Here is a 130589-nt window from a genome sequence, read left to right as displayed (position 1 = left end):
TATGTATTTTTGTTTTTGCCTGATTCCTGAGCCACCAGGAAGACTCCCAGTCACTCTTAACACCAAGGAAACCCTCAGGTAAAGTGTATACCACCTTTTGGCACAACGGACAGTTTAACATCACGTCCGTGTTTCATGATTCCTCAGTAACCTGCACGAGATCATAGACTGTCAAGTGTAAATAAAAAATCAATGAGAAGGGCCATAGATCACACGGGTCTCCACACTGACATATAATTAGCAATAAGACGTGCCACAGTGACAGAAGCAGGGTTTTGGACCGGGATGTTGGAGACACATCTTATCGCTAAGGAGCGACACACCCACTCACACGGTCTGCTCACACTTTAGTTTATGGATCCGTGTCAAAGCTTCGTCTCTGGTTGTGCCCTTTGTGCTCGTGTTTGTGTTGCTGGATGGAGGTGAATGTTGTCTGGAGGTATAAATGCAGGTCTGAGGTCCGTTTATGCTCCAGTGTAAGCTCAGAGTGGTTCACACTAGGTAGGGATTATGGTTTAAAGAAGCAAGACTGGGGTGTGACAGCTGCTTTCATTCTCAGTCTTTTATTAAGCCGTCTTCATTTAAGGGCAGGGGTGTCAAACTCAATCACAGCAGGGGCCCGAGTCTGAATCTGGGTCTAACCTCTAGCCTCTGTGGCTCCTCTGGCCTCTCCACTTTGGGTCAGGCTCTTAGCTCTCTTTTTAATAGAAACGTAAACGGTGAAATGCAGTAAATTTCAGGTAGTTGAAAAGACGTCTCTATAAAGACGTCTCTATAGAGATGTCGCTGTAGTATTGTCATTTTTTAACGACTATTATTGGGCTAAATTTGGACTAAATTAGACGGACAAAACATGGCTCACTTTCCTACGACTATCTTTTGTCTAAATTAAGGCTGTGATGGACTGAATGTAGAAAAAAATCCTCTAAATGTTGTCGATGTTTGGTGGGAAATTTAAGATTTATATCTGAATCTTTAGATTTTATGAGCTTTTAACATGTTTTATGTTTGAAGGTGAATCAGAAAACTAATCAAATATTAAACTCCACTGATTCACTCTTTATTATTGATTTTATTATTTATTCTCAGTATTTCACTGTACATGCTTATTTCAAACACTTCATTAAAATCCCAACCCATCAGTTATTGAGCCTTTTAAACTTCTGATGTTTATATTGTTTAGAGTCTGATGAGCCCGTTTATCGTCTGTTATAAACTCTGTTTCTCCTCCATCATTTATCTCTGCTGGTGCTGTAAAGTTTCATTGACATCCACTGTGTAGCAGCGTCCAATCAGAGACAGATATCCAATAAGGGGGCGTGCCTCTGAGTAAAAAGAGTTCCGGGAAGCCTGCTCTCATGTGTCTCTGCTCATCGGTCTTCCAATCTCAGTCCTCGGTCTTATGGCTTGAGTCTTAAAACCCTGTAAGGGCTTTGGCACAACCGTCAAGATGGCGGATCAGAAACCACTTCCGGTTCGAGTGAATCCGTAGGATCGAGGACCGATCTATAAGCGACTTGGAAAGCGACCATAGGCTCTCCAGCGTCTCCTGGGTCTTCCCCGGGGCCTCCTCCCAGTGGGACCTGCCCGGGACACCTCACCAGGGAGGCGTCCAGGAGGCTTCTGGACCAGATGCCCGAACCACCTCATCTGGCTCCTCTCAACGCGGAGGAGCAGCGGCTCTACTCCGAGTCTCTCCCGGATGGCCGAGCTTCTCACCCTATCTCTAAGGGAGAGCCCAGACACCCTGAGGAGGAAACTCATTTCAGCTGCCTGTATCTGTGATCTTGTTCTTTTGGTCACAACCCACAGCTCGTGACCATGGGGGGGGGGGACCTTTTGACTCAGCTCTTTCTTCACTACGACAGACCGATGCAGAGACCGCATCACTGCTGACGCCACACCGATCCACCCGTTGATCTCCTGTTCCATTATTCCCTCACTCGTGAACAAGACCCCGAGATACTTGAACGCCTCCAGTTGGGGCAGGATCTCATTCCAAACCTGGAGAGGGCATTCCACCCTTTTCCGACTGAGTGTATTGCATATGAACAAATCAATAACTGTTTTTCTACTAACAACTTCATCAGTGATTTTCAACATGCATACAGAAAGAGCCGCTCCCCCGCCACGGCGCTGACTCACTGTCTGATGATTGGCTCAGAGAGACTGAAAAGACAAACAGAGGTGGTGCTGTATTTCTCTGCTGCGTTTGATATCATCGACCATGATCTATTACTAAAAAACCTTTCCTGTTACGGTTTGAGCAGTCAGCGCTCACCTGGTTTTACAGTTATCTATCAAACAGAACACAGGCTGTGTTTTTTAACGGCAGCTTCTCTGAAATTAGAACTACAACATGTGGAGTACCCCAAGGCAGTTGTCTTGGTCCATTACTATTCACCAATTTCACAAATGATTTACCGTACCTTAGATAAAGCCAACATAGTGATGTACGCTGATGATTCCACTATATTGATGAGATATGTGGTCGTATGTTGTATGTTGAAATGAGAAATAAAGATATGAAATATATATGTGTATGACCTATGATGTATGGTATTGTATATGTATATGTTTTGTATGTATCTGCATAATAAGGACACAGACTGGTGTATGTTGTATACTGAGATGAGCTGAAGCACAAAGGTCACAATTCTGTTGTTCTGCTTAATTTTTAAATGCTTCATAATGTTTTTCTTATGTTTTTGTTTTTTAAATGCTGTATAATGTTTTTCGTTTGTTTTTAGTTTTTATTTTTTTGTGCGTGTGTGTTTGTATTTTTTATTTTGTTGGACCCCAGGAAGAATAGCTGCTAAAACTAAACTAAACAAATGGGGGTGGGGGGTGGGGGGTGGGGGGGGGGGGGGTTACCAGGGCCCCACTGGAGGAGTAACAATAACAAAGGCTTGTGCAAACAAAGTGCCTATAAAAGCATCAACCTGATAGGATGTTTTTATTGATTATATAACTCAACATGGTCAGCAGATCAGCAGAATAAAAAACAAACATTTTCATGTAAATTTGAAAAGAGATCTCTCCAAAGTAACGTCAGGGAAATAAAAATCTGTGGTGTAAAATCAGTGAGTGCTTAAATATTTCTCCTTCTGGTCTTTAGTAGAGTCTCCTCTGTCTCAGTCTCAGCTCTGAGTCTGTGTGGATAGGTCTCAGTCTCTCTGAGTCCATGTGGATAGGTCTCAGTCTCTCTGAGTCCATGTGGATAGGTCTCAGTCTCTCTGAGTCTGTGTGGATAGGTCTCAGTCTCTCTGAGTCCATGTGGATAGGTCTCAGTCTCTCTGAGTCCATGTGGATAGGTCTCAGTCTCTCTGAGTCTGTGTGGATAGGTCTCAGTCTCTCTGAGTCCATGTGGATAGGTCTCAGTCTCTCTGAGTCTGTGTGGATAGGTCTCAGTCTCTCTGAGTCCGTGTGGATAGGTCTCAGTCTCTCTGAGTCCATGTGGATAGGTCTCAGTCTCTCTGAGTCTGTGTGGATAGGTCTCAGTCTCAGCTCTGAGTCTGTGTGGATCGGTCTCAGTCTCTCTGAGTCTGTGTGGATAGGTCTCAGTCTCAGCTCTGAGTCTATGTGGATAGGTCTCAGTCTCTCTGAGTCTGTGTGGATAGGTCTCAGTCTCAGCTCTGAGTCTATGTGGATAGGTCTCAGTCTCTCTGAGTCTGTGTGGATAGGTCTCAGTCTCAGCTCTGAGTCTGTGTGGATAGGTCTCAGTCTCTCTGAGTCTGTGTGGATAGGTCTCAGTCTCTCTGAGTCTGTGTGGATAGGTCTCAGTCTCTCTGAGTCTGTGTGGATAGGTCTCAGTCTCTCTGAGTCTGTGTGGATAGGTCTCAGTCTCTCTGAGTCTGTGTGGATAGGTCTCAGTCTCTCTGAGTCTGTGTGGATAGGTCTCAGTCTCTGGGTCTGTGTGGATAGGTCTCAGTCTCTCTGAGTCTGTGTGGATAGGTCTCAGTCTCTCTGAGTCTGTGTGGATAGGTCTCAGTCTCAGCTCTGAGTCTATGTGGATAGGTCTCAGTCTCTCTGAGTCTGTGTGGATAGGTCTCAGTCTCTCTGAGTCTGTGTGGATAGGTCTCAGTCTCTCTGGGTCTGTGTGGATCGGTCTCAGTCTCTCTGAGTCTGTGTGGATAGGTCTCAGTCTCTCTGAGTCTGTGTGGATAGGTCTCAGTCTCTCTGAGTCTGTCAGTCTCTCTGAGTCTGTGTGGATAGGTCTCAGTCTCTCTGGGTCTGTGTGGATAGGTCTCAGTCAGGATCAAACATCTGGACTCTGGAATTTTACTCCATTCTTCTTTGGTAAACTGCTCAGGCTCTGTCAGGATGATCAGGGATGAGGACTGAACAGCCCTTTAGAGTCCAGACACTGATCCTGTATTGGATTGAAGTCTGAGCTTTGACTCCCTAGCCGTAGTTCTCTGTCAGACTGAAGAAGATTGTCCTCCAGGATCGCCATAGTCATTTTACCCTCTACCTTTACAAGCCTTCCAGGGCTGGCTGCTGAGAAGCATCCCCACAGCACCATGCTGCAGAGAAGCATCCCCACACTTTTAAATTTGTCTGTATATTTTCATGTATGCCCCTATTTGCATTTTTTTTGCCACTTTTAATCCATTTTCACTGCTTTAAGTTGACTTTTGTCCCTTTTTTGTCCAGATTTTGGCTTTCTTATCCTGCTTTTTACTATTTGTATTTTTCCCCTTTTTGCCAGTCTCACCCATTTAAGCTGCCTTTTCCCATTAAATTCCACTTTTTTTCCACACCCACTCACACGGTCTGCTCACACTTTAGTTTATGGATCCGTGTCAAAGCTTCGTCTCTGGTTGTGCCCTTTGTGCTCGTGTTTGTGTTGCTGGATGGAGGTGAATGTTGTCTGGAGGTATAAATGCAGGTCTGAGGTCCGTTTATGCGGGGCCGGCTATAGCTGCGAGAGCCGGCGGGGCCGGCTATAGCTGCGAGAGCCGGCGGGGCCGGCTATAGCTGCGAGAGCCGGCGGGGCCGGCTATAGCTGCGAGAGCCGGCGGGGCCGGCTATAGCTGCGAGAGCCGGCGGGGCCGGCTATAGCTGCGAGAGCCGGCGGGGCCGGCTATAGCTGCGAGAGCCGGCGGGGCCGGCTATAGCTGCGAGAGCCGGCGGGGCCGGCTATAGCTGCGAGGGCGGGCGGGCCGGCTGCTGCGAGCGGCGGGGCCGGCTAGCTGCGAGAGCCGGCGGGGCGGCTATAGCTGCGAGCAGCGGGGCGGCTGCTGCGAGCGGCGGGGCGGCTATAGCTGCGAGCAGCGGGGCGGCTATAGCTGCGAGCCGCGGCGGGCCGGCTGGCTGCGAGAGCGGCGGGGCGGCTATAGCTGCGAGCGGCGGGGCCGGCTATAGCTGCGAGCAGCGGGGCCGGCTATAGCTGCGAGAGCCGGCGGGGCCGGCGGGGCCGGCTATAGCTGCGAGAGCCGGCGGGGCCGGCTATAGCTGCGAGAGCCGGCGGGGCCGGCTATAGCTGCGAGAGCCGGCGGGGCCGGCTATAGCTGCGAGAGCCGGCGGGGCCGGCTATAGCTGCGAGAGCCGGCGGGGCCGGCTATAGCTGCGAGAGCCGGCGGGGCCGGCTATAGCTGCGAGAGCCGGCGGGGCCGGCTATAGCTGCGAGAGCCGGCGGGGCCGGCTATAGCTGCGAGAGCCGGCGGGGCCGGCTATAGCTGCGAGAGCCGGCGGGGCCGGCTATAGCTGCGAGAGCCGGCGGGGCCGGCTATAGCTGCGAGAGCCGGCGGGGCCGGCTAGTCAATGCTGTTTATAGTTACATTTAAAATAATAGATATAAAATTAGCAACTTCTAACCACCACTTTGTCGCATAACCCCTGCTGATATGTGTAACGAGACACCAGGGGGGAGATAGCCCCCCCCCGGCCCCTTTCCACAGGGCACTGCTCGATCCAGGTACTGGCGGCACTGGGTTCTGAACCCCAGCCTCTCCCGCCACAGGTGCTCATGCCCACTCGGGTGCTTGAGAGTGTGCTGAACCCACTGTGCCACCAGTACCTTTCACACTGGGAGATCTTCTCCTGGCGCATTTATCATCATCATTTGGGATGTGGGACTTTAAAATGCACAACCTCTCCCCTAAGACTTCCAGAGGTTTCCCTCTCACTTTGAACTCAAGTTGTCACCAAGCCATGGGAAGACTTGAACCAGCAACCTCCAGACTACCAGGCACCCCACTCTCTCCCAAGGCCACAGAGAAAGACACTTGCTGAAGTCCTCCAAAGGTTTTTAAATTCTCCCGTTAGACTCAAATCTCGAAAACTGACCAAACCATGGTAAGACTTGAACCGGCAACCTTCAGAGTCCCAAGCAATCCTTTATCTCACTAGACTACCAAAGCAGACACTTGCAATGGGCTTCCAGAGGTTTCCTCTTCTTTATTTGGAGTCAACGCTTGAAAATTGACAAAGTCATATTAAGATTTGAACCTGTAACCTTCAGACTCCAAAACAGACCACTCTTCTTCTTTGCCACAGAGACATACTTTTCTAGAAGTTCCCAAAGATTCTCCTTTTTCTCTTTGGACTCAAATCTTCAAGACTGACAAAGCATTGTTAAGATCTGAACCTGGACCCTGCAGTCTTCCTGGTAGTCCTGGATCCCTCTAGGCTACAGAAAGAGTTACAGATGAACATCTGAGGTTTTCATTACTTCTTTTGGACACTGGACTTCAAAGTCAACCAGCCCCACCTGGATTAGGTCAGATCCAGGAACCTTTGGACTGCCAGTCAGTCTTCTATCACCTTCAGCCACAGGATCAGACTCTTGCTCCAGTTTCTCCAAAGCTTTCAGTGTTTCATTTGGATGTCGGACTTTCAAACTCATCAATAGTGAAAAAGAAATTGGTCACAGACGTCCAGGTTGTCTTTTAGGGTTTCAAGAGCCTTTTCACCTTCCTTTGGTCTCGGTCTTGCAAAATTCTCCCTCAGGATCAAACACAGGATCTTTGATCAAATGAATCAGGTCTGGATGTGTGGCCTGAGACTGTACTCAGCTTTCCAAAAAATGTGATTAATCACAGTTAATTCATGATTTCACTAGAGGGCCTGGTAGGTTTGGATGGCATTTTCCCCTAATAAATGCAATCCTCAGTTAAAATCTGTACTTTGTATTTACTCAGGTTATCTTTGGCAAATATTAAGATTAGTTAAATGATCTGGAGCATTTCATTCTGAACAATATGCAGAAAAATTTGGGATCAGGGAGGTTGAAAATGCCTTTTTTTCCAGCATGAGCTTTTACAAACTTAAACAACAAACAATTCTATTTCCAGCTGGTATTTTTGTGCATAGTTGTGGCCTAAATTAGCGGTTAAAGGTACCAAAGACTGTCCTAAAAGAATTAGGCTTTATGGATAAAAGAGTTGGATATCCCTCCTTTACTTGGATCAGTATTTTGTTCATAGTTGGAGTTGCATGGTTTTATGGGGGAAAAACAGAAACCTCTCCAAGTGTATACTTTTGACCGATATTGATTTTAAGACCATTAGTCACCAAAATAAAGAGATGAGGCACGTTTCCACTCACTTTTAACGTCAAAATCAATGCTGAACCCAAAAAAGACAGGATCTCCTCCACGGCACAGATATGTATTTTTGTTTTTGCCTGATTCCTGAGCCACCAGGAAGACTCCCAGTCACTCTTAACACCAAGGAAACCCTCAGGTAAAGTGTATACCACCTTTTGGCACAACGGACAGTTTAACATCACGTCCCGTGTTTCATGATTCCTCAGTAACCTGCACGAGATCATAGACTGTCAAGTGTAAATAAAAAATCAATGAGAAGGGCCATAGATCACACGGGTCTCCACACTGACATATAATTAGCAATAAGACGTGCCACAGTGACAGAAGCAGGGGTTTTGGACCGGGATGTTGGAGACACATCTTATCGCTAAGGAGCGACACACCCACTCACACGGTCTGCTCACACTTTAGTTTATGGATCCGTGTCAAAGCTTCGTCTCTGGTTGTGCCCTTTGTGCTCGTGTTTGTGTTGCTGGATGGAGGTGAATGTTGTCTGGAGGTATAAATGCAGGTCTGAGGTCCGTTTATGCTCCAGTGTAAGCTCAGAGTGGTTCACACTAGGTAGGGATTATGGTTTAAAGAAGCAAGACTGGGGTGTGACAGCTGCTTTCATTCTCAGTCTTTTATTAAGCCGTCTTCATTTAAGGGCAGGGGTGTCAAACTCAATCACAGCAGGGGCCCGAGTCTGAATCTGGGTCTAACCTCTAGCCTCTGTGGCTCCTCTGGCCTCTCCACTTTGGGTCAGGCTCTTAGCTCTCTTTTTAATAGAAACGTAAACGGTGAAATGCAGTAAATTTCAGGTAGTTGAAAAGACGTCTCTATAAAGACGTCTCTATAGAGATGTCGCTGTAGTATTGTCATTTTTTAACGACTATTATTGGGCTAAATTTGGACTAAATTAGACGGACAAAACATGGCTCACTTTCCTACGACTATCTTTTGTCTAAATTAAGGCTGTGATGGACTGAATGTAGAAAAAAATCCTCTAAATGTTGTCGATGTTTGGTGGGAAATTTAAGATTTATATCTGAATCTTTAGATTTTATGAGCTTTTAACATGTTTTATGTTTGAAGGTGAATCAGAAAACTAATCAAATATTAAACTCCACTGATTCACTCTTTATTATTGATTTTATTATTTATTATCAGTATTCCACTTATTTTAAATCCCAGCCCATCAGTTATTGAGCCTTTTAAACTTCTGATGTTTATATTCTGTTGAGAGTCCGTTGAGTCCATTTATCGTCTGTTATAAACTCTGTTTCTCCTCCATCATTTATCTCTGCTGGTGCTGTAAAGTTTCACTGACATGCACTGTGTAACAGCGTCCAATCAGAGAGTGATATCCAATAAGGGGGCGTGCCTCTGAGCAAAAGAGTTCTGGGAAGCCTGCTCTCATGTGTCTTTGCTCATCGGTCTTCAAATCTCAGTCCTCGGTCTTATGGCTTGAGTCTTAAAACCTTGTAAGGGCTTTGGCACAACCGTCAAGATGGCGGATCAGAAACCACTTCCGGTTCGAGTGAATCCGTAGGATCGAGGACCGATCTATAAGCGACTTGGAAAGCGACCATAGGCTCTCCAGCGTCTCCTGGGTCTTCCCCGGGGCCTCCTCCCAGTGGGACCTGCCCGGGACACCTCACCAGGGAGGCGTCCAGGAGGCTTCTGGACCAGATGCCCGAACCACCTCATCTGGCTCCTCTCAACGCGGAGGAGCAGCGGCTCTACTCCGAGTCTCTCCCGGAGGGCCGCGCTTCTCACCTATCTCTAAGGAGAGCCCAGACACCCTGAGGAGGAAACTCATTTCAGCTGCCTGTATCTGTGATCTTGTTCTTTTGGTCACAACCCACAGCTCGTGACCATGGGGGGGGGGGACCTTTTGACTCAGCTCTTTCTTCACTACGACAGACCGATGCAGAGACCGCATCACTGCTGACGCCACACCGATCCACCCGTTGATCTCCTGTTCCATTATTCCCTCACTCGTGAACAAGACCCCGAGATACTTGAACGCCTCCAGTTGGGGCAGGATCTCATTCCAAACCTGGAGAGGGCATTCCACCCTTTTCCGACTGAGTGTATTGCATATGAACAAATCAATAACTGTTTTTCTACTAACAACTTCATCAGTGATTTTCAACATGCATACAGAAAGAGCCGCTCCCCCGCCACGGCGCTGACTCACTGTCTGATGATTGGCTCAGAGAGACTGAAAAGACAAACAGAGGTGGTGCTGTATTTCTCTGCTGCGTTTGATATCATCGACCATGATCTATTACTAAAAAACCTTTCCTGTTACGGTTTGAGCAGTCAGCGCTCACCTGGTTTTACAGTTATCTATCAAACAGAACACAGGCTGTGTTTTTTAACGGCAGCTTCTCTGAAATTAGAACTACAACATGTGGAGTACCCCAAGGCAGTTGTCTTGGTCCATTACTATTCACCAATTTCACAAATGATTTACCGTACCTTAGATAAAGCCAACATAGTGATACGCTGATGATTCCACTATATTGATGAGATATGTGGTCGTATGTTGTATGTTGAAATGAGAAATAAAGATATGAAATATATATGTGTATGACCTATGATGTATGGTATTGTATATGTATATGTTTTGTATGTATCTGCATAATAAGGACACAGACTGGTGTATGTTGTATACTGAGATGAGCTGAAGCACAAAGGTCACAATTCTGTTGTTCTGCTTAATTTTTAAATGCTTCATAATGTTTTTCTTATGTTTTTGTTTTTTAAATGCTGTATAATGTTTTTCGTTTGTTTTTAGTTTTTATTTTTTTGTGCGTGTGTGTTTGTATTTTTTATTTTGTTGGACCCCAGGAAGAATAGCTGCTAAAACTAAACTAAACAAATGGGGGGGGGGGGGGGTTTACCAGGGCCCCACTGGAGGAGTAACAATAACAAAGGCTTGTGCAAACAAAGTGCCTATAAAAGCATCAACCTGATAGGATGTTTTTATTGATTATATAACTCAACATGGTCAGCAGATCAGCAGAATAAAAAACAAACATTTTCATGTAAATTTGAAAAGAGATCTCTCCAAAGTAACGTCAGGGAAATAAAAATCTGTGGTGTAAAATCAGTGAGTGCTTAAATATTTCTCCTTCTGGTCTTTAGTAGAGTCTCCTCTGTCTCAGTCTCAGCTCTGAGTCCGTGTGGATAGGTCTCAGTCTCTCTGAGTCCATGTGGATAGGTCTCAGTCTCTCTGAGTCTATGTGGATAGGTCTCAGTCTCTCTGAGTCTGTGTGGATAGGTCTCAGTGTCTCTGGGTCTGTGTGGATAGGGCTCAGTCTCTCTGAGTCTATGTGGATAGGTCTCAGTCTCTCTGAGTCTGTGTGGATAGGTCTCAGTCTCTCTGAGTCTGTGTGGATAGGTCTCAGTCTCTCTGGGTCTGTGTGGATAGGTCTCAGTCTCTCTGAGTCTGTGTGGATAGGTCTCAGTCTCTCTGAGTCTGTGTGGATAGGTCTCAGTCTCTCTGGGTCTGTGTGGATAGGTCTCAGTCTCAGCTCTGAGTCTGTGTGGATCGGTCTCAGTCTCTCTGAGTCTGTGTGGATAGGTCTCAGTCTCAGCTCTGAGTCTATGTGGATCGGTCTCAGTCTCTCTGAGTCTGTGTGGATAGGTCTCAGTCTCAGCTCTGAGTCTATGTGGATAGGTCTCAGTCTCTCTGAGTCTGTGTGGATAGGTCTCAGTCTCAGCTCTGAGTCTATGTGGATAGGTCTCAGTCTCTCTGAGTCTGTGTGGATAGGTCTCAGTCTCTCTGAGTCTGTGTGGATAGGTCTCAGTCTCTCTGAGTCTGTGTGGATAGGTCTCAGTCTCAGCTCTGAGTCTATGTGGATAGGTCTCAGTCTCTCTGAGTCTGTGTGGATAGGGCTCAGTCTCTCTGAGTCTGTGTGGATAGGTCTCAGTCTCTCTGGGTCTGTGTGGATAGGTCTCAGTCTCTCTGAGTCTGTGTGGATAGGGCTCAGTCTCTCTGAGTCTGTGTGGATAGGTCTCAGTCTCAGCTCTGAGTCTATGTGGATAGGTCTCAGTCTCTCTGAGTCTGTGTGGATAGGTCTCAGTCTCTCTGAGTCTGTGTGGATAGGTCTCAGTCTCTCTGGGTCTGTGTGGATAGGTCTCAGTCTCTCTGAGTCTGTGTGGATAGGGCTCAGTCTCTCTGAGTCTGTGTGGATAGGTCTCAGTCTCAGCTCTGAGTCTATGTGGATAGGTCTCAGTCTCTCTGAGTCTGTGTGGATAGGTCTCAGTCTCTCTGAGTCTGTGTGGATAGGTCTCAGTCTCTCTGGGTCTGTGTGGATAGGTCTCAGTCAGGATCAAACATCTGGACTCTGGAATTTTACTCCATTCTTCTTTGGTAAACTGCTCAGGCTCTGTCAGGATGATCAGGGATGAGGACTGAACAGCCCTTTAGAGTCCAGACACTGATCCTGTATTGGATTGAAGTCTGAGCTTTGACTCCCTAGCCGTAGTTCTCTGTCAGACTGAAGAAGATTGTCCTCCAGGATCGCCATAGTCATTTTACCCTCTACCTTTACAAGCCTTCCAGGGCTGGCTGCTGAGAAGCATCCCCACAGCACCATGCTGCAGAGAAGCATCCCCACACTTTTAAATTTGTCTGTATATTTTCATGTATGCCCCTATTTGCATTTTTTTTGCCACTTTTAATCCATTTTCACTGCTTTAAGTTGACTTTTGTCCCTTTTTTGTCCAGATTTTGGCTTTCTTATCCTGCTTTTTACTATTTGTATTTTTCCCCTTTTTGCCAGTCTCACCCATTTAAGCTGCCTTTTCCCATTAAATTCCACTTTTTTTCCACACCCACTCACACGGTCTGCTCACACTTTAGTTTATGGATCCGTGTCAAAGCTTCGTCTCTGGTTGTGCCCTTTGTGCTCGTGTTTGTGTTGCTGGATGGAGGTGAATGTTGTCTGGAGGTATAAATGCAGGTCTGAGGTCCGTTATGCGGGGCCGGCTATAGCTGCGAGCAGCGGGCGGCTAGCTGGCGAGCCGGCGGGGCCGGCTATAGCTGCGAGCCGGGCGGGCCGGCTATAGCTGCGAGAGCAGCGGGCGGCGGGCTGCGAGAAGGCGGCGGGGCGGCTATAGCTGCGAGGCCGGCGGGGCCGGCTATAGCTGCGAGCGGCGGGCCGGCTATAGCTGCGAGAGAGCGGGGCCGGCTAGGCTGAGAGCGGCGGGGCCGGCTATAGCTGCGAGCGCCGGCGGGGCCGGCTATAGCTGCGAGAGCCGGCGGGGCCGGCTATAGCTGCGAGCCGGGCGGGCCGGCTGCTGCGAGCAGCGGGGCGGCGCGAGCCGAGCGGCGGGGCCGGCTATGCGAGCTGAGAGCGCGAGCGGGGCCGGCTATAGCTGCGAGAGCCGGCGGGGCCGGCTATAGCTGCGAGAGCCGGCGGGGCCGGCTATAGCTGCGAGAGCCGGCGGGGCCGGCTATAGCTGCGAGAGCCGGCGGGGCCGGCTATAGCTGCGAGAGCCGGGGCCGGCTATAGCTGCGAGCCGGCGGGGCCGGCTATAGCTGCGAGAGCCGGCGGGGCCGGCTATAGCTGCGAGAGCCGGCGGGGCCGGCTATAGCTGCGAGAGCCGGCGGGGCCGGCTATAGCTGCGAGAGCCGGCGGGGCCGGCTATAGCTGCGAGAGCCGGCGGGGCCGGCTATAGCTGCGAGCGCGGCGGGGCGGCCGGGCTATAAGGCGAGCCGGCGGGGCGGCTATAGCTGCGAGCGGCCGGGGCCGGCTGCTGCGAGCAGCGGGGCGGCTATAGCTGCGAGCCGGCGGGGCGGCTATAGCTGCGAGCGGCGGGGCCGGCTATAGCTGCGAGCGGCGGGGCGGCTATAGCTGCTGCGAGCCGGCGGGGCGGCTATAGCTGCGAGAGCGGCGGGGCGGCTATAGCTGCGAGCGGCGGGGCGGCTATAGCTGCGAGCCGGCGGGGCGGCTATAGCTGCGAGCCGGCGGGGCGGCTGGCTGCGAGCCGGCCGGCTGCGAGCAGCGGGGCGGCTATAGCTGCGAGCGGCGGGGCGGCTATGCGGGGCGGCTATAGCTGCGAGCGGCGGGGCGGCTATAGCTGCGAGAGCGGCGGGGCGGCTATAGCTGCGAGCAGCCGGCGGGGCCGGCTATAGCTGCGAGCCGGCGGGGCGGCTATAGCTGCGAGCCGGCGGGGCGGCTATAGCTGCGAGCCGGCGGGGCGGCTATCTGCTGCGAGCGGCGGGGCGGCTATAGCTGCGAGAGCCGGCGGGGCCGGCTAGCTGCTGCGAGCGGCGGGGCGGCTATAGCTGCGAGCGGCGGGGCGGCTATAGCTGCGAGCAGCCGGCGGGGCGGCTATAGCTGCGAGCGGCGGGGCGGCTGGGGCGGCTATAGCTGCGAGCGGCGGGGCGGCTATAGCTGCGAGCGGCGGGGCGGCTATAGCTGCGAGCGGCGGGGCGGCTATAGCTGCGAGCGGCGGGGCCGGCTATAGCTGCGAGAGCGGCGGGGCGGCTATAGCTGCGAGCGGCGGGGCGGCTATAGCTGCGAGCGGCGGGGCGGCTATAGCTGCGAGCGGCGGGGCGGCTATAGCTGCGAGCGGCGGGGCGGCTATAGCTGCGAGCGGCGGGGCCGGCTATAGCTGCGAGAGCCGGCGGGCCGGCTATAGGCGAGGCGAGCCGGCGGGCCGGCGGTGCCGGCGAGCCGGCGGGCGGCTATAGCTGCGAGAGCGGCGGGGCGGCTATAGCTGCGAGCCGGCGGGCCGGCTATAGCTGCGAGCCGGCGGGGCGGCTGCTGCGAGCCGGCGGGGCCGGCTATAGCTGCGAGCGGCGGGGCGGCTATAGCTGCGAGCGGCGGGGCCGGCTGCGCTATAGCTGCGGCGGCGAGCTGCGAGCGGCGGGGCCGGCTATAGCTGCGAGCAGCGGGGCCGGCTATAGCATTTAAAATAATAGATATAAAATTAGCAACTTCTAACCACCACTTTGTCGCATAACCCCTGCTGATATGTGTAACGAGACACCAGGGGGGAGATAGTCCCCCCCGGCCCCTTTCCACAGGGCACTGCTCGATCCAGGTACTGGCGGCACTGGGTTCTGAACCCCAGCCTCTCCCGCCACAGGTGCTCATGCCCACTCGGGTGCTTGAGAGTGTGCTGAACCCACTGTGCCACCAGTACCTTTCACACTGGGAGATCTTCTCCTGGCGCATTTATCATCATCATTTGGGATGTGGGACTTTAAAATGCACAACCTCTCCCCTAAGACTTCCAGAGGTTTCCCTCTCACTTTGAACTCAAGTTGTCACCAAGCCATGGGAAGACTTGAACCAGCAACCTCCAGACTACCAGGCACCCCACTCTCTCCCAAGGCCACAGAGAAAGACACTTGCTGAAGTCCTCCAAAGGTTTTTAAATTCTCCCGTTAGACTCAAATCTCGAAAACTGACCAAACCATGGTAAGACTTGAACCGGCAACCTTCAGAGTCCCAAGCAATCCTTTATCTCACTAGACTACCAAAGCAGACACTTGCAATGGGCTTCCAGAGGTTTCCTCTTCTTTATTTGGAGTCAACGCTTGAAAATTGACAAAGTCATATTAAGATTTGAACCTGTAACCTTCAGACTCCAAAACAGACCACTCTTCTTCTTTGCCACAGAGACATACTTTTCTAGAAGTTCCCAAAGATTCTCCTTTTTCTCTTTGGACTCAAATCTTCAAGACTGACAAAGCATTGTTAAGATCTGAACCTGGACCCTGCAGTCTTCCTGGTAGTCCTGGATCCCTCTAGGCTACAGAAAGAGTTACAGATGAACATCTGAGGTTTTCATTACTTCTTTTGGACACTGGACTTCAAAGTCAACCAGCCCCACCTGGATTAGGTCAGATCCAGGAACCTTTGGACTGCCAGTCAGTCTTCTATCACCTTCAGCCACAGGATCAGACTCTTGCTCCAGTTTCTCCAAAGCTTTCAGTGTTTCATTTGGATGTCGGACTTTCAAACTCATCAATAGTGAAAAAGAAATTGGTCACAGACGTCCAGGTTGTCTTTTTAGGGTTTCCAAGAGCCTTTTCACCTTCCTTTGGTCTCGGTCTTGCAAAATTCTCCCTCAGGATCAAACACAGGATCTTTGATCAAATGAATCAGGTCTGGATGTGTGGCCTGAGACTGTACTCAGCTTTCCAAAAAATGTGATTAATCACAGTTAATTCATGATTTCACTAGAGGGCCTGGTAGGTTTGGATGGCATTTTCCCCTAATAAATGCAATCCTCAGTTAAAATCTGTACTTTGTATTTACTCAGGTTATCTTTGGCAAATATTAAGATTAGTTAAATGATCTGGAGCATTTCATTCTGAACAATATGCAGAAAAATTTGGGATCAGGGAGGTTGAAAATGCCTTTTTTTCCAGCATGAGCTTTTACAAACTTAAACAACAAACAATTCTATTTCCAGCTGGTATTTTTGTGCATAGTTGTGGCCTAAATTAGCGGTTAAAGGTACCAAAGACTGTCCTAAAAGAATTAGGCTTTATGGATAAAAGAGTTGGATATCCCTCCTTTACTTGGATCAGTATTTTGTTCATAGTTGGAGTTGCATGGTTTTATGGGGGAAAAACAGAAACCTCTCCAAGTGTATACTTTTGACCGATATTGATTTTAAGAACATTAGTCACCAAAATAAAGAGATGAGGCACGTTTCCACTCACTTTTAACGTCAAAATCAATGCTGAACCCAAAAAAGACAGGATCTCCTCCACGGCACAGATATGTATTTTTGTTTTTGCCTGATTCCTGAGCCACCAGGAAGACTCCCAGTCACTCTTAACACCAAGGAAACCCTCAGGTAAAGTGTATACCACCTTTTGGCACAACGGACAGTTTAACATCACGTCCCGTGTTTCATGATTCCTTAGTAACCTGCACGAGATCATAGACTGTCAAGTGTAAATAAAAAATCAATGAGAAGGGCCATAGATCACACGGGTCTCCACACTGACATATAATTAGCAATAAGACGTGCCACAGTGACAGAAGCAGGGGTTTTGGACCGGGATGTTGGAGACACATCTTATCGCTAAGGAGCGACACACCCACTCACACGGTCTGCTCACACTTTAGTTTATGGATCCGTGTCAAAGCTTCGTCTCTGGTTGTGCCCTTTGTGCTCGTGTTTGTGTTGCTGGATGGAGGTGAATGTTGTCTGGAGGTATAAATGCAGGTCTGAGGTCCGTTTATGCTCCAGTGTAAGCTCAGAGTGGTTCACACTAGGTAGGGATTATGGTTTAAAGAAGCAAGACTGGGGTGTGACAGCTGCTTTCATTCTCAGTCTTTTATTAAGCCGTCTTCATTTAAGGGCAGGGGTGTCAAACTCAATCACAGCAGGGGCCCGAGTCTGAATCTGGGTCTAACCTCTAGCCTCTGTGGCTCCTCTGGCCTCTCCACTTTGGGTCAGGCTCTTAGCTCTCTTTTTAATAGAAACGTAAACGGTGAAATGCAGTAAATTTCAGGTAGTTGAAAAGACGTCTCTATAAAGACGTCTCTATAGAGATGTCGCTGTAGTATTGTCATTTTTTAACGACTATTATTGGGCTAAATTTGGACTAAATTAGACGGACAAAACATGGCTCACTTTCCTACGACTATCTTTTGTCTAAATTAAGGCTGTGATGGACTGAATGTAGAAAAAAATCCTCTAAATGTTGTCGATGTTTGGTGGGAAATTTAAGATTTATATCTGAATCTTTAGATTTTATGAGCTTTTAACATGTTTTATGTTTGAAGGTGAATCAGAAAACTAATCAAATATTAAACTCCACTGATTCACTCTTTATTATTGATTTTATTATTTATTCTCAGTATTTCACTGTACATGCTTATTTCAAACACTTCATTAAAATCCCAACCCATCAGTTATTGAGCCTTTTAAACTTCTGATGTTTATATTGTTTAGAGTCTGATGAGCCCGTTTATCGTCTGTTATAAACTCTGTTTCTCCTCCATCATTTATCTCTGCTGGTGCTGTAAAGTTTCATTGACATCCACTGTGTAGCAGCGTCCAATCAGAGACAGATATCCAATAAGGGGGCGTGCCTCTGAGTAAAAAGAGTTCCGGGAAGCCTGCTCTCATGTGTCTCTGCTCATCGGTCTTCCAATCTCAGTCCTCGGTCTTATGGCTTGAGTCTTAAAACCCTGTAAGGGCTTTGGCACAACCGTCAAGATGGCGGATCAGAAACCACTTCCGGTTCGAGTGAATCCGTAGGATCGAGGACCGATCTATAAGCGACTTGGAAAGCGACCATAGGCTCTCCAGCGTCTCCTGGGTCTTCCCCGGGGCCTCCTCCCAGTGGGACCTGCCCGGGACACCTCACCAGGGAGGCGTCCAGGAGGCTTCTGGACCAGATGCCCGAACCACCTCATCTGGCTCCTCTCAACGCGGAGGAGCAGCGGCTCTACTCCGAGTCTCTCCCGGATGGCCGAGCTTCTCACCCTATCTCTAAGGGAGAGCCCAGACACCCTGAGGAGGAAACTCATTTCAGCTGCCTGTATCTGTGATCTTGTTCTTTTGGTCACAACCCACAGCTCGTGACCATGGGGGGGGGGGACCTTTTGACTCAGCTCTTTCTTCACTACGACAGACCGATGCAGAGACCGCATCACTGCTGACGCCACACCGATCCACCCGTTGATCTCCTGTTCCATTATTCCCTCACTCGTGAACAAGACCCCGAGATACTTGAACGCCTCCAGTTGGGGCAGGATCTCATTCCAAACCTGGAGAGGGCATTCCACCCTTTTCCGACTGAGTGTATTGCATATGAACAAATCAATAACTGTTTTTCTACTAACAACTTCATCAGTGATTTTCAACATGCATACAGAAAGAGCCGCTCCCCCGCCACGGCGCTGACTCACTGTCTGATGATTGGCTCAGAGAGACTGAAAAGACAAACAGAGGTGGTGCTGTATTTCTCTGCTGCGTTTGATATCATCGACCATGATCTATTACTAAAAAACCTTTCCTGTTACGGTTTGAGCAGTCAGCGCTCACCTGGTTTTACAGTTATCTATCAAACAGAACACAGGCTGTGTTTTTTAACGGCAGCTTCTCTGAAATTAGAACTACAACATGTGGAGTACCCCAAGGCAGTTGTCTTGGTCCATTACTATTCACCAATTTCACAAATGATTTACCGTTTAGATAAAGCCAACATAGTGATGTACGCTGATGATTCCACTATATTGATGAGATATGTGGTCGTATGTTGTATGTTGAAATGAGAAATAAAGATATGAAATATATATGTGTATGACCTATGATGTATGGTATTGTATATGTATATGTTTTGTATGTATCTGCATAATAAGGACACAGACTGGTGTATGTTGTATACTGAGATGAGCTGAAGCACAAAGGTCACAATTCTGTTGTTCTGCTTAATTTTTAAATGCTTCATAATGTTTTTCTTATGTTTTTGTTTTTTAAATGCTGTATAATGTTTTTCGTTTGTTTTTAGTTTTTATTTTTTTGTGCGTGTGTGTTTGTATTTTTTATTTTGTTGGACCCCAGGAAGAATAGCTGCTAAAACTAAACTAAACAAATGGGGGGGGGGGGGGGTTTACCAGGGTCCCACTGGAGGAGTAACAATAACAAAGGCTTGTGCAAACAAAGTGCCTATAAAAGCATCAACCTGATAGGATGTTTTTATTGATTATATAACTCAACATGGTCAGCAGATCAGCAGAATAAAAAACAAACATTTTCATGTAAATTTGAAAAGAGATCTCTCCAAAGTAACGTCAGGGAAATAAAAATCTGTGGTGTAAAATCAGTGAGTGCTTAAATATTTCTCCTTCTGGTCTTTAGTAGAGTCTCCTCTGTCTCAGTCTCAGCTCTGAGTCCGTGTGGATAGGTCTCAGTGTCTCTGAGTCTGTGTGGATAGGTCTCAGTCTCTCTGAGTCTGTGTGGATAGGTCTCAGTGTCTCTGAGTCTGTGTGGATAGGTCTCAGTGTCTCTGGGTCTGTGTGGATAGGTCTCAGTCTCTCTGAGTCTATGTGGATAGGTCTCAGTCTCTCTGAGTCTGTGTGGATAGGTCTCAGTCTCTCTGAGTCTGTGTGGATAGGTCTCAGTCTCTCTGGGTCTGTGTGGATAGGTCTCAGTCTCAGCTCGCCGTCTGTGTGGATCGGTCTCAGTCTCTCTGAGTCTGTGTGGATAGGTCTCAGTCTCTCTGAGTCTATGTGGATAGGTCTCAGTCTCTCTGGGTCTGTGTGGATAGGTCTCAGTCTCTCTGGGTCTGTGTGGATAGGTCTCAGTCTCTCTGAGTCTATGTGGATAGGTCTCAGTCTCTCTGAGTCTGTGTGGATAGGTCTCAGTCTCTCTGAGTCTGTGTGGATAGGTCTCAGTGTCTCTGGGTCTGTGTGGATAGGTCTCAGTCTCTCTGAGTCTGTGTGGATAGGTCTCAGTCTCTCTGAGTCTATGTGGATAGGTCTCAGTGTCTCTGAGTCTGTGTGGATAGGTCTCAGTCTCTCTGAGTCTGTGTGGATAGGTCTCAGTCTCAGCTCTGAGTCTATGTGGATAGGTCTCAGTCTCTCTGAGTCTGTGTGGATAGGTCTCAGTCTCTCTGAGTCTGTGTGGATAGGTCTCAGTCTCTCTGGGTCTGTGTGGATAGGTCTCAGTCAGGATCAAACATCTGGACTCTGGAATTTTACTCCATTCTTCTTTGGTAAACTGCTCAGGCTCTGTCAGGATGATCAGGGATGAGGACTGAACAGCCCTTTAGAGTCCAGACACTGATCCTGTATTGGATTGAAGTCTGAGCTTTGACTCCCTAGCCGTAGTTCTCTGTCAGACTGAAGAAGATTGTCCTCCAGGATCGCCATAGTCATTTTACCCTCTACCTTTACAAGCCTTCCAGGGCTGGCTGCAGAGAAGCATCCCCACACTTTTAAATTTGTCTGTATATTTTCATTTATGCCCCTATTTGCATTTTTTTTGCCACTTTTAATCCATTTTCACTGCTTTAAGTTGACTTTTGTCCCTTTTTTGTCCAGATTTTGGCTTTCTTATCCTGCTTTTTACTATTTGTATTTTTCCCCTTTTTGCCAGTCTCACCCATTTAAGCTGCCTTTTACCATTAAATTCCACTTTTTTTCCCAGATTTTTGTCACTATTTGCTGTTTTTTGCTCATTCTCCCACCTTTGGCTGTCTTTTGCCCATTTTTGTCACTTTCCACTCATTTTTTCATGTTTTTATCAATCTTTGACCATTTTGCCGCCTGTAACACATTTTTTATAACTTCTCACCCACATTTTGCCACTTTCTGTCCTTTTTGCCCCTTTTCTCCCAGTATTTGGCTTTTTATGCAGATTTTTTCCCTTTTCACCCTTTTGTGCTGCTTTTTAACCATTTAGCCCCCTTAAACTTGATTTTATTTTCACTTTGACCGGTTTTTGCCACTTTTCACCTCTTAGATCGTGGCTCTTGCTGAGGTGTTTTCCAACTATTTGGCTCTTTGGTTGAGCAGGGTTGAGTAACGCTGCTCTATTTGATATAAATTTCAGTCTGTTGACTGATTCATTCAGTCACCTTTGATTCACTAATGACACTAAATGCTAAGTAAATAAAATCACACTTTTCATTGTGGGCTCTGTCACATGTGAACACCATAGACTGCACTACTGTGAGCTGTTCAAACCTCTCAGATTCACGCATGAGACCTTCCTCTAGAGGGCTCTGTTGTTCCACATTTCAGCCTACAATGACTTTCTCCTCTCTCCAGAGCGTCACACACGTTTATATCCAACCACAGAAGAAAGGAGGGTTTGAACGCTCCAGACTGTTCCTAATGAGTAAAAAAACAAATGAATTAAAATGATTCCACTATTCAAACATGATTAATGATTTATGATAAACCAGAGCCTTCTTGATTGTGCTTGAACAACAGGTGGAATAATCCCTCATAGAAATGACTCACTGGTGATTTTGGAGGACTACTTCCTGTTTAGTAGACTTCTGGGTTTTCAGAAAGAAAGGCCACGTGCTGAAAGGTTTACAGTAAAACCGTCTCACAATAACAGACCACGATCACTGATGAAGTCAGAGTGATGTTTGTTTGTCGACTCTGTTGTCATAGCAACACATCAAGATTAGCCAGATGTGGCAGGAGTTTACTGTGAAACACCTGAAGCCTGCGACACTGCTGAACTCTAACCAGAGAGACCAGAGAGACTAGGACAGGGGGGTCAGACTCAGTCACAGCAGGGGCCGGATTCTGGATTTGACATGTGACCATGTCAAATAAATGAATATATAAATAAGTGACCGAAAGGCTCAAAATCTGAAATAAAAAGTCAACTTTATAAGTCCTGAAGGTCAAAATACAAAATTAAAAGTCAAAATAAGGTTTTAAAAGGCAAATATATGAGATAGAGTTAAAATCATGAGTTTAAAGGTCAAGATATGAGATAAAATTAAAAAATCAAGAGTTTAAAAGGTCAAAATAGAAGATAAAATTTAAAATTGTGACTGTAAAAGGTCAAAATATGAGATTAAATTCTAGATCAGGAGTTTAAAAAGTGAAATTATGGGATTAATAGTCAAAGTTTGGAGTTTTAAAGGTCACAGTATGAGAGAAAAGGTCAAAATGATTCATTTCAAAGGTCAAAATATGAAATAAAATGTCAAATTCCTAAGTTTAAATCATAATCTTGGGATGCAAAATGAAAATATGAAATGAAAACACAAATTAATTTCTTCCCCTCATTCCTGACTTTTATCTGATTATTTCTACTCTCCACTTTTTCAGATTTTTTTTACTTAAGAAGGATTTTTATTCATCTTCATCTTCATCTACATTTTTATACCGGAGGAAATCTGCAGACCTCATTCTGCTGAGACACTTCTAAAATATGAAATGATCTTGTGGGCCGGGTAAAACTGCACCGTGGGCCGCATTTGGCCCCCGGGCCTTGAGTTTGACACCCTGGTTCTACAATTTTGCTTCAGAGAAAACTACTGCACCTTTCCTTTAACTAAATATCCAGAAAAAGTCTCTTCCATAACAACTTAGGTTCTCCTCATGGAAAATCATTTTATTTACTTCATGGCCAAATGCGGCCCCCGGTGCAGTTTGACCCGGCCCACAAGATCATTTCATATTTTAGAAGTGTCTCACCTGAACGAGGTCTGCAGATTTCCTCCAGTATAAAAATGTACATTTAACATTGAAGAGTAAAAAAAATCCTTGTTAAGATATAAAAATCTGAAAAAGTAGAGAGGAGAAATAGTCAGGAATGAGGGAAAGAAATTCATTTGTGTTTTCATTTATATTTTCATTTTGCATCCAAAGATTATGATTTTAATTTAGGAATTTGACGTTTTGTTACATATTTTGACCTCTTAAACTCATAATTATGACTTTTCCTCTCATATTGTGACCTTTAAAACTCCAAACTTTGACTTTTAATCCCATATTTTCACTTTTTAAACTCATGATCTAGATTTTATCTCATATTGTGACCTTTTAGAGTCACAATTTTAAATTTTATCTTCTATTTTGACCTTTTAAACTCTTGTTTTTTTTATTTTTTCTCATATCTTGACCTTTAAACTCATGATTTTAATTCTATCTCATATATTTGTCTTTTAAAACCTTATTTTGAATTTTAATTTTGTATTTTGACCTTCAGGACTTATAAAGTTGACCTTTTATCTCAGATTTTGAGCCTTTCAGTCATTTATTTATTTATTTAACATGGTCACATGTCAGATGAATCTTAAAATCCTTTATCATCACTGTTTAATTTCTCTATAATTCATTACCTGTGCAAACACGGACAGTTCTTGGTTAAATCTTGACCCTGTTAGGCCCTCAGGTTGGACCTGGATTTAGATTTCGGCCCCTGCTGTGACTAAGTTTGACCCCCCTGATTTAAGAAAACTCCGCAGACATTTTTTTAAAACAAGAACATGAATCCTGCTGGCTCCACAAGAGGAAGCTTTGTGTGTTTTTTTTTTTTTTTTATTAAAAAATAAATGGAATAAATTATAATTCTCAGGGGTAAAGCTTAAATTTTTAACTTATGTCTGTGGTGTTTAAGAAGTTTATGAAGCTGTGAAAATCAGAGTCTTGTTTATTTACCAAAGGTCATGACTGATGGCGAGTCACAGGTGGTTCTAATAACCTACTTCCTGTTTACAGGTGGTGCTGAGTCGTCAGAATAAAGGCCACATACTGATGGGGTTACAATCACACAACCTTCATTCAGCAACAGACCACACCCATGGTGACATCACAGAACTAAACAAACAGCCCTGGTTTTGTTTGTTGATTCCGTTGTCATGGCAACACATCAGGATTAGCCAGGGCTGCACGTGACTAATGATTACCGAGAAATCCCTGCGGCTAACCACATTAATGTACGTTTAGACTTCAGTGGAAAAACAGGAGAAACTTTACTGACCTGCTGGAGTCTTAGTGTTACAGCCCTGGACCAGAGGAAGCAACACAACAGAGTTTATCAAAGGTCTTTTACCACAAAACTCAGGTTTAACATGAGAATTAGGATGGAAACATGGCTGCTCTGCCTTGGCTTAAGTAGACTCCCCACAGGTGCAGATGATCAGAGCCTGATAGGCTGAGCAGGACCGTCAGTGGAGTCGGTCTGTGGAGGCCGTGAAGAGCCACAGATCACCTCAGAGAAAATAAACCTTAGTATTTCACCTGACAAACGTCAAACACCAGCTGATACAGAGGAAGAGAAACAGCAAGTCTTTAAGATCAACTCCAATCAGAAGTCATCACTAACACCTGCAGCCAGGTGAGACTGAATCCACCAGCCTCTGGATCAGGTTGGTCCTAGCTCCTGGAATCATCCCATTCCAGATTTACACTACAATACAATACAAGAACTTTATTTATCCCCGAAGGGAAATTCAATAGAAAAAAAAGTTCAAAAAGATTTAAACTACAAGGTGGATTTTCACAACAAAAGTACGTCAGTTTAGGATTCTTCTGTTTGATTTTCACAGTAAAATATCAGGTTGAGGGTTTGCAACACAATGTGGATAAAACAGTTCCTCAAAGTTATGGAGGGAAAACCACTGAAATCCTGAAGATGTACTGGGAGGAGGAGAAACTCTAAACTAAATGGCAAAAGGCAAAATAGAAGAGCTTTTCTTAATAAATGACAAAAATAAAAGACAAGTCTTAGGAGACAGAGAAGCCTGATCTTAAAGGTGCAGTGTGTAATATTTAGCCTAGTAGCATTTAGTAAAACAAACAAACTTGGTTAAATGAAACATGATGTCTATAGGTAGGTCTATCCTAATTAGTGTTTATCCACCTGAAAAAATGTGCTTTATTTTTATATTAACTCAGAATAAGCAATCTATTCATACATGGGGAGGGTCCCCTCCACGGGCGCCGCCAACTTGAATTTTTTGCATTTTGCATGTTTCTCTGGTGAAAACCGTGGCAACCAGTGGAATTAAAAAAAAAAAAAAAAAAAAGCTTCTGGCACTTCTGTGGCGCCATAGAAACATGCAAAATGCAAAAAATTCAAGATGGTGGCGCCCATGGAGGGGACCCTCCCCCCCCACCTAGCTCTGATCAGAGCCAATCGGCTCACACACCTGGCTCTGATCAGAGCCAGTCGGCTCACACACCTGGCTCTGATCAGGGCCAGTCGGCTCACACACCTGGCTCTGATCAGGGCCAGTCGGATCACACACGGGGCTCTGATCAGGGCCAGTCGGCTCACACGCCTGGCTCTGATCAGGGCCAGTCGGCTCACACGCCTGGCTCTGATCAGGGCCAGTCGGCTCACACGCCTGGCTCTGATCAGGGCCAGTCGGCTCACACGCCTGGCTCTGATCAGGGCCAGTCGGCTCACACGCCTGGCTCTGATCAGGACTAGTATTGACTACATCAAAAGCTTGTGCAGCGTAGCTGCACAGCGGTAGATTACTGTATCATCAGCATAAGCTAATTTATATACAACATGGGGGCCCAGGACAGACCCTTGAGGCACCCCCTTCTCAATTCTTAGTACCTTAGAGCAGTGGTTTTCAACGTTGGGGTTGGGACCCCATTATGGGGTCGTTAGACGCTGAGGAGGGGTCTTAAAAAAACTAAGAACATTTTTGGAAAACACTGTTGCCACTTTAAATCAATTTCTTCTGATTTTTACACATTTTTATCACTTTTTCTCACCAATTTTGCCAACTTTAACACATTTTTGCAACTTAAAACCCATTTTTTGTCCATTTTTAACCCTTTCCACCACCTTTTTCTGCCTGTTTTTTCCACTTCTAAACCAAATCTTGCCACTCTCTGCCTATTGTTGGCTCTGTTCACACATTATTGCCACTATTTACCCCTTTTACCACTTTTTAAGTCACATTTCTCAATTTAATAAGCCCATTTTTTGCTAGTTTCTGACTATTTCTGCCCCCCACTAACCCTATTTTGCCAGCTTATATCAATTTTTTTCCAATTTCACCAAATTTCCACCTATTTTTGCCACTTTAACGCCATTTCAGCCACTTTTGAATCCCCTTTTACCACTATGCACATTTGTGCCACTTTAACACATTTTTTGGCTTTTTTTTTTTTTTGCCACTTTTATCTGTTTTTTTGGTATTTCTAGCCCATTTCTGCTACTTTTAAAATCCAATTTCACCCCCTTTCCCACCATTTTTTGCCATTTTTAACCTGTTTTAGCTATTTTTAACATATTTTAATTCTGTTTTTAAAAAAGGATTTACATTCTTGAGAGGACTACTCACTACACAAATGAATTAAAATGTGTTTCTCTGATAAGAGTGGTTATTATTCAGGTTAAATATAAAATACCACTGTTTTACTTTACAGTGGACCAGGATTTTGCTGGCCCCCAGTTTGGCTGGGCCCCAGAAGACCCCCCCCCAACCACCACCACCACCCCAACCCACCGTGTACGGCCGTGTCTCTACATGACTATTCTAGAATGTTCATGGCTGTGTTCAGCCACCTTCAGGTCCAGTGGGGGTCCCCGGTCTCTGGCACCTTTATTTTGGGGGTCCCCGGTCTCTGGCCCCTTTATTTTGGGGGTCCCTGGTCTTTGGCACCTTTCTTTTTGGGGTCCCCAGTCTCTGGCACCTTTATTTTGGGGGTCCCTGGTCTTTGGCACCTTTCTTTTTGGGGTCTCCGGTCTCTGGCACCTTTATTTTGGGGGTCCCCGGTCTCTGGCACCTTTATTTTTGGGGGTCCCCGGTCTCTGGCACCTTTATTTTTGGGGTCCCCGGTCTCTGGCCCCTTTATTTTGGGGGTCCCCGATCTCTGGCACCTTTATTTTGGGGGTCCCCGGTCTCTGGCACCTTTATTTTTGGGGTCCCCGGTCTCTGGCCCCTTTATTTTGGGGGTCCCCGGTCTCTGGCCCCTTTATTTTGGGGGTCCCTGGTCTTTGGCACCTTTCTTTTTGGGGTCCCCGGTCTCTGGCCCCTTTATTTTGGGGGTCCCCGGTCTCTGGCACCTTTATTTTTGGGGGTCCCTGGTCTCTGGCCCCCTTTATTTTGGGGGTCCCCGGTCTCTGGCCCCTTTATTTTGGGGGTCCCTGGTCTTTGGCACCTTTCTTTTTGGGGTCCCCGGTCTCTGGCACCTTTATTTTGGGGGTCCCCGGTCTCTGGCACCTTTCTTTTTGGGGTCCCCGGTCTCTGGCACCTTTATTTTTGGGGTCCCCGGTCTCTGGCCCCTTTATTTTGGGGGTCCCTGGTCTTTGGCACCTTTCTTTTTGGGGTCCCCAGTCTCTGGCACCTTTATTTTGGGGGTCCCTGGTCTTTGGCACCTTTCTTTTTGGGGTCCCCGGTCTCTGGCACCTTTATTTTGGGGGTCCCTGGTCTCTGGCACCTTTATTTTTGGGGGTCCCCGGTCTCTGGCCCCTTTATTTTGGGGGTCCCCGATCTCTGGCACCTTTATTTTGGGGGTCCCCGGTCTCTGGCACCTTTATTTTTGGGGTCCCCAGTCTCTGGCCCCTTTATTTTGGGGGTCCCCGGTCTCTGGCCCCTTTATTTTGGGGGTCCCTGGTCTTTGGCACCTTTCTTTTTGGGGTCCCCGGTCTCTGGCACCTTTATTTTGGGGGTCCCCGGTCTCTGGCGCCTTTATTTTTGGGGGTCCCCGGTCTCTGGCACCTTTATTTTTGGGGTCCCCGGTCTCTGGCCCCTTTATTTTGGGGGTCCCCGGTCTCTGGCCCCTTTATTTTGGGGGTCCCCGGTCTTTGGCACCTTTATTTTTGGGGTCCCCGGTCTCTGGCCCCTTTATTTTGGGGGTCGTGGGCTGAAAAGGTTGAGAACCCCCGCCTTATACATGTGAAGCTGATGTCAAAGAAGGGCTCCTATGCTTACATGGAACTTGGCCTGTTCAGATGTTTTTGACTGAAATAGCTTTGATTTCAGTGAATATGACCTCCTGATGCTGCAGATTCAACACATGACCATTTTCACTTCTTTACTGCCTGTAAAATCTTTTAAAACTTTGTCGTGCTTAATAATGTGGAACAGTGCATTCTGAGGTTTTTAGTTTAAAAATAATGGTTATCATTATGGAGTTTGTTCAAAAACATTTGCATCATGCTCTAACGGCTGATGACTGGAAAAATATTCTGACTGTCATTTGCATTAATATTTAGGAAACCAAGAGAAAAATGTCATGATGATGTGGAACGTGAAGTAGTTTCTGATTATGTGTGTGCTTTTCTCAGAATCTGGTGTTGTTTCATCCATCATGTTATTCTTAATCTGTCTATAATGACTAATCATACACTGTAAACTCTGAGGTTGTGGTTTAAAAGCAGAAGACAATGATGATCCTCTTTTCACAGACATTTCAGGGCTTAGACTGCTTTTTCAGGACCTCAGGAACTTATACAGATAATAGAAATCTCTGTTTACTCACTTTTTCCCCCGGTTTCATTCTTAATCACTGAATGTCCTTTTATAAACTCACCTCCTGTTTGATTCACACCTGTTAGGAGCACATCCCAAAAATCTGGAATTCCCCTTGAAGCAGGAGGGCCCAGGTCAGAGGTCAAAGGTCTTCTACCTCTCAGCCAATCATTTCCTTCATATTAAAAGCCTTTTACTCTCCAAACCATCCAGACATGTTAGTGTAGAACAGCATGGACCCGGCCAGATTCTGAAATACTTCAGTTATGATTTTAATGGTTTTATTGCAGCAGCATCATGTCAAACTGAATAATCTACATGTTTATTTTTGGACCTTTTTCCTGTCTTTAGATGAGCATAGGTGGTTTAAACATAAGGAAAGGTGGGTGAGTACCTGGAGCCTCAACATAAAGCCTTTGTAGCTGGATCAGTTATGAGGTAGATGTCTGAATAGTTTTCAGTGTTTAAGACGTAAACTTTGATAGAAAAAGGCATACATTTAGTCGACTAAAATATGGAGTTGAAAGGGTAAGGCATTTTTAATGTTTTCTTGAATTTCTGGAGTCATTTTTTTACACCTGGATAAATGAAAAATCGATTAACCCTTTACTGAATACTTGTAAAGTTTGAATATATGAATTAACAGACACAAATTTAACTTTCATGTGAAATCCAGTCACCTTTATTTAGGTTACCTGGCAGATCATCTCAGTAAAACAAACAAAACCAGAATTCACAACAAACATAAACCTGCTCTCCATGAATATATCATAAGACTGTGATTGGATGTATGCCTAACTTGCCCCCACTTTCTACATGATGAAATTAGGTCTGATTGGATGAAGGCTCTGTCAAATATTTTCGTCTTGTTTTTATTTGTTGATGAAAGTGCTGGGTAATTCCTTTTAGTTTTTGTCCATGTGCGCCTGTTTTTATTAGTTACCGTCTGGTTTTTGTCAGGGGAAAAAAAGCTATTAACGAAAACTATGACTAAAATAGTTAGTCAACAAAATTAACACTCCACTTTAGTTGCCTTTTAAGCTGTCATACAATTCATGGAGTGTTGTGACAGTAGTTCTCGTAGGGGTTCTGAGGTACGGGTCAGTGGCGACTCGGATGATGTCTTGAAGCACCTTGTCTTCAACGATGTTGATGGGCTGCAGTCTCTGGCGACCCATTATCATGGTTTGATCCAGTGTTGTTGTTAGCTCTGCTAACATTAGCAACATTAGCTATCATGGTTTGATCCAGTGTTGTTGTTAGCTCTGCTAACATTAGCAACATTAGCTATCATGGTTTGATCCAGTGTTGTTGTTAGCTCTGCTACCATTAGCAACATTAGCTATCATGGTTTGATCCTGTGTTGTTGTTAGCTCTGCTAACATTAGCAACATTAGCTATCATGGTTTGATCCTGTGTTGTTGTTAGCTCTGCTAACATTAGCAACATTAGCTATCATGGCTTGATCCCTTGTTGTTGTTAGCGTCTTTGCTAACATTAGCAACATTAGCTATCATGGTTTGATCACGTGTTGTTGTTAGCGTCGTTGCTAGCATTAGCAACATTAGCTATCATGGTTTGATCCTGTGTTGTTGTTAGCGTCGTTGCTAACATTAGCAACATTAGCTATCATGGTTTGATCACGTGTTGTTGTTAGCGTCGTTGCTAGCATTAGCAACATTAGCTATCATGGTTTGATCACGTGTTGTTTTTAGCGTCGTTGCTAGCATTAGCAACATTAGCTATCATGGTTTGATCACATGTTGTTGTTAGCGTCGTTGCTAACATTAGCAACATTAGCTATCATGGCTTGATCCTGTGTTGTTTTTAGCGTCCTTGCTAACATTAGCAACATTAGCTATCATGGCTTGATCACGTGTTGTTGTTAGCGTTGTTGCTAACATTAGCAACATTAGCTATCATGGCTTGATCCAATGTAATTATTAGCATCTTTGCTAACATAAGCAACATTAGCTATCATGGCTTGATCCTGTGTTATTATTAGCATCTTTGCTAACATAAGCAACATTAGCTATCATGGCTTGATACTGTGTTATTATTAGCATCTTTGCTAACATTAGCAACATTAGCTATCATGGTTTGATCCTGTGTTGTTGTTAGCTCTGCTATCATTATCAACATTAGCTATCATGGTTAGATCACGTGTTGTTGTTAGCGTCGTTGCTAGCATTAGCAACATTAGCTATCATGGTTTGATCACATGTTGTTGTTAGCGTCGTTGCTAACATTAGCAACATTAGCTATCATGGTTTGATCCTGTGTTATTATTAGCATCTTTGCTAACATAAGCAACATTAGCTATCATGGCTTGATCCTGTGTTATTATTAGCATCTTTGCTAACATAAGCAACATTAGCTATCATGGCTTGATCCTGTGTTATTATTAGCATCTTTGCTAACATTAGCAACATTAGCTATCATGGCTTGACCCTGTGTTGTTGTTAGCATCTTTGCTAACATTAGCTATCATGGCTTGATCCTGTGTTGTTGTTATCGTCTTTGCTAACATTAGCAACATTAGCTATCATGGCTTGATCCCGTGTTGTTGTTAGCGTCTTTGCTAACATTAGCAACATTAGCTATCATGGCTTGATCCCGTGTTATTATTAGCATCTTTGCTAACATTAGCAACATTAGCTATCATGGCTTGATCCTGTGTTGTTGTTAGCGTCTTTGCTAACATTAGCAACATAAGCTATCATGGCTTGATCCGGTGTTATTATTAGTGTCTTTGCTAACATTAGCAACATTAGCTATCATGGCTTGATCCTGTGTTGTTGTTAGCTTCTTTGCTAACATTAGCAACATTAGCTATCATGGCTTGATCCCTTGTTGTTGTTAGCGTCTTTGCTAACATTAGCAACATTAGCTATCATGGTTTGATCACGTGTTGTTGTTAGCGTCGTTGCTAGCATTAGCAACATTAGCTATCATGGTTTGATCCTGTGTTGTTGTTAGCGTCGTTGCTATCATTATCAACATTAGCTATCATGGTTTGATCACGTGTTGTTGTTAGCGTCGTTGCTAGCATTAGCAACATTAGCTATCATGGTTTGATCACATGTTGTTGTTAGCGTCGTTGCTAACATTAGCAACATTAGCTATCATGGCTTGATCACGTGTTGTTGTTAGCGTTGTTGCTAACATTAGCAACATTAGCTATCATGGCTTGATCCAATGTAATTATTAGCATCTTTGCTAACATAAGCAACATTAGCTATCATGGCTTGATCCTGTGTTATTATTAGCATCTTTGCTAACATAAGCAACATTAGCTATCATGGCTTGATCCTGTGTTATTATTAGCGTCTTTGCTAACATTAGCAACATTAGCTATCATGGTTTGATCCTGTGTTGTTGTTAGCTCTGCTATCATTATCAACATTAGCTATCATGGTTAGATCACGTGTTGTTGTTAGCGTCGTTGCTAGCATTAGCAACATTAGCTATCATGGTTTGATCACATGTTGTTGTTAGCGTCGTTGCTAACATTAGCAACATTAGCTATCATGGTTTGATCCCGTGTTATTATTAGCATCTTTGCTAACATAAGCAACATTAGCTATCATGGCTTGATCCTGTGTTATTATTAGCATCTTTGCTAACATTAGCAACATTAGCTATCATGTTTTGATAATGTGTTGTTGTTAGCGTCTTTGCTAACATTAGCAACAGAAGCTATCATGGCTAGAGCCCGTGTTGTTGTTAGCGTCGATGCTAACATTAGCAACATTAGCTATCATGGCTTGAGCATGTGTTGTTGTTAGCATCTAAGCTAACATTAGCAACATTAGCTATCATGGCTTGATCCCGTGTTGTTGTTAGCGTCGATGCTAACATTAGCAACATTAGCTATCATGGCTTGAGCATGTGTTGTTGTTAGCATCTAAGCTTACATTAGCAACATTAGCTATCATGGCTTGAGCATGTGTTGTTGTTAGCATCTGTTAGCATCTATGCTAACGTTAGCATCTATGCTAACATTAGCAACATTAGCTATCATGGCTTGATCCCGTGTTGTTGTTTTTTTGCTATCATTATTAACATTAGCTATAATAGCTTGATCTTGTGTTGTTGATAACATCCATGCTAACATTAGCACCATTAGGTATAATGGCTTGATCCCATGGTGTTGTTAGCTTCGATGCTAACATTAGCAACATAAGCTATCATGGCTTGATCCCATGTTGTTGATAACATCCAAGCTAACATTAGCAACATTAGCTTTCATTGCTTGATCTATGCTAACGTTAACATCTAAGCTAACATTAGCAACATTAGCTTTCATTGCTTGATTCCGTGTTGTTGTTAGCGTCTTTGCTAACATTAGCAACATTAGCTATCATGGCTTGATCCCGTGTTGTTGATAACATCCAAGCTAACATTAGCAACATTAGCTTTCATTGCTTGATCCCGTGTTGTTGTTAGCGTCTTTGCTATCATTAGCAACATTAGCTATAATAGCTTGATCCTGTGTTGTTGATAACATCCATGCTAACATTAGCACCATTAGGTATAATGGCTTGAGCCCATGTTGTTGTTAGCGTCTTTGCTAACATTAGCAACATTAGCTATCATGGCTTGATCCCGTGTTGTTGTTAGCATCTTTGCTAACATTAGCAACATTAGCTATCATGGCTTGATCCTGTGTTGTTTTTAGCGTCTGTGCTAACATTAGCAACATTAGCTATCATGGCTTGAGCCAATGTTGTTGTTAGCATCGTTGCTAACATTAGCAACATTAGCTATCATGGCTTGATCCTGTGTTGTTGTTAGCATCTTTGCTAACATTAGCAACATTAGCTATCATGGATTGATGATGTGTTGTTGTTAACATCTTTGCTAACATTAGCAACATTAGCTATCATGGCTTGATCCTGTGTTGTTGTTAGCGTCTTTGCTAACATTAGCAACATTAGCTATCATGGCTTGATCCTGTGTTGTTGTTAGCGTCTTTGCTAACATTAGCAACATTAGCTATCATGGCTTGATCCCGTGTTGTTGTTAGCATCTTTGCTAACATTAGCAACATTAGCTATCATGGCTTGATCCCGTGTTGTTGTTAGCGTCTTTGCTATCATTAGCAACATTAGCTATAATAGCTTGATCCTGTGTTGTTGATAACATCCATGCTAACATTAGCAACATTAGCTATCATGGCTTGATCCTGTGTTGTTGTTAGCGTCTTTGCTAACATTAGCAACATTAGCTATCATGGCTTGATCCCGTGTTTTGCTGTTGGCATCTTTGCAAGCATTAGCAACATTAGCTATCATGGTTTGATCCCGTGTTGTTGTTGGCGTCTTTGCTAACATTAGCAACATTAGCTATCATGGCTTGATCCCGTGTTGTTGTTAGCATCTTTGCTAACATTAGCAACATTAGCTATCATGGCTTGAGCCCATGTTGTTGTTAGCGTCTTTGCTAACATTAGCAACATTAGCTATCATGGCTTGATCCCGGGTTGTTTTTAGCATTTGTGCTAACATCAGCAACATTAGCTATCATGGATTGATGATGTGTTGTTGTTAACATCTAAGCTAACATTAGCAACATTAGCTTTCAATGCTTGATTCCGTGTTGTTGTTAGTGTCTTTGCTAACATTAGCAACATTAGCTATCATGGCTTGATCCCGTGTTGTTGTTAGCGTCTTTGCTATCATTAGCAACATTAGCTATAATAGCTTGATCCTGTGTTGTTGATAACATCCATGCTAACATTAGCAACATTAGCTATCATGGCTTGATCCTGTGTTGTTGTTAGCGTCTTTGCTAACATTAGCAACATTAGCTATCATGGCTTGATCCCGTGTTGTTGTTAGCATCTTTGCTAACATTAGCAACATTAGCTATCATGGTTTGATCCCGTGTTATTATTAGCATCTTTGCTAACATAAGCAACATTAGCTATCATGGCTTGATCCTGTGTTATTATTAGCATCTTTGCTAACATTAGCAACATTAGCTATCATTGCTTGATTCCTTGTTGTTGTTAGCATCTTTGTTAACATCAGCAACATTAGCTATCATGGCTTGATCCCGTGTTATTATTAGCATCTTTGCTAACATTAGCAACATTAGCTATCATGGCTTGACCCTGTGTTGTTGTTAGCATCTTTGCTAACATTAGCTATCATGGCTTGATCCCGTGTTGTTGTTAGCGTCATTGCTAGCATTAGCAACATAAGCTATCATGGCTTGACCCTGTGTTGTTGTTAGCATCTTTGCTAACATTAGCAACATTAGCTATCATGGCTTGACCCTGTGTTGTTGTTAGCATCTTTGCTAACATTAGCTATCATGGCTTGATCCCGTGTTGTTGTTAGCGTCATTGCTAGCATTAGCAACATTAGCTATCATGGCTTGACCCTGTGTTGTTGTTAGCATCTTTGCTAACATTAGCTATCATGGCTTGATACTGTGTTGTTGTTAGCGTCTTTGCTAACATTAGCAACATTAGCTATCATGGCTTGATCCCGTGTTATTATTAGCATCTTTGCTAACATTAGCAACATTAGCTATCATGGCTTGATCCCATGTTATTATTAGCATCTTTGCTAACATTAGCAACATTAGCTATCATGGCTTGATCCTGTGTTGTTGTTAGCGTCTTTGCTAACATTAGCAACATAAGCTATCATGGCTTGATCCCGTGTTGTTGTAAGCGTCGTTGCTAGCATTAGCAACATAAGCTATCATGGCTTGATCCCGTGTTATTATTAGCATCTTTGCTAACATTAGCAACATAAGCTATCATGGCTTGATCCTGTGTTGTTGTTAGCGTCTTTGCTAACATTAGCAACATAAGCTATCATGGCTTGATCCTGTGTTGTTGTAAGCGTCGTTGCTAGCATTAGCAACATAAGCTATCATGGCTTGATCCCGTGTTATTATTAGCGTCTTTGCTAACATTAGCAACATAAGCTATCATGGCTTGATCCTGTGTTGTTGTTAGCGTCTTTGCTAACATTAGCAACATTAGCTATCATGGCTTGATCCTGTGTTGTTGTTAGCGTCTTTGCTAACATTAGCAACATTAGCTATCATGGCTTGATCCCTTGTTGTTGTTAGCATCTTTGCTAACATTAGCAACATTAGCTATCATGGCTTGATCCCTTGTTGTTGTTAGCATCTTTGCTAACATTAGCAACATTAGCTATGATGGCTTGATCACGTGTTATTTTTAGCGTCGTTGCTAGCATTAGCAACATAAGCTATCATGGCTTGATCCTGTGTTGTTGTTAGCGTCTTTGCTAACATTAGCAACATTAGCTATCATGGCTTGATCCCTTGTTGTTGTTAGCATCTTTGCTAACATTAGCAACATTAGCTATCATGGCTTGATCCCGTGTTATTATTAGCGTCTTTGCTAACATTAGCAACATTAGCTATCATGGCTTGATCCCGTGTTGTTGTTAGCATCTTTGCTAACATTAGCAACATTAGCTATCATGGCTTGATCCCGTGTTGTTGTTAGCGTCTTTGCTAACATTAGCAACATTAGCTATCATGGCTTGATCCCGTGTTGTTGTTAGCATCTTTGCTAACATTAGCAACATTAGCTATCATGGCTTGATCCTGTGTTGTTGTTAGCGTCTTTGCTAACATTAGCAACATTAGCTATCATGGCTTGATCCCTTGTTGTTGTTAGCGTCTTTGCTAACATTAGCAACATTAGCTATCATGGCTTGATCCCGTGTTATTAATAGCGTCTTTGCTAACATTAGCAACATTAGCTATCATGGCTTGATCCCATGTTACTATTAGCGTCGTTGCTAACATTAGCAAAATTAGCTATCATGGCTTGATCCTGTGTTGTTGTTAGCATCTTTGCTAACATTAGCAACATTAGCTATCATGGCTTGATCCTGTGTTGTTGTTAGCATCTTTGCTAACATTAGCAACATTAGCTATCATGGCTTGATCCCTTGTTGTTGTTAGCGTCTTTGCTTACATTAGCAACATTAGCTATCATGGCTTGATCCCATGTTATTATTAGCATCTTTGCTAACATTAGCAACATGAGCTATCATGGCTTGATCCTATGTTGTTGTCAGTGTCTTTGCTAACATTAACAACATTAGCTATCATGGCTTGATCCCGTGTTATTATTAGCATCTTTGCTAACATAAGCAACATTAGCTATCATGGCTTGATCCCGTGTTATTATTAGCGTCTTTGCTAACATTAGCAACATTAGATATCATGGCTTGATCCTGTGTTGTTGTTAGCACCTTTGCTAACATTAGTAACATTAGCTATCATGGCTTGATCCTTTGTTGTTGTTAGTGTCTTTGCTAACATTAGCAATATTAGATATCATGGCTTGATCCTGTGTTGTTGTTAGCACCTTTGCTAACATTAGCAACATTAGCTATCATGGCTTGATCCCTTGTTGTTGTTAGCGTCTTTGCTAACATTAGCAACATTAGCTATCATGGCTTGATCCCATGTTGTTATTAGCATCTTTGCTAACATTAGCAACATGAGCTATCATGGCTTGATCCTATGTTGTTGTCAGCGTCTTTGCTAACATTAGCAACATTAGATATCATGGCTCGATCCACCTTTAACCTTTTCACCCCAGGAACGTAAACATCCACGCAGGAGGACTACGATGGAAGTTGTGGTCAAAGTTAGTCATTTGGTTAAACTGCGTTATTATTATTTTTTAACCCGTTAAGCTTTCCAGATTAATCACGAGCGTTAACGCATTTATATTAACAGTGTTAATATAAACACATTTGGACAGTTAGGTGTAAAAATGCTGGTAACCAGAGCATAAGGTGTTGGATTTTCATCAGCAGATTACTTTAATCAACAACTGTGCACCAGGTAGATGCAGCTGAGATGGATCCTGCAAAAACAAACATTTGGAGGGAATTAATCTATTTCATGAGTGGAGAGAGAGAGAGAGAGAGGGGGAGAGAGAGAGGGGGGGGGGGGGGGGGGAGTTGAGGGGAAGCTGGGCCAAGTAGCGCCACTCCCGCAGACCGCAGGCAGGCGGAGCCGAGATTGGGGCATTGAAACACAGGCATCCCTCTCACAAGAAACCTCAATCAACTCCCGACGTCGAAGAGATTAGACCTCATCAAACCACCGCTTATCAGCACATTATTACATCGCAATGGTTCAACTTATTTGCCTCGTCGGTGAGTTTCGGATAACGTCTTCGTTTCCTTTTACGCATTCTCACCTCTAAAAAACAGGAGAGGATTTAGGAGAGAGCCCCAGCTGTTCAGGCTGCATACCTTCGTTATGACTTGATTAAGACTTGGTTATAATTTAGAAATGTCTTTTACACTCGATATGTCTCATGGTAAACGCGTTTCCTTTTACTCATTGTAGCCAAAACCCGAGAAGTCCTCGGACGATTTAAGAGGAAGGCGCTGAGGACTTAAATGATGCTTGGGAGGTGGATTTATAACGGCAGGTTCAAGGATTAGATTTTACGTGTGAAAACCAAACCACAGAAAGAGAAAAGAGACGGTGTGGTGGATGTTCAGGCTGTATATCGTCCTCATTATCACTCTTTGACAGATAAGATGAAGGCGTGCGTTCAAAGGACTTTTAACGCACGAGAAAACCCGACGCATGGTTGTTATTTTTGTTGTCTTTACGCACTCCAACGAAGTCCAGTGGGAGAGAGAAACCCCGGATCAATGTGTTAAAACCTCCTTAACCACCCTGTAGAGACTAGATGATGCTCCGACAGTGGGTGTTATTACTCGGCATGTTTACCCGTTCACTTTAACTCATTAGGATGATGGCAAGATGAGGAGGTTAAACGGGTTCATGTAGGTCAAACATAGCAGAAACCACCCAAGAATCAATGTAGGGGGCTGTTTGTCGTTATTACTTAAACCATTCTAACGTCAGTCTATATAAAGTGATAAAAGGGCATCTGTAATTTTAAAATATTATTCATAATGAACCACAGGAGTTTGTAAGTAAAGGTCGTGAATCTGCACATAAAGCTGAATTGTTGTTTGTTTTGCATGTTTACAGCGTAGTCAAATCCTGTACTTTCTCTTTGACAAGTGTGATTTGTTATAAATGGAAGCATTTTTCGTGCTCGTGTGTCCTAAATTGTCGTAGAGTCGTCAAAAGTTGTTGGAAGACATTCCTGGAAATGCAGAGGTTTGCAGAAAGGTGCAGCCAGACTGGTTTTCTAGGGGCTTCACAGAGGACGCTTACAGAGACGTGCAAGCGATCTCGAGAAATGAGGGAATAACAATAAGGGGCTGGCTGTAGAACTGAGTCACATGACTGATGCACGCGCTCTGCACATTCCTGCACTACTGCTGCGCGTGCAGGGCTGCATGGGGACATCATTGCGTTTCTAGGATATGTGGATATATTCACAAGTATAAGGTAAGACAGTATCCTTTCTATTGATCTGGTTTATGCTGATTAAAATCGGCCGCAGGGCGAATGCTCGGTACGTTTATTAGACTGAGCTCAAAAACAGGAAGTGCATGCAGGAAGGGGTTCAGGAGTATTTCTCACAAGTAAAAGACGCTTTCTGTGACTAAATCTGCTGTAGTTGGAGTATGTCAGGTCTGTCCACCTTATTTTAGCCCCCACGGTGCCGTGTGTGAGTTTGGGTGTGACTTCTGATGGCGTCTGTCTGAGTGAAGACCTGGGGTTTTCCAATTTTCCTGGTTTTTCGAGCCATTCAGACGTAAAATCAACTGTTGCAGCTGAAACACAGATACGGCCACTACTCTGCCTTCTACTTTCAAAGGATGACAGGAAAACATGAAGAAATGGTTCTTGGAGAACACAGAGAGCATGTTTAGCTAACTTCCTTAGCTACATAGCTCAGCTAGCCTCTTAGCTCAGCTCAGTTTTCCCCAGACTCTGGTCTCCTTTAATCTGGCTGGACTTGGACTAGGAGCCAGATCTACCTCCCACAGCTCCCAGTATCAGGATGCAGAGGTCACTACAGTACATGTTAAGACACAAAGGCCACGATATAAACCTGTCATGGTACAAAGACCTTAATAAAATATATATCATGGTGCTGAGGACATGCCACAAAATGTTTGATACGGAGGACAGGATGTAATACATAGCACCAAACAAAAGATACTATAAATATGATTTATGATACAGAGGAAATATTACAACATGTGTTACAATACAACGCCCACAATAGGTTTCATGTTATGACTCACTGCATATCATTATACATGTTGATTAAGGACATTGTTCCTCATCCCTTCTCAACCAAAGAGCCAAACTGTTGAAAAATACCTTTGCAAGAGTGGTGAAAGTGGTGAAAATGGGTTAAAGTGGCAATAAAACTGAGTTAAGGCAGCAAAAAATGGGTGAAAAGGGGAAAAACAGGCATAAATTGCAAATACTGGGTAAAAACAATGGATGGAAAAATGAGTTACAGGTGGCAAAAATGGTCAAAAAGTGGCAAAAACATGGTAAAAAAATGAGTGCAAAGTGACTGAAACTGGCTAAAAGCAGCAAAAGTGACAAAAAAGGGGATAAAGTGGCTTTCAATGGCAAAAAAAGGGAAAATTGCAAATAGCAAAAAGCAGGATAAAAGAGGCAAAAGCTGTTAAAAAAAATTAAGAAAAGGGCAAGGACTAGGATAAAAGTTGCAAAAATGGCAAAAAGAAGAAATAAAATGGGCTTAAAAGCAGAAAATGGATTTAAAGTGGCAACAAAATGAAAAAGGGGACCAAAATTGTAACAAAAGGGCAGTGAAAATTAGGGATGCTCGATACTGCCAGATATTAGCAAAAAAAAAAAAGCCAAATATCAGTATTTTCATCCAATATTTGGCCGTGCATATCAGCATCAACTGTAAAATTTGTCCATATAAACTAATGAATTAGTGGAGTTTTAGACTGAACCAACAAACTTATGTTAGTTGAGATAACACCTAATGTATCAAATGAGATTTTATGGAAATTTGGATTCTTTAGGATATCAGTAGAAAGTGAAATAAACATTTCAGTTCCAAAAAATTAGGATTTTCTGGCTATAATTAGGGTTTGGAAATTAATCGCAAATGAGATGTAATCGTAATATAACCTGCTGCAATTTTCAAATTGCAGAAGTTGTAATATTTTTTAACCTGAAATTTGTGACAAAATACCCGTTTAAAAGTTTTTTTGCAGCAGAGACTTTATGTATTACATATCAAGCAAACATGCTACTTTAATTGGAAGAATCTATTTTTTGCAGGGGTGAGAAGGGAGACGTCATGTGATTTTATTTTTTCCATTATCTGGTGTTACAAAATATAATTAACAAAAAAATAACTATAACTGCTCTAACTATAACTATTCAACTATAATTTACTGGTGCCCTTAAGGGTAATTAATTACAGGTTAAATAGCCAGAGAATCCAAACATCGTCACTAGGACCCTCCCACCTTAGAGGAGAGGAAAGCCCGTGAGCACGTTTATATCCGTTTCCTGTTAATTGACAACATGTTGAAAAAGTCAGCGGTGTGGCAACATTTTGTTAAAAAGGATGTTTTGGTCCGTCCCACGACCAATCGATTAATTGATGGTCTGGTGTGATTTTAGTCGACCAAGTTTTTCTTTGGTTGACTACAGCCCTAGTTTTTGAACCGTGTGACCCACTCAGTTAGCAGCTGTCTGAAGCTTTCGTTTTTGGTGACGTTGCACGCTGCAGGAAGTCTAACATCAGTGTCACGTAGAGGTGGAAGTGCTGTTGTCATGGAGACGGAGGTTGGCCGTGTTGTTTTTTTTTGCTTGCATATTGCATGGCTGAGCTCCAACGCCTGAACTTCTGGTATCTGAAGAAACCTGTAATAATCTTTGCTCACTCTCACTGGATGATGAGGCGTGCACACGTTTGTGTCTCACTATCAGTGCCCACGCCCGTGTTGCTTCATCACACTCTACCTCAGCACACTGGTCTCATGACTGGTGGGGATTTCCAACCTTTTAACAAACAATAACACCCGTTTAATACGACCGACAGGGGGGTCAAACTCAATCACAGGGACGAAATCTAAAGGTAGGTTTAACCTGAGGGCCTAACAGGGTCAAGATTGAACCAAGAACTGTCAACCGTGTTCTCACAGGTGATGAATTATAGTGAAAATTAAACAGTGATGATAAAGGATAAAGATTTATTTAAAAAAAAGTCTAAATGATTAAATATCACAGCATCAGTGTTACTGTGTGTCCGTGTTAAATAAATAAATAAATAAATAAATAAATGACTTAAAGGCTCAAAACCTGAGATAAAAAGTCAACTTTATAAGTCCTAAAGGTCAAAATACAAAATTAAAAGTCAAAATAAGGTTTTAAAAGGCAAATCTATGAGATAGAGTTAAAATCATGAGTTTAATGATCAAGATATGAGATAAAATACAAAATTAAGAGTTTAAAAGGTCAAAATATGAGATAAAATTCTAGATCAGGAGTTTAAAAAGTGAAAATATGGGATTGAAAGTCAAAGTTAGGAGTTTAAAATGATTTAAAATGAAAAATTGTGAACCTTAAAGTTCACAATATGAGAGAAAAAGACATAATGAATTTAAAAGGTCAAAATATGAAATAAAAAGTCAAAATCTTAAGTTTCAGTTATAATCTTAGGATGCAAAATGAAAATATGAAATGAAAACACAAATGAATTTCTTTCCCTCATTCCTGACTTTTTCTCCTCTCTACTTTTTCAGATTTTTGACTTACCAAGGTTTTTTTTTTTTAAATCTTAAAGGTTAAATTTACATTTCTAAACTGGAGGAAATCTGCAGACCTCATTCTGGTGAGACACTTCTAATAAAAACATGAAATGATCTTGCGGGCCGGGTAAAACTGCACCGTGGGCCACATTTGGCCCCCGGGCCCTGAGTTTGACACTTGGGCTCAATGTAAACAGACAGACAGCGGTGTAGGAGTGTCTGTTTAACTAAATCACTGAATAATAATCCACCTTTGAGCGATGCTTCTGTGCTCTAATGACTGCACGATCAACACTTTGCAACCGTAGTGTAAAATGTAACAGTCATCAGATCACTGAGTAATCTGCAGATTAAAGACAGTAAATATGAGGGGGAGGGATCAGATGAAGAAACAGAGTCACAGAGGTGACTATTTCTTTCACTTTGACATTTCTGAGAGTTATTTCCACTCCTAATTTTCAGTTCTTTTCAGGAAAAGTATCATGAAATGACTCATAAATCACATAAAACCGCTGTCTTCTGTTTACTTTCTGTTTGTGAGAGCTGAAATTAGGTTTGAAAGTTTTCTACGTGCTGCTGAAGATGCCGTGAAAACGCTTCACCTGAAAAACACGTTTCTTACTTTGGGGAAATTCCCTCCTTTCTTAACACAGCAGGAGTTTTTAAACTCAGGGGGATTTTTCTGAAAAATTAAACATTCAGAGTTTAGATGTTGTTATCAGGATGATCAGGTTGATTTTAATGTTGATGCTTCTATTGGACGTTTAAAAGCAGAAACAGCCAAAGGACTGCTGATTTTTCCTGCATTATCATTGAAACCAGGACTGTGAAACTGTGACCGTTTGATAACTCAGAACGTTACTACCATGTCTTTCTAGCTTTAAGATCATTTCATAGATAATATGACTCTAGTAAAATTCTAACAATGTATTAAAATAGATGATGAGACTAAACTAAACTATGACTACTGTGTACATCCCTCAGAGCATTATGGGAAATGTAGTTTAGAGGCATGGCCTTTTGTTTTGCACTGTAGTGTTTTTCTTTATTGCTCATTGATAAAAGTTTGCAGTCTTCACTGTTTATTAATGCCTGAATGGACCGTTATTCTACAGACAGACGTGTTCATGGGTGATGCAACCATGATGCAAGGAGTTCATTTGAGTCCAAAGGTCACAGAAACGAAAGTGAGGAAAGGAAACCGAGGAAGGAAACTAGTTCATTCAACATTCTGTGGTTGCACAAACACGTGGTGAGTTAGACCAGAGTAGAGCCGTGATTTATTATCTACTAACTCTGAAGGTTTAACACTTTTATTTTAGGTTTGTCTAAAAGCCATGGTTTATGGAGTCAGGTAGAATCAGTGAACAGGCCACTAGAGAGCGTGGAGAGCGTGCTCGCTGAACAGCTCTACAGCGGCAGACAGAGGCATTTGAAGTGAAATTTCCACTGTACATCACTCAAAGCATCATGGGAGCTGTAGTTGAGAGGACAGGCTATGGCTGTGTTCAAAACTGCCGACTTTGACAGCGTTCAGCTTAAGAAGTGACGCTGAATTGAGTCTGTAGTAATCACTGCTGCACTTGGGGGGGGGGGTTACCTTAACCCAGGTACCCAAATGTTAAAAAAAAAAAAAACCTCCTGCAAAGGTGCCTTCATAGATGCCTTAATGGAGACTACAAAGTGATAAATTGCCCTCTTTGGAGACCTCTGAGTAGACAAAAATTTGGAAGAGTGATCTCTTAAGTACTGCCTAAGTACTTGATAAAGTGCCCTTTTTGGTATCCTCTACGTAGACAAATTTGAGTAGCCTATGTGCCCTCTTTGGTGCCCCAAAGTGGATAACATTTGATAAGTGCCCTTTCAGTGCCCTGTAAGTTGACAAAAAGTGATAAAGTTCCCTCTTTGCTGACCTCTAGGTGAATAAAAAGTGATAAAGTGCCCTTTTCGTTGACCTCTAAGTGGATAAAAAGTGGTAAAGTGTCCTCATTGGGACCCTCTTAGTGTTAAAATGTCATAAAGTGTCTTTGGTTTCCTCTCTCTCAGTTGTTGATGTGTGCTGTTGATATTCTTTTCATCTTAAATGAAAAGTTATTTCTAAAATGCCACTTGTATTAAGATTACAGTGAGATTGCAGAGTTATGAAGCAGCTGTGCTCTGCAGACATCCGTGTTATCTAATGACTAAATGGAGAGTTATTTTCACTAGTCAGGTCTGTGATGAAATGTTTTCATGTGAGGTCACACACACACACACACACACACGTGTGGAAAATGAAAGTGATGATGATGGGAAAGGAAAGGGAAACCAGTTCAACCAGTTAGGATGACATAAACGTGGTGCAGAGGGGGTTGTGCTTAAATAAACGGTCCAGCTGGTGGGAAATAAGTCATAAGTCCAATAATTCAATCTTTATTTATATAGAACATTTTATAAAAAACCCTCACACCAGCCATAATCCACACAGATGAATGAACAGAACACAAACACACTGAGATACAGACAGGTTTAAGTTCTCACCTCAGCACCCACTAAAGTAATGTCTTTAATCCTCAGTCAAAGCAAACGCCGCCAACGGCTGAGCCGGCACGCTCCAGTGGAGATAGATCTTTAAACAACCAGTCCAGACGGCTTTATCAGCTCTTAGAAAGACATTAAAACAAACAGACACTCTCAGGCTCAACAGGCTGCTACTGCTGAATGAATCTCAGAGATAATAGACGACACGTTGATAAAGGACTCAGCTCTTTCTGCTAGTTTATCCTCTCTTTTCTCTTTTTTGTGTTTTTTAATTCTCTATTTGTGGTAGTTTTGCATTTCCTCTGTCTCTATTGTCTTTAGGACTCTGTGGTTAGTGTCATTCTTACTAAAGTATTTTTATTATTATAGGAGTAGGATAAACTTAAATGCCACTGTTTTATGTAGTTAATCTAATCTCAGACGTCCTCACATTAAAACCTAACTGTTTTGTCTGTCCTCACTCTGTTTCGTCACGGGTGTTTACCCGGCGGTTAAGTTGAACGCTACGTCGTTTTACCTTTTGACCCATCCTTATCAGCGTGACTCATATTTTCCACTCCACACTTTTGGAGGAATGTGCTACAGCACGGTCAGACACGTGTAACATGACTCCTCTGCTTTCAAACACACCTTTTCTGGGTCATCTCTTCTTCCTCCCCTTTGGAGACTTCCTTTTACTTAAAATCATAGAAATCACAACAGTTGATTTCAAGTTGAAATCCCAAGCCTGTCCTGGGTAGAATCTCCCTGTCCTCTTTTCTTAAATCTTGAGTTTGGAACACGTCAAGGAGGCTGGAATAGAGCATTTGTCATTTGAGATATTTTAATAAACTGGTGTAGAGGTTAGTGTGTCATCAAATACATCCTGATTACAACAGTAGCATTCAGCAGATGACAGACAGCTGTCTTACACAGGGTCCATACTGGATACTGATCAAAACCCCCTAGCCACCTAGCTAACCAGGTCTGGAGACATACCTGGCCACTCCTTCATCCATCCATTTTCTATACTGCTTATCCCGGTCAGGGTCGTGGGGGGCTGGAGCCTATCCCAGCTGTCATTGGGCGAGAGGCGGGGTACTGGACTGGTCACCAGTCAATCACAGGGCTGACATGAAGAGACAGACAACCAGGCACGCTCACACTCGCACCTACGGCCAATTTAGAGTCACCAGTTAACCTAATGAGCACGTTTTTGGTGGTGGGAGGAAGCCGGGGTACCTGGAGAGAACCCACATGTGCACGGGGAGAACATGCAAAGAACAGAAGCGAACCAGGGACCTTCTTGCTGTGAGGCAACAGCACCAACCCCTGCGCCGCCGTGCAGCACTCCTTCTTCCTCAGCTTTCTCAGCAAGGCAGTTAGCATCTTGGAGGTGTGTTTGGGGTTGATATCTTGTTGGAAAATGTGGCCCAGTTCCCGCTCAGAAATTCACACTACATATTTGGAATTTGTTTCTCTAAGTCAGGGTTGTCCAAACTTTTATTAACCCTTAGGCATCCCTTCAAACGACTACACACCCATGTCCCCAGGGGACATTTTGTGCACCTACTTTAAATGCTAAAATTTATGTTTATATTATTTTCAAAAAAATTTTTGTTTTTTTTTCTTTTCACTTCCAGTTCTGATTATGACATAGCAAATGTTTGCTAGTTTTCAGGATTTTATGTGTTTTTAAGTCTTTAAATGCCAGTTTATTCAATTTTCAATTCAGCAGAATGATATTTTTCATATGAAAAATGCTAAGTGTTTTTTTTTATTATGATCAAAGATGGTCATAAGTCATCAATTCCCACCAACATCAAGTTTTATGCATTTTCATGTTTTGTGCAGTGTCCAGAAATTGGTGGAGATGTAAAAGATGGACCCCTAGGGGGCATTTTGACCCCTGCTTTATACGGCTATATTCACAATTTGTTTTTGTTTTTTTAATTAATTATTTTTTTTGTAATCACCTCCACTTCCAATCAGGACTTTAGCAAACCCTTGGTCATTTTCAGTATTTTAATGATCAATAATTTAATCAATTGATCAACGGGTATTGATGCGGTTTGGCAGCGCCAGCAGTGAGCATAAACCTGCAGCGTATCCCCAACAAAACATGTTGGAGTGGCGCTTCAGAGATGCAATTTCTCAAATCTAACATACAAAACCCAAGTTTATATTTATATCAACACCCACAGACATTTTTGGTTTCATTTCTTTATGCCTTTATTTCACAAAGTTATAAAAAAAAATCCCACTGTAAGTGTGTCTTTTAAGTGCCCTATGGATACACGCTTGGCCCAAAAAGAGTGATTGCACCATACACTGGTTAGTAGTAAAAATTGCAAGTCTAAGGCCCCCATTTAAAACTGCATCACAGATAATAGCGGTAACAGTGATACATGGTATTGTAAATTTGCAATCAAAATGAGCAGTTATAATGGGTTTAAATGGGCCAGTTTTGTCCCCAAGGGGCACCAATGTGAGTATTTTCCCTATGCACAATACCAAGCAGGTCAATGTAATGATTTGGCTTGAAAAAGGAGCAAAAATCCACATCCTTGTGCAGTTTCATGCCAATCGCATCAACAGAACACAGATTAGTTCAAGAATTCCAAAACAGAATGCAAAGAACGTGCCTAGGTACACCCAAGGGTTAACAAAAGATGATTAGTAGTGATGTAAGATGTGTTAACAGTGCACTTACTAGTCTACTCTGAATAATCCCAGAATGCTTCCTGAATATCTTGCAGCGTTAACCACTGTAAACAAGGGCTGCAACGATTCGTCGACATAATCGTTTGTGTCGACTATAAAAATTTGTCGACGCGGGAATTCAAGTGTCGACGCGTCGTATTATTGTTTTTTATATTGGTAAAATCTAGTACCGGCTGGTAAGGACTCATCTGTACCTGCAGTTCACTACAGGAAGTGGTGGGGGCAGTATCGCTCCCACTGTTTACATTATTCACAGAAACTGAGAAGAAGAAGTTAAGCATGGCGCACGAAAGCACGGAGAACACACCAAAAAGCCGACCCAGAGCTTCTAAAGTTTGGGAACATTTTACAGAAAACAAACTGGCGAAACAAGTCAACTACAAACTGTGTCAAGTCAAACTCTCGTACCATGGCAGCACTACGGCAAGGCACGAACACCTGAAAACGTAAACACACTGTAGCTACTGCGTCTTCAAATACCGCGAGTGGGCAAGTTTACAAGTTGCATGAATATCTTTTAGATCTTTTGCATTGAGTTACTGAGCCCTTTGTGCTTCAGGCACGAGGATTAACTCCAGTAGCCTACTTATAACGTTGGTGCCGTACGTTAATCAGTCGGGAAACCATCGTTGATATTTGTTAGGGTAACGTTTTTTTCAGCCAAAACCATGAAGTTTTCACAGGTGTGCATGCATAAGAAGGCGAGGTAAAACGGGGATCCAAAATAGTATGCCAAATAGCCACGATTAGTCGACCAATCGTAAAAATAATCGCCAGATTAGTCGACATAAAAAAAATAATCATTTGTTGCAGCCCTACTTTAAACAGCTTTTCTCCCTCATTATGAGAAAGTAAGCCATGTCAATAAAATGTTGGGTCACTGTAAAGACACCTTATGATGAGCAGACCAGAGTCTTCAGATCAAAACAGGAAGTACCTAGAGGAGCCACAGCATTTAGGGGGGTTTCCATGCTGGGTAAGCTTGGGCGATTTCCTGTGCTGCCGACACCAGAGCATAATCCTGCTCCTTCACAAATAAACAGGTCAAAACATGAGTGAGATACAGCAGCTTCCTGTAGAAGTTCATGAGCTCTGCTGCAACATCACATCCATGTAAGAGGATTGACATGAATGCACTCTTCCAGAAGTATGCCCCGTCGAAACTGACTGCTGTGCTGACATGAAACAGCTGATGCAGTCAAGTCACTGAGCGCTGGAAATGCTAGGTTAGTGTTTTTATACTGAAAATGGGCGCCAAAAGGACAGAAAATGCTGACAAAACTTGGCCCTGAATGTTGCCCAATCCAGGCTCCATAAATATTTCATCCATTTACTATTTACGTCCATTTTTGTTGTAAGGGGTCGCGGGGGGTGGAGCCTATCCCGGCTGTCATTGAGCGAGAGGTGGGGCACAGCGGGGACTGGTCACCAGCCAATCACAGGGCTCCAGAAACATGTATAGATTATATTACATTATGTTTACAGCATCAAGTACCCAGTGAAAAAGTCAATTTTACTGATGAATGATGAAATACTATGAAGCATGTTTCTATCAGGATGCATTTTGACTTTGTTTTCTTCTTCATTTTTAGCTCCTGTGCTGGCGCTTTTGTTTGGGCTCTCCTCTGCTGCATCAACAGCCCGACCACCTCTGATTTGCAGCCCCACACGCCAACCTGATGGAACCGTCATCTTTGAACTGTCCCAGTCGCCCCAGTCTTCTCAGTGCCACACGTGCTGGGAGGAAGAGGATGTAAGTCCTGGACAGTCTGGCTTAAATATGCGTTTAAGAGATTTGACAATCATTGCATTCATTTTAATTAACATTTTACACATTGCCCCAACTTTTTTGGAACCAGGGTTGTAGAAGCACTGGTCCCAATGAAATGACAGCTGTCTGGTTCTGATTTTTGCCCATTTAACTCACTTTTCACTCATTTTTTTGCCACATTTTTACTGCTTTTTGACCATTTTTGCTGCAGTAAGTGATTTCTTTTGTCACTTCACACCTGTTTTTTTCAAAGGGCAGCTAAATGGGAAAAAAATGGGGATTCAATTGTGAAAGGCAGCATAAATGGGCAAAAAATGGCAAGAATGTTGAAGGTTAAATAAATAATTTTTAGAAATGAAGACATAAAAGAGCCACATGTAGCCATAGAACAGCTTTATTTAACCCTGCTCAACCAAAGAGCCAAGTTGTTGAAAAATACCTTTGCAAGAGCCGAAATCTAAATGGTGAAGAGTGGCAAAAACGGCTTGAAGTAGCAATAAAAATAAGTTAACGGAGGCAAAAATGGTCAAAATGCAAAAAATGGGCCAAAAGAGGAAATGGTCAGAAAGTAGCAAAAAATGACCAAAAAAAAGTAACGTGGCAGAAATGGTCAAAAAGTGTCAAAAACATGTTAAAAAATGAGTGAAAAGTGACTAAAATGGGCAAAAAGCATTCAAGAGTGGTAAAAATAGGCAAAACATAGGAAACATGTGGTATGTAGTAGAAAAATTGAGCTTAAATGGGCAAAATGTGACAAAAAATGGTGGAAAAGGCAAAAATGGGCAAGAAAGTGGCAAAAAAGAGGCAAAAATTTGGGAAAAAAGGAAACAAGGGGTATTTAATGGGAAAGGTAGCTTATTTGGACGAAAAGTGGCAAAAAGAAGTTGCAAAAAGGGGAAAAATGGGAAAAAAGGAGTATTTAATGGCAAAAGGCAGCTTAAATGGGCAAACAATTGCAAAAAATGGTGAAAAGGGCCAAACTGGGATAAAAGTGGAAAAAATGGGGAACTGTGGCAAAAAAAAGTTTAAAAAATGGCCAAAAAAAAAAAAGGAAAAAAGTCGTGTTTAATGGCTAAACTTGCTTAAATGGGTGACACGTGGCAACAATGCTGAGAGTGGCAAAGAGTTTCCCCTTTTCCAAGGTTTTCTGGGGGAATGATATTTAAAACGAAGACATAAAAGAGCCACAAATCATCACTAAAGAGCCACACGTCTGCAGCTGTTAAATCCACCCCCAAAACTGATGTGTTTGCAGAAATTCCCGTGTCAGCCTTCATTGGTAAATATTTAAAAACTGGGTTAGAAATGTTGCAAAACTGACCAGATAAAGCAGTGAAAAAAGGTTAGAGAGTGGAAGGATGGTGATAAGAGGCATAATGGGTTGTGGAGTGGCACAAAGGGACAAAAAATTGCAGGAAAGTGGGGAAAAGAGGTTAAAAGGTGGCAAAAATTGGTAAAAGAGGAAAAAAGGGGCAAAGAGAATCAAAAATGGATTACAAGTGGCAAAAATGGTGCAAAAAAATGATGGCAAGGGTGTAATATTGTCAAAAATTGATAAAAACAAGTTGAAATCTTTTAAAAAATATTCTTCATTTTTTAAGGTATCTTGCAGCCCCTCTCTATGTCTCATGACCCCCAAAGGGGTCCCGACCCCCATGTTGAGAACCCCTGGGTTAGAGAGTCTGTAGTCCAGAGAGTGAGGTGGTGGTCCAGATGACCACGTTAGGAGAGGAGGCGTGGCTGTATGGTGGTAAATGCTGAAGAAAAGTCTGCAAACAGGAGCCTGGAGCTGGAGTTGGGGGTTTCCAAATGTTTGTGCTCCAATGGCTCCAGCTACAGCTACATGCATTACATTTTTAACTTAATCTTTGTTAAACAGTTAATAAATAGTTGACACAAAGGTCTTTCCTCAAGAAAAACATGTAGACCTTTTTTCTCGATGAAACACTTGGGATCAAAGTTGGTTTTTGACGGCAGTGTTTCTCTTTGTTTTTCCATCTCTCAGATGGAGGTAGGGGGGCTTTAAGAGACTTAAGGTTGGGAACTTGTGGTGTGAAGATTTAGCTGGAGCTGCTGCTCAAACTGAGCTTCCTGTCCTCCAGCCCATTTTGAAAAAAACAGGATTGAGCAATCTCTACTGCCAGTGAGCGGGAACTCCCTTCATTCCCCGGCTGCCTTCTCCCTCTACCAGTTATGTCTGGTTGTGTCTTACATTATTATTGATTGTATCAGTGTCTCCTATGAAGCTGTCCACTTTTGTGTATTTTTTAGGGTACGGTCATTGCCCGCGACAGTGAGTGTCTCCCAGATCTGGTGCAGAATCTCACAAGCAAGTCCATCACCCTGAAATCCTGTGGGGAGTACCTGCACTACAGAAGGGACTGCTTTGGGGTAAAGAGTCATCTAAAACCATCTACCTTAAACACAGCTACAGAACCCAAGGTGTTAACAAGGGAGTGTGGAAATTCAAAGGGGAATTCCTGTGATTTCTGTCCAGCCAGCTGGCTTAGCAGAGATTTTGTTGATTCTGTGGTTAATAATATGTAACACGCCACAAAGATGAGAACTATCTCAAGATCAGGTTCCTGTAAATGACCAGAGAAACACTCACATGACAGGTTGTGTCTGAAACACATGAAGCAGTCTGCCTGAGAGGAAAGTAGCAAAAAGTGACAAAAAATAAGTAACGTGGCAGAAATGGTCAAAAAGTGTCAAAAACATGTTAAAAAATGAGTGAAAAGTGACTAAAATGGGCAAAAAGCATTCAAGAGTGGTAAAAATAGGCAAAACATAGGAAACATGTGGTATGTAGTAGAAAAATTGAGCTTAAATGGGCAAAATGTGACAAAAAATGGTGGAAAAGGCAAAAATGGGCAAGAAAGTGGCAAAAAAGAGGCAAAAATTTGGGAAAAAAGGAAACAAGGGGTATTTAATGGGAAAAGGTAGCTTATTTGGACGAAAAGTGGCAAAAAGAAGTTGCAAAAAGGGGAAAAATGGGGAAAAAAAGGAGTATTTAATGGCAAAAGGCATCTTAAATGGGCAAACAATTGCAAAAAATGGTGAAAAGGGCCAAACTGGGATAAAAGTGGAAAAAATGGGGAACTGTGGCAAAAAAAAGTTTAAAAAATGGCCAAAAAAAAAATAGGAAAAAAGTCGTGTTTAATGGCTAAACTTGCTTAAATGGGTGACACGTGGCAACAATGCTGAGAGTGGCAAAGAGTTTCCCCTTTTCCAAGGTTTTCTGGGGGAATGATATTTAAAACGAAGACATAAAAGAGCCACAAATCATCACTAAAGAGCCACACGTCTGCAGCTGTTAAATCCACCCCCAAAACTGTTAATATTGAAATAGTTTCCAATCTTTGCCCTTTTCTCCATTTTTGCCCATTTAAGCATCCTTTTGCTATGTAATACCACTTGTTTCCTATTTTTTTGCAACTCTTGAATGCTTTTTGCCCATTTTAGTCACTTTTAACCCTTTTTTGCCTTGTTTTTGCCACTTTAGGACCATTTTTTGCCACCTGTAACTGTTTTTAGTAACTTCTCACCCATTTTGCGACTTTCTGGCCCTTTTCTTACGTTATCTCCCCATTTTTGCTGCTTTTTGACCATTTTTGCCATCTTTAACTCATTTTTATTGCTACTTCAAGCCTTTTTTACCACTTAGATTGTGGCTCTTGCAAAGGTATTTTTCAACAGTTTGGCTCTTTGGTTGAGCAGGGTTGAGTATCACTGCTCTGTGAGGTTACAGGTTACATACAGGATCAGTTTTTAACACGTCGGGGAAACTTTGATAGTCAGTAATTCTCTTTAAGTCATGTAGGAGCTTATATGAGAAGGCTGACCTCCAATTTCCACATCAGAATCAGAATCCCCTTTATTGTCATTACACAGGGTGTGCAGCGAAATTTGCTGTGCATGTCCAATACAGGGATAGAAGAGAATAAATATACAGTTAAACAAAAGGCTATTTGTAGAAAAAGCAATTATACACATCTATAACAAACAAATAAAATAAAGAACAGCAACACAGTGGATTGTAATGCATTTAACAGATAAAATACATTATTGTTGTTGGAGACACAGACGTTATACCACATTATGGCATTTCCCTCATTCACTAATATCTTTTTCATTCATTTTTAAATAAGGTTTTGTTATTATAACTTTAAGTTTCCCAGAGAAACCTATTTGGGATTCACGACTTATCTTAAGTCCTGGTAAAGTGATAAAAAAAAATCTTCATTTCAGGCTTGTTATATGATAAGCCATTATGTTTGAACCACCAGGTAAAATTTCAGTCTTGCAAAAACATCTCCAAGTTAGAAGATGTTGGTTAGGGTGTTCTGGATAGTTCATAGATTTTGTTCTAAGAACGAATCAGAGGGAGGCAAACTTTGATGAATGTCAGAGGGAGACCCAGTGTCCCTCAGGCCCAGACCTGAGACATGCCCAGGCATGTTCACTGTGAAAACTTCCTCAGTGTGAGCTTTGTGCACTTTTAAAGAACCTTACACCTTGATAACAATCTGTTTTAAATCATAAAAGGAATTGTATTAGTGAGTTTATGACAATCAACTTTGCTCGTATGTTTGTTCAAATCTGTTTAATTATTGACAATCCTTCACACCTCGTTCTCTTCTTTCTGTCTGTTTCCTTTCTGCAGATCCGGGAGGAAGCAGTCTGCAAATGTGAGTGTTTAAGCTGTTCAACCACATTATAAACATGATTAAGTGTGTGTATGCTACTAAAGGCTATTTGGGGTCACATTGGTTCCTGTAATGGGTTTCTAAAGAAATGGCCCCTTACTCAAGACAGCCTGGCTGCAGACCACAGATCTCAGATCCCCTCTCTTCCAGACCACTACTGTAAGACTCTGTCAGGAGGGAAATACATGCTTAAACGTGTGAAATAAAGTTGGATTTAATTTCTGATTGGTGCTAGAGGATACCAAAAGTTGAAAACCTGCATCGTCTTATAAAGCTGAGTTAACGTTAGCTGTGTTAACATTAGCTACACGTCCTAAAATTCATGTCACTAAAGCTCACGTTGTTGAATCCAATGACAAATTGCTAAGTTAGCTACATTAGTCTATGCTATATTCTCTCTAGCTAACCTAGCTATGCTATGCCCATTAGCATGAGTTACATTTGCTTAAGCTAATGTCGCTAAAGCTTACAAATATATGCTAAATATGTTAGCTGACACTATGTTTACTGAAGCTTACTTTGCTACATTAGCGTTAACTTTGCTTTCTAAAGCTCACTTGGCTAAGGCCAATGAAGCTGCGTTAGATTTGTTAGCTTATACGGCTTTTGCTTAAAATAACTTAGCTATGTTGGCTACGTGAGCATTAGCTGCATTTTGTAAAACTCATGTTGCTAAAGCTTACTTTTCTAAAGCTAAAGCTGACACAGCTAAGTTAGCAATTTAAAATTACACTATACATGTTAAAGCTAAAAAGCTACTTTAGTGATGTAAGCTTATACTAAAAAAACTTAAGCTAATTTTGATATGATAGCATTAGCTTTGCTTGCTAAAGCTCACTTTTCAAAGCCAATAAAGCTACGTCAGCTTTGTTAGCCTACACTACTTTTGCTTAAAGTAACTTGGCTATGTTAGCTATATGAGCTTTAGCTACACTTCAGAAAAACTCATGTTACTTAAGCTCATGTTGCTAAAGCTTACAAATCTATGCTAATTATTTTTAGCTTACACCATGTTTACTGGACTTAATTTGCTACATTAGGGTTAGCTTTGCTTTCTAAAGCTCACTTGGCTAAAGCCAATGAAGCTACATTAGCTTTGTTAGCTTATACTGCTTTGCTTAAAATAACTTAGGTATATTAGCTATGTGAGCATTAGCTACATTTCCTAAAAGCCATGTTACTAAAGCCCATGTTGAAAAAGTCATTTTGCTAAAGCTAAAGCTGACACAGCTAACATAGCAATTTGAGCTTACTCTACATTTTTTAAAGCTAACAAAGTTACTTTAGTAATGTAAGCTTATACTATAAAAACTAAGCTAATTATGATATAACATAAGCTTTGCTTGCTAAAGCTCACTTTGAAAAGCCAATGATGCTACATTAGCTTTGTTAGCTTATCCTACTTTTGCCTATACTAATTTAGCTATGTTAGCTATGTGAGCATTAGCTTCATTTTCTAAAACTCATGCAACTAAAGCTCACGTTGCTTAAGCTCACATAGCTAAGGCTGAAGCTAAAAGAGCTACATTAGCAATTAGCTTGCATCACATTTACAAAATATAACTTTGCAGTGTTAGCACTGGTTATTTTTCTCAAGCTTATGGCATTGAAGCTCACGCTGCTAAATTTTAAGCTTTCATAGCTAGGTTAGTCTTTGCTAACTTTGGTTAGGCTAACTTTGCTACATTAGCCTTAGCTACATTTGCCAAAGCTCACTTTGCTAAAGGTCATGTTGCTAAAGCTAACATAGCTAAATTGTTAACGTAGTAACTATATAACTAGTGTAGCTTTGTAAGCTTTGACTCAAGCTAACAAAGCTAAAGTGATCTACTTCTAAAACAGGTCTATTCATAATTTAATCCCAGATTAAATGTCTGACCTTTTCTCTTCTTCATTACAAGTTTTTTTGTCTGTAATGTTTGTAAAGTGGCAGCGTCCCACAGTAGCTGTTTACGCAGAATAGCATAAAGCTTCACCTCCTCCACCCCAGCCTCCTCCTCTATAGACTAAAGCTTCACCTCCTCCACCCCAGCCTCCTCCTTTATAGACTAAAGCTTCACCTCCTCCACCCCAGCCTCCTCCTTTATAGACTAAAGCTTCACCTGCTCCACCCCAGCCTCCTCCTTTATAGACTAAAGCTTCACCTCCTCCACCCCAGCCTCCTCCTTTATAGACTAAAGCTTCACCTCCTCCACCCCAGCCTCCTCCTTTATAGACTAAAGCTTCTTCTGGGGGTCAAACTCTTATTTGGTTCTGATGCTTGAACTAGTTATTTGTGTTGCTTTTTTACCTGTTTCACTACTTTATCCACCCACTTTCTACACTCTTTTTTTTTTTACCACTTCCAGCTTTTTTGTTGCCTTTTAGCTGTTTTCGCCCCTTTTTGCATCTGTTTCATCTTTTTAAACCCATTTTTGCCACTTTTAACCCATGTTTCTACCGCTGTATAGTCTGACATTTTAGATATTTGTCAACATTATGGCATAGCTATGAAGTCTGGTACCCATTTCAACACTTTTCCCAACAATCCTTTCTACTTTTGTTCAATATTTACTGCTCTTTGGGCCTATTTTCCACTATTTTTGCCCATTTTTGTCTACTGTCTTGCATGGCACCTATGTTGCCGCTTCTTTTGTCACTTTTTTACCCATTTTTGCCAATTGTTTATGTCAATCTTAACCCATGATTCCTGCTTTTTGCCTTATTTTGCTATTTTTAACCCTTTTTTTGCTACTTTTTGCTCCCTTTTGACTTTTCAGCATGTTTTTTTGCCCATTTTTGCCACTTTGTGCCCCTTTTTTCACTCTAACCTATATATATATTTTTTGTCTCTTTTCACGATTATTTAATTATTTTCCATTACAGTAGATTCATTTTCTCTTCTCTATTTACTGGCATCCTGACATTTGTGCACACCATGGCTAAGCTGAAGTCATCACCACAAACACACTATCCCCACTGTGGAGCACGCTGGTGGCAGCATCATGCTGTGGGGATACTTCTCAGCAGCATCATGCTGCTGAGAAGCATCCCCACAGCATGATGCTGCTGAGAAGCATTCCCACAGCGTGATGCTGCTGAGAAGCATCCCCACAGCGTGATGCTGCTGAGAAGCATCCCCACAGCGTGATGCTGCTGAGAAGCATTCCCACAGCGTGATGCTGCTGAGAAGCATCCCCACAGCGTGATGCTGCTGAGAAGCATCCCCACAGCATGATGCTGCCACCAGCGTGCTCCACAGTGGGGATGGTGTGTTTGTGGTGATGTCAGTGTTTGGCGTCTTGTCTGATGGTCTCAAAGCTCCATTCTGGTCTCATCAGACCAAAGAACTTTCTTCCTCTTGACCATGGAGTCTCCCACAGTCCTTCTGGTGAACTCTAGTCCAGATTGAATCTGAGTTTTCTTCAACAGTGTCTTTCTCTTTGCCACTCTCCCATAAAGCTCTGACTGGTGAAGAACCCGGCCAACAGTTGTTGTCTGCAGAGTCTCTCCATCTCAGCTGCTGAAGCTTGGAGCTCCTTCAGAGTAGTCATAGGTGTCTTGGTGTCCTCTCTCACTATTCTCCTTCTTGCACGGCCACTCAGTGTGTGAGGACGGTCTGATCTAGGCAGATTTACACATGTGACATATTTCTTCATTTCTTCATGATGGATTTAACTGAACTCTGGGGGATGTTCAGAGAGTTTTTGTCTCCATCCTCTGACTTAGACTTTTCAATCACCTTTTCTCTAAGTTGCTTGGAGTGTTCTTTTGTCTTCATGGTGTAATGGTAGCCAGGAATACTGATGAACTAATGACTGGACCTTCCAGACACAGGTGGCTTTATACTCCAATCACTGAGACACATTCACTGACCTCAGGTGATCCTCATTTCACTAACTGTGAGACTACTAGCACCAACTTTCTGGCCATCTGTTGAAGTAGGTCAGTCACTTTAAAAAGGCAGAATATTTATGCAGTCACTTCTTTTACATTACATATTTTAATTTTATTGGCATTACTTTGTAGAAATCTGTTTTCACTTTGACATTGAGGAGGTTTTTTTTTATTTGTTTTGTTAAAAAGCCAAATTGTATTGACGATTGATTGATTTATAAAGTCAGTAAAGGGTAAAACATCCAAGGGGGATGAATACTTTTACCAGCACTGTACACTCCATATAGATGTATATCTGGCAGATGTGAAAATCTGATATCATTCATCCCTAATATTCTATATTTAAAAAAAATAAAAAAGAAAGTTTTAAAAAAGAAGAAGAAATATATTTTACCCTTATTAAACTATAACTGTACTGTTACACTCCTACTGTCTCTACTGTGAAGACACCCAAAGCCCATCTAGATAGTCTCAAACTGTTAGAAATATGAACAGCTTATAGCTTGTATGATTTTTTTTCATTTACCAAATTTTATTTTTTTCCTCTAAACAGTGAACTGCAGCATCGATGTTCCCCAGGGAATGCACTCAACCCCTGGTGAGTAAACGAAACTTTATCAATGTAGTGATATTTGTGCTTCCTGGGGCTGTAGTCAACTGAAATTTCACCCGTGCACAAACCAGCTGATTGGTCATTTTTAAAAAAAGAACAAAAAAAATCAAGAACAGAGAGAACAAAGGGTAACAGGGTTACAAAGAGGTTTCTAAGGTTTTGAGACTCCAGACAACCATACTGAGAGCCATTATCCACAAATGGAGAAAACCGTGAACAGTGGTGAACCTTCCCAGGAGTGGCCGGCCTACCAACATGACTCCAAGAGAGCATGGATTACTCATCCAGGAAGTCCCAGAAGAACCATGAACAACATCAAAGACCTGCAGGCCTCAGTGACTAAGTTAAGGTCAGAGTTCATGATTCACCAATCAGAAAGAGACTGGGCAACAATTAACCTGACACATTTGTTTCACACATCCATCTGGTAAACCTCTCATTTACAGCGTTTGGGAAAGGGCAGATGCTTTGAAAAAAAACTTGGTGGGTGATTGGATGAACGTTCTGTCTGTCACATCTTTACGGGCCAATCAGAGCAACAAAACATGTAACGGTGTAGCCCCCAAACTGAGGTGCACCGCTACCGAGGAGTAAATTCCATATAGAACTGCATAACGCCGTGAACCACGGTGACTGTAGACATGTCAGTACACGACTTTTGTGGTTTTTGAAAAGAAAACAACTCACTGCTGTTCTTTGTTCTTCTTTTAACGAAGAAATGTCAAGTTCTGATAAAACTGGTGCTTTAGCAGCATCCACGCTAATCTCTTCCACCATAATTGCACTGGCCTCTTGTTGCTGCTTGCTTACTTAATGACTCTGCCTCACCCAAAAGTACTGCCCCTTGTCGCTGATTGGTCCTGTCACTTTCTAACCGGGCCTAAACAGTTCAGATGGGAGCTTTGCAAGATGGAGTCACCAGTGAGAAGCATGGAAGCGGGTAAATCCATCTGCTTTGCAAGGATCGCCAACAATGGCATCATGGGAGAGTTCCAAGGCCAAAACCACTGCTGACCAAAAAGAACACTCTGCTCGTCTCACATTTGACTAAAAACATCCCGATAATCCCCAAGACTTCTGGAGAAATATTCTGAGGGCTCACCAGACAGAAGTGGAACTTTTTCTCCTGTCACGTCTCAGGTCAGGTATGGGTCAGCACTTCACCCTGCCAGCCTTGGTCCTGTACTGCTTTTCCTCCTGATGGCCATCCTCCAGGCCCACTCTAGACCCATACCTCAGCTCTTCAGGTATCTTTCCAGCTGACCCATCCATGCACATGGTCGCCCTCAATGTCTGGTCCAGCCCACAGAGTCCTGGGCACCCAGTATGCAGTAAGCTGGATCAGGCCTAGGAAAGCACTCAGACTGGTGCTCCCGTATCCATCTGTCCCTTCCTGTGCCAAGCACATCAGCATTAGATACATTGTCGTGCTAACAATACCCAAAATTCTGGTGTAAAACTAATACAGCGTCATGAAAAGAAAATAATTTCAACTAGGGCTGAAGGATTTGCAAAATAATCTAATTGCATTTTTCCCCCCAATATTGCAATATGCAATTATTTTCAGGTTACCCATCTCGTGTTTTTTCAGCAAACACAAGCAAAACATTGTTCTGTACTGTAACCAACACAATATTAGATGAATTAAACCGGGATGAACGATTTAGAAAATATATAATAGTGGTTATTTTGGCTCAAGTTACAGGTTAGATATCAATTACTATATTGGAGGAGATGATCATTTTTATTGCATTCTCGTTTTGATTTAAAAAAAAAAACATACAAAAATGAGTACTTTTTGATAACTATTCGGGGGAAAAAAGAATGTTATGTGTAGATCAAAACTGCAGCAGACCATACTGCATTATAATCTAAATTTCGATTAATAGCCAAGCAATTATACCAACAGTCAGGCATGGTGGTGGTAGTGTGATGGTTGGACCAGGACCTGGACCACTAGAACCATGAATTCTGCTCTCTAGCAGGAAATCCTGAAGGAGAATATCCAGCCATCAGTTCATGACCTCAAGATCAAGACCACTTGGATTATGGAGCAGGACCATGATCCAAAACACACCAGCAAGTCCACCTCTGAATGGACTAAAGACTAGATGACTTGGGCACAGTGTATGGTAGATGTGAACGCTCCTGTACCCAAGTACTGGTCCGAATCTGTGGGCCTTAAGAGAATGTGCAGAAATACAGTCAAAATGAATGCAGGGTACAGTCAGAAAGCTCCATCAGTATCCAAACCAGGCATTCCAAAAGATGATCAATGAGGGCTTCTATAATTACAAACCATATAATTGATGTTCAGATACTCTATGTTGGTCTAAAGTGGTGGTACAGAGACAGCCCCGTAATTTAAGACAGTTTTTATAACGCCTGAAATCCTCATGGACAATGGTTTAAGAATAAAAATCTCTCCTGTTTTGTCTTGTCTTTGTCTCCTTTTAGTGAACACTACCACCTTAGAGTGGTGTCTCTCTGAGAGCTTCTGTCCAGACCCGCTGGCATTTGGCCTCACGCTTGGTTTCATCATCGTCTTTGTTCTAGCTGCATTCTCCCTGGGTGTGTGCAAGTGGAAGAGGAACTTCAAACGTCGCCAACAAGATGCAGCCCAGAGGGCAGTCGAGAATGAAGATGAGAGAGAGGAGGCGATAGAGTTATGTACTCAGTACAAAGAGGAAAACACGGTAAAAATTCAGAGGACAGCTGGCATAGGGTTACAGCAAGATTAGAGCGGCCCTTTATCAAATTAATGAATGTTTGGTATCAGTGGTGTTGTGGCCCATGCAGAAAGGGGGTTAAAATCTATGGAGACAAAAAAAAGTGGGTATGCCCGTGTATACCCTGCACCACACCACTGTTTAGGAGCCATCTGAGTATTGATAATTTTCAAAAAACGTATTATTACCTGAGAATGAATGTATTTTTAAAATTCCCGATGAGATTCAAACACAAATCATAGGCCATCAGATAGCACAGAGAAAAAAAGGAAATGTTCAAGATGGAATATACATGTGATGAATGGTTTAGGTTAGATCAACATTTCTGATCAAATAAAACACTTTCATTGGGTTTAACAGCTTACATCGTGTCCTGACAGCATACATCAGAACGTCAGATATCACATCAGAAACTCACGGCCAAAACTGCGTCTGTTAAGTTCTTTTACTTTTAGTGTTGAGAAACAGTCGTTTAGTTCTTGGAACGAGAATTTGATGGCAGTGAGCCAAAAAAATGAAGTTTTTGTCATCTCAAGTGAGAGGTTAACTTTTTAAACATAGATATGAAAGGAAAAGTGGCTGGAACAGTGGCAACACCCACCCTCACAGCTTCTAAAACATTCCGTTCTTGTCTTTGAGGATGATGTAATCCTTTGAAACCTTTTATAAGCTTTAAAGCAATGATGTCATCCTCAAAGATTCTAAAACATTCCAACATTGCCTTTGAAGATGACATCATCTCTTTAAAACCTTTAATAGGCATTAAAGCAATGATGTCATCCTCAAAGATTCTAAAACATTCCGTCCTTGCCTTTGAAGATGACATCGTCTCTAGAGCCTTTGATAGGCTCTGAAAGGATGATGTCATCCTTGAAGATTCTTTAACATTTCATCCTTGCCTTTTGAACGCAGGCCAGTTTAGACTCAACCAGTCTCCACATACAAACACTCCAGTAACTACAGCTTTTTTCACTTCCACACTGGTGTCAGTTTTCAACCGTGGAGGTTTCAGATTGGTAAAAACTTTCTGCTTTATGCTGCATCACTCATTGTCTGATTGTAACGCTGTCAAAGGAAGAAGAAGAATTTAGCTGATTTTTTCGCTGACTCTGGTGTCAGATGCTGTTGGGACACGCTGGCAGAGAACACCTCATCAATAAAGTAAAAAATAGTTTTCTATAAAGACATAGCCCCATATAGTTCTTTTTCACAGTTCATTTCTATGTTCCCTTTAACTGATAGGACTGATACCTGTTTTATCTGCCCATTTATCAGTCTGAAGATATGATTTTTCTCAAATAACACTCAGGGATTTTTTAATGTGGTAAAAAAAAAAAATAAATCGAGTGAGGCCTTTTCAACCCAGGTGGCAGCCCTACTATCCACCCATTTGGGGTTTGATCCCCAGCTCCTGCGGTCACATGTCAATAGCTGGGTTTCCATTACACTTGTAAATGCGCAAAATCGAAATAGCGCAATAAAAAACTGGTAATGGAAACACCTGAATTTCAAAAAAACCCTAAAATATCACTAAAAGGTTTTTACACTTTCATGAGGAGGTTTTTCAGGTGTTTTGATATAGAAATATATCGCAAAAGTGTAATGGAAACACTTTTTCGCATTTACAAGTCACGGGACGTGACGTATGGTGTCACATGACCAGTCACTCCGAGGCAGCATGGCGCTGTACGTGTAGACAGAAGAAGAAACGAGACTTTTCTTACTTCTACCCTTATACGTGGCTTTTGCTGTACATACGGACTTTACCTCTGAACTATCATCCGTTGCCTTCGTCTTTTGTTCAACATTATCAAGGCAACCGCCGTAGATGTAACCAAAACCGTACCAACACTCAACAGGTTCTGAGCGTCAAGCTTCCCTGCAGCGGAGAATTGCAAAGCCTATGCCCAAAACTCCCTTGGATGGAAACGCATCCAAAGCGCAATTGTACTTAATCGAAATTTAAGAAATATCGCTTTTATTTTGCGAAAAACTGTAATGAAACCCAGCTAATGTGTCCTCCCAGTTTGCTTCGTCAGTGGCATGTAAATGGGTATGGTTGCCCTCAGGTGGACTTCCTCGCCTCATCTTCACCTTACTGCAGCCTCAATTTTTAACCCATACATGCCTAAAAGTTCTGCACAGTACTGTAGTCAATGTTTTTCTGCTGAAATGCTTTCTTTTTCTTTTATTCTGAAATATTTTAAGAGCAGAAACAGCAACGCTCGAGAGCAAAAAAGGAGATAGCTTTGCTAGGCAGCATTTTCTTTTGTGGGCATGTGGTTCATCCATGCATCCATTACATAGAGACGTAAAGCCAGTGCCGTTATTGTCCGCCCGGTTGTACATGGATATTGACTGGAACCATAATGAGCATGTGTGGAAAATCTCTTTTTTTCAGGGGAACTGAGCTGAGCTGGTCGTTTACATGACAACAGAGTTGGTGCCTTTTTTAAAGTTTGTACTGGTAAATCCGTTCTCGAAACGTCAGTTCTCAGGCACCTAGAGCAGCGTTGTCGTATACACAAACACTGCCAAAGATGATCGTTCTCAGCTTAAATCCTCATGGATATTAGTCATTGTAAATATTGTCTTCTGTAATGGTCCAATCACCTAAATCAGAGTTCTCTTTTTTGTAAAATGTTAGTTAGAAAGTCTGTCTCAAACAAACAAGTATGGAAGCCAACCTGGTACATCAGCACACAGCACTTTATCCCCTTATTCAACCCTTTACACCTTTTTGTTGCCTTTATTAGTTTTTAATGCAACTGTGTTTGGTCACAAAGTGAATGAATGTGATTTTTAAATGTGCCTTTTTAATACCAGAACCTTCTAGCAGTTTTAAGCAAAAATTAAGATAAGGCTGATGCCATGCAAAAGGAAGAACATAAAGTATTTTTAGTACCTCTTTTCCAATACATTCCCTTCTTCAGAGACAAAAATCACCCTTGCTTTAAAATGCAAGATCAAGTGAATTTCACATTTAGTAGAGCTGTATTAATCAAAAATTCTGGAGTCAGTTAGATGAAACCCCTCAGATGAGTTTGTTCAAATGCAAAATGTGTGCTTTTGCAAAAACCAAAAATGGTTTGTAGTTTGTTTGCTGTACATTTTAGAGGATAGTTATAATGTAGTTTTTTGTTCGTCTCATCATGATACATACATGTACCAATTTTGGTGCATATAGGTCTTACCTAGGGGCCTATCTCACTTTTGGGGCCTCTGCAGGGCCCCTGTGCAACGGAATTGCAGGGTTCGACCAAAATAAGACATTTTTACTCAGGGGACAATTTTGGGTAAAGTTTGGTGAGTTTTGAGCATGTTATAGGCCCCAAATTAGCATTTCTTTGGATGGAATAATTACAGCTACAACTTCAATAGGGTCCTTGGGGACCCTAGGTCGGTACTTGGGCCCTAAATAAGATGTTTAATAAGCTCTAAAGGATGGCATCATCTTTAGAGGCATAGGATGGAATATTTTATGGGCTTTAAGAGATGAAATAATTATAATAGGCAAAGGACATGATGATGAAGCTGGGGATGTTGGGGGCTTTCCCGCTTCATTTTTGGGAGATAGTAGTTCATAGTTGGCAACTTTTCGGAAAAGTGTGGTTAAACCCTCGCTCCTCCCAGTTCCAGACACTTTTTCAAAAGTTGCCAACCAAGGACAGTCAACATAACAGAGATTATGGCATCACAGGTCACATTCAGTGACGTATAACACCTCCTTCATGTGAATTAATGGCCAAAACACACAGAAAAACCTTAATAATACCTGCCTTCATGAGGACTAAGTCTTAAAAAAGATGTTATGTAGTACATTTAAGTAGATGAAGACAAAAACATGTAAAAATAAACCATGCTCAGTCGTCAAATAAATCTGTGTGTCATCTGCAAAAAGTGTTTAAAACTGACGCTGTATCCTTTACAGACGAAGCCATGTGCCTCCAGTTTATGAAAAATGTGTCATACAGTGTAAAAACAGTGTAGCAAGTAAACTCACAGTTATTAAAACAGCTATGCAGGTATTTCAGTCATTTTTGACAGTATTTAATGTATATCATAGTACTGTTGTCGTTAAACCAGTGTGCTCACATATGATGACCAGACAGCCAGTGTTGAACTTCAGAATGGTTTAAATACATAAATAAAAGGACATTAATGCTACATCTATGCACATGAGGACCCAAAGCCTCAACATTTAGTCTGGTTTTAAGCAATAAAGCATATAGTAAAAGTAGAATTGCGTGTTACCAGCATGAAAGAAGCAGATAGAGACGACTAAAGTCAGCACAAATATGCAAAAATAAACCAGAGTGTCATCTGCGTAGAGAAGTGAAAACCGTTTCCCAATGACTCACATATAGCAGGTTTATTCATGCAAAGACAATCTGCAGGTCATTTACTAATGAAAACAAGGGATTTAAGTATGCAAACAATAGAATATAGTCTTTAAAATGAAAACATGTCATTTGACATTAAAATCTGCACTTGTGTGTAAAACATGTATAGGCTAATATCTCTTACTGTGGAAGTTTGAGATAACCAATATTTTAATATATTATATAAATGTATATCTATCTATCTATCTATCTATCTATCTATCCTAAATATATGTATATATTTTATAAGCAGGGGTGTAACGCCATTTGTATTCATCCGTAAGGGTCACAGTTTGATGCATGTTGTCAGATGATGAGTCTGTCTACCTCCGCATGGTATCTACCCTCCAGCTCAGGTGGCGGTAATGCTCCTGTTTGCTAACGACTTGTAAACAACAGATGAACAAGATGGCATGACAAAACACACGAAGAAGAACATTATGTGCCATAGAAACTAACAAGAACACACGGCAGAGCTACAAAACCCGCCGGCTTCTTGATGGTGTAGAAGAAGACGAAACCTGAAATCCATCTCCTTCTGCCAGTCTTTTCTTCCACATAATGAAAAGACACAGAATATACGCTGTCTTGGGGTTTCTGCTTTTGCATTGGGGCGTTATGAGCAGGCAGTGAGGTGGTGAGCTGTCCAGCATGTCGTTCTTTATATGATACGAATAAATCAGCACTGACTACATCGTGTTGCTATGGCTACACAGACGCCAAGCGAGGTACCGACATGTGTTTGCGTGTATTAAATCACATATAAATCCATATATCATTACGCTTTATGCCACTTCCGGCCTTTGGTTCACAAGTTGGTCCGCTTTGCTTTCACTCTTCAAACGAACCGCACCAGGGATCGTTTGGAAGTGGACCGAGACCCCCTGTTTTCAAGCAGACCAGAGTCCGGTTGTTTGGTCCGCACCAGAGTTCGCGTGAGCTTTCACACCAGTGTGGCGTGCACAGACTTTTTCAAGGGCAGGGGCGAAAAGAAAAAAAAAAGGGCACATACAGCACGTTCCCGCCACTGAAGAGGGCATTTTAGACGTGTTTATATGTTCTACAAATGGCTCATTATATAACCTTAAAACAGACTAAGTACACAGACTACTAAAGTTAGTTTGTAGTTAGGATCAGCATCCACAAGAACTGTGTAGATTCAACGTTGGACTGTGAAGAACATACAGAAATAAATCAATAAATCCCTAGGAGGTCTGGGGGTCTTCCCCCAGAACATTTTCAATGAAGTAGATGCCATTTCCTGTATTCTAGTGCATTTTAACACCATATTAGCACCAGATAATCCAAACTGGTTCTGTGAGATATAGTTCTGGCTCAGTATGGATCAAGAAAGGGCCCAACATAAAAGTCATTGCAACAGTAATGTTACATAGTATTTCTTAGTTCTAACAGTCTTCTGGAGTTTAGTGTGTTTTCTTCACCCAAGAGAGCAGTTTAGTGTGTTTTGCCAACCAGGAGGGCACTTTAGCAAATGTTTTGGCTCCAAATAGGGGAATTTAGCAAATGTTTTTGCTCCAAAGAGGGCACTTTAGCAAATGTTTTGGCTCCAAAGAGGGCACTTTAGCAAATGTTTTGGCTCCAAAGAGGGCACTTTAGCAAATGTTTTGGCCCTAAAGAGGGCACTTTAGCAACGTTTTGGCCCTAAAGAGGGCACTTTAGCAACGTTTTGGCCCTAAAGAGGGCACTTTAGCAAACGTTTTGGTCCTAAAGAGGGCACTTTAGCAAACGTTTTGGTCCTAAAGAGGGCACTTTAGCAAACGTTTTGGCTCCAAAGAGGGCACTTTAGCAAACGTTTTGGCCCTAAAGAGGGCACTTTAGCAAACGTTTTGGCTCCAAAGAGGGCACTTTAGCTAACGTTTTGGCCCTAAAGAGGGCACTTGAGCACGTTTTGGCTCCAAAGAGGGCACTTTAGCAAACGTTTTGGCTCCAAAGAGGGCACTTTAGCAAACGTTTTGGCCCTAAAGAGGGCACTTTAGCAAACGTTTTGGCCCTAAAGAGGGCACTTTAGCAAACGTTTTGGCCCTAAAGAGGGCACTTTAGCAAACGTTTTTCAACAACTGGGACACGAGGGGGGTCGGCCACCCCCCAGCCCCCCACCTGTGCACACCACTGTTTCACACCACTCCAAAAAGAGTAATAGTAATGTGAAATTAATATTTACCAACCTTTTTTACACATCATTTATCCGTCATACTGAGAGGAAATTGTTTCCTGATCTCTGGAATGTTTGCGCGTCATAAAAACTGCAATGCACTTCCATCAGCCCTCACAGACAGCAGACGAATCTTTCCTCTATTTACACATCGAGAACGTTTTTATGTTTCACCTGTTAAACTAAACCTGAGCCAAACTGTGACCAAAAAACATGAACAACCCAAACCGTTACACCCCTGCCTTCCACCTTATAGAGTTTCTATATTCCACTACTACCATACATTTTCATAATAATAGTAATAATAATGATAATAGTAATAATAATAATAATAATAATAATAATGATCTATTTTTCATACTCCTGTTAAATCCTCTGCAGTTCAAGTTTAAAACAAAGAAAGAAAACATGATAAAGTGAGTTGATCGTTGACTGATAGAGCTCTTGCATTGGCGCTATTCTTCTGTGTTAAACTGAACATTTCACACATGAATCATGCTTATCTTAGTCAGAATATTGCAGCACATAAGTGATGAAATGTTTGGTGAATAATGATGGCCACACTGAATACACAAATACACATTCACATCCCTAGTCAGGCCAGGATTGTTCACTATCAGTGGAGCCAGCTGGTAGATTTAACTCTTGTTGAAGTTGGTCAGGAAAAAACAAAAGCATTAACTGGTCGATCCTGTCCCTAATCAGATCAACAGTAGGTTCCGGAGGTTAAAGTCCTATTTATTTTCTCCATTTGATTGTTGGCCATTCTATCATAAATATCCAAGTTAGACCGATCATGAGCCACAATATCAACCTCATAAAGCAAAGAGCACAGTGATAATGACGCCCCATGGCTTTAAAGCAGAGGTAGCTGCATGAGTAGAGGATGTCTCCAAAGTCTAAAAACAGTGGCATGGTCACCTGGACGATCATGTGTCTGTTTCTCAGGTTAAACCAGAAAACCAGGTTACAGGCTCAGTTTCCTAACTAAATCTGAGATGTGAGACCTCAAAGACAGATCTGGATCCAGCCAGACACCCAAATACTTGAGACACATTCAGTTTTTACAGTTTTTAATGTACAGAAGGTGGCATCAACACAATTACTGCTCTGCCTTAGGAAAGGTCTTAATGGGGGTTAGCATTAGTTTAAGATCAATTAGAGCTTGTTTATATCCATTAAAATCAGACTGAGGGCGCAAAGGGCCTAGTGGTTAGGCCACACCCCCATATAAGCATTTGCCCTGTCAAAGTCCCGCCTTTAGATCTCTGCTCCCTGTTTCTGACTCTATCCACCGTCTTCTTCTCTAAATAAAAACAGAAAATCTGTCTTTAAAAAATCAGACTGTAGCTGAGATGAAGCTGGCCTGTGTGAGGGTGCTGAGAGATAGACCACTGTATCATCAGCATAAAGAGGAACTTTACAGTTCTTTAATTTTCCTGCAGTGTTATTGATAGAATATGTCAATAGAAGAGGACCCAATAGTGAACCCTGGGGGACTCCTTTGCTGATGAAGATAGACCTAACACTTATGTAAATTAAAGTGTGTAAAGGATCAGGCCTAATATTTATTTAAATTAAAGCATCTAATAGATCAGGCCTGATATTTATTTAAATTAAAGCATCTAATAGATCAGGCCTGATATTTATTTAAATTAAAGCATCTAATAGATCAGGCCTGATATTTATTTAAATTTAATGATGTAATAGATCAGGCCTAATATTTATTTAAATTTAATGATGTAATAGATCAGGCCTGATATTTATTTAAATTTAATGATGTAATAGATCAGGCCTAATATTTATTTAAATTTAATGATGTAATAGATCAGGCCTGATATTTATTTAAATTTAATGATGTAATAGATCAGGCCTAATATTTATTTAAATTTAATGATGTAATAGATCAGGCCTAATTTTTATTTAAATTTAGTGATGTAATAGATCAGGCCTGATATTTATTTAAATTTAGTGATGTAATAGATCAGGCCTGATATTTATTTAAATTAAAGTGTTAACTGAATCAGGTTGGCTTCCATGTTTGATCTCAGGGACTCGACCAGTGATCAGCCGTTCCATGTTCCTGCACTTTTTATTTTCTATTTTATTTTATTCATTTGGGCAACTTGAATCAGCATGTTTTGATTTTTTCTTGCCACTTGCAGGCAGAAAAACTTTCTGAAAATTTTGTTTTTTTTTCAAGTCTAAATTCATATTTCGAAATTTGAATTTTCAATTTATCAAAATGTGCGTATTTCGAAAACTATTAAAGTAAAGAAATAAGAAACCTGGTGTCTGATTCTTGGTGCCCAGATGATAAACCATGCTGTATTTGTATGACTGAAGCGTAATTTAGTGAACTATTGGGTAATAGGGAATTTTAACTGTGTGGTTTATTTTGAGTACAATATTTGTATATATTCTGATCAGGATTTAAAGACTTTACTTGTTGTCTCTGGTTGTTGGACCATTTCATTGCTCTGCTGTTTTTTCCTTCTAAATAAATGCTTGTAAATGGCTAACTCAGTGGGTTTAATGTTTTTATTTTAATATCACACTCTCTAGATTCTTTTACTGGCTTCACTGAGCTTCACCTGAGATGATGCTTCATATTTACCTGTTTCCTAACCTCCTGCATGCACATGTGAGGACATTTTGGAGAAATCATTTCTGCTATTAGAATTTTTGAGATGACTGTCCAGAATGTTCGCTGAAGTTCAAAACCCCTAAGAATTCTGGGTGAATGAGTCCAAAACTCCTACCAGGTATACAAAGGTTAGGTGGAGTGCTTCGGCTGAACCACCTGGAGCAGAAGCACAAACGCGGTGTTTTTAGAAAGGTAAAGGTCTGAAGTTTCCACATTTGTGTAGTAAAACAGGCATGGAGATGACTATACCTGGAGAGCTCACAGCATTAAGTCTCAGCTAGTTCAGGTTCAAAGATGAACAGAAAATGAGGATCTATCCACTGTTTTTAGGAGGAAAAGTCCAGGAGTTTATAAACCAGAGACTCTAAAACAGGGGTGTCAAACTCAGTCACAGCAGGAGCCAGATTCTGGATTCAGGTCTAACCTGAGGGCCTAACAGGGTCAACATTAAACCATAACTGTCAACCTCATTTTGACCAGTAATAGAATATGAAATAAACAGCACTGATGAAAAATCATTTGGAAATTCAAAAAAGTAAAAAATAAGTGTAAAAGCTCAAATCTGAGATAAAAATTACAACTTACTAGTTGAAAAGATCAGAACACGATATTAAAAATAGAAAAATTGTGTTTTTAAAGAGCAAATATATGAGGAGAAAGTTGAAATAAGTTTGAAAGGTCAAAATATGAGCTCAAATTTAAAATCATGAGTTTGAAAGTCAAAATATACTTAAAAATTTAAATTGTATGTCTGATAGGTCAATTTATGGGATTAAAAAGCCAAAGATTAGGAGTTGAAAATGTCAAAATACGAGCTAGAATTCAAAATGATGACTTAAAAAGTTAAAAATATGACTTCAATTTAAAATTGGGAATCTAAAAAGTAAAAATATGATATAAAAAGTACAAATTATTAATTTAAAATGTCAAATTATGAGGAAAAAAAGGAATCATGTTTTTAAATGTCAAAATATGGAATTAAAAAGCCAAAGTAAGGAGTTGAAAAGGTCAAAATATGACTCAAAATATAAAATTGTGAATCTAAAAGATAAAAATGTGACATAAAGTCCAAATTCTGATTTGAAAAGGTCAAAGTATGAAATGAAAAGTCAAAATCATAAGTTTGAGTTGTAATCTTGAGATGCAAAATTGAAAATATGAAATAAAACATATATTAATTTCTTTCCCCACATTTTGAGTTTTCATGAAATCTCTTTACTTTTTCAGATTTTTATGGTTTAACAAGAATATTTTAAATAATCATGTTGAAGTTTACATACACAAATCTGCAGACCTCATACTGGTGGGCTAGTGAGAATACAAATATGATTTTGTGGACTGGATATAACTGTTCCACGGGCCAGATTTGGCCCCCGTGCCTTGAGTTTGACACCCCTGCTCTAAAAGGACTGTGGTTGGCAGCCAAACCATTCCTAATAAGTGTGTGACGTTTACTTTGGACTGAACCCAGGAGTGACACACAGGAGAGTGTGATGGGTAGAACAGGGTTTGTTGGAAACACAAAAATAGAGGCTGGGCAGAGTGGCAGAGGCACTGGGAAAAAAGAAGAACAGTGGTTAGTATATAAATGAAAACTGCACCAGAAATCTGAGAGAGCTATAAAGAGCCTGTGAAGTGAAAATAAATCTGTATTTAGGTTTGTTATATGGCAGCTCACTGTGTTACCGACAGTTTTCCTCTGACCACAGAACAGTTTTCCATGTTTCCTCTGACCACAGAACAGGTTTCCATGTTTCCTCTGACCACAGAACAGTTTTCCATGTTTCCTCTGACCACAGAACAGGTTTCCATGTTTCCTCTGACCACAGAACAGTTTTCCATGTTTCCTCTGACCACAGAACAGTTTTCCATGTCTCCTCTGACCACAGAACAGTTTTCCATGTCTCCTCTGACCACAGAACAGTTTTCCTCTGACCACAGAACAGTTTTCCATGTGACTCTGACCACAGAACAGGTTTCCATGTTTCCTCTGACCACAGAACAGTTTTCCATGTTTCCTCTGACCACAGAACAGTTTTCCATGTGACTCTGACCACAGAACAGTTTTCCATGTTTCCTCTGACCACAGAACAGTTTTCCATGTTTCCTCTGACCACAGAACAGTTTTCCTCTGACCACAGAACAGTTTTCCATGTGACTCTGACCACAGAACAGTTTTCCATGTTTCCTCTGACCACAGAACAGTTCTCCATGTTTCCTCTGACCACAGAACAGGTTTCCATGTTTCCACTGACCACAGAACAGGTTTCCATGTTTCCTCTGACCACAGAACAGTTTTCCATGTTTCCACTGACCACAGAACAGGTTTCCATGTTTCCTCTGACCACAGAACAGTTTTCCATGTTTCCTCTGACCACAGAACAGGTTTCCATGTTTCCTCTGACCACAGAACAGGTTTCCATGTTTCCTCTGACCACAGAACAGGTTTCCATGTTTCCTCTGACCACAGAACAGGTTTCCATGTTTCCTCTGACCACAGAACAGGTTTCCATGTTTCCTCTGACCACAGAACAGTTTTCCATGTCTCCTCTGACCACAGAACAGTTTTCCTCTGACCACAGAACAGTTTTCCATGTGACTCTGACCACAGAACAGTTTTCCATGTTCCTTCTGACCACAGAACAGTTTTCCATGTTCCCTCTGACCACAGAACAGTTTTCCATGTTTCCTCAGTCCATGTTAAATGAGTTTTGGTCCAGAGAAGACGGACCACGGTGTTTCTGGATCCTGGTCACATATGGCTTCTTCTCTCCGTGATCCAGCTTAAACTGTCATTGGTGGATGGCACGGCCAGCTGTGTTGACAGACGATGATTTCTGGAATGTTCCTGAGCCCATGCAGGGATTTCTCTACAGAATTATGCCTGTTTTTACTGCAGTGGCCCCTGAGGGCCCCTGAGGGCCCCTTCTGAATCTGTTTGTATGGACTGTAGATGGAGGGAGATTCAGAGTCTTCACGTTGAGGAACACTTTTCTGAAACTGTTCCACAATTCTTAGACTGTTTCTTGTAGATTGGTTTCCTGCAGTCCCTGTTTGGTGGAGATGAGGTGTAACAGACAGATCTGTCTCTGTGTTTCTGTTCTGGTGAAATGAAACTACAACAGGACGGTTGTAAAAAGCGTTGGTTAGAGTCACACCTTTAAGGCTTGCTGTGACTGGGATATTAAAAGTTGCTGGAGCGTTTTGTTGCTCACTTTACAGCAGAAGTTGAACCGAGCAACACTGAAGAAAAAACCTTTAAACAGAGGAAAACTGAGAGAAACAGCAGAAACATGAGGTGAGAGCCGTTTATATTATAGTTTATACAGTTTGAACATAAATATCATCACTGAACTTTCTCTCCTTTTACATTTATTTATAATCTTGATTTCTCATTGCTATGGTACTGTGGTTTCTGTCGTTAGTCTATGGAGGATTTTAAATTTCTCTGCTCTATAATAATGACTGTCCCATGTTTGCTGAATTATTAATTTAAGAGGATGATGTTTATTTTTATCTTTAGTTAAAGTTCAGATTACCCAGAATTTAAAGACTGTTAATGTAGTTAAAGTCCATCGTTTTAAAGTTTAACTTCAGTTAAAGGAAGTCATTAAGGAGCCAGCAGTGTAAAGGTCAAAGTTCATCTGATTTAAAACAATAAAACAACTGAAATAGTCCTGACAGTGGAGGCTGTTAATAAATACTGAGGTACTTTCCTCTTTAAGCCACTGAAACATTCAACATTTCCTGATTTAAGTAGGTTTCCTGTAAATGAGTGTTTTTCTTGTGATTGTCACAAACAGGTAGTAGTGGTGGTAAAGAGGGGAGGTTTTCCAGCATGTTTAAAGTCCAGTAAAGTCAAATCCAAAGTTTGTGTCTGAACTCTCTAGAAATGTGTGAATCTGGTTTCTGTAAACGTGAAAACTCTGAGATCTACATGGGACTGAATTCTGGATTTAGACTGTTAGAAAGTTTTCACCTCTTTCCTGGCTGGGTTTAATGTGGGCGGGGCTAATATGGGGAATGGCCCCGCCCCTCTAACACTCCAATCTAAAATCACAGAGCAGCTCATCTCAGTCCAGTCTATTGTTAGCTGATGTCTCTGCCTTTATTAAAGTGAACAGTCAGTTAAATGCTGTTTTTCTTCATTGCGAGGTAAATTTACCAAATCTATCAGCCACAGTGGTCTATGGATCACTGACAGCATCAGAACACGTGTTGATGACTCAGTATATATATAAGTGTTGTTTTTAGGCTGTAAAATAGCAACAGACTTGATCGATATCTGATCTAACACCTGGGATATTTGACCTGACCTGGGATCAGTAGCTACGTTAACTATACAGAGCCCAGTGAGGAGAGAGAGAGAGAAAGCAGTTCATAGTGGAGAGTTATCGCTCCAGCGTATAATCTGGAGCCTGGTCAGAGTTCATGGCACTTGTGCTGAATGAAACCTGGACTTTTTAACTCGTATGAGCTGGGGCTGAACGATTTGGAAAAATAATCTAATTGCGATTTCTTTACCCAATATTGCAATTTAAAATGTGATTATTCCTTAAGTTACTCATCTTATGTATTTATTATATATGGATGTATTATATATTTATATATATACCTTATACCTTATTGTTATGGTTTTAACTTTTTTGCAAATAGGATATGAATTGTTGTATTGAAGGAGGGAGTGGTTATTTTTACATCATTCTCATATTCAATAAGAAAAAAATTTAACAATGAGGAAAGTAGGATTTTTTGTAGACTATTCTAAAAAATGGCACTTGAATGATTGCATGATTATGTAATGCATAACATCTCTGCTGTACAAAAAGTTTTAAACTGGTATTTTGACACAAATTTCAGGTTCAAAAAATATTGCGCTGTTTGCGATTTGAATATTGCTGCAGGCCATATTGTGATTTAATCTAATTTTTGATTAATTGCCCAGTCCTGATATGAGCCCCTACAGTCATTCCTCTGTGTGTCCTTGTACTATCCCCCTGGCATGCCTTTATGCGTCATGAACTGTACTATTTCTATGCGTAATCCTGGATGCCTGCTGCACCAAACAAGCCCTCATGTCCTCGGACAGCCTGTGTCCAGAGCAGGATTAAATGTTCAGTTTTATCTACCGTGATGAGAGCGATTTAACCATCTGATGAGAGCTGAAGGTGAAAATGCCGCAAGATTACCGTAATGAACGATGTTCGGTTCAAATGTCAGCGATCAAGATCACAATTTCACTTCTTGATAAATTGAAATAGAATTCAAGGTAAATTAATTCAGTGGATGATAGTATGGTAGTGTGGTGAGCTTAAATCAGCCGTGAGATTTACCCTGGCACACATTTGTCCACGTATTTGGCACTCTCCTTTACGAATGAAGGATGAAAGGTGTTTGTTATCCTGTGAGGAAAAAAACCCTTAAATAATGAGTGGCATTAATGGATTGAATGCACATAAAGGCAGGATCAGCCAATCAGGGGCATCACTATGACACTCTAGGATTGTGGGTAATGTAGTATCATTGACTTAGATTAGAATAAACCCTGTTTTCTTTTTAAAGATGGTGAATAACATCCAGACTTGTGACCATATATCCTGGTGTCTTCTCAGCTAGCTCTAACCTTGGATGGTTCTGACATTACAGCTGATAACCACATCTAAAAAGCAGCTTAGACTGAATGACGTTGTGGCTGATTCGGGACAGTAATGAGGATTTACAGGCCTGTGAATCATACTGAGGCTTGCTGCTGATGTATTTAAAAGTCTTCCTTTTTATCTTCCATCAGTGCCGCTCAGAGTCTAACAACACTGGAGTCCCTGCAGTGCCACTTCACCTGGGATCTGGACCGCACAAGGTCGATACTCTTACTTCTCCGAGACAAGATGGAGGACAACCGCACAGAGGAGGGGAACAGATGGTTGGGCCACATCTACAACCTGTGGGGGTTCATCCAGTACAAGCTGGGCGTAACTGAAGACGCTAAAAGATTGTTCCAGAAGGCTGCAGAGGCCTTCAGCCAGATACGGCGTGCAGACGAGGGCCCCTGGTTGGTGGTGAACTACGGGAACATGGCCTGGCTGCACCACCACCTCGGAGAACAGGAAGAGAGTCAGAATTACCTGTCCAAGGTGGATGACCTGGTTCAAAGATACCCATCTCCATCTAAGGACGAGCTCCACCCGGAGATCTACGCTGAGAAAGCCTGGAGCCTGACGTATCTCCGAGAGGACATGGAGCTGTCTGCTGAATACTTTGAGAAAGCTGCCAGGCTGCAGCCGGACATGGTGGAGTGGAACACCAGCTATGTTTTAGCGTTAGCTGACACCCAAAAGTACAGCTATACTGGGGTAGACGCCGACCTCTTCGAGAAAATGAGACTTGCAAAAGAGCAGGATCCAGAGAGCTTGTACCTCGCCATCGTCTACCTTGAGCAACGCGCTAAGAAAGGAGAAACAATCGAAGATGAAGTCCGTGAGCTGGCCAGAAACAACCTGAGCGCTCTGGGCAGTAGCCACAGCTGTGCGAGAGCGTTACTGAGAGTTTACAGGCACAATCTAGGCGATGACGAGGCCATTGCTTTGGCAGAGGAAGCTCTTCAAATACTCCCAGACCGGCGTTATCTGAAAAGATATGCTGCGCTCTGCTATAGGCATAAGCTTCTCGGCAGGGGACGCCCAGGGCGAGGCGTTATCGACAGAGCAATCAGCCTCCACCAGGAGGTGCTGTCTCTTTACCCTTTTTCTCTACACGTGAAGAAAATAGACCTCGCCACTATCTATGCTAAGGCATCAAACATGGCTGAAGCGGAGCAGCTGTTTCAGGAGTTGCTCCAGAGCGATCTGAACCCCAAAGAAAAACAGACGCTCTACAACGCCTACGCCAAGTATCGAGACATTGACTGTAACGATCTCTACGGGTCGATCCAGTATCACATGAAAGCAGCAGCCATACCGGAAAAATCCTTTCACCGTGACAATAGCATCAAAGTTTTAGAGAAGAAGAAGAACAAAGGCAAAATGTCCAAAGAAATAGAGAATTTTCTGAAAAACCTGCAGGAGCCAAAGCAGTAGATGCTGAGGAAAAGTACGCCAGTATAAGATCTGGTGTGGGCCGCTGCCTGATGGCTGCACGGTGTACATTTTAAGAAATCCTCAGGACTCGGAGTGAGGTATCAGGAAAAGTGGCATCAGCAAAAAAGGCATCAGGTCTCAGGAAAAAATAGAGGGACCTGGATGCATCGAGGACCTCAACTTCACACTGGAAGTCAGACGAGCACCGCCATATCTCGTCTTCTAATACCGGAAGTCACTTGAACTCAACGTCTTCTTTGTTGTTTTCTTTGTGCTTCGCCGCCATATTAATAGAGGCAAGTCTGCCAAGTAAGGAAATACAAGTAGAGAAAAATATGTTACTTTCCAGACTAACAAGCACAGCAATTACATAACTTTAATTTTAATAAATCAATATATGATACAAATTCAAGTTTCTCTTTGCACAGACATAATATGTGACGGGAGACTGGCTGGACGCTGGCGTCGCCGCCATGATGCCAGAGGCAAGTCTACTACATCATTCAATACAGTAGACAAGGCCTGTGCACGTTTTCAGAATAAAAAGCTCAAACGACAAGATTACATGGATTTTAATGAATCATTTAATAAATGATCCATATTAAAATATTAACTGTTAGTGAAATATAAGCATAAGTCATAAATCTTTTTTGTGCAGACGGTCCATTTTGGTGGGAGTGGTCCAGCATGATAAACGCTGAACAGGAAGTACTTTGTATACGCGTGAGAAAGGCCTTGTTGTGCAAGTTATCGGAATAAAAAAGTCAAACGATCAGACTAATATATATATTCAAAATAAAAATTAAAAACTGTATTATATATATAATATTATTTTATTCTAAAACATGGAGTACATCTTTTCATTTAACTAAGAAAATACAAGAAAGCTGATTCTGCTTTTATGTTTCACGGTCAGTTATTATTTTAACATGGATCATTTATTATAAATGATTCAATAAAATCCTTGTAATCTCATCGTTTGAGCTTGTTATTCTGAAAACGTGCACAGTCCTTGTCTACTGTGTTGATTGACGTAGTGACTTGCCTCTGGCAACATGGCGGCGATGCCAACGTCTGACCAGCTAGTCTCTTGTCGCATATCATGTCTGTGCTCAGCGATACGTGAATTTGGATCACAAATAGATCCATTTAAATTAATGTAACGTTATCGCTGTGCTCGTTAACCCGGAAACTCGGACATTTTTCGTCTACTCGTATTTCCTTACTTGGTGGACTTGCCTCTATAAACATGGCAGCGACACACGGAGAGAACAACGAAGAAGACGTTGAGTTCAAGTGACTTCCGGTATTAGAAGACGAGATATGGCGGTGCTCGTCCGACTCCTGGTGTGAAGTGGAGGTCCTCGATGCATCCAGTTACTCTTGGGAAAAGGCATCTATTTCCCTCAGACCTCACTCGGAGCCCTGAGGATGTTCTCAAAAGTAAACTGAGCAGAATTTATTCAATCCCAAAAAATCAGTCACCCCTGGAATTTTTCTGAAAACTCACCATTTCTCAAAGAAATTGTTACAATTACAATATTTTGGTGTACACACGTTTATTTCCTTTATGTGCATTGGAACAACACAAAAAAGCAGCAGAAGAAAAAAGACAAAATTGAGCCAGACAAAATGATTGTCCCCCTTTTAAAACTGTGGGTAAATCATTTTATTTCCAGCATGTGATGCTCATTCAAACTCACCTGTGGCAGTAACAGGTGCTGCAATCTAGAAATCACACCTGAAGCCAGTTAGAACGTGTAAAAGCTGACTCAGCCTTTGTGCATGGAGGAGAGGAGGAAGAGCCAGCATGGGCTGAGCTCTGCTTTATAGGTTAGTCCCAAACACGCCAGTCTGTACTTTCAGTCACATTTATTATATATAAACATGTGAAAACTCTGAGATCTACATGGGACTGAATTCTGGATTTAGACTGTTAGAAAGTTTTTCACCTCTTTCCTGGCTGGGTTTAATGTGGGCGGGGCCAATATGTGGGCTCATGATGTCATAAACCCACAGTGGGAATGGCCCCGCCCCTCTAACGCTCCAGTCTAGAACCACAGAGCAGCTCATCTCAGTCCAGTCTGTTGTTAGCTGATGTCTCTGCCTTTACTGAAGCTATCAGTCAGTTAAATGCTGTTTTTCTTCATTGTGAGGTAAATTTACCAAATCTATCAGCCACAGTGGTCTATGGATCACTGACAGCATCAGAACAGAGACTGGAGACAGGAAACAGACTTTGGCTCTCCTCTGGACCAGAGCCAGGCAGCTGCTCTGATCATGAGGTCAACGTAAGGTCAAGGGGCGGAGCTAATAGCATGAGTGATTTACTTCGGTCAGAAGTCGGATAATATTTCTCCTGAGTGGGCGTGGCTTCGGTTCATTCAACAGACACGCCCACACCATCCAGGATTGAAGCTTTTTGAAGCTTAAATTTATAAACTTGGAGATGTTTTAGTTGAATGAAATTTGATTTAGAGGTTCATAACACAGTGAGCTGTCATACAACAAACCTAAATACAGATTTATTTTCACTTTACAGGGTCTTTGATTCAAACTAAGAAGTGGCAGCCTGACTGAACTGTACTAGCATTCTCATTTCTGTGTCTGTTATCTGGAGCAGCACGTAAACCTGACTATGTCTTTAACCTTTTGTTTGATTAGACGGAGCACATGGATTTCTGGTCCAGTTCTGACTGTTGGACAATCAATAAAACTCTGTAAACACACAAAAAAGAATCAGGGTCTTTATTCTGAGTGTGAAAGTCCTTCAGACGTACACAAACATCTCTAACAGGCCAGTAAAGGTACGACGATGCTGAAACTGAGAGCACTGCTAGTTTTCTTTATAGATGGCATAAACAACGACAAGGAGACCCAATAAAACTGTACAAACACTGCTGAAACCTGAAGGCTTTCTCTGTGGTCCAACATTTAATATTGAAATAAAAACTCATTAAAGACCTCGAGGTCAACAGTTAGGAGGTGAAAAATATACAAAAATAAAATCACTCGTTCCCTCTTCGACTCTTCTTGTGACTTTTCTTTGAGCTCCTGGAAAACAACAAAGAAACAAATATATTTTAAATAATAAAATCATGACTGTAGAAGGCAGGGGATTCTGGGATTTTAAATGTCTGAAATATTAGAGGCACGGTTCATATTTAAGACCATGTGTTGCAGTCAGAAGCGGAGGAAAACTCACCTCTCCGGGGTCTTTGAGTGGCTGCGGTGTCTGCGGCTTCTGTTGTGACCTGGGTCAAAATAATGACAACTCTTTCAAAATAAAAGCCAAAACAAAATCAGCATCCTAGCCAATGTAGCAAGGGGTTTGGCCTCTCAATGGTAAATTTACTTTAACTAGATTACAATCCTTTAAAACAGCAGTGACAGCTGTACTTCCAATTTTCAGGCATTTTTTTCTCAGTTAACTAGGAGAAAAAATAAAGAAGTTATTAAAGTTGACTAGATGTTATACACCACGGGGGTCTAAATCAAGGCCCAGGGGCCAAATCCGGCCCGTGGTACAGTTACACCCGGCCCGCTAGATCATAACCTATTCTTATTAACACTGGTCTGAGATCTGCAGATTTCCTCCAGTATAAAAATGTAAACTTAGCCGTGATTAAATATCCTGAAGTCATAAAAATGTGAAAATTAATAAAAATAATTAGAAAAAAGAAATTAGTTTGTGTTTTCATTTCACATTTTTCATTTTGAATTTCACAATTTTGACTTCAGTCTATTATTTAGGCCTTTATTTCATATTTCAACCTTTTACATTTATTATTTTGACTTTTTATCTCATGTTTTGACCATTTTCAAATTATTATTTTTACTTCTCATCTCATATTTTAAGCTTTTTAATCTATAATTGCCATTTATCTAATAATTTTGGCTTTTTCAATTTAAAATTTTGACATTTTAACTCATATTTTGACCTTTTCAACTATTTTTTGACTTTCATCTAACCGTTTGACCTTTTAGGTGCACCATTTTAAAATTTTTAAGTCCTACTTTTGCCTTAAAAACATGATTGTGACTTTCTTTTTAATATATTTGCCTCTTTAAAACATTATTTTAACATCTAATTTTGTGTTTTGACTTTATGAACTAATGTTTGACTTTTTATCTCAGATTATGAGCATTTTAACTAATCATTTGGACTTTTTAAATCTCAAAATCATTTATCATCAGTGCTTAGTTTGTTTTCCCCATAATTTACTACTGGTGAAAATGAGGTTAACAGTTTGGTTAAATATGGACTCTGTTAGACCCTTTGGTTAGACCTTAATTCAGAATCCGGCCCCTGCTGTGATTGAGTTTGACACCCCGTTGTTAAAAACCCTGTTAGAATTCAGCTTTGTTTTAAGGAGGCACAAATATTCGCTGCTGTCAGAACCTTGTCAATAAAAGCTCCACACTTTAGTTTTTACACCAGCGAGAAAAAAGCACTGGAAATCACACAGTTTTAGAGGAAATTTACAGAGCAGAGAGATAAAACTTAGCAGTGAGACCAGCTTTATTCCAACGCAGAGCGATATGAATCATTGATGAGCTGGTTCTAAGAGCTGGCTCCTTTATTGAAGGACAGGAGCCAGCTCTCATTTGAGACACTTTCCTTTTGTTTTAGTTTTTGATGACATAAAGGGGGCAAAAACAGCTGACGTGCAGTCACTTTTAAACACAGATTATTCCTGCACCATCTCAGACTTTAAAGCATCAGAAAGAACCCTCAGGTAGACTCTAGTCCAAACCCTGAGCCAGGAAGCAGTACTTTGTTTCAGGTCTTTAAGGTGGGACAGTTTTCTGTTAGGAGAGGCAGAGGTGCTACACCAGTGAGTGATAATGCTGCCCCCTCCTGGTATGCATTTGGGCCACTTTTTCTAACATGTCATCAACCTCTCACATCTCTGTACCTGGAGATTTGGAGCGGTGGCGTCTGTCTCTGGACCGGCTGCGATGTCTGCGTGGGCTCTTGCTACGATGGCGGTCTCTCCGTGGTGATGGGCTGAGAGCAAACACAAAAAAATCAATGTGTGGGAATTTACAATGCTGTATTTGATGGTTAAGAAGGTTTTCAGAGAACGCACCTTCGCCTCTTTGGGGATCTGCTCCTCCTGGGGAGAAAAATAAAAGGAGGGTTTAGATTTTTATGATCAGTAAAAAGACAGAAAAGTCCTCATTTTCTCCTGTTTTCATACGATCAGCTTCTCTCTCAGTAAATGTGAGTAAAAGTCAAACACAAACCGTCTGGGTGAGCGGCTGCGTCTGTAGCGAGGTGACGGAGAGCGGCGAGGTCTGTCGTTGTCACGATAACTGCGTCTGTGGGGTTCAGGGGTCTGGAGTCGCTCCGGCTAAACGGAGAGAAAAAGAGTAACGTGATGTGACCAGTCAGGTTGTAATGTGATCCATCAGCACACTTCTGATGAGCAAAGTCTGCAGGTTTTAAAACTTATAAATGACGTCTAATCCAAGCAGTGCGGTTTTCTTTCTTTTCTCATTTATTACATCTTCTACCTTCTCCTCCTCCTCGTCTTCCTCCTCGCTGCTCTCCACCTCATCCAGATCTTCCTCCAAAGCGCTGATCCTAGGGTCTAACATCTCGGCCTCCTCCAGGACGTGTCTCTTCTGCAAAAACAAAACAAAAAAGTCACGTCAGTGTTGAATGAGCTTAAACGTGGGGACGCTGTTCTGTAGGCGTGGTCTAAACCTACCTGAAGCCGAGGTAGAATGATGTCACACACCCGCTCTGCGTGGAGAAGCTCGTCGATGAACTCGTCCACGTGCATCAACTCGAACTCTAAAACCACAGAGACAGAAATGATAGAGGTTTTATCACTGATATACAACATAACCTCAGAGCCCTGGACAGCCCGGTAACCCCGGTATGTAAACATGAGCCCAGAGTGATGAGCCGTTAAAGAGTGGAAGGACTGGCTGTTTTTACTGAACCGAGCCAAATGATCCAGATCTTTAAAAAGCTGAACTTCACGTCACTATGAGCAGAGATGGCAGACACTGGCCGCGGAAACACAAGCAAGAAGACGGTTCTAAACCTGACTGTGTACCGAGGGAGAAAAGTGGTTGAAGAGTCATCTTCCTGGTTCGTGCCACAATCTGATCACTGCTTAAATATCCACCAGGTCCCACCTTGTCAAGGTTTGTTTGGTTGTTTATTTTACCAGGGTTTGACTGAAATCTTTCATACCAAAGCAAACGATCGGCACTAACTCAGCAAGCAGACTCAAGTATTTTACAACTAAACACCAACAAACACCCAAACTCACCTCCATTTCTGTTCTGGGTCTTGATCTTCCTGTAGTCGTTGTAGAGCGGCTCCAGGTATTTGTAGCAGTCCACTGCAGTGCCTGTTAGCCTCATGTACATCGCTCCGAGTAAACGAACGTACCTGACAAAGAAGATAGTGGTTTAGGAAGGTCAAATATGTCGGGCCTGGTTTTGATATGAAATAAACAAATCTAAGCCAAGGTAGGATCCTCAAACAGATGTTTTTAAAGGAAACTACATCACTGACTGCCGGCTGAGGACTGTTCCAATGAGGAGGATCCTCTAAAGTTTTTCCAAGGAGGACTGAGGTCTTCAAACAGAGAACTTCCAAGGAAGCAGAAATGCATCCTCCGCTTGCAAGAATTACCAACAATCCAATGTTGCACCGTTTATATTCATAGTCTAATATAGGGCTGAAAACGATAATCCAACTGTGATTTTTTTCCCCCAATAGCAATTGCGATTTAATTTGCAATTACTTTTTTAGGTTCCTCATCTTATGTACTGTTTGGCAAACACAAAAAAATAAATCATTACATATTATAACCAGCACAAAATTAGATAAATAACCTCGGGATGAACTTTTTGAAAAAAAAAAAAAGAAAAAGAAAAAAATCTAAGTGATTCTGGCTCATGAAGCAAAGTTGATATGTGCTGCTTTACTGAAAGGAATAATATTTTTTTCTTATTCTTGTTTTGATTAGGAAAATCATACACATGAACAGGAAAAGTAGGATTTTTGCAAACTAGTGTGATGGGAATTTTGTATGTTTTGTATATTTTAACCTATTAGATTTAGTTAGTCTGTATTTAGCTGTGCATCTATTTCATTGACCAAAGAATGACCTGGTGAATTCTTCTGTTTTAACCCTGCAGTAAAACCCTCTCTGAGTATCCTCACCACATCCTCAACCTCAGGACAGTAAGTCATGAGCTGAGCAGCTGTAGGTTGTAAAAGTCATAAAGACCACTTTTTTGGGAAGTGACCATCTGTTTCATTGTACCCCAGTTGATTTACCCTTCTGCTAAGGAAGTTCTCTGAAGTTGATCAGAGGCTCATGTGTTTGGTAACTGCTCAAGGGCGTGTTTTAGATGGTATCAAAGGGCCTGGAACAGTTGCTCATTGGGCAAGCCTCATACTGCTAACTGCTGTATGGCTGTGCGGGTTTGCTCCCTCTGTACAGAGTGTATTAAATTCTTGATGCATGTATCTTACCAGTCTTGTTTTTTGACTCTTTATAGGCAATTGAGAAATTTCATTAACACTAGTCTAAAAAAATTGCATGTATAATGAATGTATGCAAAATGTGTAGAGCAAAAAATCTCTGCTGCAAAAAAATGTACCAGGCTGGTATTTTGGGGCATTTCAGGTTAAGAAAATACAGCACTGCGATTTGAAAACTGCAGCAGACCGAACTCCGATTTAACCTCATCTGCGATTTACTGCCCAGCCCTAGCACAGTATCAGGAGGAAGCTGGGTCCTCAACTGCTCAGTACAATTTTCAATGTCCTGTTTATGTATATGTTATCATCATCATTTTATGGCATCACAGTAAAGCTGGAAAAGTACCGCCATAGAATTTGATTATAATTGTATGAATATTATACAATCATGTTATCATATATAGCTATCATGAATATATGATGGTATGATAACACATCAGACAGCGCTGGGTAAAAGTTGTATAAGTTGTTGTCACTGCCCCTCCTATTTAGATTTCTGCTGCCGCCGTGCACATAGGCGTGACCCTTCCTATGACGTAATCACGCACACTCACTAGCCCTCCAGATGTGTTCAGGAGTTGCCAGAGAAGACTCCAGCCTCACCTCTGAGGGTCCAGAGTTGGGAGGATCCTTCCTACGGGAGCCTACACTTTGAGAAACAGAAACATCTGAAATGTTTCAGTGCTGAGCTGTTGCCCATGTTTTTTTAAGCGTTTCTTAAAGCAAAACTTTATTGATGGGGAGATGGACTTCTAGAACTAGTGCATCTAAACTGTAGAAATGGGAAATGTGTTGAAAATGGTGCTTCATAGCCTGAGAAACACCACAAATGGGGTTATTTCTCTGCATTCTGTAGATTCAAATTAGGGATGCATGATCTTATCAGCATGATATTGGCATGACAGATTCAACAATTTCTTCTGATATTTCCAGCCAATATATCAGCCATATATTTATAATGGTATCAATCAAAATTGCTTTTGAAATATCAGCATATCTGCAAAAATCCATCATTTTGCATCCCCATCTAAAACCTGATGTGTTAAATCCCGACAGTGAAAACATCAGGAGAGGGAAAGACAGTCTGGTAACTGTTTTATGTTTGAGGTTTCATTCTAAATGTTCAGGGCTCACAGTGGACCTCCTCGAGAGTGTGGAGCCCTAGACCAGGGGTTCTTAACCTTTTCAGCCCAAGACCCCCAAAATAAAGGTGCCAGAGACTAAAGACCCCCGCTGTACCTGAAGGTGGATGAATACAGTCATATACAACCAAGAATGGTCATGTGGAGACAAGGCCATCCATAAAGGGGGATGAAAGGGACTGCTTTCTGGGGCCCAGCCAAACTGGGGGCCCATGGAGGTCAGCAAAACCGTGGTCTACTGTAAAGTTAAGCTTTGATACCCATATTTTATATTTAACCTGAAAAAATTACCAAATAAAAGCATTAAGTTAAAATTGGCTTGAAAAAAAAAGCTACAATGGGTTAATAATGGCCAAAGATGGTGGAAAAGGTGGTGAAATTGGATATTAAAAGTAGCAGAAAAGGGTTCAAGGTGGCAAAAATTAGACAAAAATGGCAAAAAAGATAGCAAAAATTGATTAAAGTGGCAAAAATGGGCATAACCAGTGGTAAAGGGGAGTATAAACGTGGTTGTAATGGCTTTAAAATGGCAAAAATGGGTGAAAATTTGGTGAAATGGGATGAAAAATAGTTAAAAATCTGGCAAAATAGGGTTAACTGAAAAACAAAAAAGCAGATATTGGCAGATATTGGTTTAATTAGCAAAAATGAGCATATAAGATGGTGAAATGGGGTTAAAATGGGAAAAACTGGCCATAAAAAGTGGTTTATAGTGGCAATAATGAGTCAACAGAGGCGAAATTAAGCTTAGGCTAAGTAGCATGATTTGTTTTAGAAGTGGCAAAAACAGACAGAAAAAGTGGTGGAAGAGTTTAAAACTGGCAAAAATAGGTGTTAAATGGTAAAAATGTGTTAAAATTGGTGGGAAAAATGATGAACATGGGTTAAAATTTGACAAAACTGGTGTAAAGTGGCAACAGAGCAATTTAAAACATATTCTTAGTTTCTTAGGGCATCTGGAGACCGCCTCTCAGTGTCCTCCGACCCCCAAGGGGGTCTTGACCCCAAGATTGAGAACCACTGCCCTAGACAAGCATACCTGATGGTACAGTCTGACTTCAATCAGATATTTAGGGCCAATAAGTGACTTATACTGCTGAAAATTATGGCTGATATATTGGCAGTAAAATACCAGAAGAAATTAGCAGCAGATACCAACATTTAACTTTTAAAGGCAACACTGTAATCGTGCTGATACTATTGTACATCTTTAATTTTCAGCAATACCAGAGATGACAGTATTTCCAAGCTAATTTTAGCCCATACCTGTCCCGATAACCCACTATGGGCCAGTTAAAACTCACTTGAAATCCTCGTTTTTGATGAACTCCACGATGATGTCTTTTTCAGGCTGGATCTGCAGCATCTTCAGGGTGAGGCAGAGGAAAGGAGTGGGCTTGATGTTCCCTCCGTAGACCCCACCGACAAACTTCAGCTCCATGGCTTTGTCAACAACCAGCTCAGCTGTGGACAACACAAGGAGCATTAGGTACACTACTAATGAGGAGCAGACGAGAAGGTGTACCTAATAAAATGATCAGATGGGGTAAATGTGTATTTGTGTTCACAGATAGACAGCGGGCAGTGACCTTGATCTTAAATGTCTACTTACAGCCTGATCACTTCTTCAGACACATTCTTAATGATAAGCAGATGAAAAGTGTGCCTAATAAAGTGATCGGTGAGAGTTTTATCCAAACTAACTTTAAAAATCTCGGTTAAATTAAACTAGTTCCGCAGATGTTAGACATTTATGTTGATGATACTTGCAGAGGTTTAAAGTTTTTTCCTGGTCAACATTATGGACCCTAAACCTCAGGATGCTAACGTTAGCTCTGTGGCTAATCTGCTACTAACCGGTCAGACCGAAGCATTCCTCCTTCCAGTATTTAGACTCATAGATTCTTGTTCGGATGATTTTCTCCACCAGATACTGCGGGTTGGTCCCGTGTATACTGTTGGCATCTTTAACGGTTCTGTTTGCCATCGAAAAGACGAAATAATGAAGATAGTAGCGTCCAACGACAACAGCAACCTGGAGCTACAGGAAGAGACTACACATCTACATCCGGGTCTTTTTCTTCTGCTTGGTGGTGTTTCCTTTGGGGGAGTTTTACCGCCGCCTGCTGGTGTGGAATGCTGATAGTGAGCTCTTAATGCACAGCTGTAAACTGAGAAAAAGCGGTCCAAATTTTATATATATATATATATATATGTATGTATGTACACATATATAGAAAATTACATAAAAATACATTTAAAAAATTAAAATATATTATATTAGAAAATAAGAAAAAACACTATAATCGTAATAATAATAATAATAATAATAATAATAATAATAATAATAATAATAATAACTAAATAAAATAAAAAAAAAAATAATAATAATAAATAAAAAAGCAGTCCAAATTCAATAAATATAATAATAATAATAATAATAATAATAATAATAATAATAATAAAAATCAATCAAAATTAAAATAAATAAATTATATTAGCTATTACCAAAACAGTCCACAGGGGTGCTGTTCATCAACATTTTGCTTAAATCTAAAATTTTATATTGGAGAATAAAACCTATCAAGAAGTTTTTTTTCCTGAAACTTTTACAAGTCTCAAAAAATAAAAAAGAAACTTTTATTTTCCTCACAAATTTGATTACTGTAAGTATCCCCAGGAATCAGATCTTTTAGAGTTCTTGCCAAATCAGAAACTCATAATTTCAAAAATGAAATGGGAAAATGTTTGAATTCTCAAAACATCTAAAAAAAAAAAAATCTAGATTTTCCATAGAATAAAAGTCTTAGAATTTTTACAAATCAAAAAGTGTTGGGATCCTCACAAAATCCCAAACATTTAGATTTCTCACACAAAAACAAAATGATAACATTTCTTAGAAAATCGAAATTTTTCAGAATTCTTAGGAAATTTTAAAAAGAGTCACATTTTCACAAAATCAAAATAATAATAATTCAAACAAAAATAAGGAGAAACATTTAAACAACAAAATAATGGCAAACCCAAACCAAAGGAAATAACAATAAAGGGGAGTTGTTATATAGAAACAGCATTTTAAAGATTAAACAATTTCATACTTGAGACATAAAAAAACAGAGCAAATGAACAGGATAGGGTTAATAACTTATCTTTAGATACAACTTCTCTTGTTTTGTTTGTTTTGTTTTGTTTTTTGCAAAGCTGCTATGTACAGTCATATGATTCCTGTAAATTTAACTGTTTATTCCAAGAGGTAAAAAATAGAACAAAGAGAAGATTGTGGACATCATAACACAACAGGAAAAATTAGAACATGATAATTTTGTAAAAGTTTTTTATTTTTAAGGAGCATAAATTCATGGTTTGATCAGTTTTTGAAGAAAAAAGTTTCAAGACATTGCCCTTTTTTCCAAGAAGCAACACAGCAAGGTTTCACTTTGGGAAATATAAAAAATAAATTTAATGTACGAGAAAAAATGAGATTCGTGACTTAAAAAATTCTAAATTTTACAATTAGAAATTCTTATAAATTAATAAAAGAATAAATGGTGTCTCAAATATTTCTTCTTTTAATAAAATAATAATTCAAACAATAAAGGTTCGATGTTGTTATACAGTCGGTGCGGTAGGTGGCAGCGTGTAGCTTTCACGTTTGCTGTTATCCCGCCATCCGAGCTGAGGAGCAAGAAGAAGCCGGAAGCTACGTCATTTTCGCGCGAAATGCTGTTGGCATCCTGGTGTGTTGTCGGGGCGTTTTATTGAGTCCTGTATTTTAAAGCCGGTAGAATAACCTGTGAAGGTGTGTAATCGGCCTGGATTTAGGTGTGATTGATTTTATATCGATCACAGTTCAGTTTTAAAGTTTGACCCGAGCGCGTGCATCAGGATGAAATACTTCACGAGACCGAAAATCAAGCGGAGCTCCAGGTGGCTGGGAAAGCCTTTCCGGTTTAACCGAAAACTAAAAACATACGAATATAAGTGAGTATGAACACTCTGGGTTATTAATGTACAGATGGATTAGCCCTGCTGATGGATTATTGATCATTTTATTGGTTTTAATTGAGTTTTACTCTTCTTAAATCTATTTTTATAACTTTTTTGGCTCCTTTCACAAATATCTCTTTTCTATATCTACCGAGCAGAAAGAAAAAATAATAGTAGTATGAAGTAAATGTTGATAAACTAGTCAGTGCTCTAAATTATGGTTAAATAGATGTGGATTAACCGATTTAGTCGCAAAAATGCCCTAAAATAACCGCTAAAACATGAGAGTTTATGTTACAGCGGAGAGAAAAGGTCTGTTTTCTCCAGTTACTTCATTAGAAAAGTAAAAATGTCACTAATTTTAGACTTATTAGAAAATCTTTATATATTTTTAGCCTCTTTATAATAATGTTGATGATGACAGCTTACAGGTCTTTACAATAAAAAATGGAGCACCTATTATCATTAATAGAATATAACATTGATAACAAATGGGTTAATTTTACAGAAATAATGGAAGTAAAATATAAAAATAAAGAAGATATTCATAGTAAAAGTAGGAAAATAGATAATATCTAGGTCTAAGAATGTGTTGGGAAGCAGTGTTAATTTTGTCGACTAAAACTCTGACTAATAATGTTTGTTGACAACCTTTTTTCCATGACTAAAACTAGACTGAGACTAACAAAAATAGATCTGTGATGACTAAAACTAGACTGAGACTAACAAAAATAGATCTGTGATGACTAAAACTAGACTAACAAAAATAGATCTGTGATGACTAAAACTAGACTGAGACTAACAAAAATAGATCTGTGATGACTAAAACTAGACTGAGACTAACAAAAATAGATCTGTGACAACTAAAACTAGACTAACAAAAATAGATCTGTGATGACTAAAACTAGACTAACAAAAATAGATCTGTGATGACTAAAACTAGACTAACAAAAATAGATCTGTGATGACTAAAACTAGACTAACAAAAATAGATCTGTGATTACTAAAACTAGACTGACACTAACAAAAATAGATCTGTGATTACTAAAACTAGACTGACACTAACAAAAATAGATCTGTGATGACTAAAACTAGACTAGACTAACAAAAATAGATCTGTGATGACTAAAACTAGACTAACAAAAATAGATCTGTGATTACTAAAACTAGACTGACACTAACAAAAATAGATCTGTGATGACTAAAACTAGACTAGACTAACAAAAATAGATCTGTGATGACTAAAACTAGACTGAGACTAACAAAAATAGATCTGTGATGACTAAAACTAGACTAACAAAAATAGATCTGTGATTACTAAAACTAGACTGAGACTAACAAAAATAGATCTGTGATGACTAAAACTAGACTAGACTAACAAAAATAGATCTGTGATGACTAAAACTAGACTAACAAAAATAGATCTGTGATGACTAAAACTAGACTAACAAAAATAGATCTGTGATTACTAAAACTAGACTAGACTAACAAAAATAGATCTGTGATGACTAAAACTAGACTAGACTAACAAAAATAGATCTGTGATGACTAAAACTAGACTAGACTAACAAAAATAGATCTGTGATGACTAAAACTAGACTAACAAAAATAGATCTGTGATGACTAAAACTAGACTAACAAAAATAGATCTGTGATGACTAAAACTAGACTAGACTAACAAAAATAGATCTGTGATGACTAAAACTAGACTAACAAAAATAGATCTGTGATGACTAAAACTAGACTAACAAAAATAGATCTGTGATGACTAAAACTAGACTGAGACTAACAAAAATAGATCTGTGATGACTAAAACTAGACTGAGACTAACAAAAATAGATCTGTGATGACTAAAACTAGACTGAGACTAACAAAAATAGATCTGTGATGACTAAAACTAGACTGAGACTAACAAAAACAGATCTGTGATGACTAAAACTAGACTGAGACTAACAAAAATAGATCTGTGATGACTAAAACTAGACTGAGACTAACAAAAATAGATCTGTGATGACTAAAACTAGACTGAGACTAACAAAAATAGATCTGTGACAACTAAAACTAGACTAACAAAAATAGATCTGTGATGACTAAAACTAGACTAACAAAAATAGATCTGTGATGACTAAAACTAGACTAACAAAAATAGATCTGTGATGACTAAAACTAGACTGACACTAACAAAAATAGATCTGTGATGACTAAAACTAGACTAAGACTAACAAAAATAGATCTGTGATGACTAAAACTAGACTAACAAAAATAGATCTGTGATGACTAAAACTAGACTAACAAAAATAGATCTGTGATGACTAAAACTAGACTAACAAAAATAGATCTGTGATGACTAAAACTAGACTAACAAAAATAGATCTGTGATGACTAAAACTAGACTAACAAAAATAGATCTGTGATTACTAAAACTAGACTGAGACTAACAAAAATAGATCTGTGATGACTAAAACTAGACTGAGACTAACAAAAATAGATCTGTGATGACTAAAACTAGACTAACAAAAATAGATCTGTGATGACTAAAACTAGACTAACAAAAATAGATCTGTGATGACTAAAACTAGACTAGACTAACAAAAATAGATCTGTGATGACTAAAACTAGACTAGACTAACAAAAATAGATCTGTGATGACTAAAACTAGACTAACAAAAATAGATCTGTGATGACTAAAACTAGACTGACACTAACAAAAATAGATCTGTGATGACTAAAACTAGACTAGACTAACAAAAATAGATCTGTGATGACTAAAACTAGACTAACAAAAATAGATCTGTGATGACTAAAACTAGAATAAAAAAAATAGATCTGTGATGACTAAAACTAGACTAACAAAAATAGATCTGTGATGACTAAAACTAGACTAACAAAAATAGATCTGTGATGACTAAAACTAGACTAACAAAAATAGATCTGTGATGACTAAAACTAGACTAGACTAACAAAAATAGATCTGTGATGACTAAAACTAGACTGAGACTAACAAAAATAGATCTGTGATGACTAAAACTAGACTAACAAAAATAGATCTGTGATGACTAAAACTAGACTGACACTAACAAAAATAGATCTGTGATGACTAAAACTAGACTAACAAAAATAGATCTGTGATTACTAAAACTAGACTGACACTAACAAAAATAGATCTGTGATGACTAAAACTAGACTAGACTAACAAAAATAGATCTGTGATGACTAAAACTAGACTAAGACTAACAAAAATAGATCTGTGATGACTAAAACTAGACTGACACTAACAAAAATAGATCTGTGATGACTAAAACTAGACTGAGACTAACAAAAATAGATCTGTGATGACTAAAACTAGACTAACAAAAATAGATCTGTGATGACTAAAACTAGACTGAGACTAACAAAAATAGATCTGTGATGACTAAAACTAGACTGAGACTAACAAAAATAGATCTGTGATGACTAAAACTAGACTGAGACTAACAAAAATAGATCTGTGATGACTAAAACTAGACTAGACTAACAAAAATAGATCTGTGATGACTAAAACTAGACTGAGACTAACAAAAATAGATCTGTGATGACTAAAACTAGACTAGACTAACAAAAATAGATCTGTGATGACTAAAACTAGACTAGACTAACAAAAATAGATCTGTGATGACTAAAACTAGACTAGACTAACAAAAATAGATCTGTGATGACTAAAACTAGAATAACAAAAATAGATCTGTGATGACTAAAACTAGACTGAGACTAACAAAAATAGATCTGTGATGACTAAAACTAGACTGAGACTAACAAAAATAGATCTGTGATGACTAAAACTAGACTAACAAAAATAGATCTGTGATGACTAAAACTAGACTAGACTAACAAAAATAGATCTGTGATGACTAAAACTAGAATAACAAAAATAGATCTGTGATGACTAAAACTAGACTGAGACTAACAAAAATAGATCTGTGATGACTAAAACTAGACTAACAAAAATAGATCTGTGATGACTAAAACTAGACTAACAAAAATAGATCTGTGATTACTAAAACTAGACTGAGACTAACAAAAATAGATCTGTGATGACTAAAACTAGACTAGACTAACAAAAATAGATCTGTGATGACTAAAACTAGACTGAGACTAACAAAAATAGATCTGTGATGACTAAAACTAGACTGACACTAACAAAAATAGATCTGTGATGACTAAAACTAGACTGAGACTAACAAAAATAGATCTGTGATGACTAAAACTAGACTAACAAAAATAGATCTGTGATGACTAAAACTAGACTGAGACTAACAAAAATAGATCTGTGATGACTAAAACTAGACTAACAAAAATAGATCTGTGATGACTAAAACTAGACTGAGACTAACAAAAATAGATCTGTGATGACTAAAACTAGACTGAGACTAACAAAAATAGATCTGTGATGACTAAAACTAGACTAGACTAACAAAAATAGATCTGTGATGACTAAAACTAGACTGAGACTAACAAAAATAGATCTGTGATGACTAAAACTAGACTAGACTAACAAAAATAGATCTGTGATGACTAAAACTAGACTAGACTAACAAAAATAGATCTGTGATGACTAAAACTAGACTAGACTAACAAAAATAGATCTGTGATGACTAAAACTAGAATAACAAAAATAGATCTGTGATGACTAAAACTAGACTGAGACTAACAAAAATAGATCTGTGATGACTAAAACTAGACTGAGACTAACAAAAATAGATCTGTGATGACTAAAACTAGACTAACAAAAATAGATCTGTGATGACTAAAACTAGACTGAGACTAACAAAAATAGATCTGTGATGACTAAAACTAGACTGAGACTAACAAAAATAGATCTGTGATGACTAAAACTAGACTGAGACTAACAAAAATAGATCTGTGATGACTAAAACTAGACTAGACTAACAAAAATAGATCTGTGATGACTAAAACTAGACTAGACTAACAAAAATAGATCTGTGATGACTAAAACTAGACTAACAAAAATAGATCTGTGATGACTAAAACTAGACTGAGACTAACAAAAATAGATCTGTGATGACTAAAACTAGACTAGACTAACAAAAATAGATCTGTGATGACTAAAACTAGACTAACAAAAATAGATCTGTGATGACTAAAACTAGACTGAGACTAACAAAAATAGATCTGTGATGACTAAAACTAGACTAGACTAACAAAAATAGATCTGTGATGACTAAAACTAGACTAACAAAAATAGATCTGTGATGACTAAAACTAGACTAACAAAAATAGATCTGTGATGACTAAAACTAGACTAAAATATAATTTAGTTTCTGTATCTATTCTTCCTCTCAGCTGTAGAAAGCAGGGTCCCCAGGTTTGGCAGAGAACACACTACCTTGATTTGGTACCAGATTTAGGCAAGAAAATAAATGCTTGGACTAAAAGTAAAGACTAAAATGTGAGGACTTTTATGGGCTAAAACTAGACTAAAACTTAAATACGTTTCATTTAAAGACTAAGACTAAGATTAAAAATAGCTCTCAAAATAAACACTGTTGGGAAGTATGCTCTGTGAAGTTAGAGATACTGTAAAATCTGTTGTGAAAGGTGTATTTTTATTTCCTATATTTAATGTTGTAGAGCGTACTGTGATCAGAGTCAGGGCTCTTTTTCTAATTCATTCTGATTCAGCTTCTCTGTATTGTTGGCTCTGCTTTCTCTTTAATGATTTAAATAAGAAGAGATTTTTAAAATAAACAAAGTAAACCTGAGGATAATGACACATAAAGCCAAATTAGACATCCTTCAAAAATCCTCCTGCAATCCAAACATAAAGAAAACTAAAAACGACGGATCTAAACCCATCATACTGGGCTTTCATTAAAACAGCAGCCACTTTGTTGATGACTAAATCTGTATTTGTGTGTCCCTGTCAGCTCTCTGGAAATCAGCGTGGAGGGTCTCCCACGGCCCACCATCATTAACGTGGGTCAGCACATCCTCATCGAGGGCGAGGATGAAGATAACCCCTATGTGGCCAGAGTGGTGCGGCTGTTTGGTGACGGTGAGTCACTCAGTAACAAATGCATTTTATCCTCAATTCATGCGGTAAATTCATTGTGGTAAATCTAGATGTTGTAAAATGAAAGTTTAGGGCTGCAGCAAGGACTCAAGGGAAGTGTTGGCAATCACATTATTATTGATTTGTTGTGTTTTACTGTTACAGAGACAAACGGTGGAGCTGTCTAAGTCACATCCAGACAGTTGATGTACTTAACATTCACTCAGCCTGTTAATTCTCCAGATCACCTTCTGGATTGATGTATTAGTTGCTGATTTTCATTTCCCATCACTCCTTGCATGCATGTTAGAAAATTAAGCAGGACGGACAATAAAGTTTTAAATCAGGTTGGTATGAAGTGTTTATCGCCCAGCCTTGGTTTGTGGGACAGTAATGGTAGATGAAGGAGGATCCTTGGTGCATCTGCACAGACTCAGTTCCACTCCTGCACTAGTCTGGGCTCTAATGGGTCACCCCATAGTCCAGATCTGCTCCTGCTTGGTAAACTAAGGCTCTTACAGGCGAATTATGATGTTTCAATCAGGAGGACGGTGGGGTCCACCAGGAGGGCCGGTGTAAACGGGCCTGACCATTGATGACTCCTTCCTTCACTCGTACCTGACTGTCTCCTCTGCCTGTGTTTTTCCAGAGATCGAGCAGCAGAAGAAGGCGGTGGTTCAGTGGTTCGTCCGTGTGTCTGAGGTGCCTTTGAGCAAACTGAAGCTGCTGGGCAGAGCACCGCACCCTCAGGAGATCTTCTTCTATCAGGGCCGCAGCTGTGACGACGAGGTCAACACCGAGTCCATCCTCAGAACCGTGCAGGTGAGAGAACCAGACTGCTTCTTTCTCCCAGCATTAATAAAGTTTAACTGGGGCTTTCAAAATGTCTGATGATTTAAATAAACCTGCTGTCAGCTATTTTGATGGATGATTATATCGGTAAGCACCAGAGCTTTGAGAAAAACCCTGCATGCTAGGACATACTGACCATAATAGACAGTGTTACTCAACCCTGCTCGAACATTGAAAAATACCTTTGCAAAAGCCACAATCTAAGTAGCGAAAAGTGTCAAAACAGCTTAAGTAGCATTAAAAATAAAGCTGGCAAAAATGGTCAAAAAGCATAAAAAAATGAGTGAAAAGGGGAGAAAATGGGGAGGAAAGTAGAGGAAGGGTCAGAAAGTAGCATAAATGGGTGAGAAGTGACAAAAAATGAGTTAAAGGTGGCAAAAATGGTCCAAAGGTGAGAAAAACATGGCAAAAAATTAGTGGAAATTGACTGAAATGGGCAAAAAGCAGTTAAGAGCGTCAAAAAAGGGCAAAAAATAGAAAAAAAGTGGTATTTAACGGTGTAAGGTAGCTGGGTGAAAATGGGTGAAAAGTGGTGAAAAGGAGCAAAAATGGGCAAAAAAATAGGAAACAAGTGGTATTTAATGGCAGAAGGTGGTGGAAATGAGCAAAAATGGGAAAAAATGACAAAGGAGTGGCAAACATGGGAAAAAAAGGAAACAGGTGGTATTTAATGGCTAAAAGTAGCGTAAATGGGTGAAAAGTGGTGTAAAGAAGAAAAAATGGAAAAAAGTGGTATGCAATGGCAAAAGGTAGCTTAGATAGGCAAAAAATTGTGAAAAAGGCAAAAATGGGATAAAAGTGGCAACAAGACGTGGCAAAAAAATAGGAAACAAGTGGTATTTAATGGCAAAGGCAGCTTAAATGGATGAAAAGTGCCAAAAAATGGGATAAAAGTAGTAAATATTGGAAAAGGTTGCAAATGGAAGTGGCAATAATGGGCAAAAATAGGAAACAAGTAGTATATAATGGCAAAAGGTAGCTCTAATGGGCAAAAAGTGGCAAAACATTGTGAAAAGGGCAAAAAAGTTTCCCTTTAAGGCTTTCGGGGAAATAATATTTAAAATGAAGACATAAAAGAGCCACAAATAGTCACAAAAGAGTCACATTTGGCCCCAGAGCCAAGGGTTTCTGCAGGGATCCAGCATCCCTAGCCAGAGCTGGGCTAACGTCTTCTTCTCTGTCCCGTCACTCACAGGTGAAACACCTGGATGGAGCGGCTCCGTTCCCGGTCTCTGGCGACAGAAACACGCTGTACGTGAAGCTGTCGTGGGACTCAAAGGTGTTCAAAGCGGTCGATCCTTCCCTCGTCGATCCTGCTGCTCAGTCTTCCTCCCCTCCTCCCCCTCCTAAACCCTCCCTCCCCCCGTCTCCCCCTTGCTCCCCGCCTGCAGCCGCTCCGGCGTCCCGGGGACCCGTTCGCCGCGCTCTGCCCACTCCTGATCCCGCTGTCCTGCGCAGGGCGGCATCGGGGGAAGTGAGGTACAGCAGGGCCACGGCGAGTGCCGGGAAGGTCAGCCACACAGCCGAGGCCGAGTCGCTCCACTCGGCCACCAAACTCTCCGCCTCAAAGTGTCTGAGCGCCAAGAGGAGGGGCTCCACAGAGAGAACGCCTGGCGTCCGCAAGAAACTGGAGCTTTGCAGTGAGTGTTTTTAAAACGGAGGATGTTAGGTCACGTGTGTGTGAATTTGGTAATGGTGTTTTAGTTTCAGGTTTAATCTATTTCTGAGTTTGAGGCTCAGTTACAATTATTGAAGTTGTTTTTAAAGTCGTTGACCATAATCTTGCTATTTCTTCCTAGTCAGGCATTGTTTAGGCACTGGTACTGTTTTAGATTCACCTCTTTAGCACTGGTTCAGTGTAGACAGCATCCTAACGATACCCAGCCCTTCTACTCCCAACCCTCCTCATTATTAACCCCGTCTGTTTTCGCAGGCCCGGAGAAGAAGTCACTAAGTCGTGAAGATGTCCTGACTCAGCTGCTGGACGAAGATCTGGAGTCGGAGGTGTTGTTGGCTCAGCGTTTGTCGTCCTCCCCTCCTCGGACTCTGCCTCTCACCCACCGCCTCACCCCCCTAAGGAAGTCCCGTAGAGCTGCCACGGCCGAGGACACCACCCCCGTGAAGACGGACAGTCCTCCATCGTCTGCTACAGACGACTCCACCAGGTCAGAGTTAAATTTCACACTCGAGCTTTAAGGATAGTTTCTATGACACTGTAGTCAATATGTTAACAGGGATTTATAGGTTGTTTGCAGTCATGTGATCCTGAATTTCTGAGGAAGTGGGAGACAGCCATTAGGAATGAATGGGAATGTTTTACAGCTCTAAATGGACCTGAATGCTGCAGTTATCATCAGAACATTCCTACGTACATTGAATACGATCCCTACGCTTTACACCACAGTACTCAACTACTAAATGGCTCTCTAATGTGAGCCACTGTAGCTAGCTCCATCTGAGTGCCAGTTTTCTTTCCTCCATCCTCTGTCCTTATTTAATCCACATTTAAAAAGCCAAACTGGAACCAAATGAAGAGCAACCAGCTCTGCTGAGCTGAGCCACATGATCTGATGGATTTCCCGTCGCAACAAGCAAGACTGGACTTAGATCAGCTGAGGAAACACGACAAATCAGAGTTTACTGAGCTAAACCAGGACAGAACCAGGCTGAACCAAACCGGACCGCTGTGTAAATGATGATGTCATCCTTTAAAGCTTGTTATAGTCTCTAGAGGATGACATTCTTGGCTATTGCCAAGAATTGTACACAACCCCACCTGAAAAAAACTGCATTGTCCCTTTAATTGTGGCTGTAACGATGCTGAATAAGTCTATGTACACTCCCAGTTAAAGTAGACACCAGTTTAAAGTTCAGCCTTACTGGTGCCTCTTCCAGAGAGCTGCGGGGTCAGAGTCCTCAGCAGGGCGACACTATCGAAGCAGGGTTACCGACTGACTCGGATAAGACGCCAAGGAGAAGAAACACCACGCCGAGGGGAAAGTATGCCACCAGGGGGCAAAAGTGAGTTGGTTCAGGCCTGGTGGTTCTGTTAGCTGACTGTCTGATTCATGGAGAACAAAAGGGCTAAGAACATACCTTTACACCTAAAGGTTCACTACGGTGTGTTTAAGGTGGATAATTTTTATGTATTCTGTGGTTTCTATCTGCACAGCTGGGTTTAGCTGGGGTCACTGCTGTAGTCTGCACTGGGGGGGCATTGAAATTTCAAGTTAAGTGATTCTAGTGATTCTACTGAGTTTAAAATGGTGATTTGGACATATTTTGTTATTATTTTCCCAGGATTACTTCAACTTGACTTTTCAACATCTGGTTATATATATATTACACTATATTATATTATATTACACATTATATGGAATTGTCAGCAGTTTAAAAGAAGAACAATACAAAACTGGTGTTTTGCTATGAATGACCACATCATATGGTTGTGAGTACTGTAATGAGCCATATATGTGCGCATGCCCACAATTCTCAGCTTTCCAACACTGTTGGAATTTTTCTGATTGTACAAACTTTGATGGAGTTATGGTAATAACACTCCGGACATATTAAACATAGCGTCGGCGCTATGGCAGTAGGTAAAGGGTTAAGCCATCAAACATAGCAGACAAACTCCTGCACATGTTCTGGTGCTGTATTATTGCCAATGCCAGTGTGGACAGCCTGCAATGTTAAATGGACCAATGCCACTCAGAAGCATCTGCCTTTCAGATTTTATCCTTTTAAAAGGTGCTGTGTTAAAAATATGGGTGACTTTTGTAAGTAGGCACAGCCACATCACTAAAGGGTTATCATCATAAAGTTTGGTTTTATTGCTTTCTCACTAAACCCTGTAAAATATTACGTTATAATTTTCTAACTCTATTAATTATTATGTTTTCATACAGAGCCACCACTCCTTCACGGAGAAAGGAGACCAAAATCCTGAAGGAGCCCGCTCTGGGAGCGCTGTGAGTACAATCATGCACAGTATTTACAAAAATCTGAACTTTATTCCATTTTAGACAAGCAGATTTCCCCAATCATCACTTAAAAAAACAAAATTATTCAACTACCATCACAGCTGTAGAACTCCTGATGATCATCATGTTAACAGGTATTCTAATAAGCTACTGTTTACTTGATTTTGGCGGCCCCTGTGGACAGTCTGCCAGAGTATGTCAGTTGTGGCGGTGTGGGCAGGGAAGCACAGTATTATTAGCACCAGTATTGGCAGATATTAGCTGTAAATAAGTACATGTACATTTAAAAATTAGAATATTGTGAAAAAGTACTTTTTTTTGCTGTGATTTGATTAAAAAATTAAACTTCCATGTGTTTAGATTAATCTCACACAAAGGGAAAAAGTCTTGAAATATTTTACTGTATGTGAGCTGAATCTGGATTATATGGAAGAGTATCTTTTTGAATGAAATCACAGCAAATAATGAACATTTTAATGATTCCTATTTTTTTGCTGCACCTGAAGGTTTGCCTTATTTCTTAGTCTACTAAATCTACGTCTACCACAGCGTTACTCAGCTCTGCTCAACCAAAGAGCCAAGTTGTTGAAAAATACCTTTGCAAGAGCCACAATCTAAGAGGTGAAAAGAGGCGATTAAAATAAGTTATATGTGGCAAAGGTGGTCAAAAAGCAACAAACACTGGGGGAAAAGTGGCAAAAACTGGTGGGAAGTGACCAAATAATGAGTTAAAAGTAAAAACTAGGGCTGAATGATTTTGGAAAAAAATCTAATTGAGATATTTTTCCCCCAATATTGCAATTGCGATTTGATATTTGATTATTCCTTAACTTCCTCTAATTCCTAAACAAGGGTTGAACAATTCTTTAAAAGTGTCTAATTCTGATGATTTTGACTCGTATTGCAAATTGGATGTGAATTGTTGCATTGAAGGGTTTTTGTCATTTTTATTTTTAGTAAGCAAACAGTACAAAATGAAGAAGGTAAGGTTTTTTTTAGACAATTCTAAAAGAAATGCCACCTGAATGATTGCGTATGTCATGCATAACATCTCTGCTGCAAAAAAATGTTTGATTAATTGCCCAACCCTAGCAAAAATGTTTGAAATGAGTGAAAAGTGACTAAAATGGGCAAAAATCAGAAAAAGGTGGAAAAAAGGGCAAAAAGTTGCATCTAGTTCAAAAAAGGCCGCTTAAGTGGGTGAGAAGTGGCAAAAAGGGTAAAAATAAATTGCAAATTAGTAGGATAAGTGACAAAAAGAAGTGGCCAATATGGGCTTAAAGATGCAAAATGGGTGAAAAGTGGCAAAAAAATGAGTTACAGGTGGCAAAAATGGTCAAAAAGTGGTAAAAAATGTGAAGAAAAATTAGTGAAAAGTGACTAAAATGGGCAAAAATCAGAACCAAAGGTGGGCAAAAAGCATCAAAGAGTGGCAAAATGGGAAATTTGTGGCATGTAGTTGCAAAAGGCAGCTTAAATGGGCAAAAAGTGGCAAAAAAGCTAAAAAGGGGGCAAAAAGCTGGATAAAAGTGTCAAAAATGGGCTAAAAGCAGTAAAAATGGAATTATAGCAGCCAAAAATTGCAAATAAGGGCAATGGAAATATGCAGACAAAAATAGAGGTTGACAATTAAGTTGGACAATTAAAGCCTACTGTGTAAGTGTGGGAAACAACCTGGTTAATATTACCTGCAATGGTTAATTTCTGAGGTGAAATTTTCCTTTTTAAGGTTTTCTGGGGGAGTAATGTTTCACATTAAGAAATAAAAGAGCCACAAATCATCACAAAAGAGCCACATGTGGCTCTAGAGTATCACTGCTCTATCGTATTTCTGTGGTTTTATTCTTGTGATAAATGCAGTAAGCTCCAGTTTTCACTCTGACTTAGTCACTGAACTTTCTTCTGCTGTTTCCAAAGTCTGTCCTGGTTTGGGTTACAGGAGTTTGAAGTAAAATGCACCAGAAGGGAGAATCTTGTTGGTGCTGCAGCTCCACCTAGTGGTCAATAATAGCTGCTATTGTTCTCTCTCTGAAAGCTGTGATTTGGTGTACGGGTCTTCACCATTTATAGCAAAAAATTAAAAAGATCCTGTTTTTATGTAAGGCTGCAAGAGCAGAGTTTTCCTGATTATTTGATAGATGAATGCATGTCTTGTGTAGTCCAGAGAAAGGCTAAAGTCTCTGTTCCTTAAATCTCATAAAAAAGAATCCCAGAACCCCACTGTTTAGAACGCGGCCCCTCTTTTGTCCCAGAGGCTGTAGCCGATATTAAATCGTACGGATGTTTCTCTGTTCAGGGCTGAAGCGGATCATGAAGACTCTCCGATGTTACCCGTCACCACGCCGCGGAGCTCTCAGAGGAAGTCGGCCCGCCTGGTGTCGTCTCGGATCAGGAAGCAGCTGTGAGTACAGCAGAGGAAGACACACCTTATCAGATACATCTGTTCCTTTTATTCTTTAATGCTGTGTCCCAGTATTTCTGAATGTGCCCTTTGACTTCTGACCTCCTGCACCTCTCTGTCCAGGGATCTTCTGGGGAACCACCAAGACGTGGACTCGGACGTAGGTGATGAAGACGAGTTTGTCCCATCGAAGAAGGAGCTTCAGAGCAGCAGTGAGGAGGAGGAGGAGGGTGATGAGGAGGCGGGGCTTGACAGCGATGAGGAGGTTGTGGTGAAGAAGCGTCGACATACCGCCGCGGGTTCTCAAACGCCTCGCTCAAAGCAGAAAACTCGATCTTCAACCAGAACGCCTCGAAAAACCCCAAACAAGAAGGTAAACGGTCCGTTTAGCTAACGGCCGACAGATTGTTGTTCTGAAACGAGAAATCCAAAATGAAGAACCAAGATGGCTCCTAATCTCTGATTAGAAATAGGAAAACAAACGTGCCCTCGGCTCCTTCTCCCATCTCTGTGAAGTGAAAAAGAATCATTCTGGAGCAGTGAGACTCAACGCGTGGCTCTACTGTGTCTTAATTTTAAATATTATTCCCCAGAAAACCTTAAACTGACATGAGAAATTATCCATTGCAAGTCATTTTAATCAGTTTGTTTCCCACAGTTAAACAGTAGGCTTTAATTGTCAAACTTGATTGTCAACCTGTATTTTTCTGCATATTTCCATTGCCCTCTTTGCACATTTTTTGCCCCTTTTTCATTTTTTTTGCCATTTTTAATCAGTTTATACTACTTTTAGCCCATTTTGCCTCTTCCTTTGTGCCCCTTTTCACCCACTTCAGCTGCCTTTTGCCATTTAATGACACTTTCTTCCAATTTTGCCACTCTGCTCATTTTTCCCGTCTTCTTGCTAATTTTTGCCCATATTTTTTATTTTTTTCCCCATTTTTTCCCCCATTATATTTTTGCTGCTCTTTTACCATTTTTGCCACCTGTAACTCATTTGTTGTCCCTTTTCACCCATTTTTACTGCTTTTGCCACCTTGAACAGGTTTTTATTGCCACTTTAACCCATTTTTGCCTCTTTTCACCGCTTAGATTGTGGCTCCTGCAAAGGTATTTTTCAGCAGTTTGGCTCTTTGGTTTAGATGGGTTGAGCAACACTGTTCTGGAGTATTAAAGTCTCAAACAAAGTCCTTGTGCTTTTGTTTTGGCTGTTTTTGCACCATTATTTCATAGTTCCCCTTCACAGTGTCTCTGTCTCTCCATTGTGAGCTGTAAAGGCCGTCTAGGTGTAAAGACATGACGAGATGATGGAACAGACTGCCACAAAGCATTCTGGGATATGGTATGGCAGTAATATTCAAAGCTAGCAGTAAAATGGACGGTTAGCTTCATAGGAGAAAAGTTAGTGGCTATGATGTATGGTCCAAACGTTTTTTTAACCTTTAATGACCTGTGTCGTCTACGGCAGTGTCGACCTCAGAGGGTTCAACAGTAAGGCAGCTTCTTGATTTTGGATTTCTCCTTTAAAAATAAAATCTGTTGACCCTAAACTGAATCTAAATGTCCCCACAGCTGCAGACGTCACAATCTAAGAGAGTGTCTTTACTCTCTATCCTCTCTGATCCATCAGGTCACACCGAGCACACCGCGGACTCCTCATCACGCCACTCCCAGCATCCCCAGCAGGGCGCGGCCAGCCCGACAGCCGGCCAACGTTCTGGAGGAGGCCAGGACGAGGTGAGACGGCCGACCTTTACCTGCACAGGCTGGGTTAACACTTAACACCAGAAAGACACAAACATTTACACAAAGGAGCATCTAAACACATCAGAAAATCAGGTCAAAGGTCATCTCATGAGTCTTTAAGATTCTGGATTTACTGCACAGAGTGAAATACTTCAGGCCTTTTTTTATTGTTTCGATGACTGCAGTTGAAAACTCACGAGAATCAAAAATCTCAAAAGCTTAGAAAACAACTTACAACTCTGATTACAAAATAGTTGGGACGCTGTGTAAAATGTAAATAAAAACAATGATTGTCAGATTTTATAAACCCACATTTGATTCACAGTAGAACAGAAACAACACATCAGATGTTAAACTGAGACATTTTAACACTTCATGAAAATATTAGCTCATTTTGAATTTGATGGATGCAACATATCTCAAAAAAGTAGGGACGGGGCCATGTTTACCACTGTGTAGATCAGTGTTACTCATCTCTGCTCAACCAAAGAGCCAAATTATTGAAAAATACCTTCGTGAGAGGCACAATCTAAGTGGTGAAAAGTGATAAAAATGGCTTGAAGTAGCAATAAAATAAGTTCAACATGGCAAAAAAGGTCAAAAGCAGCAAAAAAGGAAGAAAAGGGGCAAATATGAGGAGAAAAAGAGTCAGAAAGTAGCAAAAATGGGTGAGAAGGGACAAAAAATGAGTTACAGGTGGCAAAAAATGGTCCAAAAGTGACAAAAATGAGGCGAAAACTGAGTGAAAAGTGACGAAAATGGGCAAAAAACTGTTAAGGGTAGCAAAAAATGGGCAAAAAAATAGGAAACAAGTGGTATTTAATGGCAAAATGTAGCTCAAATGGGTGAAAAGGGGCCAAAGTTTGGGGAAAAGGGCAAAAATGGCAAAAAGAAGAGGCAAAAATGTGGACCAAAAGGAAATAAGTGGTGTTTAATGGCAAAAGGTAGCTTAAATTGGTGAAAAGTGGCAAAAATATGGTTAAAGGCCCAAAATGGGTAACGTGGCAAAAAATGGTGAAAGAGGGCTAAAATTGGAAAAACATTGCAAAAAATGGCGAAAAGGAGCAAGAAGAAATGGCAAAATGGGCAAAATGTAGGAAAAAATGTTATTTAATGGCAAAAGGTAACTTAAATAGGCAAAAAATGGCAAAAAAAAATGGTGAAAAGGCCCAAAAACTTTGTAGAAATTGACAAAAAAAAAAATGGGGAAAAGTGGCAAAAAGAAATGTTTAATGGCAAAAGTTAGCTTAAAGGGGCTCTATGTAAGACTTTTGCTTTAAAACTTCCCACTTTTGAGTATATAATAGTGTGCACTTTATCCCGATGTGAAGAACGAGGCTCTTTATGTCTTCCTTGTTTGCCTCTGTAAGCCTGTGGAGTCGTTTCTCTGTGAAGAACTCGGGCAGAATTTTCCGCGAAATCTCAACGGGAGTGACGTCCGGTACTACGTAATGCACGCGCCCCGTTGCTCTGTTTATACCTGACAACGGCGTGTTGAATGGAGAAGGCTGCTTCTGCGAGTAAACGAGCTAGCTCAGCCCAAACACCCACACAAACTCCACGAAAACATTAAAAACTAAGACAGTTTTATCTGCTGAAGCCCGTCAAGCTAAAAGAGAGTGTGACCGACGCAGGGGGAAATGGAGGATAAATATCGATGGATCATTTGAGAAATAGAGGGAGCTACGCTTGGCGCTCGGGTTAAATACCGATCCAGAGATGGCCGTCTTTCTGTGGGAAAGGTAAAGCATCACTCTGGAGCATGAAATACAATGTAGTGTTTTATGTTGTATAAACCATACGCTACATCACGTTAGCTTGCTTATGAAGATGCTATCCAAACAACGAGAATGTCACGTTACTCATTTAGTGTTTTCTGGATAATATTTCATCTTTTTCTTGCTTCCTGGCACTGGACTCAACTTACTGAGTTTATGTTTTGATACTTAGTTTGTAAAATACCTTCAACACATAATGTCAGCTGTCTGATATCCGTGGTCGAGGCTCCGTTATCAGAGCTAAGCAACGTTAGCCCTGTTGCTTCTGCTCTAAACGTCCCATTCAATACACATCACACATTACACACGTAAAAAGACAATTTATTTGGTCAGTGCCGCACTAAGTCGCTAAGTTGTTCATTCATAGAAATGGTCGCGAAAATATCGTCCTTTTTTTAATAGCCTTTGTGCCGTGTCCGTTTTAGAGGTTCAAATATGCTTTATTCATTTTCATTTTTAGTTGGTGAAACTTTTTAAGTGTTTCTTCACTTACCTCCTCTGTATACACGATGCCGGTAAATCACCTTGGTCTGTGTGTGTATCAGCTGATAAACCGGAGGCTCGTTCATGAGCAAGGAGCGTGCCACTGTGGACAAGCAACACAATATTGTTGTAGTTCGCCTAATGGCCGGGGGTGTCGCTACACTTATGTTTTTCTAAATCTTGCATAGAGCCTCTTTAAATTGGCGAAAAATGGCAAAAACATGGTTAAAGGCCCAAAACCTTGTAAAAAGTGCCAAAAATGGGGAAAAATGAATTAAAAAGAGGGCAAAAATGTGGACTTAAAGGAAACAAGTAGTGTTTAATGGCAAAAGGTAGCTGAAATGGGCAAAAAGTGCAAAAAAAATGGTGGAGGCAAAAAATTGGAAAAAAGTGGCAAAAAAATGGGGAACAGCGGCAAGAAGAAGTTACCAATTTTGGTAAAAATGTAGGAAAAAATGTGTTTTAAATGGCAAAAGGTAGCTTATATGGGCAAAAAGTGGCAAAAAAATTTGAAAAAGTGGAAAACTGGGCAAAATGTAGGAAAAAAGTAGTATTTAATGGCAAAAGGTAGCTTGAATGGGTGAAAAGTGGTAAAAAAACAAAAGTTTCCCTTTTTCAAGGTTGTCTGGGGGGATTATATTTAAAATGAAGACATTAAAGAGCCACACGTTGAGTATTGCTGCTCTAAAAGCTCTCTCTACTTTCCAGCATTGATAGTTCCTTTCCAGATGTTAGAGCTGCCCACGCCATAGGCACCAATGCAACCCCATACCATCAGAGATGCAGGCTTTAGACCTGAGCCAGGAGAACAAGCTGGATGCTCCCTCTCCTCTTTAGTCCACAGGACACGGCCTCTGTGGTTTCCTCTGACCACAGAACAGTTTTCCATGTTTCCTCAGTCCATGTTAAATGAGCTTTGGTCCAGAGAAGACGGACCACGGTGTTTCTGGATCCTGGTCACATCTGGCTTCTTCTCTCCATGATCCAGCTTTAACTGTCATTGGTGGATGGCACAGCCAACTGTGTTGACAGACGATGATTTCTGGAATGTTCCTGAGCCCATGCAGGGATTTCACTACAGAATCATGCCTGTTTTTAATGCAGTGGCCCCTGAGGGCACAGAAACCTCCATGTGGTTAGATACATTAATGAAAATGCATGTTAAATACAGTAAAATCAGTCCAAAAGCAGTGACTCCATGGTAGCATGAATCTGAATGAGGCTGCAGACAGCTTCATGCTGTAAATTTCTGATATTGTTGATAACAGATTATCATCAGTAATCGTGTTAATGAGTGATTTTCTTTTGTGCCGTCAGGCTGCACGTGTCCTCGGTACCGGAGTCTCTGCCCTGCAGGGAGCAGGAGTTTGAGGACATCTACAGCTTCGTGGAGAGCAAGATAGTCGACGGCACTGGAGGGTCAGCTCCTCATCCTGTCAGACTTTAATCACGCCATCATGACTGTACACCGCGTTCCACATTATTATGCAAACGACGTTTTTCTCTGATTTTCTAATTATCAATGCAAATGACAGTCATAATATTTTTCAAGTCATCAACAGTTAGATTATAATTCAAATGTTTTTGAACAAACTTCATAATGATAACTATTTTTTTTTTTAATAAAAACCTCAAAATGCCCTTTTCCACATGTTCCACATTATTAATCAGGTCACAGGTTTCAGCAATATGGGAAAGAAAAAGGATCTCTGCTGCTGAAAAGTGTCAAATAGTGTAATGCCTTGGACAAGGAATGAAAACATTCGATATTTCAGGAGGGGGGCGGAGTCATGTTTGGGCCGGAATCATGAGGAGAGAGCTGATAGGCCCCTTTAGGGTCCCTGAAGGTGTAAAAATGACCTCGGCAAAGTATCTAGAGTTTCTGACTGACCACTTTCTTCCATGGTACAAAAAGAAGAACCGTGCCTTCTGTAGCAAAATTTTCTTCCAGCATGACAATGCTCCATCTCATGCTGCAAAGAATCCCTCTGTGTCATTGGCTGCTATGGGCATAAAAGGAGAGAAACTCATGGTGTGGCCCCCATCCTCCTCTGACCTTTAACCCTACTGAGAACCTTTGGAGCATCCTCAAGCTAAAGATCTATGAGGGTGGGAGGCAGTTCACATCAAAACAGCAGCTCTGGGAGGATATTCTGACATCCTGCAAAGAAATTCAAGCAGAAACTCTCCAAAAACTCACAAGTTCAATGGATGCAAGAATAGTGAAGGTGATATCAGAGAAGGGCTCCTATGTTAACATTGAACTTGGCCTGTTCAGATGTTTTTGATTGAAATAGCTTTGATTTCAGTAAATATGACTCCCTGATGCTGCAGTTTCTACAAATGACCATTTTCAGTTCTTTACAACCTATAAAATGTTTTAAAACTCCTGCTTAATAATGTGGAACAGTGCATTTTGAGGTTTTTATTTTTTTTAAAAATAATGTTTTGTCATTATGAAGTTTGTTCACAAACATTTGAATTATGTTCTAATGGCTGATGACTTGAAAAATATTCTGTCATTTGCATTAATATTTAGGAAAATCAGAGAAAAATATCATTTGCATAATAATGTGGAACGTGATGTAAATGCAATTTTAAATGCAGCCTCTAGGTGTCCTCACTCTGTCCTCATGGTCTTTCAGGTGTATGTACATCTCAGGTGTGCCGGGCACAGGGAAAACCGCCACGGTCCACGAGGTGATGCGCTGCCTGCAGCACGCTGCCGACATGGACGAGATCCCTCCTTTCCATTTCATCGAGATCAACGGGATGAAGATGACGGACCCTCACCAGGCCTATGTACAGATCCTGCAGGTAAAGGCTCATTCGGCTCCAGAAACACCTGTGACCTTTGATCTGCAGGGATCTGCACATGCTGCAATCAGAGCGTGGAATCGTGATCTGATTTATCTGACTGAGGCGTGCTTCCTGTTCTCTGAAATAAACCAGAGAGATGTCTCAGACCTTGATTTGTTATCACATGTGCACTGAGCTTCCCCTCCTGGGATTAATAAACGACTCCTGATCTAATCTGACTCCGATTATGCTGCCTGACTCTGGAGTCAGACTGTTTCTTTAAACTCAGATTAACCATAATCCGGTTTATCCGTGGTGGATTTATTGGCGCCGTGTTCTCCTCTCTGCAGAAACTGACAGGTCAGAAGGCCACAGCCGACCACGCCGCCGCTCTGCTGGAGAAGAGATTCAGTAACCCAGCGCCAAGGAGGGAGACCACCGTGCTGCTGGTGGATGAGGTAAAAGCTCTTACATCACTGATCTTCAACCGGCGGCCCGAGGGCCACGTCAGGCCCACCAAAGCTTCCTGTCCGGCCCCCAGAAGATCATTAATGCAGAATATGAGAGGAGGGAAAGAAGATGTTGTGGTTTTTAGGGTTTCTTTTGGCTTTAAAAATCTGCAGCTGGTAAATCCTCCCCAAAAACGATTGTTAAACAGTTTTCCCAGAATGACTTACCGACTTAAAAATGGGTTGGGACTGGCAGAAATGTTGCAAAAATGGCAGGATAAAGTGGTGAGAAAGGGTCAGAGCGTGCGACAAGGGTAAAAAGTCACAAAGATTGCCAGGAAAGGTAGTAAAAAGGGGTTAGAGTGGCAAAAAGTATCAAAAGTTGGTTAAAAGTACCAAACAAATAATGCAAAATGGCCTGGTAAAGTAGTGAAGAGTGATTTAAGAGTGGCATTAAGGGTCAAAATTGGGCAAGAAAGTGGCAAAAAGGTTAAAGAGTGGCAAAAATTAGTTTAAAAGTGATCCAAATGGGTTAAGAGTGGCAGAAATGTAACAGAAATGGCTGGATACAGTAGTAAAAGGGGTTAAAGATTGGCATTAAGGGGCAAAATTAGGTAGGAAAGTGGCAGAAATTAATTTTCAGTAATCAAAAAGAGTGGCAGAAATGTAACAGAAATGGCAGGATAAATTTTAGAAAAGGGGTTTGAAAGTGGCAAAAATGGATGATTGGTGACAATGGGTTGTGAAATGGCACAAAGGGAAACAACTGGTGGTAAAGGTGGTGGAAAGAGGTTAAACAATGGCAAAAAAAAATGCGTTAAAAAAGTCTCAAATGGGTTAAAAGTGGCAAAATATTGCAAAATGGACTGGTAAGAGAGTGAAAATGGGTAAAAAAAAAAAAAAAGTGGCAAAACTGGGCATAAGGTATGAAAAATGGTTTGAAATGGGCATAAATATCCGGATTAGGAAATGAAAAGGGGATAAATATTGGCACAAAGGGCCAAAATGGGTTAAGAATGGCAGAACATCCATCCATCCATCCATTTTTTATACTCCTTATTCCATTCCAGGTCGGGGGTGGGCTGGAGCCTATCCCAGCTGTCATTGGGCGAGAGGCGGTGTACACCCTGGACTGGTCGCCAGTCAGTCGCAGGGCTATAGAGACAGACAACCAGGCACGCTCACATTCACACCTATGGCCAATTTAGAGTGATCAATTAACCTAATGACCAAACCTCCCACCTAATGAGTGGGAGGAAGCCGGAGTACCCGGAGAGAACCCACACGTGCACGGGGAACATGCAAACTCCACACAGAAAGGCCCTGTTCGGGAAGCGAACCAGCAGCCTTCTTGCTGTGACCTTCAGCGCTAACCACTGCGCCGCCATGCCGCCCCATGGCAAAACATATAAAATGTAATTTTACAATAATGGCTGAATAAAGTGGTGAGAACGGGTCGGAGAGTATCAAAAATGGGTCAAAGAGTGGCACAAAGTATCAAAAGTCGAGTAAAAGTGCCAAAATTATTGCAAAAATGGTCTTGTAAAGTAGTGAAAAGGGGTAAAAGAGAGTGGCACTAAGGGGCAAAATGGGTTAAGAGTGGCAAAAATGTGACAAATGGCTGGATAAAGTGATGTAAAGGGGTTAGCATGTGTTAAAAGTGGGATGATGTTGGTTCTAAATCAAAACCTGTTTTGAAAGTAAATACCACTAGAAAAGCACTCGCAGAGCGCAGACCTATGCCATTAGCCCTGTCTCCCAATAGTACAGAATCCTTTAAAAAATTCCTGGATCCAGACGGTGATCCGGATCACTCCCAAAATCTAATCAGTTCTTCCTTATGCCATTTCTGACATTTCCTGAAAATTTCATCAAAATCCGGCTGTAACTTTTTGAGTTATGTTGCTAACAAACGAACACTCCCTGCCGATCACATAACCTCCCTGGCAGAGGTAATAACATGCTAATTAGGACAAAAAATTGATTTAATTTTAAAGTCTAGCCTCTGGGGTCTCTGTCAAGACTAAATCTACCCTTGATGTGCTCGATGACCCCTGCTTTACATGATCGATATTTTTTTTTAAGTAGATTTTTAGGGATGTCCTGAAAGATCTCCAGATTTACATAGAAATACTGACTGTGGTTTAAACAGAGCGGCGAATCATTCTGTAGCCGCCGTTTTAAAAGACGGAGGTCATCATGTGACGTCAGACTGCCTTCTTTAACCCTTTGTTTGCCTCCAGCTGGATCTGTTGTGGACCAGGAAACAGAACGTCATGTACAACCTGTTCGACTGGCCGACGCGGCGTCACGCCCGCCTGGTGGTGCTGACCATCGCCAACACCATGGACCTGCCCGAGAGGATCATGATCAACCGGGTGGCCAGCAGACTGGTGAGACTGGTTTATTCTAAGATCTTGATCCCTGCATCGCATGAAGCAAAAGCAAATTCTCTGAAGTGTTTGGAGAAAAATTTTCACGAACAAACAGGAAGTGGGGCGGTGCTTTAACAGTGGATCACATACCGACTACTGTTTCAGAGTGTGTCGTCTTAAGAGGAAGTAAACAAACGCCTTTATTGCAATTTTAGCCAATAATTTATCTGCACCCATAAATATCAGGCATCCCTAAAAAAGGGTTTATTTTCCCAAACATCCAATATTGTTGAATTTGTGAGGATTTTCTGCACGTGATCATAATCCTGGATGGGTACTGGTCTGTTAACCGTGCCGTGTTGGCGTTCTCAGGGTCTGACCAGGATGTCGTTCCAGCCGTACAGCTTCAAGCAGCTGCAGCAGATCATCACATCCAGGCTGAACAAGGTGAAGGCGTTCGAGGAGGACGCTCTGCAGCTCGTCTCCAGGAAGGTCAGCAGTCATCAGGACGCCTTTGGCGCCTCTTTATCCTCCGCTCTGTCCGCTCACGCCCTCTTCCTCTCCTCCTGCAGGTGGCCGCTCTGTCCGGCGACGCCCGACGGTGTTTGGACATCTGCCGCAGGGCGACGGAGATCTGCGAACACTCATCCGCCGACCGTACTACCACGGGATTGGTCAGCATGAATCACGTGATGGAGGCGCTGAATGAGATGTTTTCCTCTGCGTACATCTCTGCGATAAAGTGAGTTTTCAGCCATCGTGTTGAAGAAGCAGTGATTCTGACAGGTGTGACAGCAGGTAAACGTGTTTGGGTTCTCAGGTGTGCGTCGGTGCAGGAGCAGCTCTTCCTCAGGGCCGTCATCGCAGAGTTTAGGAGGCTGGGATTGGAAGAAGCCACCTTCCAGCAGGTAAAAACCAGACAAGCACACATAGGAGACGAGAAGATGAGGAACTTTTTACATCCTACATGTTTTTTAGCTAACAACTAAAGACAGAAACTCAGGTTTAGCCCCGCCCTCCTTGGTTTATGTTTCTGTACAGGCTGCCTCACATTTGAAACAATAGAAAATAATCAAGATGGTTTGAATGTGAATTTCATTGATTTGATTCTTTGATAAATTCAGAAAAAACAGAAGGGGACAGCACCGCCGTAACTCCTGAGCCATTATGCAGCTATTTGATGAGACGATCACAGGAAAAGGATTTTATATTCTCTCTCACAACACATTTCCTGATGTGGGCCTTCACAATAAAAGCACTAAGATCACAACTGCAGACTTCTGTTTGTCAGCCGTACCGTGTTTATTATTGACTGCGTGTACATGGACTTGAGTATCCCGTTTTCTGTCAGGTTTTTTGAGTATCCCGGTTTCTCTTTGTGCATGTATACGTCTGCAGAAACCGGGATATTACAGTAGCCCGGTTTTGAGTAACCCGGTTTTGCTACCTGGAGAACTCGAGAAGAAAAGGGGATACTGTGCCATGTCTACGCAGTATCCTGTTTCCTGGCTACTGTAGACTAACTGCGCAGGCGTAACTTCATTTAACGTAATTTAACTTCAGATACTGTAAATACTGCGTCTGAGTGGCGGAGGAACAGCTGATCCACTCTGCCCGGAGAGAGAGTGACAGCTGAGCGGCTGTGTCTGCAGAGGATCGGTCTGTGATCTGACAGCACTCAAAACGCTCTGATATTTAGATAAAACGTGAACTGAACAGTTTAAATTTTCAGCCATGAATGAAACGTGAGTGTAGTTTACTGTAGAGACAGAGGATGAGCGCTCACGCCGAGTTACAGCTCTGTGAGCTGAAGATGAAAAGACGACACTCGGTAAGCGACCTGCTCAGCCCGTCAACTCCTCCCAATCTTGACATTTAGAAACGATGACTTTTCCGGTGTGTTTTTCAAAATAAAAGCGTATCCTTTTTAAGACCCACTTTGAGCTGCCCCTGTTTTCACAGACTTTTATTTTGAAGTCGTTTCTGGGAAAGTTATTTAGAGAACTCAGTCGACTGCAAGATGCTTCGCTATATCTTGGTGTCTCTGCCAAACTTTCGGCGTGTTTAATAATAATAGTAATAATAATAATAATACTATTAATAATTGCATAATAGTGGTAAAAAATTTAAATATCAAGTTATAATAAGCTTATTCATCTGAGATCTCCCTTTCAATCCTTACCATCCTCTCAGTCTCTTTTTTCTGCAGATGCTTTATGAGCGTTCTATAAACCAGATTAGTTTTGTTTTCTCCTGTTGTTGAAACGAGGTGGGTTCCATTTCTGCAGCGTAATGCTGGCATTTAACTGTTTTAACCCCAAAATAACAGTGATCTAATTTTTCTCATATTTCAAACTTTCTGGTGCTGTAAAATAATATCACAACTATCTGCGCAGATGTGATTCAGTGATCAGAAACCGGGATACTACTTTCTCTCATGTATACAGGGATATGAATAACCGGGTTTTTCTGTGCACATCTAAACACAGTATCCAGGATATGATAAAAACCGGGATATGACTCATCACCGGGATACTCAAGTCCATGTAAACACAGTCAACGATTTAGCTTAGTTTTAGCAGTGGAGTTATGCTACTACAGATTCTACAGCGGCTTCTCTGACACGTTTTTCTCCACAGTCAGGATCTTTGAGCCTCAAACACACCTTCAAACAGCTGTTAAAGCTGCTGTAATAGAAGTCGCTGCTGCGCCGGGCTAAAGACAAACTGCCATGAGTCCGGCTCCTCTAAAAGACCCTGTGAAGGGAAAATAAATCTGTATTTAGGTTTGTTGTATGACAGCTCACTGTGTTATGAACCCCTAAATCAAATTTCAGCCAAATAAAACATCTCTAAGTTTCTGAATTTAAGCTTCCAAATGAAAAATGAGGCAGTAAAATCTGCTTCAAGATGGTGTGGGCGTGTCTGTTGAATGAGCTGAAGCCACACCCACTCAGGAGAAATATGATCCTCTTAGATAAAAAAAAAAAAGCTACAATCTGAGAAAAGCTCTCACGCTATTAGCCCCGCCCCTTGACCTTACGTTGACCTCATGATCAGAGCACAGCTGCCTGGCTCTGGTCCAGAGAAGAGACAAAGTCTGTTTTCTGTCTCAAATCTCTGTTCTGATGCTTTAAATCAGCGTTACTCAACCAAAGAGCCAAATGGTTGAAAAAAAAAAAAAAAAAACATTTGCAAGAGCCACAATCTACGGAGCCCCTTTAGGGACATGGGAGGAAAAAAAATTAAGGGAGAAAAAATTTTTTTTAGGGACATGGGAGATTTTTTTAAACAGTTTGCAAGAACTCACAGAAAGTTTTGTGAGATCTTGCAAAAGTAGATTTAAATGACAGAGCAGTAACTACTTCCGGGTCAAACCAACCAAAACAACGGAGGGCGAGCGGGGGGGGGGAGATTCACTGAATTTTACTTCAAAATTGGCCTAAAATTTAAATGCCTTTCTCTGAGATTAAAAGCATGCCCAAGACTAAGCATGGATTGAATTTCTTTAAATTTTAAGCCAATTTCCAACTTCGATAGAATTATAAAGATATTCACAGATTCTGCCTTTCTGCCATAATAACTCAGTAGAGGATCATCCCATTTACGAAAACCCTCAATCACCGTACGTATTATGGAATGATTTCTATCTACTTTTGTGAGATCTGGCAAAACTTTTGCGAGATCTCGCCAACTGTTAAAAAAAATCTCCCCCTTTTTTTTATTTTATTTTTTTTTATTTTTCATGTCCCTTACAATTTTTATTTTTCTCCCTTAATTTTTTTTTGTCCTTTGTCCCTTAAGGGGCTCCATAACAATCTAAGTGGTGAAAAGCGGCAAATAAAATAAGTTAAAGGTTACAAAAATGGTCAAAAAGCAGCAAACACAGGGAGAAAAGTGGCAAAAATGGGTGGGAAGAGACCAAAAAATGAGTTACAGGTGGCAAAAATGGTCCAGAAGTAGCTGAAGCATGGCAAAAATGAGTGAAAAGTGACTAAAATGGGCAAAAAAAAAAAAAAAAACAGAAAAAAAGGTGGGAAAAATGGGCAAAAAGTGGCATGCAAAACGCAGCTTAAATGGGTGAGAAGTGGCAAGAAGGGGCAAAAAATTGCAAAAAGCGGGATAAAAGTGACAAAATGAAGGGGCAAAAATGGGCTTAGGATGGCTAACACTGTGAGAAAAGTGGCACAAAAGGGCAGATGTAACTAAAATGGTAGAAGTGGCAAAAAATAAGTAAAAAGTAACTAAAATGGACACAAATCAGCAAAAAGGTGGGTAAATGGACAAAAAGAGGCCTTTCATTGCTAAAAAGCAGGATTAAAGTGGCAAAAATGGGCTAAAAGCAGTAAAATTGGAATCAAAGTAGCAATAAATTGCAAATAAGGGCAATGGAAGTAAACAGACAAAAATAGAAGTTGACAATTAAGTTTGACAGTTGAAGCCTACTGTGTAAGTGTGGGAAACAAACTGATTTAAGTGACTTGCAATGGATAATTTATGAGGTCACATTTTCAATTTTTAGGTTTTCTGGGGGAATAAAGTTTCAAATTGAGACATAAAAGAGCCACAAATCATCACAAAAAAGAGCTACATGTTGAGTATCACTGCTTTCAGTGATCCATAGACCACTGTGGCTGATAGATTTGGTAAATTTACCTCACAATGAAGAAAAAACAGCATTTCACTGACTGTTAACTCTCAATAAAGGCAGAGACATCAGCTAACAACAGACTGGACTGAGATGAACTGCTCTGTGATTTTAGATTGGAGCGTTAGAGGGGCGGGGCCATTCCCTACTGTCATGAGCCCACATATTGGCCCCGCCCACATGAAACCCAGCCAGGATAGGGGTGAAAAACTTTCTAACAGTCTAAATCCAGAATTCAGTCACATGTAAATCTCAGTGTTTTACATGTTTACAGCAACCAGATTCACACATTTCTAGAGTGTTCAGACACCAACTTTAGATTTCACTTTACAGGGACTTTAAAGCTCAGACAGGCAAAACACTCGCTTCATGTTGCTGTTATTACAGACCTCAGACTTCAGGAGGACAGAACACACCTTTCACCTTAGTACTAGCCTTCACATTGATCACAGACACACACAGGTGATGTTTTTGACCTGGCTGCTCTTTAGTGTCAGAGATAAACGTGCTGATGACAGGGCTCAGACTGAGCTGTCGTGTCACGCTTACGTTAGCGGCGGCATCATTTCTACGCTGCAACACGAGCGTTTGAACCAGTGTTGATGGTGTTACATCTTGCTGATTTTCCCTGTGTTTTGTCTGTCAGGTGTTTGTGCAGCACCAGGCTCTGTGTCGGGTGGAGGGTCTGCAGCCCATCAGTGTGTCCGAGGGCCTGGCCGTGTGTCAACGTCTCGGGGCCTGCAGGATCCTCCTGCTGGAGCCGAGCCGCCTGGGAGTCCTGCAGCGAGTCCGGCTCAATGTCAGCCAGGACGACGTGGTGTTTGCCCTGAAGGCTGACTGAAAGGTTCAGGATATTTACTGATGGATGGCTTTTATTTGTACTTTTGATAGCCTGTGTTTTACTGTTTCAATGTCTTTGATTGATATTCAATTCTAGCCTTTTTATTTGGGAGTATTTCCTGTCAAAATAAAAGCCTTGTTGGCGTTCTTTTATCTCTTTTGGCCCTGAGTGATGTCTGCAGGTTCAAGATAAATCATCACATCTTCATCTGAATGGAAACCTCCAACCAAATATTTCTCTGGCAGGTGAAAGAGAAACAAATGCTCTAAAGATTTAAAACTTTATTTCAATCTAAATGAGAAAAAACAACAATGCAGTTTTCCAGTAATAACACAACAAAGAGTTATGACCTCTGAGTGTTTCCACATTAAACCTCAGTTTTCCCTTTTTTCTATTCATAAAACAGTGGATTTTTATTTAACTCCATTTTTGTCAGTACAATGACAATAACGCTTCACAGCATACAGTCAGTTTCATCTGGCTGTAATTTTGCTAAACATCAAAATAATGCTTAGATAACGTCACAAACTGAGGCTGGTTTATCGATGAGAAGACAGACTTTACTGTCCCTGTAGGGAATTTATCTGAAATAATTTTACAGAAACAACTCAAAGTGTCCTACAAAGGCAAAAGCATTACACAAAATTCAATAAAACCACAAAATCATTAAACTCAAAATACAAGTGCAAAGAATAAAGTCGTCAAACTGCAGGTTTAGGTGCATTAAGAGAAATCAAATTCACAAGAAATCACATTTCTTTACTTTTACATTAATGACAATGTTTAAAAACAGACAGAATAACTTTAAATCTTTGGCTACATGATCATTAAGAAAAAAACGTCATCATAATCCAGATGAAAGTGCATAAATTCTGTAATAAAACGCTCATTTTTAAGGTTTGTCCCTTATTTACGTGGGTTTTCATGGGTCAACAGTGGAAGCGGCTTCATTGTTAACTGTTAAACTTGTCTATCCAACTTATTTTCTTCCATTTTTACTGTTTTATATCAGTAATCCTCTGATCTAGCCTCTGGACCCTCCACAGGTTCCATCAGGACAAAATCGGGCCAAATTTCTAAAAATATTTGGAAATCATTCAGACTCAGTAAAAGATGGTACTGTCTCGATACCAGATAGATACAGGACAGAACATGACACTATTAATTTCACTGGTTTAACTAACTCAGAGTGTTTTAAAGTAACTCAGACTTTTTAAAATGAACTTAGAATTGACTAGAAAAAAATACAACTTCAGCTGAAATAGCGTGGGGATACTGAGAGCTGAACTGTGGAAAAAATTGCTGAAAAAGCAAAAGAATAGCTGAAAATAGCATAAAAATCTCTAAATAGCATAAAGGGCTTAAAAGCATAAAATAGCTGAAAATAATAAATAGCTAAAAGGCATAAAAATGGTTGAAAACTGCATAAAGCTGAGGAGTGCAATACCTGATTAGTGAAAAATGTAAAAAAAAAATTAAAAAATTAGAAGAGAGCCATTTAGAATTTTGTCTGAAAATTTACACTTAAGCACATTGTTTTATAATATTTTTCAAATTTAAAAATGATAAAGCCACTTGTATGTGACAGTGTAAGAGAGTGTTGATGTGTGGTGTGTGTGTCTGAAAGACTCCCAGGTCGCTATGGTCAGAGCCTGTATTACATCATAGCTCATCAGTCACAGCTGAGGTCAAAGCTAATTAGTCACCCCTGTGAAAGAGTCTGTTAAAACAGCCCAGAAAACTGAGTTGAGTGGCCAGAACATGCACTCAAATAAAGTCAATTCAAGCTGTACTTGTGAAACCTAGCAGAAAACCAAAGGTATCATGGGAATCAGCAGAAGTTGCTGAACGTGGCGATATATTTTTATGTGTGGGAAGCAAAAAATCATACTTCAAGAGTAAGTTAAAAAAGTGGTTCCAAAAGCCCACGCTGAGAACCTCAGGATGGAATTAATATTAGTGTAGATGAGCAGCTGAAGGGGTGTTGGTCACGCTTTGAAGCTCACTTCGCGAAAACTGTTGATCCTTTTGACCTTAAATCTTTTTTGTGAGCAAGAGCGGATATGTGGCTATGTTCTGCCATATTTGTTATTTCTCTGGAGCAAATGTTTTTTTTTTTGTTTTTTTTTTCAGGAGAGCTGTTTTTTCTACTCACAACCCTTCTCCTGCAGTCTAGTGATGATGTCATCACTCTAAGTCTCTCCATGTACTCCACTGTAAAATGTCTGAGATAAAGTTTGATCAGCAGAAAGCAAAATTGTTGAAAAAGTATAAATAGTATAATAAAGTATTAAAAATAGCTGAAAAGAGCACAAGAAGCTGCAGGGTATGATAGTAGAAAAGTGAAAATAGCCCAAGAAATGGCAAAGTTATGAGGACTTGAAAAAAGTGCGGATTTGTGAAATTTTGCCATCTGTTGAACATTGTTAAAGTTAAATATTTAAAAAACCCTAAAAGTTAGGAATGAGAGAAATCATAGCAGTTGAATGACGTAGAAACTGAATTTTTTAAAGTGTAAACGGTGCCGATATGACACAGTATGAAGGAGGAGATAGCTGGCACGGAAGCAGAAAAATGGCCGACACGAAAATCAATAGTGTGGATGCTTACTCAGTTGACTCAACTGATCCAGAGTTGATTTAACTCAGTCAGAGTTGATTGATTTCACTGACTCAGATGATTTAACAAACGTTTAGTTGATTTAACTAACTCAGGGTTTATTTAACTAATCCCGAATTAATGGAGCTAAATTAGTAGATTTATTTAACTTTAATTGAACTGATTTAGCGTTGATTTCTGTAACTCAGAGTTGGTTTAACTAAGAGTTGATCAAACCAACTCAGAGTTGAAATAATTAACCCTGCATTGATTGAACTGAGTCAGAGTTGATTGAACTAACTCAGACTTCAATTTAATTAAATCCTAGTTGACTGAACTAACCCAGAGTTGATTTATGTAACTCTAAGTTAATATAACTGAGTCTGAGTTGATTTAACTGACTCAGAGTTTATTTAGATATCTCCGAGTTGATTGAACTGAATTAAATTTGCTTTTCCTGGAACTGAAAACTCGGGGTTTCTTATCTGAGGGTTGATTCCCTCAGAGCCAAGGGTTACTCTGAGTTTGTTGAACTTCCTTCTTGAAATGGTTCCCTGCTCCTGAAAAACATTTTTGTTGCTATCCAGAAAATGGCCTTGTTTATGTCCAGGTTGTCTAGCATTATAGCTGTGTGGTCGTACCTGCTAGTGGTGGACGGCTCTGTTTCTGATTTGATTTAGAGTTACTAGAACTTGTAGTCTATCTGATGTTAATCTTTTAGTTGACTAATCCTACAAATTCCTACAATATACCTCTGTTCTTCTGGAGAACTCTACAGTTTCAGCTTAGCCAGAAACTGCTCAAGATCTTGAGCCCTTCGGTTCCAGGTTGTGGTGTCTTTTATTCTCGTCAGAGCTCTGATACTTTCATCACGATAGAAGCTCTGTGCTGGTATTGAAGCAGCCCTCATGTGGAACTGAATGGACCCTTGGTGATCCTTCTTATCATAGTGTAAATAATTTGCGAACTTGTTGTAAAGAAGCTGTTTTTCTGCAGGCTCCAGATCCCTGCGGAGCAGTTTCTGGTAGATCTGCTCACATTTAGCCTTCTCATTACTCGATTTTGCATACATGTTTGCAAGGTCGATTTTCTTGACGAAGGAAGAGTTGGGGTAAAGAGAAATCACCTCCTTATGGAGACTGATCGCTCGGTCTATCATCCCTGGCCTTTGTCGACCCTCCCTGACAAACATAATCCTCCATTTGTAGCAGAGTGCAACACACCGTTTAAGATAACGCTGGCCTGGGTGTTTATTTAGAGCCTCCTCAGCCAAATCAATGGCCTCATCTGCAGATACATGGTTAGAGTAAACTCTTAGTAATGGCTTTATACCACTGTAGCTGCTGACCGGATTCTTTAAGATCTGCCTTCCTAACTCACGCACTTCATCCTCCACTTTTTCCCCTTTCTTGGCAAGTCGTGTAAGGTAGACAGCAGCGAGGTACAAATTCTCTGCATCCTGTTCCTTTGCTAGTTTAATTTTCTCCAGCAGTTCGCTGTCGATGTCTTGGTGCTTTTTGGAGCTCGCTAACCCTATAACATAGCTGGTGTTCCACTCTGCCCTGTCCGGCTGCATGCTGATGGCTTTCTCGAAGCACTCTGCAGCATTTAGGCTCTGCACTGCACCAAACTTCATCAAACTCCAGGCTTTCTCAGCGTAGACCTCTGGGTGGTGCTGGCCCGGGGATGGAGATGGGTATCTTCGAATCAGGTCATCCACCTTGGACAGGTACTTCTGACTCTCTTCCTGTTCTCCGAGGTGGTGGTGCAGCCAGGCCATGTTCCCATAGTTCACCACCAACCAGGGGCCCTCGTCTACATGTCGTATCTGGCTGAAGGTCTCTGCAGCCTCCTGGAACAGTCTTTGAGCGTCTTCAGTGAAGCCCAGCTTGAACTCAAAGAACCCCCGCAGGTTGTAGATGTGGCCCAGCCAAGGGTTTCCCGCCTCGGTGCCAATGTCCTCCAGCTTTTCCTTCCGCCGTAAAAGTCTGGACTCATTGGGGTCCTGATACCAAGTGAAGTGGCACTGCAGGGCCTCCAGCTTGGCTTTAAATCTCCTGTCACTCATGGTGGCACTGTTGAAGGATAAAAACATTGTAAATGATATTGTTCCATGATTAATATACTCCATAATTTTAATAGTGTTAATAATAACGACTCCAGATGGTGAAGAAAAAGACTCCAGCTTTTTAAATGTGATTTTAAAACTGATCCCCGACCCGCGGTTGGGGCCCACAGGCGAGTGCCTGGTGGCCGAGCCTTTACCCAGTCTGAAAGGGTGACATGGGTTCATCCGTGTGTGGGCTCACCACCCACAGGAGGAATCAGTGGGGTCCGGTGCAATGTGGATTGGGCAGCAGTCAAAGGTGGAGACCTTAGCAGTCTGATCCCTGGTTATGGAAACTGGCTTTTGGAACATGGAATGTCACCTCTATGGTAGGGAAGGAACCTGAGCTGATGCAAGAGGTTGAGAGATACCAGCTAGATATAGTCGGGCTCACCTCAACGCTTAGCTCAAGTTCTGGAACCAACCTACTCGAGAGGGGCTGGACTCTCTTCTTTGCTGGAGTTGCTCCGGGTGGGAGGTGGAGGGCAGGTGTGGGCTTACTCATAGCTCCCCGGCTCTCTACCTGTGTGTTTTGAGTTTTACCAAGTGGACGAAAGGGTTGGCGAACAGATCCTGACTGTTGTTTGTGCTTATGCGCCAAACAGCAGTTCAGAGTACCCACCCTTTTTTCGAGTCCTTGGGACAGGTGCTGGAAGATACCCCTACTGGGGACTCCATTGTTCTGCTGGGGGACTTCAATGTTCACATGGGCAATGACAGGATGACTTTAAAAGGCATGATTGGGAGGAATCGCCTGCCGGATCTGAACTTGAGCAGTCTTCAGTTATTACACTTCTGTGCTAGTCACAGTTTGTCTATAACTAACACCATGTTCGAACATAAGGGTGTTCATAAGTGCACTTGGCACCAGGACACCCTAGGTCGCAGATCAATGATCGACCTTGTGGTTGTAGCAGCTGATCTGCGGCCACATGTTCTGGACATTCGGGTGAAGAGAGAAGCAGAGCTGTCAACTGATCACCACCTGGTGGTGAGTTGAATCAGGTGGTGGAGGAAGACGCCAGTCAGACCTGGTAGACCTAAACGAACAGTGAGGGTTTGCTGAGAATGTCTGGCTGAGGCCCCTGTCAGGATGGTCTTCAACTCCCACCTCCGGCAGAGCTTCGACCACATCCCGAGGGTGGCAGGGGACATTGAGTCCGAGTGGACCCTGGTGCTTGTTGTGGTGGTAATCCTCGAACCTGCTGGTGGACACCAGAAGTGAAGGGTGCCGTCAAGCTAAAGAAGGAGTCCTACAGGGCATGGTTGACTTGCGGGACTCCTGAGGCAGCTGACAAGTACCAGCAGACCAAGTGCCATGCGGCTTCGGCAGTCACTGAGGCAAAAACTCAGGCATGGAAGAAGTTTCGGTGAGGCCATGGAACAAGACTTTCAGTCGGCTCAAAGCGACTCTCTGTCTGCACTGTTTACAGTGGGGATGGGGAGCTCCTGACCTCGACTGAGAGTGTAGTTGGGCGGTGGAAGGAATACTTCGAGGATCTCCTCAATCCCACCGACATGCATTCTGTGGAGGAAGCAGAGCCGGAGGACTCAGGGGTGGGCTCACTCGTCAGCGGGGTTGAAGTTGCTGCAGCAATTAAACAGCTCCGCAGCGGCAGGGCCCCGGTGGTGGATGAGATTCACCAAGAGTTCCTTATGGCTCTGGATGTTGTAGGGCTGTCCTGGTTGACACGCCTCTGCAACATTGCATGGACATCAGGTTAAGTGCCTCTGGAGTGGCAGACCAGGGTGGTGGTCCTCCTTTTTAAAAAGGGGGACCAGAGGGTGTGCTCCAACTACAGGGGGATCACAATTCTCAGCCTCCCTGGTAAAGTCTACTCCAGGGTGCTGGAGGGGAGAGTCCCGCTATTGGTCGAACTTCTGGTTCAGGAGGAACAAAACGGTTTTCGTCCTGGCTGTGGAACACTGGACCAACTCTGTACCCTTGTGAGGGTGCTGGAGGGAGCATGGGAGTTTGCCCAACCAGTTCACTTGTCCTTTCTGGATCTGGAAAAGGCTTATGACTGTGTTTCCCGAGGTATCTTGTGGGGGGTGCTCTGGGAATATGGGGTTGATGGCCCGTTGTTACTGGCTATTCGATCTCTGTATTGTCAAAGCGAGTCTGGTTTGCATTGGCGGCAGTAAGTCAAAACGTTGCCAATTAGGGTTGGACTCCGCCAGGGCTGCCCTTTGCCACCGGTTCTGTTCATAACTTTTATGGACAGAATTTCCAGGTGCAGTCAAGTGGTGGAGGGTGTCAGGTTTGGCAGCCTAAGGATTCCATCTCTACTTTTTGCAGATGATGTGGTCCTGTTGGCTTCATCGAACACTGACCTCCAGCTTGCTCTGGGACGGTTTGCTGCCGAGTGTGAAGCGGTTGGGATGAGGATTGATACCTCTAAGTCTGAGGCCATGGTTCTCAGCCGGAAAAGGGTGGACTGCCCACTTCGGGTCGGAGGAGAGTCTTTGCCCCAAGTGGAGGAGTTCAAGTATCTCTGGGTCTTGTTCACGAGTGAGGGAAAGATGGAGCGCGAGATTGACAGACGGATTGGTTTGGCGTCTGCCGTGATGCGGGCGTTTATACCGGTCCGTTGTGGTGAAGAGAGAGCTGAGCCAGAAGGAAAAACTCTCAATTTACCAGTCGATCTACGTTCCAACCCTCACCTATGGTCACAAGCTGTGAGTACTGACCAAAAGAACAAGATCACGAATACAAGTGGCTGAAATGAGCTTTCTCCACAGGGTGTCTGGGCTTAGCCTTAGAGATAGGGTCAGGAGCTCGGACATCTGGGAGAGACTCAAAGTAGAGCTGCTGTTCCTCCGCATTGAGAGGAGCCAGATGAGGTGGTTTGGGCATCTTGTAAAGATGCCTCCCACATGTCTCCCTGGGGAGGTGTTTCGGGCATGTCCATCCAGGAGGAGATCACGGGGCAGACCCAGGACACCTCGGAGAGATTACATCTCTCGGCTGGCCTGGGCACGCCTCGGTATCCTCCCAGAAGAGCTAGTGGAAGTGGCCAGGGAGAGGAGTGTCTGGGCTTCTCTGCTAAGACTGCTGCCCCCATGACCCGGACCCAGATAAGTGGAAGAAGATGGATGGATGGCCCGACTCAAAAGTTGGAGGTCAGTGATTGTTAAACCTCTTCCAGCCTCTGGTGCCCCATCCCTACTTTTCTGAGATGTGCTTTCAAATATAAAATGAGCTAATATTTTTTACTGAAATGGTGAAATGTCTCAGTTTAACATCAGATATGTTGTTTATGTTCTATTGTGGATCAAATCTGGGTTTATGAGATTTAACAACTACTGACTACTGTTTTAATTTTCACTCTTGGAGCATGCCCCCCCCCCCCCCCCAAAGTATCTACTTTGCCAAGAGAGAACTAAGGTCATGTGATCACTAATATCAGGCCATGTGGCTGTTGGTTAAAATGAAACTCTGCGGCCACACATGGTCTGATTAGATAGCATCATTTTGTGTGTTGGATCAGTAGCATTGGTGCTAGCATCTTGGCTAACAGTTCTCTAACTTAAGAGCTGAAAAATGTGTGGAGCTGTTATTTGGTTCTGATGTTGAATTTATTAATTCATGCTACTTTTTAACCTATTTTCACTACATTTTCTGCACATTTTTGCCCCTTTTACCCCACTTTTGCTGCTTTATGTCCTTTTTTGCAACCTTTTTTTTCAAATTTTTTTTACCCATTTATGCCACTTTGAGCCTGTTTTTCTGCTTTTTGACCATTTTGGCCAGTTCATTTCACTACTTTTATATTATATTTACCAGTTTATTTTGCCACTTTAAACTCATTTTTGCCACTTTCTCGTTCTTTGACACTTTTTGCCTCTTTTTACTCATTTGCACCACTTCTATTTGCCACATCTAACATTTTTTGCCACTTTTTGCTCATTATTGCTACCATTTTTTCCACTTATAATCAATTTTTGCTGCTTTTTGCCCTTCCTGACACTTTTACCCATCACATCATTTCTTTCTGCAACTTAGAAGCAATTTTTGCTAATATCACTTTTTTATATACAATTTTTGCCGCTGTATTCCCCATATTCAACTTTTTTGTGCCTCTTTTTGCCCATTCTTTACACTTCTTCCATTTTTTCCATGCTTTGCCTCTATTATCCCATTTTTGCGACTTCTTTTTGCCCTTCTTTGTCACTTTAACCCATTTTTGCCACTTTACTCCTTTTTAGAAGTTTTTATTGCCTTTTTAAGCCTATTATGGCGGTCAGTTACTAAAACATCTCAGTAAGCATTTCTGAAACATTTCCAAGCAAATCCCCCAAAAGTTTCTTAGAAATTTCACAACAATGTAAGACATGTTGCTCCCATGAAGAAAATTCCAAAATTCCCACAAAAATGCAAATAAAGAGTCAAAGCACTCTCGCCTTGTATCTGAAAACCTTCGTCGCCTTCTCCACATCGTGGAATTTTCTAATTCTACAAACTCATTTAATGCCTTTTTGTCTTTAGATGCAGAGAAGGCATTGAGTGGCATTATCTGTGGGCGGCATTGAATCACATGGGCTTCAGTTATAAATTTGAATCTATAGTTCAGCTACTCTATTCTAATCCATCAGCCATGGTTTTTACAGGAAACGCTTTCTCCAAACGCTTCCCAGTCTCTCGAGGCTCCCGGCAGGGCTGCCCACTCTCCCCCCTGCTTTTCGCTCTTTCTTTAGAACCTGTGGCCCAGGCAATCCGGCAATCAGTTTCCCATGAGCCTACTGTTATACAAGACACCAAGCATTACATCTCTTTGTACGCTGACGACATTCTGCTCTTTATGCAAAACATTTTTCAGTCTCTTCCCCATTTCTTAGATATATTCCATAATTTCAGTCAGATTTCTGGATATAAAATTAACTGGGAAAAATCAGCACTACTGCCTTTAAACCCACTCCCTCAAACATTCCAATTGTGGAAAACTTTAAATATTTGGGAATCACGGTCAGCTCCTCTGTTTCTCTTACAGTATCTTTTAATTACAAAAATGCACTTTCAGAGGTTAGGAATGACTTCCAAAGGTGGATCTGTTTCCTATTTCCCTTCCATTCCTGCATATCAGTAATGAAAATGAATATCCTCCCACGAATACATTTTTACAGCTCAACGCTTCCCCCACCCCATCCCAGTGGTTACTGGAAAGAGTTACATTCTGTAGTCTCAAAATGTATATGGTGGAAAAAGAAGGCTAGGATGAAACTCTCAAGGCTCCAAAGAGCAAAAAGGGAAGGTGGACTAGGTGTCCAAAACTTTCAGCTGTACTATTGGTCCTTTGTTTTACGCCCTCTTTCTAAATGGTTGGACCTTTTTATTTTAGTTTGTTGGCGCCCAGTTGAGCAAAACATCGTCCATCCACATAGACTGCAAGACTTAATATACTCCAACATTTCTCTTAAACAAGCACGAACTAAGTTTGGCAGCATCATTACTGAGCTTATCTCTGTTTGGCAGCATTCAAATACTTTATGCAATATTACATGAAAATGGTTTCTTCATTCGCCCATATTCCATAACTTTTCTCTACAAGTAGGAGGACTTCCAATTTCATTCCCCACTTGGAGCAAGAAGGGGGTGTAAACTTTATGTGATATTTTTGGGGTAGGGGGCTTACGTTCATTCCAAGACATTCAGAATCTCTTTAATCTACCGGGAACTTCTTTCTTTTTCTACCTTCAGCTGTGCACAGCAATGCGCACCTATGGTGTTCCCTGGGACAGCTCACTGACTGCCCATCCTTTTCATGCATTACTGACTAAACCCAACAGCATAGTTTCTACCTTTTATGGAAGCTACTGCTAATCTCCTATCTCTTTACAGTGCATGGATGAAGGACCTACCATCTACTGTTTGTAACTGGAATTCAATCTGGCAAAACTTCGTCCTGTCTTTCAGAAATCCTAACCACAGAGTTATTCGTTTTAACTTTATCCATCGCACATCTTATACTCCTAAAATGAAAGCTCTATCACCTCCTAATTGCAGTTTATGCCCTGATAAATCTGTTGGCACCTTTCTACATATGATTTGGGAGTGCCCAGGGGTGGCAGATTTCTGGAAGGGAGTTTGCGATGTTCTATCACGTATTTTGGCCAAACACGTTCCACTCTCACCAGACGCTCTTCTGCCTAATGACAGCTGTAGCTTAGAGCTTTCAATTAAACAGAAGGATGTCCTTTTAGCTGGCCTCACCACTGCCAAAAGACTTATAGCAAGTAGATGGACCCCCATTTATTATGGGTGCAGAAATGGTTGTTGGATTTTATTGATATTGCAAACATGGAATGCTGGACAGCAGAAATGCACCATGCTAAACCTGATAATGTAACATTTTGGTTTGGTACCATAAGAACTCTTAAGGCCTTACTATGAACGGCTTTATTACTTTTTTGGTCCATCCTCGGGGTCCTTGGGGTGGGTGGGTATGGGTTGGATGGGGTGTATTTTATTTTATTTTTCTTCTATGTATACCTGTGTTGTAATGATTGAGAGCAGAGGGACAGACTCATCTGGATTTTGCATGCTTTATTTTGGCCTGTTACTCATTTACCTTTTGTTCAATATTACTGTATGTGCACGCAAATGATCTTTCCTTCCTGTATTCTGCCTTCAACACCATGTGCATCCTTATTATGAACTTTTTTGAAAATAATAAAAAATTGGAAAAAAAAAAAAAGAAAGAAAAGAAAAAAAAATAAAAACACATTTTCATTGCAGGCTTCTCAAGGGCCCCTCCCTCCTGTGGGAGTGGCTACGCCCATGATCCTGACGTTTGTGCACATCATGGCTTAGAAGTCTGTCTACTTTGTTAGTTGTTTTTTATCAGTGAGCCCATGCACGTTGTAAATATTACCAATAAAAAGGTAATTCTGTTTAAAGAAAAGGGTTTACCTTTGTTAAAGTCTAAACTGAGTAATTCCTTGTTGCTCTGGTTAGAGTGGTTATTATTCAGGTTAAACATAAATACTGTAATCACAGCTTAACTTAACTACTGACCATTATTTTGCAGACCTCCATAGTCCCCCAGTAAAAAAGGGGAATAATAAAGAACTTCAAACATCATTTTGGACTTTGTTTGAATTTTGGTCCTTCCTAACCCCCCTACAGTTCCTCCTCTTCCTCAGCTCCTCCAGAATCAAACACTCACCTCTTGTTTTTGCCTTTTCCTCGTTTCGGCATTTTCCTGACCGTTGATAGTTCAGTCTGAGTTCTGGTATAGTTATTCATATACTCTTAGAACCAAAATGACGGGACGGCCACGAGCACGCAAATATAAAGACGTTGACGTAAAAGGAGGCGGGGCATGTTCGTGTGTCACCGCGCGGCTGAAACGCAGCGAAGTAGACCCGTTAGGTCCGATTTAGTCCAGAAACATATAAAGAAACCGGAGCAGACGTGACAGATACGGACAGAAATGGCCTTAATTACAGGAAACGGGGCTATGACGTGTGTGTGAGGCAGTGCGAGCGG

The 130589-nt window shown here is 41.3% G+C and overlaps 6 protein-coding genes across 7 annotated transcripts in view; 3 read left to right on the top strand and 3 right to left on the bottom strand.

The window, feature by feature from the left end:
• Window positions 1-24102, bottom strand: part of rab3b (RAB3B, member RAS oncogene family) — a 51434-nt gene extending 27332 nt beyond the window's left edge. Inside the window, exon 1 of the mRNA XM_041792336.1 lies at window positions 23987-24102. The gene's annotated coding sequence lies outside the window, so the exon portion shown is untranslated. The remainder of the gene's footprint in view (window positions 1-23986) is intronic.
• Window positions 24103-37539: 13437 nt separating this feature from the next.
• On the top strand, window positions 37540-62584 carry LOC121512453. The gene is made up of 6 exons (XM_041791730.1): window positions 37540-37618; window positions 48967-49127; window positions 51417-51536; window positions 53812-53836; window positions 58284-58328; window positions 60801-62584. The coding sequence occupies exons 1-6, from the start codon at window positions 37594-37596 to the stop codon at window positions 61082-61084; spliced, it is 660 nt and encodes a 219-aa protein (XP_041647664.1). The 5' UTR covers window positions 37540-37593; the 3' UTR covers window positions 61085-62584.
• A 12984-nt stretch (window positions 62585-75568) lies between these two features.
• On the top strand, window positions 75569-77432 carry LOC121512183 (interferon-induced protein with tetratricopeptide repeats 1-like). Its single transcript, XM_041791334.1, has 2 exons — window positions 75569-75579; window positions 76063-77432. The coding sequence occupies exons 1-2, from the start codon at window positions 75569-75571 to the stop codon at window positions 77345-77347; spliced, it is 1296 nt and encodes a 431-aa protein (XP_041647268.1). The 3' UTR covers window positions 77348-77432.
• Window positions 77433-80080: 2648 nt separating this feature from the next.
• Window positions 80081-88079, bottom strand: prpf38a (pre-mRNA processing factor 38A). Its single transcript, XM_041791541.1, has 10 exons — window positions 87863-88079; window positions 87310-87469; window positions 83638-83759; window positions 83065-83150; window positions 82868-82978; window positions 82598-82704; window positions 82441-82467; window positions 82267-82358; window positions 80553-80601; window positions 80081-80401 (listed from the first exon to the last, which is right to left on the bottom strand). Exons 1-10 carry the CDS (start codon window positions 87990-87992, stop codon window positions 80356-80358), a joined length of 930 nt encoding a protein of 309 aa, XP_041647475.1. The 5' UTR covers window positions 87993-88079; the 3' UTR covers window positions 80081-80355.
• A 1623-nt stretch (window positions 88080-89702) lies between these two features.
• orc1 (origin recognition complex, subunit 1) lies at window positions 89703-118547 on the top strand. Of its 2 annotated transcripts, XM_041790400.1 has the most exons (18): window positions 89703-89986; window positions 95917-96044; window positions 96691-96863; window positions 98089-98533; window positions 98827-99058; window positions 99789-99914; window positions 100802-100864; window positions 103173-103277; window positions 103401-103650; window positions 104908-105014; window positions 108602-108703; window positions 109930-110101; window positions 110434-110541; window positions 112776-112925; window positions 113280-113399; window positions 113480-113649; window positions 113728-113815; window positions 118201-118547. In XM_041790400.1, exons 1-18 carry the CDS (start codon window positions 89892-89894, stop codon window positions 118393-118395), a joined length of 2829 nt encoding a protein of 942 aa, XP_041646334.1. In that variant the 5' UTR covers window positions 89703-89891; the 3' UTR covers window positions 118396-118547. The 2 variants fall into 2 exon arrangements, with proteins under 2 accessions (XP_041646334.1, XP_041646335.1); XM_041790401.1 differs by lacking the exon at window positions 99789-99914.
• A 114-nt stretch (window positions 118548-118661) lies between these two features.
• Window positions 118662-130378, bottom strand: LOC121512757 (interferon-induced protein with tetratricopeptide repeats 1-like). The gene is made up of 2 exons (XM_041792193.1): window positions 130267-130378; window positions 118662-123068 (listed from the first exon to the last, which is right to left on the bottom strand). The coding sequence occupies exons 1-2, from the start codon at window positions 130344-130346 to the stop codon at window positions 121766-121768; spliced, it is 1383 nt and encodes a 460-aa protein (XP_041648127.1). The 5' UTR covers window positions 130347-130378; the 3' UTR covers window positions 118662-121765.
• Between the last annotated feature and the right edge of the window lie 211 nt (window positions 130379-130589).

Source organism: Cheilinus undulatus, linkage group 7, assembly GCF_018320785.1.
Source record: "Cheilinus undulatus linkage group 7, ASM1832078v1, whole genome shotgun sequence".
NCBI classification, from domain to species: domain Eukaryota; kingdom Metazoa; phylum Chordata; class Actinopteri; order Labriformes; family Labridae; genus Cheilinus; species Cheilinus undulatus.
Note: the sequence above shows the minus strand (reverse complement) of the source record. Positions and strands in the feature narration are given on the sequence as shown.

Bases quoted from the DNA above. Each gene is read 5' to 3' on its own strand.
- LOC121512453 (XM_041791730.1), top strand. From the start codon at position 37,594: ATGGTTCAACTTATTTGCCTCGTCG. The intron at 37,619-48,966 runs GTGAGTTTCGGA...CTTCATTTTTAG, and splicing joins TCAACTTATTTGCCTCGTCG to CTCCTGTGCTGGCGCTTTTG. The intron at 53,837-58,283 runs GTGAGTGTTTAA...TCCTCTAAACAG, and splicing joins GGAGGAAGCAGTCTGCAAAT to TGAACTGCAGCATCGATGTT.
- prpf38a (XM_041791541.1), bottom strand. From the start codon at position 87,992: ATGGCAAACAGAACCGTTAAAGATGCCAACAGTATACACGGGACCAAC. The intron at 82,705-82,867 runs GTAGAAGATGTA...CTCTCCGTTTAG, and splicing joins AAGACGAGGAGGAGGAGAAG to CCGGAGCGACTCCAGACCCC. The intron at 82,468-82,597 runs GTTTGTGTTTGA...TTTTCTCCCCAG, and splicing joins CGCAGCCGCTCACCCAGACG to GAGGAGCAGATCCCCAAAGA.
- orc1 (XM_041790400.1), top strand. From the start codon at position 89,892: ATGAAATACTTCACGAGACCGAAAATCAAGCGGAGCTCCAGGTGGCTG. The intron at 105,015-108,601 runs GTGAGACGGCCG...TTGTGCCGTCAG, and splicing joins CTGGAGGAGGCCAGGACGAG to GCTGCACGTGTCCTCGGTAC. The intron at 113,650-113,727 runs GTGAGTTTTCAG...TTGGGTTCTCAG, and splicing joins GCGTACATCTCTGCGATAAA to GTGTGCGTCGGTGCAGGAGC.
- LOC121512757 (XM_041792193.1), bottom strand. From the start codon at position 130,346: ATGAATAACTATACCAGAACTCAGACTGAACTATCAACGGTCAGGAAA. The intron at 123,069-130,266 runs GTGAGTGTTTGA...ATCCTTCAACAG, and splicing joins GGAAAAGGCAAAAACAAGAG to TGCCACCATGAGTGACAGGA.